Source organism: Pongo pygmaeus, chromosome 14, assembly GCF_028885625.2.
Source record: "Pongo pygmaeus isolate AG05252 chromosome 14, NHGRI_mPonPyg2-v2.0_pri, whole genome shotgun sequence".
Lineage (NCBI taxonomy): Eukaryota > Metazoa > Chordata > Mammalia > Primates > Hominidae > Pongo > Pongo pygmaeus.
The window spans coordinates 41,323,757-41,433,890 of NC_072387.2; the positions used below are offsets into that span (position 1 = coordinate 41,323,757).

The following is a 110,134-nucleotide window of genomic DNA, read 5'->3' on the forward strand; positions in this document are numbered from 1 at the left end:
GCCTCGGCCTCCCGAGGTGCTGGGATTGCAGACGGAGTCTGGCTAACTCAATGCTCAATGGTGCTCAGGCTGGAGTGCAGTGGTGTGATCTCGGCTCGCTGCAACCTCCACCTACCAGCCTCCTGCCTTGGCATCTTAAAGTGCTAAGATTACAGCCTCTGCCCCGCCGCCACCCCGTCTAGGAAGTGAGGAGCATCTCTGCCTGGCCGCCCATCGTCTGGGATGTGAGGAGCCCCTCTGCCCGGCCGCCCTATCTGGGAAGTGAGGAGCGCCTCTGCCCGGCCGCCCATCGTCTGGGATGTGAGGAGCGCCTCTGCCCGGCTGCCACCCCGTCTGGGAGGAAGTGAGGAGCGCCTCTGCCCGGCTGCCCCGTCTGGGAGATGAGGAGCACCTCTGCCCGGCCGCCCCGTCTGGGAGGTGAGGAGCGCCTCTGCCTGGCCGCCACCCCGTCTGGGAGGAAGTGAGGAGCGCCTCTGCCCGGCTGCCCCATCTGGGAAGTGAGGAGCGCCTCTGCCCGGCCGCCCACTCTGGGAAGTGAGGAGCGCCTCTGCCCGGCCGCCCCGTCTGGGAGGTGAGGAGCGCCTTTGCCCAGCTGCCCCATCTGGGAAGTGAGGAGCGCCTCTGCCCGGCTGCCACCCCCTATGGGAAGTGAGGAGCGCCTCTGCCCAGCCGCCCACTCTGGGAAGTGAGGAGCGCCTCTGCCCGGCCGCCCACTCTGGGAAGTGAGGAGTGCCTCTGCCCGGCCGCCCACTCTGGGAGGTGAGGAGCACCTCTGCCCGGCCGCCCACTCTGGGAAGTGAGGAGCGCCTCTGCCTGGCCACTCCGTCTGGGAAGTGAGGGGCGCCTCTGCCCGGCCGCCCCATCTGGGAGGTGAGGAGTGCCTCTGCCCAGCTGCCCCATCTGGGAGGAAGTGAGGAGCGCCTCTGCCCGGCTGCCCCGTCTGGGAGATGAGGAGCGCCTCTGCCCGGCCGCCCCGTCTGGGAGGTGAGGAGCGCCTCTGCCTGGCCGCCACCCCGTCTGGGAGGAAGTGAGGAGCGCCTCTGCCTGGCTGCCCCCTATGGGAAGTGAGGAGCGCCTCTGCCCGGGCGGCCCCGTCTGGGAAGTGAGGAGTGCCTCTGCCCGGGCGGCCCCGTCGGGGAAGTGAGGAGTGCCTCTGCCCCGCCGCCCCGTCTGGGAGGAGAGGAGCGCCTCTGCCCGGCCGCCCTGTCTGGGAGGTGAGGAGCGTCTCTGCCCGGCCGCCCCATCTGGGAAGTGAGGAGCGCCTCTGCCCGGCGGCCCCGTCGGGGAAGTGAGGAGCGCCTCTGCCCCGCCGCCCCGTCTGGGAGGAGAGGAGCGCCTCTGCCCGGCCGCCCTGTCTGGGAGGTGTACCCAACAGCTCCGAAGAGACAGCGACCATCGGGAGCGGGCCATGAGGACGATGGCGGTTTTGTTGAAGAGAAGGGGAGGAAGTGTGGGGAAAGGAAGGAGAGATCAGATTGTTGCTGTGTCTGTGTAGAAGGAGGTGGGCATGGGAGACTCCATTTTGTTCTGACTAGGAGAAATTCTTCTGCCTTGGGATGCTGTTGATCTATGGCCTTTCCCCCAGCCCTATGCTCTCTGAAACATGTGCTGTGTCAACTCAGGGTTAAATGGATTAAGGGCGGTGCAAGATGTGCTTTGTTAAACAGGTGCTTGAAGGCAGCATGCTCTTTAAGAGTCATCACCACTCCCTAATCTCAAGTACCCAGGGACACAAACACTGCAGAAGGCCGCAGGGTCCTCTGCCTGGGAAAACCAGAGACCTTTGTACATGTGTTTATCTCCTGACCTCTCCACTATTATCCTATGACCCTCCCATATCCCCTCTCCGAGAAACACCCAAGAATGATCAATAAATACTTCATAAATTAAAAAAAAATAATAAAAAAAAGAAAAGTTAAAAAAAAAAAGAAACTTAAAACTACTCAGTAGCAAAAACAAAAAACAACAACAAAAAACAAACAAACAAAAAAACCCAAATAACCCAACTAAAAAAATGGGTAAAGACCTGATTAGACATTTATCTAAAGAAGACACACAAATAGCCAACAGGTATATAAAAAGGTTCTCAACATCACTATTCATCAGGGAAATGCAAATCAAAACCACAATGAGACAGCACCTTCGCTTGCTAGAATGGCTGTTATCAAAAGGACAAACAATAAGAGGTGTTGGTGAGGATGTGCAGCAAAGGTAATACACACTGTTGGTGGGAATGTAAATTAGCACAGCCACCGTGGAAAAGAGTATAAAGGTTTCTTAAAAAATTAAAAACAGACCTACCATATAATCCAGCAATTCCACTTCTAGACATGTATTCAAAGGAGATGAAATCAGTATCTCAAAGTGGTATCTGTACCCCCACTGCAGCACTATTCACAACCACCAAGATATGGAAACAACCTAAGTGTCTGTTGATGGATGAATGGATAAAGCAAATGTGGTATATATACATATATATTTATATATTATATATACATATATATATTTATATATTATATATACATATATAGTATATATTATATATACATATATATATTTATATATTATATATACATATATTTATATATTATATATACATATATACACATACATATGCAATTAATACTCTATCGTGTGTATATATACACATATATTATTCATAATATATAAGTATATACATATATACTTATATATTATATATGATATATATACACACACACAATAGGGTATTAATCAGCCACAAAAGAGAAGGAAATCCTGCCGTTTGCAACAACATGGATGAAGCTGGAGGACATTATGTTAAATGAAACAAGCCAGACCCAGAAAGAAAAATACTATATGATCTCGCTTATATGTGGAATCTAGGAGGTCAAACTGAGAGAAGCAGAGAGTAGAATGATGGTTGCCGGGGGATGGATGAGAGGGGAGTAGGGAGACACTGGTCAAAGGGTACAAAGTTTCAGTTATGTGGGATAGATACCTTCTAAAGAGCTATTGTACAGCATGGTGACTATAGTTCATAATACTGTGTTATTATATATACTGAAATTTGCTAAGAGAGCAGAGATCAAGTGTTGTCACCACACACACACACACACACACACACACACACACACGAGTAACTAGGTGAGGTGTGGATATGTTAGCTTTATTGTGGCAACCATTTCACAATATATACATATATCAAAATATCACACTGTACACTTCAAATGTATACACTTTTTATTTGTCAAGTATACCTCAATAAAGCTGGAGAAAAAATAATAAAGAATAAGACCCTTGGAAATGCCTTGAGGTACTTGGTGACAGTCAATCTTCTGACCTCATCTATATCCACAACCCAGGTTATGTTTCTGTTTAAGAGAATGAGGTTGTATTTTTGTTTACTGGATTATAGTGTCAGCATTGGTCAGAACTCTGTCTCCTTCTCTGTCTCTCTCTCTTTCTCTCTCTCTCTCTGTATCTAGCTCTGCTTCTCTCTCTTCCCGTCTCCCTCCATCCATCTAGTGGGAATATTGTGCTGGCCTTGGTTTCCATGCTCTCTGTCCCCTGTGGCTTCCTCACTCTGCCTCGGCCTGAGAAGCATCAATCACTTCTGCTGGGGTGTGCCCTGCTGTACTGCTTTTGTTCTCAGAGCTGTGATGTAGATACGACTACTTTAGTGTTTTAATTTTGCCCTTTCTCTGGTATTGTGCTTCTTAACTCAACATATTCTAAACAAATCTCTTAAGAATCTTTATACAATTGTTAGTGTTTTATGTGTAAATGCCAAGGTTGACAAACTGCTCTGAGAAATTTAATTATAAACTGAGTAAGCTTATTTGAAAATTGAAAGTGGTATTTTATTTGCTCCTAAATATATTTACACATAAAGAGAACATAATGTGATGCCAGACCCCAAGAGAGACTGAGCACACATTAATTGATGCTGATGGCAAAAGCTTAAGGGTATCATTCCATTCAAACTATACAGATCCAATTTAATTCAATAATGCAAATCTCTGCATAGCTAATGGTTGTCAAACCTTAACAATAGTCACTTATGTCAGACAATAATCTAAATATGAAAGTTTTGAAGCATTTTTTAGAGATCGTTGCAATTGGTTGTCCTATAATGTAAGGATGTACTACTGCCTTCAACAGGCAACATGGCCTTTCAGAGTTCAGTTTTCTTAGATCAGTTTGAAATGAGATTGTCAGATCAATACATTGGAACTCTGAAATGGCAATCTCACCATTCAAACAATTATAGCTGGCTGTTTAAAACTTGCATTTTGTAAGGTAAACTTTTTACCACGGGAAGTCTGGAGACATCCTTAGATTTTAGCAGAAAGCAACAGCTTGGTTAATTACATGAACTCTGTTGGGCTACTTATTAGAATACTATTAGGTTTGTGTCAACATGATATAAACATTGATTGCTGTCTAATCTCTGTGGATCTAGAGAGTTAATGTTCTGATTACAAATAATATATGTGTGGTAAGAACAACCCTGCTGTTAATAGGAATAATTGCTGTGAATATTTTTGATAGTAAACCTGGTTTTGAACCTTCAAAGTCAGTTTTAAAGACCTCGACATTATGAGAGGATAGCAAAGAGAATACACATTTCTTTCTAGTTAGAGCTTTTGTTAGGCTTAGCTGCCTTGTGTTTAATTATCAGGTTTTTATTCTTTGCTCTATTGCTGAACAAAAAAAAAAGAAAGAAGAAAGAAAAGAAAGAAAGAAAAAAAAGAAAGAAAGAAGAAAGAGAGAAAGAAAGAGAAAGAAAGAAAGAAAAGAAAGATCTGGAACCAAACCAATTTCCAGTGGGTTAGAAGTAGAGTTGTTAGCATCTTCGAATATAAAATTCAAATTCAAATTCAAAATATCAAGAAGATGACTTGTTGGCAAAACAAGTTAAAATTATGTTTATTGGGAACAAGACTATATTTGAGTGGAAAGCCTACGGCAGTGAAAAGAGCCATGGATTAAGAGTGAAAAGATGCCATCCTGGCTAACACAGTGAAACCCTGTCTCGACTAAAAATACAAAAAAATTAGCCAGGCGTGGTGGCGGGCACCTGTAGTCCCAGCTACTGGGGAGGCTGAGGCGGGAGAATGGCGTGAACCCGGGAGGCAGAGCTTGCAGTGAGCTGAGATCGCGCCACTGCACTCCAGCCTGGGTGACAGAGCGAGACTCTGTCACAACAACAACAACAACAAAGAGTGAAAAGATGTAGGTTCTAGCACTGGCTTGAGATCCTGAAAAATTCGCCAGACCTTTCTTGGCCTCAGTTTCCTTGTGTGTGAAATGGCTGATGAGACCTGGTAGTCTGTAATGTATCTTCCCAGTAAGAAAAAAATGATTTCCCTGAAACAAAACTGAGAAAGGATTCATTACATACAAATACAGAAGAATTGCTAGGGTTCCTAGTGGTAGATGAGATGACCATGTCATATAAAAGAAGATTGTTCTTGTGCTGAGAGGCAGCCCTATGGCAACTCTCTTCATTAGATGCGCACTTGTGTCCCTCTGAATCACTCTCTGCTCTTCAACCCTGTGGATGAAAAATGACATGGGCGAATGTCTCCAACTATTGCTAAACAGTTCTACATTTCACCTTCTTGCCGTTGGGCACTCAGCCTGCAGTCAGCTATCTTGAGGCGTGCAACTGTTATACCATGTGGGAACCTCAGGCTTTGGGCTGTATCACGCTGTCATGCATTACGGAAGTGGAGCTTCATGTCACCTATGACCTTGGCACAGGTTGAACTGCTATATGTTTCCGAAGATGCCTCTCTGTAGCATGACTTTTCTCATCAGGACTTTTCCTCTAACCATGACCCTTGGGATCGTTCGTTAGTTCACCTTTCCTCTTCCCTGTCCCCTGGAGATGCTGGGAATCTTTTCTACATGGATCCAGCGGCTGTCTTTTGGGCCACATTTTAATGCCATTTATGTACCCTGAAACACTCTCTCCTTTTAAGTCTATATCTATATCCATGTTTATCTTTTGTAAAATCTCCAAGAGCATGTATAAATGTCCAGGACACTTTATATTATTGGTGCTGTTTACCTGGCTTGCATGCTCTGAGCACCAGAATCTTGGTGGTAATAGAATAGTTACTGAGGTCTTTAACAGAAAGTCTGGTTTGGCTGCAAGAAAAAGAAAACTCCCAACTCAATTGGCTTAAACAAAAAGAAGATGTATCACATATAACAAGAAGTTTGGCTCCAATGTTGACTGACTCATGAACTAAACACATCATTGAGAACCCGGGGTGGGTAAAGTAATAATCCAAATTCAAACCTCTCAGCATCCTTGCTTGTCCTCATTATTGCAAAATGGCTGCAGCAGCTCAGTCATCACATGTCATTGTGATCATGTCAGCAGCAGAAGGGGGATTTTCCTGTGTGTGTGTGTGTGTGTGTGTGTGTGTGTGTGTTTGTTGTTGTTAAAAAAAAAATACCCTTTTTGTATTGCCCTCCCCAACCACCAGATTTTTATTAGTATTTCAATGACCAGAGTTGTATGCCCATGCCCTCACCTGGTACTGGTAAGAGGAATAAAACTATCATGGCTCCTATTTAATTGCTATCTTGTTTTATTTCACAAGTTTATTCATATAGGCATAATAAGAGGTGTTAACTAATACATAAATACCTTTTTTTTGGTATGGCTAACAAAGCTAGAGCCACATGATATTGAAGCTTTAGAATGCACTTTTTTTCTGGAGGCTTTGCACAGTTCCTAGAGGGGTAAATTTCTTATATGTGTGAGAAGAATTTTTATCATTGTTATTAGCACTGTTTTCTCTGAGATCCTCATATTTGTTAATATTTCTGGCCTGCTAGGAAATGAATTTACTGTCCGTGAGGCCTAATGTCACAAGTCATCTAGTGGACGAGTTTCCCAGAAAGACTTTGTAGATGTCATTCCCACATGTAAAATATAGGCTTTGTTCTTTAATAGTGAGCTTATCACATCTAATTAAAAGGAACTTTTGGCATAGGCAATACCCAATTATATTCTGGTAAGAAAGGGAAATGATCATAAGTATTAATTCCCTCCAGTGGTGAATAAGCTATATCAATTTCTTTAGCTATTTTTTAAATTTATGAAATAGAAAATTTCATTGTGAAAAATAAATAAATTAAAAAGGACACTATCCACATTATTTAATCTTTGTTATTGTTGTTTTGTTGACAAGGCCAATGAATGTATGTCATACTCTACAAAATTGTTATTTTAAAATTGTCTTGATAACATATTAGCTTACAATTTATATCTCATGGGAGAAGATCGCTCATGGGATTTTTTTCTCTTGAATTTTGACAGTTCCTTTGGGACAAAATACCAGGTAAAGAGTGCTTTATTCTACTGTGTGAGTAGGTATAATCTGTTAAACTGAGGGTGAAAGATAGATTAAGAATAACTTTTTTCTAATGTAGATTCAAATAAAATATTAATCATAATGAAAACAGTTCATTTAGTCCAGTTAGTCCTAGGTAATTTTTGTTATGTTGAGCTTGGGCTTTTGATTTTTTAATAACATTTAATGCCATGAAATTCAGTTTCTGAAAAATGTACAGTTCAGTGGATTTTAGTATATTCATAAAATGCTGCATTAATCACCACAGTTTTATTTCAAAACATTTTTATCACCTCTAGAAGAAACCTCATACTCACTTTTCCCTTCCCTCAGCCCGTGGCAAGTACTAATTTACTTTCTGTCTCTATGGATTTGCCTATTCCGAATATAGCATATAAACGGAATCATAAAATACATGTTTTTTTGTGCCTGGCTTCTCTCACTTAGCACAATACTTTTAAGATTCATCTGTATTGTATATCCTGTATCAATACTTCCATTGTGTGGATGTACCACTGAATTAGTTTCCCATGGTTGCTATAACAAATTACCACAAAATTGGTTGCTTAAAACAACCCACATTTATTGTCGTACAGTTCTGGGGGTCAGAAGTCTGAAATCAATTTCTCTTGGCTGAGATCAAGGGTCAGTAGGGCCATACTTCCTCTACAGGCTGGGGGAGAGTCCATTTCTTCACCTTTTTCAGCTCCCGGTGACTGCTGGCATTCCTTGGCTTATGGCTCCTTCCTCCATCCCCCAAGCCAGCGTGTAGCATTTTGCTTCAGTTGTCACATTGCCTTCTGTTCTGTAGTCAAGTCCTCCTCTACCTCCCTCATATGGGGACCCTTCAGATTACATTGGGTCCACCTGGATAATTCAGGATATGCTCCCTATTTTAAGGTCCTCAAGGTAGCCAGGCATGGTGGCTCATGCCTGTAATCCCAGAACTTCGGGAGGCTGTGGCAGGAGGGTCGCTTGAGCTGAGGAATTCAAGACCAGACTGGGAAACATCTCTACAAGGAAAAAAAAAAAAAATAGCCAGGTGTGGTGGCATGCAACTGTAGTCCTAGCAACTTGGGAGGCCAAGGTGGAAGGACTGCTTGAGCCCAAGAGATTGAGGCTGCAGTGAGCCAAGATGGCGCCACTACACTCCAGCCTTGGGTGGCGGAATAAAACCTTGACTGAAAAAAAAATTCTTAATGTGATCACATCTGCAGAGTGCTTTTGCCATATAAGGTAACAACCACAGGTTCCAGGGATTAGGGCCACTGGAGGCCACTGTTCAGTCTATCAGAACCACGGTTTGTTTATCCATCAACAATTAATGAGCATTTGGTTTGTCTACATTGTCGTTGTTATGAATAAGGCTGCTCTGAACATTCATTTACAAGCTTTATGTGGACAAGTGTCTTCAGTTCTCTTGGGTGTATACCTAAGAGTAGAAATGCTGTGTCACATGGAAACTTTATGTTTAACTTTTTGAGGAATTGCCAAACTGTTTGTTTGTTTATTTATTTATTTATTTATTTATTTAGATGGAGTCTTGCTCTGTCACCCAGGCTGGAGTGCAGTGGCGTGATCTCGGCTCACTGCAAGCTCCGCCTCCCGGGTTCACGCCATTCTCCTGCCTCAGCCTCCTGAGTAGCTGGGACTACAGGCGCCCGCCACCACGCCCGGCTAATGTTTTGTATTTTTTAGTAGAGACGGGGTTTCACCATGTTGGCCAGGATGGTCTCGGTCTCTTGACCTCGTGATCCACCCACCTCGGCCTCCCAGAGTGCCGGCTGCACCATTTTCCATTTCCACTATCAACGTATGAGGGTTTCAATTTTTCCACATCCTTACCAACATTTGTTATTGTCTGTCTTTTTGATTATAGCTATTTCAGTGGATGTGAACTGGTGTCTCGGTGTGGCTTTGATTTGCATTTCCCTGATGACTAATGATGTTGAGCATCTTTTCATTGGCTCATTGATCATTTATCTGTCTTTCAAGAAATATCTATTGAGGTCCTTTGCCTATTCTAAAACTAGGTTATTTTGTTGAGTTGTAAGAGTTCTTTCTATATTCTAGTTATAAGTCCCTTATTAGATATAGGATTTTCAAATATTTTCTACTGTCTTGTACATTGTCTTTTCGATTTCTTCATGTTGTCCTTTGAAGCACAAAAGTTGTTAGTTTTAATGAAGTTTACCTATCTTTTCTTTTGTGCTTTTGGCATCCTATCTAGTACCATGGCGACCTACCATGGTTCAGACCAACGGGAACCACCCCTTTTGACACTTATAGCTGTGTGGGTTATCTTAGAAAAGCAGGGCTAGACCAGGTGCGGTGGCTTACACCTGTAATCCCAGCACTTTGGGAGGCTAAGGCAGGCGGATCATGAGGTCGAGAGATCAAGACCATCCTGGCCAACACGGTGAAACCCGTCTCTACTAAAAATACAAAAACTTAGCTGGATGTGGTGGTGTGCACCTGTAGTCCCAGCTACTCAGGAAGCTGAGGCAGGAGGATTGCTTGAACCCGAGAGGCGGAGGTTGCAGTAAGCCAAGATTGTGCCACTGCACTCCAACCTGGAGACAGTGAGAATCTGTCTCAAAAAAAAAAAAAAAAAAAGAAAAGAAAAGCACAGCTGGCCATCACCAGGGTCTCCTGCAGGTCCCCTAGGTCAGGCAGTTATTTATCACAGTACTTGGATGGGTTTTAACCTCAGAACTCCATAAAGTCACAGAAAAATTACTTCAATGTAACAGAACCCAAACTAGGAAATAAGATCTCTTTGCAGTTTATGTTACACACACACACATACTCTCTCAACCATAATTAGACACAGCAAACCATAAATAAGACACAGCGGGGTTCACATGTCACCTTCCATCTCTCTCATGAGGGAGCTGGAGGGCGCCTTCGTCAGTGTGGATCCTGTCCAGCCTTCTCCTCTGTGAGCTCCCTGACATGGGAGCAGTGCTGTTCTGTGCTGATCTCACCCAGCAAGTTGCTTCCTCCTTTTGAGCCTTTGTTGTCATTTGTATGAAAGTCTTGGCCTCCACTTACTCTCTATCTGTGTTCACTGAATCAACCGCCCAGGGCTGTTGCTAGTGTCACATAACCTGGGAATAGCTTTACAAACAAAACAACACCCATTCCTGGGACCTGCTGCTCCTTTCTTGTCTTTGACCTGCATTCAGCTGCCTCTCTATTGCATCCCTGCTTTAGCCACAGGAAGGGTGCTTTGTATTCAGCATCTTTTTTCTTTAATTAAACAAAAACAAAAACTTCTGAATTGGATCTTCTGTTGTAGGGAAACGCAATGTGTGTCATTCCTGGGGACACTCCAGTGGGCATCTCTGCAGCTCCTGTAGCCAGCGGTGCCCACTCATTATGGCATGTCTACTGCGGCACAGGTGGGACAGGGACCCCACAGGGCCTGAGAACCACGTAGTAGGTCTTCAGCAAAGGCCCACTGAATGAGTACAGGTTAATGATGGAAACTGAGATCCTTAGAAATGGAGTAACTCTCTCTAGAGATAGACGACGAACTAAGTGGCCTTTTCTAAGTGAGTACTCATCAACCTTTGGGGGAACAGATACCCAGTTTCATTATAATTCACTTTTCAATTTATTGGAAATACTGAATTTATTATTCAGTTTATTGATGAAATGGAAATAACAGTCCTCTGTAGTGTGTGTATGTGTGTGTTTGCTGAAGGAGGTGGCCATGTATTTAATGGTAAATTTCAGTATCCAGAGCATTTTCTGCTTTTAGTTTTGATTTTCTTTTATGTTACTAGATACAGTCTTAACGGGATCTTAATGTAGTTAAGTTAGCTTATAATGGCTACGGGAGAAAATAGGCTCCTAGACAGCACATTATAATGCCCCTTCTGAGAAAAGAATTACAGCAAAAGCTGGACCCAATTGTAAGAACATTAAACTTATAAAAGCATGAAATTGCTTCATAGGGTGTACATGAATTAATATCTTCTTTGCACTGGTGGTTTTCCCATATAGTACATCACTCAGGCTCAACAACACACAAGTATGCTTTTGTACCAGTGAAGATTGCATTGCAAAGCTGTATCATCTACTGAAAAAAAAAGAAAAAGAAATACCCAGAATAGTTTGGGCTGGTCCAGGAGTGAAGGACACTTTAAAGATTGCCTTTCTCCTGAACTCCTACCCTGCTGTCTGCCCTTTCTTGTGGACTGATGGCCTCTCGGGAGTTGGCAGGACTTACCTATCTTGATCTTCTGGTCCCATGTAAAATGCACGTTCTTATATCCAGAGGATCAGAGCCAGCCTAGACAGCCCAACACCATGCAGACAACCGTGCCATGGACACTTCAACTCAACTGCAATGTCGATTTGTTTGCGAAGATGAGCCAGTACTGTAAATGTCAAGCAACATTGCTCTGTGCAGCAGAGTCAGCCATCTTTGAACTCACCAGAAAGTACCTGTGAGACTTGCGGACTTTTGAGCATATTACATTGATCATGTTGAAAGGTAGAGGCAAAAAGAACCTGTTCCTGCCTGTGTAGCAGTTTTTATTCTTTTGATTTTGAATAACAGTAACATTTTTTGGCCAGCACTTTGAAAATGGCCCTCTCTGAAGAATGGTTCTCTAGCATACTTATAAACGGGCGGTAACATTTTTACTTTGGAATGACCTGCAAGGAGCTCCATCTTCCAGAACAGGTGAAAAGGGCATAGGCTCTGGAATCAGAAAAAGCACGTTTAGCTGCAGCCTCTTAACACAGGGGGCCATACTAATCTCTGTATTGTTCCAGTTTTAGTTCATGTGCTGCCAAGGCAAGCACAGCCATAGCCTTTTAACGTGTTTCCTGGCTTTACTAATAAATCCACAAAAATGGGGAAGATTTAAAAGACTTAATATTTTTAAAATGCAGATCTGATTCTGTCACTCTCACCCCCACCCTGATTTCCTCAGTGGCTTCCCACTGCACTTTGAATAAATTCACACTCTTTGCCATGGCCTGACGGCCCTGCACAACCTGGCACTTTCTACACTCGGACCTCACTTTGTACCTCCTCTCCCTGGCCCCCAGCTCCAGTTATAGTCTCTCTTTCCTAGAACACCCCAGACTTGTTCTGCCTCTGGGCTATTGCACTTGCGATTCCCTTTGCTCGGAACTCTCTTTCCCTAGAGCTTCAGCTTTTCATATGCCTGCCTCTCACCCTTCAGATATCAGCTCAGCTGGGTGCAGTGGCTCACATTGGAATCCCAGTGTCCCTGTGCTTTGGAAGTCCAAGGCAAGAGGATTGCTTGAGACCAGGAGTTTGAAACCAGCCTGGGCAACATAAGGAGCACCCCCTCACTACAAAATTAGCTGGGTATGGTGGGGTGCACCTGTGGTCCCAGCTTCTTGGGAGGCTGAGCGAGGAGGATCACTTGAGCCTGGGAGGTCGAGGCTGCAGTGAGCCATAGCACACCAGCCAGGGTGACAGAACGAGACTCTCAGAAAAACAAACAAACAAACAAACTAAAAAACCAATCCCACTCCCTCACCAAAATTCAAATATCTAGCTCACATGAAAGTAGCACCTTTTCAGAGGTGATACTTTTTTTTTCTTAAGTCAACTTGTATTTTAGATTCAGGGCGTACATGTGTAGGTTTGTTACTTGTGTATATTGCATGATGCTGGTGTTTGGGGTTCATAGTTGACCCTATCCTCCAAGTAGTGAGCATAGTCCCCAATAATTAGTTTTACAACTGTTGTTCTTCTTCTCCCTCCCCCTATATTAGTTCCCAGTGTCTATTGTTGCCATCTTTATGTCTATTAGTACCCCATATTCAGCTCCCACTCATAAGTGAGAATATGTGGTATTTGGTTTTTTGCTCCTGCATTAATAATGGCCTCCAGCTGCATCCATGTTGCTGCAAAGGACATGAATTCATTCTTTTTAATGGCTGCATAGTATTCCCTGGTGTATATGTACTTCATTTTCTTCATCCAGTCCACCGTTGATGGGCACCTAGGTTGATTCCATGTCTTTGCTGTTGTGAATAGTGCAGCAATGAACATAATGAACGCATGTGTCTTTTTGGTAGAACGATTTGTTTATTTTTGGATATATACCCAGTCATGGGCTTGCTCTAAGTTCCTTGAAAAATCTCCACACTGCTTTACACATTGGCTGAAGTAATTCATGTTCCCAGCAACAGTATATTAGCATCCTCTTTTCTCCACAGCCTTGCCAGCAGCTGTTATTTTTTGACTTTTTAGTAATGCTTCAGACAACAGAATTGCTGTCATAGTGGGCTATAGACTGCATTCCAGACTCTGGAGCTACTGTAGCCCATGCCCCAGACCCTGGCTCCTCAGCTGCTGTACTAACACCCATTCCTGGCACACCATCTCCAACACTGCAGTGGAAAGGGGGGGGTGGTGCCTGCATCCCAGGCACCAGTGCCACGGCTGCCTCAAACCCAGGGGCCAAGGTTCTTCCACAAGTACCTGAATTCCCAACCTTGGCCCTGTGGCTACTTCACAGGTGCTGCACACCAGACAGTAGTGCCACTGCCACCACGAGCATGCCTGTGAGCTGGCTCTGGCTTCAAGAGGGATCTGTCACAACTTCACCTGAGGGAGAAGAAGAGATCAGGAAGACCCCAGGATCCTTCACCACACCATAAGCCCTTGCTGTCTTTGTAGACAACTGCAGCCTTGGCCACTGAGGACCACTACCTCTGTACAGTTCTGTCAGCTGAGGTGAGCATTAGTGAAGATTATAGGGGAGGTTCTGGCCAAAGGGATCTCTTGGCACGATAAATGGCAATAGTTAGTTCTTGCCTATCAATAATTACTTTAAATGTGAATGGATTAAATTCTCTAATTGATAGACATAGGATTTAAAAAATAGGATCCAACAATATGCTGTCTATAAGAGTTTCATCTTATCTTTAAGGATACAAATAGGTTGAAAAAGATATTCCTTGAAAAATATATTCCATGCAACTGGAAAGCAAGAAAGGGAAGAGGTAGTTATATCAGACAAAATAGACTTTTAGTCAAAAACAGTAAGAAGAGACAAAAATGTCAATATGTAATGATAAAGGGGTCAATTTATGAAGAAGACATAATTATAAATATATACACATCCAACACTGGAGCACCTAAATATATAAAGGGAATATTAAGAGATCTGAAGGGAGAAATGGAGAGCAATGAAATAATAGTAGATGACTTTAATACACCACTTTCAACAGTGGGTAGACCATCTAGGCAGAACACTAATAAGGACACATTGGACTTGAACTACACTTTAGACAAGGGGTGTCCAATTTTTGGCTTTCCTGGGCCATACTGGAAAAAGAAGAATTGTCTTGGGCCACACATAAAATACACTAACACTAATGATAACTGATGAGCTAAAAAAAAAAATCACACAAAAAAATTTCATGATGTTTTAAGACAGTTTGCAAATTTGTGATGGGCCACATTCAAAGCCATCCTGGGCTACCTGTGGCCTGCTGGCTGTGGGTTGGACAAGCTTGCTTTAGACCAAATGTACTAAACAGATATATGCAGAACATGCCATTCAACAATAGCAGAATACCCATTCTTCTCAAGCTCACATGGAATATTCCTAGGATAGATCATATGTTAGGCTACAAATGAATTTTTATCAAATATCTTTTCTGACCGCAATGCTATGAAACTAAAAATCAACAACAGGAAGAAAATTTGAAAATTCACAAATACATGGAAAGTAAAAACACTTCTAAATAACCAATGGGTCAAAGAAGAAATCAAAAGGGAAATTAAAGAAATTTTTGAAATACATAAAAATGAAAACACAACACACCAAAACTTATGAAATGTAGCAAAAACAATTCTACAAAGGACGTTTGTAGTGACAAATGCCTACATTGTGAAAAAAGAAAAATCTCAAACAAACAATTTAACTTTACATTTCAAGAAACTAGAAATAGAAGAGAAAAAGAAGCCCAAAGTCAGCAGAAGGAAGGAAATAATAAAGATCTGAATAGAAATAAATGAAATAGAGGCTAGAAAAAAAGTAAAACAAAGATCAATGAAACCAAGGGTGGGGCTTTTGAAAAGATGAAATTGACAAAACTTTAGCTAGACTAAGAAAAAAAGAGAAGACTCAAATAAATAAAATAAAAAATGAAAGAGGTGACATTACAGCTGGCACACAGAAATACAGAAGATTATAAGAGATTACTCTGAGCAATTATATGCAACAAATTTGATAACCTAGAAGAAATGTATAGATTTCTTCAGGTACATTTCTATATGTACCCATGTAGGTACATATAACCTACTTAGAATTCTGAAGAAATAAAAAATCTGAACAGACCAATAACAAGTGATGAGATCAACTAGTAATAGAAAGTAATAAAAAGACTCTATCAAAAAACTGTTAAACTAGTAAACAAATTCAGTAAATTTGCAGGATACAAAATCAACATATAAAAATCAGTAGTGTTTCTGTACAGTAACAAGAAAGTATCCAACAAGGAAATTAAGAAAACAATCCCATTCATAATAACATTAAAAAGAATAAAATACTTAGGAGTAAATTTAATGAAGGAGGCAAAACATCTGTACACTGAGAACTATAAAACATTGATGAAGGAAATTGAAGACACAAATAAATGGAAAGATATCATGTTCATGGATTGAAATAATTAATATTGTCAAAATGGCCATACTACTGAAAGCAATCTACAGATTCAATGCAATTTCTATCAAAATTCCAATGACATTTTTCATAGGAATAGAAAAAATAATTCTTAAATTGATATGGAACCACAAAAGACCCCAAATAACCAAAACAATTTTGACAAAAAGAACAAAACTAGATTTTAATTATGTTATGAAGCTATATAATCAAAACAATATGCTACTGCTACACCCCCCAAAAAAACCTCAGACATATAGACCAGTAGAGTAGAGAGCCCAGAAATAAACCCATAAATATGCAGTAAAGTAATTATTAATAAAGGCACAAAGAATACACAATGAGGAAAGGATAATCTCTTTCATAAATTTTGGTGCTGGGAAAATGGAATATCCACATGCAAAAGAATGAAATCGAGCCTTTATCTTTTTTTTTTTTTTTTTTTTTTTTGAGACAGAGTCTCTCTCTGTCGCCAGGCTGGAGTGCAGTGACACCTCTGCCTTGCGGGTTCAAGCAATTCTCCTGCCTCAGCCTCCCGAGTAGCTGGGACTACAGGTGTGCACCACCATGCCCAGCTAATTTTTGTATTTTTAGTAGAGATGGGATTTCACGATGTTGGCCAGGATGGTCTTGATCTTGTGACCTTGTGATCCGCCCACCTTGGCCTCCCAAAGTGCTGGGATTACAGGCGTGAGCCACTGCGCCCAACCAAGCCTCTATCTTACACCACACACAAAAATCAACTCAAAATGGAATAAGGAGTTGAAGGTAAGACCTAAAACTGTAAAACTCCTGGAAGAAAACATACGGGAAAAGTTCCTTGACGGTAGTCTTGGCAATGAATTTTTTTGATTTGACACCAAAAGCACAGGCAACAAAAGCAAAACTAAACAGATAGAATCACATTAAACTAAAAAGTCACAAAGGGCACATAAGGCACAGCAAAGGAAACAATCAACAAAATGAAAAGCAGCCTATAGGATGGGAAAAATGTTTGCAAACCATGTTTCTAATAAGGAATTAATGTCTCAAGGTACATGAGGACTCATACAACTCAGTAGTAACAAAAGCCAAATCACCCAATAAAAAATGTGCAAAGGACCTGAGTAGATATTTTTCCAAAGAAGACATATAAATAGCAAAGAGGTATATGTAAAGATGTCACTAATCATCAGGGAAATAGAAATCAAAACCACAATGACATGTCACTTCATACCTGTAGGATGGCTATTACAAAAACGTTAAAAGTTAAGTGTCAGTGAGGACGTGGAGGAAAGGGATCCCTTATACATTGTTGGTAGGAACGTAAATTGGTGCAGCCATTATGAAAAACAGCGTGGAGATATCGCAGAAGCTTAAAAGTAGAACTACCCTGTGATCCAACAATCCCATGTCTGAGTATATATCCAAAGGAAATGAAATTACTATCTTGAAGAAATATCTGCACCCTCATGTTCATCTCAGCATTATTCACAGAGGCCAAGATTTGGAAACAACATAAATATTAGTCAGTGGATGAATGGATAAAGAAAATGTAGTGTGCGTGTGTATACATATTTCATTTTATATATACATATACATTGTATATATAATGGAATATTATTCAGCCAACAAAAAGCTACCCTGACATTTGTGACAACATGGATTGACATGAGGTTGTTACGCTAAGTGATATAAGCCAGACCCAGAAAGACAAATATTGCAGGATTTCACTTACATGTGGAATCTTAGAAAAAAAAAAAATTGAACTCATGGTAACAGAGAGTAGAATGGTGGTTACCAGGGCTGAGTGATTACAGGTGGGGTACGGATTAAGGGTACAAACTTTCTGTCCTAAGATGAATAAGTTCTGGATACCTAAAGTACAGCATGATGACTACAGCTAATAATAGTGTAATGTACACTTGAAATTCTCTCAGGGAGTAGATCTTATGTTACCAGGCACACACAAAAAGGACACTATGTGAAGTGATGGATTTATTTTAGTTTAGTTTATTTATTTTTTATTTTTTTTTGAGAAGGAGTTTCGCTCTTGTTGCCCAGGCTGGAGTGCAATGGCATGATCTTGGCTCACTGCAACCTCCGCCTCCCATCAAGCAATTCTGCTGCCTCTGTCTTCTGAGTAGCTGAGATTACAGGCGCCAACCACCATGTCCGGCTAATTTTTGTGTTTTTAGTAGAGATGGGGTTCCACAATGTTGGTCAGGCTGGTCTTGAACTCCTGACCTCAGGTGATCCACCTGCCTCTTCTCCCAAAGTGCTGGGATTACAGGTGTGAGCCACCATACTCGTCCAGAAGTGATGGATTTGACTGTGGTAATCATCTTACCATGTATACATATATCAGAACATCACATTGCACACCTTAAATACACACAATTTTTGTCAATCATACCTCAATAAAGCTGGAAAAAAAGAATAAATTCAGTTCTATCATCTCTCTTCTTTTTAAAATTTTCACTGACTCTCCTGCCCTCATACACACATTTGCACAACTAGACACATCCTAGCACATGTAGATACCTTTCTTAAGTCTCTCATTCAATCCTCACTCATCGATTTACTATGTTATTCATTCATCCATTCACAAACCTATCTGCCTACTTCTTTCTTCTATGGGTTTCTTGAGGACAGAGTGAATGCGTTTTATCTTTGTGTTCCAAGCACATAGTGGGGATGTAATACATCTTTCTTTAATGAATGAATGAATGTATGAATGTTTTCTCCAGAGAGCAGAAGTGAGCAGACAGTTGGCAAGTAAATTGGGAGGAGAGAAAAATATTTTTAAAATATTTTTAAAAAATCTAATATCATGCTCTGTGGCATTACATGTGCTTCCTTATATAGTTACTGATTTGATCCTCACAAAATCCTCCAAATGGGAGCAGATAATACTATTTCCCTTCAGAAATGAAGGGCCAGAGGCCTTGTGTGTTTGAGTCTGGACTGACAAAGTTAGCAGGTAGTGAATATAAGACAAAAAGCCAGGTTATTGGATTCCAAGTGCAGTGCCTTTTTTTTTGGTTTTGCATCCATCTAGGGTGAGTTTGTTTCTGATACAACGCAATGAGATGTGTGCTCTTTTTTTTTTTTTTTTTTTTTTTTGAGACCGAATTTCACTCTTGTTGCCCAGGCTGGAGTGCAATGCCATGGTCTTGGCTCACTGCAACCTCCGCCTTCCAGGTTTAAGAGATTCTCCTGCCTCAGCCTCCTAAGTAGCTGCGATTACAGGCACCTGCCACCACCCTGGCTAATTTTTGTATTTTTAGTAGAGACAGGGTTTCGCCACATTGGCCAGGCTGGTCTCGAACTCCTGACCTCAGGTGATCCACTCATCTTGGCCTCCGAAAGTGCTGGGATTAAGGGCGTGAGCCACTGCGCCCGGCAGAGATGCATGTTTTTTTTTTTGTGGCTGATACACATATGAAGGCAAATCCATAGAGGACAGCTGACATTGCTTTAGGCAAGTGTAGCATCACTGGAATTAGTGTCACAGCAAAAGGGCTAGGGTGGGAAGACCCACTTAGGTGTACAAAGACGTGGGGTTTTTTGGCTTGTTTGTTTTTAATTGTTTTTAATTAAGAGTCTCAGCCGGGTGTGGTGGCTCACACCCGTAATCCCAGCACTTTGGGAGGCCAAGGTGGGCAGATCATGGGGTCAGGAGTTCGAGACCAGCCTGGGTAACATGGTGAAACCTCATCTCTACTAAAAACACAAAGATTAGCTGGGTACCGTGGCAAGCGCCTGTAATCCCAGCTACTCAGGAGGCTGAGGCAGGAGAGGCAGGAGAATTGCTTGAACCCAGGAGGCGGAGGTTGCAGTGAGCCGAGATTGTGTCACTGCACGCCAGCCTGGGCAACAGAGCAAGACTCCAACTCAAAAAAAAAAAAAAAAAAAAAAAGGAGTCTCAATTTCATTCCTTGACTAAAACAGGAGCTGAGAAACAAATGAAGCATGGGTCAGAATTGGGTGTAGTGTAGGGACAAGAGTGGCAAGAGCAGGGCGTGGTGGGCCAAATGAAGCTGGCAGCCTTGAGGACTAGAGGAAGCTGGGTGGTACTTAAAGGGACAATGAACCTTTGGTGGCAGGAAAGTGGCCAGAGGCCAGAGTGCCTTGTGCCAAGGTAAAGGAAAAAGTGAATGCCCCAAGGCAGGCACTGGGAGCCGGTGTGCCAATACCAGACGTTCTCCAAATCCACAGCAGTGTCCTGATCTCGGGAAGCCTCTGCAGGGAGCCCTCAAAGCATGGCTGCGTGCATTTCCTATGGGCTCTTTTATTCTCTCTATACCTCAAGCTTTGTCTTTGAACAAGCTGAACTGTCTACACTGGATCCTGAGAGCAAAATGCCATGAAGTTGCAACTTCATTCTTTTCTTCCTTCATCCTTTGGGCAGGGCGCTTTTGCTGTGTCTTTGTGTCCTCTCTGGGTGGTGGATGCAGGGGGATGAGGACTGGCCGAGGAGTCCCCCTGGAGCCCTTGAGGGAGCTTGGAACATAGACAAGTCCCCCTGGCTGTTCGAGGCCATTTCACCTTCAGCAGCGGTTCATCCCAGGGGCTTGGCAGCAGCCTTGCTCAGCGTTGGTTGCCTTTTCTGAGCACTGGCCACTGCTGTGGCTGGTAAAGGCATTTTGGAAGTCCTTATTATGCCCACCAACTTCACCTGTCCCTAAAATTTTGATCCCTAAAATTTTCCTCACTTCTTCAAACAACCCCCAAATGTTGCTGCTTTTCATAATCTCAGATTTTTCCTAACTCTTCCTCTCCTTCTTTCCTTTGCAGCATAAAATGCCCACAGGAATCACACCCCTGACATCCATCACCACCCTTTCAACAGTGGCCCTCAAACCTGTCTGGAAAATGATGACATCTGAATTATATCATTTATAAATCATTTATATAATACCAAAGTGCTGGGATCACAGGCGTGAGTGGGCGCAATTTTCAATTAAGAAAATTCTATCAATGAACATAGTCCCCCGTCCCCAAATGGGGATGGAGGGATGATGAAATCCTGGCAGTGGAGCCCCTTGTGCTGCTGTTGGGAGGTGGCAGTATTTTAAGGAAGAAGTAGAAAGGGGGTGAGAATAACATGGATTGAGCACCTGCTATTGGCCAAGGCTGGGGTTTTAGATTTTTCACCCAGGAGTCATTGCAGGTGGTCCCAGAGGACTGGAGAGAGTTAAAAATGGCCAGGGGGTCCCTAGGAAGCTCCAGGCCAGCATTTTTACACCCTGGAGGAGAGCTGAGAAGAAGCTGGAAAGGATAATACTGTAAGAGCTAACACTTATAATGCTGCTTATGTTGCACCAAGCACTGTTTTAGGTGCTTACATATATTAATTTGTGGAATCCTGGCAACACTGTGTGAGTAGGTGTATTTGAATTATCTCCATTTTACAGACGAGAAAACTGAGGCACAAAGAGTTAGCTAGTCGCCCAAGGTTACTTAGTAAAGGTGGGATTTACACAAATTATGCTTTTTGTCTGCTGCCTTACACCATCTTGCTGAGAACTTCTCCACACACCACCAGTGTGCTGGCTCATTAAGTCGTGTGTTTGTGTGTGTGTATGAATGTATGAGTGTGTGAGTGTGTGCATGTGTGTGTAAGCCTGGGGTGAGCACTAAGCTCTGGTGGTGCTGAGACTGTTTTACTCATTGCTTTGTCCTCGGCACCTAGCACAGTGCTCAGGAAATGTTTGTGGAATCAATGCAGGAATAAATACACTTAGATTTTTCTAAGTACGGGCTCCTGTAGCTCCTTTGTTAGGAGTTATTTTGTGGCTGTCATTATGGCCCAATTTTCTTTTTTCATTTGGGTGAAAAATGATTTTGGCATTTAAACAGCATGACTTCATTATTGATTTTTTAAAAAAATCTGCCCCTACTATCAAATTCCCCTCTTGGCATTTTGTTACTCTGGATATATTTAGAAACATCTTTGTAGTGTTCTCCTTCTTTCTTTTGTATCTAGGATGCATTTTAACAAGGAGTATTCTATGTATGCAAAATTGTTGTATTTTTATTTTTGTTTATCTCCCACACTCCATAATAGAGGTTAAGAGTATGCCATTTTGATAACAAAGAACTTTCTTACTATCTTTTTGATTGACTGAATAGGCAAAGGAAACACCATAATTGTGTGAAATGGTCTGATTTAGAAACCAATTATAAGGAATGTAATTATCTACTAATGAAATATGCATGTAAGTCCTTGGTTTGCTGCTTCTAATGTCACTGTAGACAAATGCGTAGCCAGGAGAAAACTTGCATACAGTAAATTGAAAATCACCCATTTCTAGATCATTACTGAAAATCTCATGACACCTAACATCTCAGAACCAGAAAGAATACCTGTTTTCCACCTGCAGGTGTCTCACTGTGTGTGTATGTATATATGTGCATATGTAACATGTATGTGTATATGTGTATGTATTTGTGTGTATATATGTGATATGTATGTGTTTATATGTGCATATGCATGTAATATGTGTGTGTGTACTTGTATGTGTATGCATATGCATGTATGTGTGTGGGTGGGTAAATGTGTATGTGTGTGTATGTATGTGTGTGTGTGGGTGAGTTTGTATGTGTGTGTGTGTGTGTGGATGGGTTTGTATGTGTGTGTGTTTGAGGTATGTGTATGTGGGTGGGTGAGTGAGTTTGTATGTGTGTATGTATGTGTGTGCGTGTATATGTGTGTGTGTGTGTATATGTGTGTGTGTGCGTGTATGTGTGTGTGTATGTGTGTGTATATGTGTGTGTGTGCATGTATATGTGTGTTGGGGAGTGAGTGGGGCAGTGGGGGCTCAGACAGGGTGTTTTCTGGTCAAACCTTAAGGTCCACAGCTCCCCCTTTCTGTCTACTGATAATTCTTGATGATTAAATCCATAGGTTTCTCTGGGCTACAAAGCCAGAACTCTAAGGTCCTTTTTTTAAATTATAAGAACGAAAATAGAAGAAATTCCCTTTGGTTCTCTTAGGAAATGCATGATTGAGAAACAGCCCGTTGTCCTCTTCAGTTTTCATAAGCCGTGCACAGTGAGACAAGGGAGCAGAGCCCTGGGAGCTGGCGCGCTCTCGAGACGTGGGCTGTCAGCCCGGAGAGAAGACAGCGGACTGTGCTTCTGAGCTTTTGCCCTCTCCTTCCTTGGCAGAGGCGCTTGTGAAACTTTTGCTACAGTTGGGGCAGGGTGGAGAAGGCAGGGTCAAGCTGCACAGCCCCAGGGCAGTGGTGCCATTCTACATGGTGCTAACACACTATGAGTGGGATGCTGAAATTTTAGGGTCCCATTTCCCACAGATGTTTGCCTTGCTCATGGCTGTGATATCAGAGCGAATTCTCCTTATCCTAAGCCAACAAAGCTTGCTTTATTAAAATATCCTTTATGCCTTCTTGTCCCCACTGCACTGCTCCAGTCTCTTCACTTCCTGAATTTTGTCAATTCTAAGACACGTTTTGGGTACATTTGAGCAATTCGAAATGGGGATGCCTCTTACAGTCAATGCTTGTCATAGTTTAATTGGCAGCATTGGGACATAACATAATGGTATGCTTTATAATCTACGGTGCCCTAGGTTTGATGAAATATGACAACAACTCTATGGGCTTTGCAAAACTGTCTCCCTTTCGAGCCTTGTCATATGCTACTGCTTCATACAAACTCTGTCCCGAAGGATGTTTTGTGATGACTTGTGTCCCTGGAATGCACTTTCTTCCCGGGCGATCTTTGCTCTGGTTTTTCTCTGCCTCTGACGCTTTCTATTATAGCTTCGTCTCTGCCTATGGAAATCCGTCCTCTTCTTCAGGGCCCAGCTCAAAGGCTCATCACCACCTGGAGTCTCCCCTGATGATGTCATCCAGAAATCATCCCTTCCTGCCCTAAAATCTTACAGGGATTTGCTTGTGCTTCCTCATGGCATTTAGAGGCCTTTAAAAAACTAATGATCAAATTATTTCTCTTTCTTAATAAATTCTTATCCTTATCTTTCTTGGTATTTGGAAGCAAATATTACATTTATATTCTCAAACAGTTGATTTTTCATGGGCAATGTGGTAAGGAATGTTGGGCAAAATTCAACTCCAATTCAGATGGAATATCTGTAGTCAATTTTATGCAAAACCTTTCTTTTTTTTAAAAAAAAAACACTTTTTGAGGTATGATTGAGATATAAAAACCTGCACATATTAAATGTATACAATCTGATGAGTTTGGAGATGGGTACCATCAGCCTTCCAGATCTACAGTTTCTGCATCTGGGGATTTAACTAATTCGAATCAAAAATATTTGGGGAAAATATATACAAATAATACAAATAAAAAACAATGCCGTGTAGTAACTACATAGCATTTAGGTATTATAAGTAATCTAGAGATGATTTAAAGTGTATGGGAGGATGTGTTTAGGTTATATGCAAATACTATATCATTTTATATCAGGGACTTGAGCATCTACAGGTTTTGGTATCTCTGGGGGTCTTGGAACCAATCTCCCTCAGATATTGAGGGATGACTGAAACCGCCTTTCCAAAAATTATAACTGAGGAAATTATGACAGTGAAAGAGATCAGACCTAACTGACTCCATCTTGCTTCTAACCTTTAAGCTGTCCTTGTTCATTCCTGGGCATAGGCTGAACTAACTTTGGGAACGAATTCAGTTTATGGATTCCTTAACTGTTTTTGTTCTGAAACAAAATTGATAATAGCCCTTTCTTGAAAAGACCTCTTTCCTGCCTGGGGACAAGTTTGCCTTTGCAGGACTAACAATTTAGTTACAATATTAGAAATTACAGTTTAGGAGTCATGCAACCTCTGGTTCCAGGAGTCTGAATCTCCCCACCTTACTCCTGGAGATAACATCATTATTGTAAAACTTCAGATCAGTGCTTGACATATTTTGCAGACCCTGCACTTGATGGATTAGCTGACACCATGGAGACTGGTAATTTGGCTCAACCAGTTCTGCAACCCCACCCAGGAACAGAAGACAGTAAGAAAACCTCACTTCGACCCTTACCTGCCAAATTATTTTTAAAAACCTTACACCGGGCCTGGTGGCTGACACCTGTGATCTCAGCACTTTGGGAGGCCAAGGTGGGTGGATCATATGAGGTCAGGAGTTCAAGACCAGCGTGGCCAATATGGAGAAACCCGTCTCTGCTAAAAACACAAAAGTTAGCCAGGTGTGGTGGCGCATGCCTGTAGTCCCAGCTACTCAGAAGGCTGAGACACAAGACTTGCTTGAACCCGGGCGGTGGAGGTTGCAGTGAGCTGAGATTGTGCCACTGCCCTCCAGCCTGGGCAACAGAGGGTGACTTTGTCTCAAGAAAACAAAAAACAAAAAAGAAAAAAAATCTGGTCCCCAAAAGCTCAGGGAGACTGATTTGAGTAATAATAAAACCCTGTTCTCCCACACAGCCGGCTCTGTGTGAATTACTGTTTCTTCACTGAAATTCCCCTGTCATGATAAATTAGCTCTGTCTAGGCAGTGGGCAAGGTGAACCCACTGGGTGGTTACAAATTTGGGGGCTTTCCCGGGATTGCCCTTTTGGTTACCTGACCATGGTTTGGTAGCCCCTCTCTGGCAATAGATCCAGAGGCCAGCCCAAGTGGCTGCCTAGTTCTCTCGGACTGGGGGCTGACTCTGCTACCATCTCTATCCATGGGGCACTGCCGACCCAATGTATATGGATTTAATTGCAGTGGAGAAATAGTCCTGGGGAAACATCCCATAACTGGCCCTATCGCAGGGTGTGTCTGTCTGTAGCCCCATTGCAGGGTGTCTCTGTGTAGCCCCATGGTGAGGTGTCTGATTTGGTGAGTATTGTAGGCGCTGCCCACAGTCCCTTTCTTCTCCTGATGTTGGCCTCTCTGGAGGTGCTGTTGTCTCTTGGTAGCCTCTTGGGGTATCTGTCTGCAGCCCCATCATGAGGTGTCTATTTGTAGCCCCATTATAGGTGTCCGTAGCTGTAGCCCTGTTACAGGGTGTCTAATTGGACAGAGAATAGGGGACTTGTTTGGAGGAATACTCTTGGTTTGAAACTGGGTCTGGAATCTGTGTCTTGAAGGCCTTCTGTTCGTTTTGCTCTGTGTGTGTGTGTGTGTGTGTGTCTATGTGTGTTTATATGTGCAGAGGGAAACCCGGAAGGAATTGCTGATGAACGAACGTCCAGCAGGCCTAACTCAGGGTGACTGCTCTTCTATCTTGCCTAAAGATGCCTATTGAGTCCGTGGTGGGAGGTTATCTCTCCCCACTGTGAGCAGATTAAAGACAACAGGGACCAACAGGAGAAGGTTTGAGCCTTGCTAGGTATTGGGTGCTGAACGAAGTGACTAGTGTCTGGTTTGTTACGTGTATTTTGCCTCGGCTGGGATGAAAAATGTTAATTCGGTTCCCCGTGCAACCTGCTGGGCAGCATCTTGCAAAAATAAGAATCTTTTGCCTACGGTTCTGTAAAAGAGAAAAGAGTGATTTTCTTTTATAAAGTGGTTTGACCTCTACAGCTATGGCACAGGGAACTGGGTCATCAAAAGCCGCTTCGTTCTTCTGGAAGCTGCAGAGAAAGGGAACCTGGAAACCTAGTATGCCGGCAAAAAGGGTAAGAATTTCTTACCAGACAAATTTCTGGTATTTCTCTCTCTCTTTCTCTCTCTCTCTCAATCTCTCTCTCTGTCTCTCTATGTGTGTGTGTGTGCTTGAGTGCAAACAGTAAACAACACTGTTTGTCTCCTCTGCAAAGGCAGACTGGTCCCCAGGCAACAAGGGGGTCTTTTTGGGAAAGGGTTATTATCAATTTTGTTTCAGAGTCAAACCATGAACTGAATTTCTTCCCAAAGTTAGTTCAGCCTATGCCCAGGAGTGAACAAGGTCAGCTTAAAGGTTCGAAGCAAGATGGAGTCAGTTAGGTCTGATCTCTTTCACTGTCATAATTTCCTCAGTTATAATTTTTGCAAAGGCAGTACACCATACATCTGTGAAACCATCCCACCACAACCAATGCCATAAGCCTCCTTCAAAAGTTGCCTCTTACTCTATTAATACTTTAATGTGAATCTTTCCATTTAAGGCTCAATTGGAGGATACAAAAATATAAGTAATTAAGAATATTTTACCCTAAACATCTTATTAATTTTTCTAAAAATTCCAGATATACTTTTTCAAATTAAAAAATTTCAGGGAAAGTACAGAAATTAAAAGATTTTAGGCCAGGCGCAGTGGCTCACAGCTGTAATCCCAGCACTTTGGGAGGCCGAGATGGGCAGATCACCTGAGGTCAGGAGTTTGAGACCAGCCTGGCCAACATGGTGAAACCCCGTCTCTACTAAAAACACAAAAATTAGCCAGGCGTGATGGTGGGCACCTGTAATCCCAGCTACTGAGGAGGCTGGGGCAGGAGAATCACTTGAACCCGGGAGGTGGAGGTTGCAGTGAGCCAAGATCATACCACTGCATTCCAGCCTGGGCGACAAGAGTGAAACTCCATTTAAAAAAAAAAAAAAAAAAGAGCTTTTAATCTGAATTTTTGTCCTTCCTTCTCCAGTTCTAAGCCTTTCATTTTTGGCATTGATGGGGACAGGGAACTAGCCCATATTCTGGGGGATTTGCCTTAAATGCCAGGATGAATGTTTGGGTTCAATTCTCCTTAGCTCTGAGAAGCCACGGAAAGTTTTGAAGTGAGGGAGGTGGTTGAGAGTGACACCAGTTGGGTGGGGACTGCATTTTTCCCTGTCATGGCCATGGGAAGATGAGCATGGCACCAAGGTCCTCCACACCCAGTCAGCCCACACTTAGCGCTTCAACTGTGTGTCAGGGAGAGGAGGGACGCATGTGTTTGCGAGGAATGCATACCTGGCACCGGGCTTTCCATACTGTATATAAAAATGAGTAAAACTTTTGACATGTCCTAGGTTAAAAGTGTCAAATGTTGAGTCTGAATGAACCGAAGGATGGGACCACATTAAAAGTAGATAAATAAGATAGAGACATGATTTTAAGAGACCAAAAGAAGAGTTCAATTAGGCTCCCCAGGGAAATCTGTACTGTCTTGTGAACCCCAAAATATCTGAGTCAGGTCTCAATCAATTTAGAAAGTTTATCCTCAGGAGGTCCTGACAACACGTGCCCAGGGTGGTCGGGGTACAGCTTGTTTTTGTACATTTTAGGGAGACATGAGACATCAGTCAATACATGTAAGAGGTCATTGGTTCGATCTGATCTGGAAGGGTGGGACAACTTGAAGTTGGCGGGGAAGAGTTATTATCAGTAGAAAGGAATGTCTGGTTGTGGAGACCAAGGTTTTATCATGCAGATGAAGCCTCTAGGTAGCAGGCTCCAGAGAAACTAGATCATAAATGTTTCCCATCAGACCTAAGGTCTGTGTTGATGTTAATACTGGGGGGATCTAATGAGGCATGTCCACCCCTGTCTTTCATTATGGCCTGAGCTAGATTTTCAGGTTAACTCTGGAATGCCCTTGGCCAAGAGGAGGGGTCCATTCAGATAATTGGGCCCCTTAGAATTTTACTTTTGGTTTACGGTCTCAGCCTTAGATGAAAAACTTCTTTAAGCTGTTATCAGCATGTCTGCCTCAGTGTGAATGAGTTTCAGTTTCCACAGAGCAGGTTTTAGAACAGCAGGAGTGGGGAGCTCTCTGCATCGCTAGTGTAGGGAAAGGGTGTCTGGGGAGGAGGCTCCTTCCCCATAGCCCAAGGCTGCCCTGGAGGAAGAGTCAGGGGCCAGGCCTGCTCCTGTTTTCCTCTGGGCAAGGGTTATGTCTGCCGGGTGACCTGCAGGTTCTTGAGAAGCTGAGTTCCATCTCCAGCACCTCCCCTGCAGGACACACAGTGAGTCAGCCACTGTCAGCCTCTGCTGGGTCTGAATGCTGTGAATAAGGCGGCCTTTGCAGCCACATGCCTTGCACGCACCTTCATCAGTCCTCTTTCCACAAGTCTTATTTACACCTGTGATGCAGCACATAAAGACAGCTGTGTGAGTCACCGAGTGTCATGGTGAGAAACGGACTTTCTGTCATTTCTCCCAGAGACACCAAGAGTTAATATTGCATGGGTGTTGAGGCAGCCGGTGTCATCCGGCAAATAAGTATTCCAGTGTGTTCTCACTCCCCCATCACTCAAGATTCTTCCCTGCAGGAAACTCGCAACCAAACAAAAGGGTTGTTTTCTTACTCCCTTAGGTGACAGCAATATTGAATCATTGCATCGATCTGTCTTCTTATGGCTGACTTTGTGTCTTTTAAGTGAGAAAGGGATACACAGCCTAACCGCACATCTTAAGAGCTTTGCCTTGTTTTTCAGAGCACTGCATGGCAATGGTAACAAGCACATACTGTCCACAGAAGGCCTTGTGGTCTCCCCACGGAACGGTTTATTGGCAATGCAATTTTCTTAATTCAGCTCCAAAGCAATTAAACATATTGCGCATCTGTTGTGGGTAGTCTCGGGGCGGTGGGGGAGTGCAATAGTGAATAAGAAACCATCCTTCACTGAGAGTTTCATTCATTTCTTTATTCAACAAATCCCTGTTCTAGGCACTGGTGACACCACAGGGAATAAAATAGAAGAAGTTCCTGCCCACATGTTGTTTTATTATAGCAGGGGCAGGAAACACCATCAGAGCAGGTAGTGATACGTCATAGGAAGCAGGATGGTCAGAAAGACCTCTCTGAAGAGGCGGCATTTGGGTAGAACTGAATACCTCAGTGAGTGAGTGTGGGTCACCTGGGGGAGGAAACCCCTAAGTGAGGGCAGAGGCCCTGAGGTGGGAGCCTATCTGTTATGTCTGAGGAACAATGAGGAGGCAGTGTCACCAAGCTTAGGGAGCAAGGGGGGCTCTGCAGGCCATGAAAGTCAGAGAGCCAGGCCAGACGGTGCAAGGGTTAGGGGCCACTGACGGACCTGGATTTTATGTCATTTCAGTTTAATTTTTGCATTTGGGTTTTTTATTCTTTTTTAGCATATGGGACTTTGAAAAGTGAAACTTCTTACTGAAGCATAACCAACACAGAAACATACAAAATCCTCAATGCATAGACACAGCACTTGTGTCTGTGTTACACTTGTGTAACCAGTGCTCAGAGTGAGAAATCGAATTTCACCAGCACCCCCAACCTAGTGGCCTGTCTCAGTCACCCTCCCCTCCCCACGGAGAGCCACTATCTGATTTCTAGAAAGATAGACTGAGTCTGAACTTTATGTAAGTGGAATCATACAGTATGTACTCTTTTATATCTGGTTTCATTCATTCAGTATTATGGTTGTGAGATTCTTTCATGTTATGGGTTATAAGTGTTCATTCTTGTTGCTATTTTCCAGTGTATGAACATTCCACAGTTTATTTGTCTATCCACTAGGATAGTGGATTTGTCTATCCAAAAATTGTTTCCAATTTTTGGCTAATACAAATACAGCTTCTAGGAGCATTCATCTATGTGTCTTCTGGTCTATATATATGCGTTTCTGTTGAGTATAATAAACCTAGAAGTGGAATTGCTGGTTTGTGGGCCATATATGTGTTCAACTTAGTAAATATTGCCAAATATTTCCATAGCGCTTGTATCAGTTCACTCCCACCAACATTAAATAAAAGTTCCCGTTGCTCCATATTCTTGTCAGCACTTGGAATAATTTGTATTGTTTGTTTTAGCCATTTTGATGTATATGTAGTGGTATTGCATTGTGATCTTAATTTGCATTTCCCTGATAACTCATGAAGTTAAGCACCTTTTCATATGTTTGTAGGCTAAAATTAGGAAATTAGGAAATCTACTTTTGTGAAGTACCTGTTCAAATCTTTTGCCCAGGTTTTTTTCTGTTAATTGACCGTCTTTTAAAAACAGGTTATAGGCATTCTTTGTGTATGCTGGACACAGGTCTTTGACTGGATATTTATATTGCAAGGAACTTCTCCCACTCTGTGGTTTGCATTTTCATCTCTTAACGATATCTTTTAGGGGAAAATTTCTTGATTTTAACGTAGCTCATAGGTTTTGATGACAGGCCTCATAAGTAAGTTACAGGGTAATACTGGCCTCATAAGTAAGTTGGGTAATACTGGCCTCATAAGTGAGTTGGGAAGTATTCCCTCATCCTCTATGTGTGTGTGTGTTTTTTTTTTTTGAGATGGAGTCTTATTCTATTGCCCAGGCTGGAGTGCAGTGGCTCAATCTCGGTTCACTGCAACCTCCACCTCCCGGGTTCAAGCGATCCTCCCGCCACAGCCTCCTGAGTAGCTGAGACTACAGGTGTGTGCCACCAGGCTTGGCTAATCTTGTATTTTTTAGTAGAGACAGGGTTTAGCCACGTTGGCCAGGCTGGTCTCGCACTCCTGACCTCAAGTGATCCGCCTGCCTCGGCCTCTCAAAGTACTGGGATTACAGGCGTGAGCCACTGCACTCTTCTCTGTTTTTTGAGTTTGTTAAGAATTGGTTTGAGTTCTTCAAATGTTTGGTATAATTTCAGTGGTGAGGCCATCTAGGCTTGAGCTTTTCTTTGTGTATAGTTTATGGATTACTAATTTAATCTATTCACTTCTAGATCTATTCAGATTTTGTATTTCTTTTCAAGTCAATTGTAGTGGTTTGTGTCTTTCTAGGAATTTGTCCATTTAATCATCTAAGTTATCCAATTTATTGGCATACAGTTATTTGTAGTATTCCTTTATAATCCCTTTTATTTCTGTAAGACTAGCAGTAATGTCCCCTCTTTTATTTCTGTTTCTAGTAACTTGAATCTTCTCTCTCTTTTTTTCGTGGTCAATATAGCTAAAGGTTTATCAATTTATTTGATGTTTTTGAAGAACCAGGTTTTGATTTCATTGATTTTGTCTGTTATTTTTCTATTATTTTCTTTCATTAATTTCTGCTCTGATCTTTATTATGTCCTTAGTTTTGCTTGATTTTGGTTTATTTTGCTTCTTTTTCTGTGTCTTCAGGTAGAGGTTTAGGTTAGGTTATTGATTTTAGATTTTTCTTCTTTCTTAATATAGGCATTTAGAGTTAAAAATTCCCTCAAATCACTGCCTTCACTCTATCCCACGAGTTTTGGTATGTTGTGTCTTCATTTTCATTTAGCTCAAAATATATTCTAATTTCTGTTTTGATTTCTTATTTGACCCTTTTTTAATTGAGAAATGTATTGTATTATTTCCACATATTTGTGAATTTCCTAAATTTCTTTCTGTTACTGATTTCTAATTTCATTTAATCGTGGTCAGATAATATGCCTTATATTATTTTTATTCTTTTGAATTTATTAAGATTTGATTCATGTTCTAGCATATGGTGTATATGGGAGAATGTTCCATGTGCACTTGAGAAGAAAGTATATTACGCTGTTGTTGGGTGTAGTGTTCTATAGATGTCTGCTGGACCTAACTGATTTATAGTGTTGTCCAAATTTCTATCTGTTTTCTCATTTGTCGCCTAGTTGTTATATCTATTATTGAAAATGAGTTGTTGAACTCTCCCACTATTATTGTTGAATTGTCTATTTTTCCTTTCATTTCTGACAGTTTTTGCCTCATATATTTTGGTGCTGTGATATTAGGTACATATGTGTTTATAATTGTTATATCTACCTGATGGATGAAACTTTTTATCATTATAAAATATTCATGTCTGTTTTGTCTGATATTGGCATAGTCATTCTAGTTTTCCTGTGGTTTCCGTTTGTATGATATATCATTTTCCATCTTTTTACTTTCGATCTATTTGTATCTTTTAATCTAAAGTGTGTCTCAGGTACGTAGCTAACATATAGTAGGATTTTTAAAAATCCAATCTGATAATCTCTGCCTTTTGATTATATTGTTTAATCCATTCACATTTAATGTTTCTAGTTGATTTACATCTGCCATTGTACTTTTTTTCTATGTGTCTCATGTCTTTTATTCTTCAATTGCTTCTTTACTACTTTCTTTTGCATTATTTAAATATTGTCCAGTGATATATTTGTTTCTTTAATTATGTTTTCACTATGTTTAAAAAATTTCTTTACAGTGGTATCTCTAACACTTACCATATTCACCTTGATTTATCAGAATCAGCTTCTGATTTACACTAGCTAATTCTAGTGAGATATAGAAGCATTACTTCTGTATAGCTTTATTCTCTTCCCCTTCTTTTGTGTTATTATTATTATACACGTTACATTTATTCACATTACAAGCCCAACAATATATTGCTATAAAGACTTTATCATTTGTAATCATTTTTATACAGCTTTGCTTCCACCCACCTCCTTTTTTCTATCATTGACAAATATATTACACAGAAATACATTACATTATGGAAATTTAATATAGATATCACATTTCTGTATGTTATGGGTTCAATAATATGAGGAGTCTTCACAAAGTTCATGGAAAATGAATATTATGAAAAACTATGCATAGATTTCAAACTTTTTTTGGTACCAAAATAAACTTGTACTAATGTTTTATTAATGTCTGAACAAGATGTAGTTTGAGTTGATGTTGAAGATGGAGACCATGGTGCAGACCATCCACATCAATTTTTGATGCCCTAATTTATGCACCAATTGAAGATAACCAACAATAATACTGCAAATAATGCCAACGCCACAGACATCTCAGTTGGTTCAGCTTACACAATTCTGAAGGAAGAATTAACATTGAGCAAAGTTTCCCCTTGATGGGTGCCAAAACTGTTGTGCCCACATCAGCTGCAGGCAACAGAGCTTTCGATGGAAGTTTTAAACAAGTGGTATCAAGATCCTGAAGCATTTCTTTGAAGAATTGTAATAGGAGATGGAACATGGCTTTGCCAGTACTATCCTGAAGACAAAGCACAATCAAAGCAATGGCTACTAAGAGTTGGAAGTGGCCTAGTTAAAGTAAAAGCAGACCAATCAGAGCAAAGGTCATGGCAACAGTTTTTTGAAATGCTCAAGGTATTTTGCTTGTTGACTTTCTGAAGGGCTAAAGAACAATAACACCTGCTTGTTGTGAGAGTGTTTTGAGAAAGCTAGCCAAAGCTTTAGCAGAAAAGTGCCCACAAAGCTTCACCAGAGTCCTTCTCAAATACTATGAATGCTTTTGTTCATTCCTCTCATCAAACAAGGGAAGTTTGGGGAGAGAGTTTTGATGGGAAATCATTAGGCATCCACCTTACAGTTCTGATTTGGCTCCTTCTGATTTCTTTTTGTTTCCTAATCTTAAAAAAGTCTTTAAAGGGCACCCATTTTTCTTTAGTTATAGTGTAAAAAAGTGGCTCTCAAGTGGGGACATGTTTAACTAACCAGGGACTACAGTTCTTTAGGGATGGACTAAATGATTGGTGTCATCACTTACAAAGTTGTCTTGAGCTTGATGGAGCATATGTTGAAAGGTAAAGTTTATACTTTTCATTTTTATCTTTTAATTTCATTTTTCCATTAACTTTCTGAAGGCCCTTTGTATATTATATACATATTATTATATACAACTGCTTTTAAAATCAGTGAAGAGAAGAAAGGAGAAAAAATTTGCAGTTAAACCGTCTTTTATAATGGCATAATTATTTTACTGTTGCTCTTTGTTATTTTCTTGCAGATTTGAATTACTGCCTTGGGTCACTTACTTTCAGCCAGAATCTGTCCACTCTTTTATAGTATCTTTCACTGGTTGATTCTCTTCTTCCCACCCAGAGTTCGTGTTCCCTAGGATTTAGTCTTTGGCTTTCTTCACTGCCTTTGAGCAAAAATTTGTTTTCTCATGGCTTTAATTTCCATGTAGTTGACAAGGACCAAATTTGTGTATTAATCTTCAGTCTTGATTTCTCTTTTGATCCCCATATCCGTCAACTTACTATACAACTCCTATATATCCCTCCCTGTGGGGTACCTAACACAAAATGTCAAACCAAATTCATTACCTTTCCTAATAAAATTTATGCCATGGGATTCCCCCATCCACCCCAGACTACGTATCTACACATATTCCTTTATTGCTTTTCTTCCTTGTCTTCCCTAGACCCAGTGCTCACTATGTTCTTCACAACATCACTGTTCTTCCAAAGCTCCTGTCCCTCCTTTCATACTCACCTCTCCATCTTGATTCTCCTCCTTTGCTTTTATCGCCATTTGTAACCTCTTTTATAGCTTCTTTTGTAAACTTTTACTATAGTGGCTCTCAACTGGGCACATTTGGCAATGTCTGGAGATTTTGGTTGTCACAACTGGCAGGGAGGTAGGGGAAAGTGCTACTGGCATTTAGTGGGTAGAGGTCAATAATGCTACTAAACATCCTACAGTGCACAGGGCAGCCCCCACAAGAAAGAATTATCCAACTCCAAATGTCAGCAGTGGCAAGACTGAGAATTCCTGTTTTAATGCAAAAAGGAATAAGTTCAGATTTTGTAGCAGCTGAAGCAAATATAATTTGGGGGAGCCTCTTTAAGCAAAAAATATAGAATCACAAATAGAAAATTGGGTAGATTCTTTTTTTTTTTGAGATGGAGTCTCACTCTGTGTCCCAGGCTGGAGTGCTGTGGTGCAATCTCGGCTCACTGCAACCGCTGCCTCCCGGGTTCAAGCAATTCTCCTGCTTCAGCCTCCTGAGTAGCTGGGACTACAAGCATGTGACATCACGCCCGGCTAATTTTTGTATTTTTAGTTGAGATGGGGTTTCACCATGTTGGCCATGCTGGTCTCAAACTCCTGACTTCAAGTGATCCATCCGCCTCGGCCTCCCAAAGTGCTGGGATTACAGGTATGAGTTTCAGCGCCTGGCTGAAAATTGGCTAGATTCTTTGTTTGGGCTGCTATAACAAATGACCACAAACTGTGTGGCTTATAAACAAAAAAAAAATTATTTCTCATTGTTCTGGAGGCTGGGGAGTCCGAGATGGAGGTGCTGGCAGCTTTGGTGTCTGGTGGGGGTCTGCTTCCTTGTTCATAAATGGCTGTCTTTTCACCGTGTCCCCGCAGGTGGAAGGGACAAGAGAGCTCTCTGGGGCCTCTTTTATAAGGGTAATAATCCTATTTGTGAGGGCTCTTGCCTTCATGATCTAATCATCTCCCAAAGGCCCCACCTCCAAGTACCATTACTTTGGGGATTGGATTTCACCATATGAATGTGATGTGTGGGGGATTGGGGTACAGACATTCACATATAGCAGCTAGGAATGCAAATATTTATCTAGCATAAGAAAAGAAATCACAACAAACTACTAGAATTTTAGATATCCAGGTCTCATTCTTCAGAGATATTTTTAGGGACATTTTCAGAAATGCCTCCTGTTTGCAACCTGACTTCCACTCCCCACCTAGACCACCCCAGGAACCAGTCCGGTGCAAGTAAAGAGCCCAGATGCTTAAGCTTCATTATCTTCAGGATAAATCTGCTTCTGACGTATCATTTGTCATATTTGCATTGCAATTGTCTATAGCAGGAAGGGAAAGACTAGAAACCTAACACAATTTGCTTCCTCCTTCTAGAAGATGTTCATATGCATGAGTGCGTGTGTGTGTGTACATGAGTGTGAGTGTGTATGTATGTGTTTATGTGTGTGTATGTAAGTGCACGTGTAAATGAGTGTATGAAGATGTGTGAGCGTGCATGCACGTGTGTGTCATGAGTCAAAGCATAAATGAGATAAATCTTGACTGCATCTTTCTGCTCAGAGGTGCTATTAAGAGAGGGAGGGGCCTGAGAATCTGATCCCGTTAAAAGACTGTAATTTGCACTGTCAAAACCTGGAGTCTTCTACTAGATGGCGCTTGGTTAGCAGTCAACCCAATGAGCCTTCTAACTTATAAGGCAAGATCTGGAGAGATACGTGGGCAGGGAAGGGACTTTTCATGACAAAGTGGGAGAGAATCAGGTTTTTCTGCCACAGAAAGAGGGGAAGCTGGGTGCTCTGCCGGAATGACCCCAGCAGAGTGGTTTCTAGAGTGAGATCCAGGATGCAGGCCAGAGCAGTTTGTAAAAGCGACAAGGCCAGGTGAGCTATGGAGGAGGGAATTTGGAAGGCACAGAAACTACGAGCCAAAGATGAGTAGGCGGTGGGAGGGGGTTGAGCTCAGAAAGGCCGTTTTTATTAAAATATTACAAAATGTAACTTCCCAATATTGGTGACATCATGAACACCTAGGCAGCCTGATTTGTTCCTGTTACTGTCTCCCAACATGGGAAGTGAACTCCTCCAGAAAAGGAAAAGGGCCTTCATTTGAGCACATCTAGAACATCTGACATCCAACACAGCAGGGGGCTTGGTTGTTGAATTAATCAATCAATGAGTGAGGGATGAATAAGGATGGGAGAGAATCAAGAGAGAATAAAGAGATGAGGCGTGCTAGAACGGGCCAAACAAGCCCGAGTAATCAAGGCCGGCATTAGACACGAATCCACAAGATCAAATTCGGCTGGGCTGAGACGTGCAGCAGCCACGTTTTCCTGAACAGAGAGGTGAGAGCGCTGCAGGGTCCCATCCAGCTGGGCTGTGAGGTCGCAGAGGAGGATCTTTACTCTGGCTGGGGACTGTATTTCTGGGCTTTTTTGTTTGTTTGTTTTTTTAAAGGCAGCCACTGACCACTTGCCTTGATTGTAAGAAGTATTGCTTGAGTGACTTTGCTCTGCCTGGACAATACTCAGTGAAGCGATGATGTATGGCAGCCATTGAGAGCAGTTGCAAACCCATCCCTGGGCCAGTGAGATAATATTGCTGTGTTCTCCAGAAGGTCCTTCTCCGGAGTTTACTATCCTTCTTAGCGGCTGTAGTTGAACAAACTTACGTTTGACTTAAAGGAAGGTGTTTATCTAAGCTGTCTTCCTTTTAGGAAAAATAATGGACGCAGTGACGTGTAAATCCACTGAGCACCTCAGACATCAGAACCAGAGAGTCATGCGCCCCTGAGATTGAGTGGACTATGCCTTGGGGGATGGGAAAGGTGGGGGTGGGGTGAAAGCCCACCGTTACATTCAGACAGCACAGCCCTGGAAATGGATCTTAATTCATTTCACAAGCAATTCCAATGTGCTACAGCAGCTGAGCCCTGTCTGCATTTGCTTGTTTGTTTAGCAAAGGGAAATGTCCCTAGCCTAGCAGCCTGCACGAACTGTTTGCCTAGAGACAGTCACAATAATTGAGCCAACCTGGAAGGCAGGAAATAGGGCTCTAAGAGTAGGTTTTGGTTTCTTTTTAAATACCTAAAGAGGTATTTAAAAAATGGCTATGCAATTTTCCATCCCCCCAAAATGAACCATATTTTTAAGACTTTCTCTGTTTTGTAGCTCTTATTTTCTGAGTGTCACATAGAAGGCATTCAAATAAATGTTGCTTTAATACATTTGGTTTGTTTCCAGTTTTTGCCTTTTTTTTTTTTTGAGACAGAATCTCACCCTGTTCCCCAGGCTAGGGTGCTGTGGCACCATCTCGGCTTACTGCAGCCTCCGCCTCCCGGGTTCAAGCCATTCTCCTGCCTCGGCCTCCTGAGTAGCTGAGACTACAGGTGTGTGCTATGATGCCTGGCTAATTTTTGTATTTTTAGTAGAGACCGCATTTCTCCATGTTGGCCGAGCTGGTCTTGAACTCCTGGCCTCAAGTGATCCGCCGCCTTGGCCTCCTTAAGTGCTGGGATTATAGGCATGGGCCATCAGGCCCGGCCCCAGCTTTTGTCTTTTTAAGCAATGATGCATTCAACCTATGGGTACCTGCAAGCTGTGCATGCATCTGATTACTTTCTTGGGATAAATTCATTTATTCCCACAAATAAATTAGAGCACCTTAGGGTGTGTATAAATCACTTGGTGGGGTGGGTCTTATTTCAATGCAGGATCTGCTTCCATAGGTCTGGGATGGGGCCTGAAAATCTGCTTTTTTAACAAGCTTCTGAGGCGTGCCAGTGCTGCTGGTCTGGGGACCACACTTCGAGATGCAAGGCCCTAGGTACCACCATAAGCAAGTGGAGCAGTGCCCAGCCAGGGTGGTGGCTCACCTCCTGGAGGCAGCTTAGAGCAAACCAGGCTCCTGTAGATTCGGGGAAAGGAGAACATTAATCCCCAGCCTCCAGTATCAACCCCCAGACTCTCCAGTGTGAATTTCTGCCTCTGCTCTCATGAAATGTCAGAAAGGGTAAAGATATCTCAGCGGCGAATTTTGTGATCTATTTGGAATCAAATGGTTGCTCTGGGAGCCCAGAGGAATTATTAATGAGCCAATAAATGGGATACTGGCAACTTGCCAATTGCTAATAGTGTCCCTCCAAGCTGCAGATGGGGAGCAGGTCATAAGAGTGGTCAGCTCAGAGGCTGGCTTTGCTGGGGACAGTCACACTGTGGTCCCCCCAACTTTGCTTAAGGCTTAGAGCAAGCTGCTCCCCCTCCTTTCTCCTCTGTGGAGTTGTGAGGAGTGCTTGCCTTATCCTGCCCTTGGTCAGCAGAAAACCCTTTCTCAGGGGAAATTTGACCCTTGATGGCTATTTTCCTTTGTCCAGTTTTCCGCTTTTATTTATTTATTTTTTAAATTATTATTATTATTATTATTATTTTGAGACAGGGTCTTACTCTGTTGCCCAAGCTGGAGTGCAGTGGCATGATCTTGGCTCACTGCAACCTCCACCTCCCGGGTTCAAGTGATTCTCCTGTCTCAGCCTCCTGAGTAGCTGGGACTACAGGCGTGCACCACCACACCCAACTAATTTTTTGTGTATATTTTGGTAGAGATGGGGTTTCGCCATGTTGTCCAGGCTGGTCTCCAACTCCTGACTCCAGTGATCCACCTGCCTCGGCCTCCTGAAGTGCTGAGATTACAGGTGTGAGCCACTGCGCCCGACCAGTTGTACTCCTTCTTATACTTCCAGAAACTGTTCTCTTCAAGGCAGTATCCAAGGGGCTTGTCAGAGAGAGGCAGGAAGACCCTGTGGGTAGCACGCGGCTCCCAAGAACATCCCTTCTGGCAGATTTCCAAATGAAATCTGAGATCTGGCTTGTGGCTGACCTTCAGGGATAGCCTTAAAAGTTGCTGTGGTTTTACCTGGTCTTATGAATGGTTTCATTTGGAGAGCTTTGCCCCTGAGGTGAAATGCAATCTAAAAACTAAATAAAGAAATGATTCATCAAAAGCATCTTTTGACCAGCGAGGGGAACAAAATCACTGCTTGCATCCAGCCCTGTGTCTGCTAAGAGCTGAATGACTTGAGAATGTGGAAGGCGTATCACTAAATGCTGCAATTACTTTCAGGTGGTCTGCTACATCTGTGTTTCTGCTGGTTCGACCACCTGAGAGGAAATTTTGCCCTCAGCAGGCAGTTCCAGGGAGTTGAGGTGTGCAAGCCACCATCCAGGCCCCCTAGGAAGGTAGGAGAGGCCTAGAAAACTTGGGTGTGCTTTAGCTCGGCTACATGACCCAGCTGGGGAGACAAACTGGAGCCATGCCCACTGTCCTGGGACCCCAGCCAATGTGGCACATTCACAGGAGTGAAAACTAGAGACCAGCCTGACCCACACATCAGTCTCATTTCCCAGGGGAAGCAGTCTCTCCCACCATGAAGTTCGGTGATTCTTGACTCTTCTGTGTAACACGCTCATACCACTACTGCTTTTCATCTTAAAAAAGTTATTTACAAATTCATCTTTCCTCCCTAATTTCTAAGCTTCTTGGAGACTCTGTTAGGTCTCTCTCCACTCGGTAGCCTTTGCACATAATAGACTCTTGGGCTCTTGTGAGTGAATAACTAGTGGAGGATTAGATAGGGCTCAGTCAATCTAAGAGGGCTCCCCGGAGGAGATGACTTTCCTCCTAGGTTTTAAAGGAAGCGGGGGACTTGGATTTGTTGAATTATCCCCTAGGTTCTCCTTTTCCCTATTTTATTTATTCTCTACCTCCCTGTTCTTATTTCTAAATGTGACTGATCCTCCATGTCCATATATATGTGTGTATATATATACACACACATGCACGCACACATATACATTACAGGTTGAGCATTCCTAATCTGAAAACCTGAAATCCAAATTTCAAAACTTTTTGAGTACCAACATGACACCACAGGTTAAAAATTCCACACATAAGGACTTAACATAACTTTGTTTCATGTTAACATAAACTTTGTTTCATGCACAAAATTATTAAAAATATTGTATAAAATTACTTTCAGGGTACACACAAAGGAATATATGAAACGAATGAATTTTGTGCTTAGACTTGGGTCCATCCCCAAGATATCTCATTTTATGTATGTGCAAAGATTCCAAAATCTGAAAAAATCTGAAATCTGAAACATCTCTGGTCCCAGGCATTTCAGATAAGGGATACTCTGTGTGTGTGTGTGTGTGTGTGTGTGTACACACAATACTCTTTCCTTTGATAATGTTAACCCTCATCTACATTTAGATGACTTCTCCCTTGCTCTCAAACTTCAATTTCACATTTCTAAATACCCTGTGGCTGGCAGCCTCTGAGATAGACCCTAATGATTCCTGCCTCCTGGTATTGATGACTTTGTAAGATTATATTCCCTCTGAGTAACTTGCTTCTAACAAATATGGCAATATGAGAGATGTCACCTCCATGATTAGGTTACAAAAGATTGTAATGTCCCTCTTGCTAGAAGACTGTCTGTGTGGCCTCCTTGGCTTGCGTGCTTCCATGCAGCTGCTGTGTTGGAGAGGCCCACATGGCAAGGGACTGAGAGTGGCCTCTGGCTAGTAGCCAGCAAGGAACTGGGGTCTCCAGGCCAACAGCTCATGAAAAATTGAATCCTGATAACCATATGAGTGGGTTTGGAAGTGGACCCAACCCCAGCCGAACCTTCAGATGAATATGCAGTGCCAGCTGATGCCTTGAACACAGCTTTGTGAAAGACCCTGGAACAAAAGCACCAGCTAGTTCCTGACCCACATATGTTGTCAGATAATAAATGGGTATTGTTTTAAGCCACAGATTTTTTGAAATAATTTGTTACACAGAAACAGATAACTAATACATACTGTCAATTTAAATAACAAACAGAGAGAAGCTCTCTAGAAGAAAAATATATTTATTCCGGAGTATGGCATTGCAATGGGAATAGAGGTGTATTAGCAAACTATGTGTGTATCCAGGGAGGTAAAGGAGGAAAAGATTTTTAAAGAAAAATGAGGAGGATTACATAATTGTTTTGAGACAATTATCCTTGGGTACAAGGATCAATAACAAGGGTGATGCCAGTTTGAGGTTGCACAGGCGGTTGCTGGGCAGATGTCCTCAAAGACGTATATTTTTGTGTGTGAGGTTGTGATGGTCTTTGTGCAAAGTTGTGGCTTTTGCAGTTTTTTGAGATAGTTTTTGTTATCAGGCATTTAGGTATGAGAATCCTCTCATCATAGCCTTCCCTGGCTCTATTTGTCAGGGTTTTTGTTTTTGTTTTTGGTGCCACACACTTTTAAACAACCGGATCCATGAGAACTCACTATCATGAAGACAGCACCAAATGAGGATGAAATTAAACCATGAGAAATCGCCCTCCCCCCAAGTCCAGTCACCTCTGACCAGGCCCCACCTCCAGCATTGGGGATTACAATTCAACATGAGATTTGGGTGGGGACACAGATCCAAACCATATCAATGGAGAAACAGTGTGGGAGGCTCTCTGAGGTCCATACAGTTCTTCCTGGGCTGCAGTACCCCGCAAAGGAGGCTTCCCTGCCAACGTTTGCATTGTCACAAGCACTCATTTGTTTATGGTGTACGTCTTATCAAAATGACAAAAATACTCCTTTTTACTGCCATTTTGGAGGAAAAATCCCATTAAGAGCTGATTATTTGAAAGGGAAAAAAGTCTACATGCCAAGAAAAAAATTTTATCTTGCAATAAAGACCTTTTCCTGTTAAAAAAAAAAAAAAAACCCAATAACCCAAAAAACATTGGTGACTCCAGTTTAATTCTGACAACTTTCACAATATGGCATGATTTTTGTCACTGGAATATCAAGACTGAACTCATCACCTTTGCCCTAGTTTTCCCTGACCAGCTCCTTCTGCTAATCTCCCTGCCCTGGTTCTTGGCCTCTCAGTCCCTATCTACCCAGTCTGTAGGCTTGGAAGCCCTTCTCACTCCTGCTCCCTCATCTGTATTTCTACATCTTGGGTCCTGCTCATTCTCCTTGTGCTGGTCCTAGGAGTGCCTGCCACAAAGGCCTTTGCCAGGTGGAAAGCTCCTTCCCCTTTCGCAGGGTAGGCCTGCATCATCAGGCTCCTCTGCTTCCAGAGGCTTCCTCCTCCAAGCAAGATGCCAAAGGAACCTTTCAGTATCACTTTCTCTAGGCAATTCTTTTTTTTTTTTTTTGAGATGGAGTTTTGCTCTTGTCACCCAGGCTCGAGTGCGATGGCGTGTCCTTGGCTCACTGCAACCTCCACCTCCCAGGTTCAAGAGATTCTCCTGCCTTAGCCTCCAGTGTAGCTGGGATTACAGGCACACGCCACCACACCTAGCTAATTTTTTTGTATTTTTAGTAGAGACTGGTTTCGCCATGTTGGTCAGGCTGGTCTTGAACTCCTGACCTCAGGTGATCCACCTGCTTCAGCCTCCCAAAGTATTGGGATTACAGGCGTGAGCCATCGTGCCCAGCCGGCAATTCTTTTTATTACAGCCCTTCAGTGGCTCCCTCTTTTCTTCTCCTCCATCGGTGGCCAATGTTGGCCTGTCTCTAAGGTCCTCCCAGATCCACCCCCTTTCACAGTCCCACCTTCCCCTACTGTCTCTTCTACCCTGTAGGGTGCTCTCCTCACCACTCACACATGTGCCTCACTGATGCCAACATTTAGGTCTCTGCTCACCTGGGTGTGGTCGCTCATGCCTGTCATCAGCGTTTTGGGAGGCTGTGGCAATAGGATTGCTTGAGGCCAGGAGTTCGAGACCAACCTGGGAAACACAGCAAGACCTCATCTCTACAAAAAAATTTTAAAAATAAAAAAATTAGCCAGGCGTGGTGGTGGGCACCTGTATTCCCAGATGCTAAGGAGGCTGAGGCAGGAAAATCGCTTGAACTCAGAAGTTCAAAGTTGCAGTGAGCTATGATTTTGCCACTGCAATCCAGCCTGGATGATAGAGTGAGACTTGTCTTTAAAAATGAAAAAAAAGGTGTTCATGTTGAAATCTCACCTGAGGGGATACAAATCCTGTAGTTTCTTGGAAGCCCAGCTCAAGCTCCATCACCTGTGCTCAGTGGCAGATCTCACTGGAGTACCTTCTGTGTGCAGGCTCTGTGCTGAGGGTCTGAAATTCAGCGATGAGCAAAACTGACGTATCCCTGCTTTCAAGGTGTTAACAGTCCAGCAGGAAGAGAGAGAAAGTAGCAAATACACAAAGCAAATCAACACCACAAACTACATCAAAGTCTCCGGGGGAAAAGACTCAAAAGAGGATCAGAAAAGGTACCTTGAGGAAGTAGGCAGTGAAAGCAACCCCTGAGGAGGATAAGAGTTAACTAGTTGAAGAGATGGGAAAAGCACGCCAGGCAAAGGGAACAGCACAGGCAAAGACTCTGAAGCATAAGTGAGTGAGTCTCTCACTTCTTGTCTCCATCTCCTCTGATTCCCCACAGACAATCAACTTTGTGCTGCAACATTTAGCAATTAGCCTCATGTCTTTCTCTTTCTGCCATTTCATGGATTAACCTTGTCTTCCCAATTAAACTGGAAGCTGCGACCATATCTCATAATTATTTTTTCTTTAGGGCACTGAAGCACAATGAGAAGGACAGAGCGGATTAAAATAAAAAGGCATCAGCTGCTCGGCCTGAGGCCCAATGGTGCATGTACCCTGGAGCTCCCAGTGTGGGTCTTAATTCGGTGATGGGGCTGAAGAGCCACTGCGTGTGGGCGCCAGCAGCTGCAGGAGGACGTCCAAATACACAGAACAGACCATTTCTACCTTCATGAGCGAGCTACCCCACTGGGGTGCAGGTGGGAGACCTTCAATTTTGGCCCACGTGATTCTGTGAGGACCTCCTGTGCAGCAGGCTTGTTCCCACTCACAGAACAGTGCGTGTCAAGCAGATGTGACCTTGCTGACAATCGGACTCTTTTTGTAATTCCGTCACCGAACTGTTGATTCACAGTTTCCTTGCAGCCTTTTGCTGAGTGTGACTCAAATCATCTGTGACATTGATTCAATGACAACAGGCTCACAGCTCAGGGGGAAATGTGCTGTGGCATCAGAGTGGGCAGAAAATGTCCACCTCCTCCTGTTTGTGCAAACATTTCAGATCCAAATTCAAGGTGCTCTCACATTTGGCTCTGCCTGACTTATGAACTAATTAGTCATATTTGCAGCGAACCAAGCAGCGCTATAGGAATGACCTGATTTATTTCCTCTTTCAAGAATTTGTTATCAGCAGCCTGAGCCAGAAATATCTATGGAGCATGTACCATAGACACACATCTGGGAGGGCTGAGATTTAAAAATGAAGGGGAAAGTGAGCAGGGGTGATTCTTTGGTCATTAAACTTAACTTCCCAGGCATGGACAGGCAGGTCTCCGGGGAACAGGAGACACGTTACCTTCTGATCCACGGCAGGGGTGACTTCAGCTCTGCTGTATTCCACGCTTCTGGCTTTTCACAGGCAAACTAGAGCTCAATGGGGTGCCCTGGGGGGAGACCATGAGGCAGGAACAGAAGCAGAAGCCTTCTAGAAGAGCCTAGCATATTGGAGACCAGGAGAAAGCAGGAGAATAACATTTTATAGCATTGTATTTCGTGCATATTTCACCATGCAAATAAAAGTGTGACAGTTAGGTGAGGGCAATAGTGAAGGATGAGACCATATTCATGTTGTCAGCACTGTTTAGAGAGAGGAACACCAGGACACTAACAAGAAATAGGTACTTAGGGCTTCACAACTCCAGCTCCATAGGCAGATCAGGCTTTGATCGAGGACTGTACTCCTGGAATAAGTACAATCTTCCTTCATCTTCTTCTGCCTCTTCACTTCACTGAGCTGTTATTCTTTTTTTTTTTTTTTTTTGAGATGGAGTCTCACTCTGTTACCAGGCTGGAGTGCAGTGGTGCGATCCCAGCTCATGGCAAGCTCTGCCTTCCGGGTTCAAGCGATTCCCCTGCCTCAGCCTCCAGAGCGCAGACGCGAGTGCAGGCGCAGATGGGACTACAGGCGCCCGCCACCACGCCCAGCGAATTTTTGTATTTTTAGTAGAGATGGGGTTTCACCATGTTGGTCAGATGCTCTCTATCTCTTGACCTTGTGATCCGCCTGCCTTGGCCTCCCAAAGTGCTGGGATTACAGGCGTGAGCCACCGGGCCTGGCCGCTGCTATTCTTAATTCTGGTGCTGCTCAGTGCTTGGACACCAGGACGGGATTTGTCAGGCAAGTTTCCTTGTGTAATGTGAGCATCACGTAATCATTGCTTAACTTGCAGGGTTCACTTTGACAAATGATTTGCTCTCCATAGTGCCTCTTATGTCTGCTTTTTCAAAAAAAACTTCTGGTAGCTCTTCCTGTTAAAAGACAATAGTCTTGTCTGTGAGGGAGGAGTGTGTGTGTGCGCGCGCGCATGTGTGAAGAAGGGAGAGGGAGAGATTAATGCTGAGTTGATTTTTTAGAATGTTTTTGACTCGACTATCACCAGAACTAACAGTCTACTTCTCAAAAGGAGCCTAATTCTTTTTTCTTTTTTCTTTTTTTTTTTTTTTTTGTGAGATAGAGTCTCCCTCTGTTGCCCAGGCTGGAGTGCAGTGGTGCGATCTGGGCTCACTGCAACCTCTGCCTCCTAGGTTCAAGCGATTCTCGTGCCTCAGCCACCTGAGTAGCTGGGATTATAGGCACCCAGCACCACGCCGGCTAACTTTTTTGTATTTTTAGTAGAGACAGGGTTTCACCATGTTGGCCAGGCTGGTTTTAAACTCCTGACCTCAAGTGATCCACCCACCTCGGCCTCCCGAAGTGCTAGGATTACAGGCGTGAGCTGCCACATCTGGCCTCTAATTCTTTACAAACCAAACATGAGCAGTTTCTCTCCCTTGGCAGTGCCTAACAATAGCAGAGGCTATTTATAAAAGACGAGTACCCTGGGCACCATTTGAGCCGCAGCGCCTCTCTGAGACAACTTGGTGATAAAGGGTTAGCACATCAAGGGAAATGGGTGTTCCAGTTTCTCTCCCCATCTTTGACCATTTTTCCTAACAACCTGTTTTTAATTCACTGTATTCTCTAAAACCTAACAAAAAGACTGCAGGATTCTGTAGCAGAATTCTAGGGTCCCTAACTACCAGTAAGTAAAGAAAAAGCAGCAGCTGGAAACACAGAGCACAGGGAAGACCAGTTTTCAGATGCGAGTGAGTCTGGCTAGGGTTAGAAACTGTTACAGCAGGGCTGAGTGGCCTATAGCCCGACTGCACACGGCTTACTCCATAGTTCAGGAAGAAATGATAGGAAGGTGAGAAAGCCGTCTATGGTGTCATTCCTCAAATTGGTCCGGATATGCACTTTGTGTGTAGGTATGTGTAGCAGAAAAATGATGGCGATTTCTTCCTGGGCATTCCTCTAATTAATAAAGCAGATACAGGCTGGGTGCGGTGGCTCAAGCCTGTAATTCCAGCACTTTGGGAGGCCGAGGGCGGGTGGATCACTTGAGGTCAGGAGTTTGAGACCAGCCTGGCCAACATGGTGAAACCCCGTGTCTACCAAAAATATAAAAAATTACCTGGGTGTGGTGGTGGATGCCTGTAATCCCAGCTACTTGGGAGGCTGAGGCAGGAGAATTGCTTGAACCTGGGAGGTGGAGGTTGCAGTGAGCTGAGATCATGCCACTGCACTACAGCCTGGGTGATAGAGTGAGACTCTGTCTCAGAAAAAAAAAAAAAAAAAAAAAGGCAGATACATCTAGGACTTTCAGCCCTAAATTGGTCTTACACAAAACACTTGCTCCACTCAGCTGTGAGACCCTGCTCACCCCAGAGTTTGCTTTCTAGGAACCTTCCAGATCCCCTGGATTTGAATTTCAAAGAGCTTTCTGAAGGGCCTAGAAGGCTATTGGTGAGCCTAGAAATATTTAAAACAGGATGGAACATGAAGATGATTCTCTTTCTCATCATCTGTGAAAACAATTTCTAAAATATCTCTGGTGGGTCAGGGTCGTGGCCAAGGTGGGAAAAGCAATGAGTACCTGAAACACAGGCTTAGACGATCCCATAAGAGCACGTGCTTATCAAACCCTTGATTCAGAGTCTTGGGAGGAAGGTGTGTGGATGTGGAAGAAGCCTGGGACCCAGGGAACAGTGTGGAAAGCGGGACCGGGAGAAGAGTGGGGAGAGGAGAGACAGTGACTCATGGGGTCACCTCCTTCGTTGTCTTCAGACCTTTTGCTACTGAGCACCTTGAGTATCCTGGGCGATGTACTGGCTCCGTGGGGTCCAACGATGCCACAACTCAGCCCCTCCCACCTACTTCTCAGAGTCTAGTGGAGGAGTCGGTGTGAGGACTGCAACTCTTTGAATGCATGGAACACTGTATTATAATAAAGGTTTCATAAGCGCTCTGGGAACCCGCAGGAAGGAGAGACTAATTGTATCTCGGGCCAGAGGGAAAGACTTCACGGAGGAGAAGGAAGCTGAGTTCTTGCAGGAGACTGTTACCTAAGCCTGGGTTCTCCTCTCAGATGAAAAGCTGGGGGAGACCGGGAGGAACAGAATTCTTTTTGGAATACTCCAGGGACTTGAAATAAACTCAGGATACTATTGGCATATGGAGACTGTCACAAACTATAAATAGAGACCAGAAAATATATTCCGAATATTTTCTGAATGTAGAGGAAATCTATAATCTTTGGCAGCATTGAGGCATGTTCCACTCAAGCTGGAGCACTTGGCAGGATCCTTTGACCGATCACTTTCCTTCCACAGGGAAGCTGATAAGCTCCGGAGCCTGGGGGTTGACATGGTGCTCAGTACTCAGTGCTTGATGCTGAGTATTCAGTGCTCGGAGCTCAGTGTTCAGCACTCCATAGTCATATGGAGGACAGAAGACACTCTGCGATATTAATGGTTTAATGGAATTCACAGGCTTCTCAATAGCTTAAGAATATTGGACAATTATAACTTCCACTCTTCTTGTAGAGAAATCCAAAGAAAACAGTTCTTTGGGCTGTAAGTGCTTTCTGCATTTTTCAGAAAAAGCAATCCTGGAATGAAAGAAACAGATGAGGGTTCTGATCCTACCTCCTCTCTGGCCTCAGTTTCCTCATCTGTACCAAGAGGGGGTGGGACCAATGAGGCACAAATATTCCTTTCTGCGGTGACATTTTCTCAGTCTGAGCTCTATGCAGCCCAGCAGCTGTTTGCAATTACTTAGCCAGGCAGGGTATGTTCTCTCCCCGCCATACTTCTGCATCTGCCAAACTGAGTTCTTTTTTGGGGCAACATCTGCTTTTATTTCCCATGCGAAGTTGTCTCAGTTGACCACAAAAATAATTACATACTTATTCTGAAGTAATCATTTCATCCCAGACCTTTTCAACAGGATAGCAAATTTCTCTGGGAAAGGTGACATCTCAGGAACAGAGTTGCTCTGGGGTACCATAAATCAGGGAGCTTACCAGTGAGTGTCCTTGACTTTGGTGCGGGGGGGTGGGGGAAAGGCAGAGATGACCCTGTCATTTGAGCCATGCTAGACCTGAAAATCAGCCTCCTTTTCCTCCACACTCTTCTTTCGTTTAGTGCTGAGCCGTGGGAGTTGGGTGTGGGAGGTGACTCAGATGGAGAGCCAACTCTAATATAAAGTTTATGGTCGCGTAGGCAAAAGGAGCAAGAGATTTTATTACAGCCAAGAGTAACAAAATTAAATACATTCTATTTCCTTTTATATGTACCTAAAATTCATAAAGTAAGAAAGTAGTAAAATGAATAAACAGTATGCTTGCAACAATATCATGTCTTTTTGAGCTCTTGTACGTAACATGACTAGGGAGGTAGGGTCCAGGGGCGGTGCAGGATGATATGAGATGCATAATAATTTTGGGGAAGTAACTGAGGGTCTGTATGGCAGAAGACAGTACTGGAAAGATAGACTAGCTGTTAGATCTTGGATGACCTTGAATGACAGGCTGAGGCTTTGTAGTCATCCTTATGGTAATTCATCGGAGGGCTTTGAACACTCTGTTTAGTCGGATTTCATGTCTTTCTTATCTCAGACTGCCCACTGTGAGGGAGAGGGAGCACAATGTATCATCTATCCTGGGGGTGTAGTGTTCTGAGCTCTGTATACTACCTTCTTTTTCTCCATATGATGGTTTGGCATAAATGTTTTCCAGGGAACTGGAGCTTTCCTGTGTCTGGGGGTATTGTTAAACTTTTTAAAGGCAATCATTACGGAACTGATCTGTGTTTATTGATTCGGTTAAGTAATGTATGAAACACCTACTGTGGGTCAGATACGATGTTAGCTTCAGGCATACGACAAGTAAATTATGGTCCCAGACCTCAAGTCCCTTACGGTGGGGAGAGAACCACTAAGAGATCATTATATTATAATATACTAAGTGAGATAGGAAAACCACCAGGATTTGTGGGATTATAGAGGTTCAAAGGAAAGGCTTCTTAGAGAAGATGAAATATGCCCTGCAGGTTAAAGGATAGCTAAGAATTCAGTAAACAGGTCAAGAGGGGTACAAGTGCATTTCAGGCAGGGAGAACAGCTTGGTGTGTACGGTTTTGTGTTATTAGAATGGAGTGCTTCAAAGACAGGAAAGCAAAAGCCAGATTGTCACACTTGGGAACTGAAAGGAACGGGAAGAAGTGGAGGCAGGGAGTGAACAGGCCTGTTTCAATAAACATGCTGGTTCTAGAAATATGCAGAGCTAGAAAATCTCAAATCCTTCTGCGAATACCCAGAAATTCTGGAAAAAGTATAGCAAATAATCCTTTTTTTTTTTTAATGACTAACTAGCTTTTTGTGAAAGAGAAGAAATCTCTTGCTTTTAGAAACAGAGAGAAAACTAAAAACCAGAATGGTAAGCTCTTGTTTATTACCTGGGTTAGGAAAGAGGAGGGCAAAGAGGGCTGTCAGTGTCTGTAGCCCAGGAACTTGGATTTTAATGTTCATTTGGCAATAGGACTTGAGGCCATGAGCTGATGAAAAAGAGCTTCAAATGAGCCAAACCCTTCCTTTAATCCAGATGCTTAAATGGCTATACCCTCAGCAAAAGGTTTGAGTAGGAAAATCTGTGCACTGGCACAGAAAGATAAAGGAAGCTAGTTTGTCTTTGAGTAGAGAAAAAGAGACCCTCCTTCCCCCAAATCCATAACCACAAGACCACGTTTCATCCGAGTTTTGGGTAGTGAATTTATACTACCCATATAATCCAAACCAAACTACCACTACCCAGCAGCCAAACCAAATTTTTTTTTTTTCATAAAACCTGGTCCTAGATTGGGGATATAGCTAGGACTCTCTGCAGGAATGAATGCAAAAATGTCCTGGAGGGAACTTGTGCATGCAGGAAAGAGCTGCTGCGTATAATTTTAAATATTATTTAAATACTTACATAATATTTAAAAAATTCAAATATGACCAGGTTACTCTACTGCTCAAAATGCTCTCTTGACTCTGTGTGTGACTCACCAGCAAACAGTAGGACCCTTTCTCCACTTCAGTGACAGATTGTTCTGCATTGTCTTCCCAATGTTAAGAGCAAACCAGTGCATTTATATTTATTGTTTTATAGTTACGCAAGGTGCTATTACTCAGGTTCTCTCTTTTTACAGATTAATTTTGGAATTGCACAAATATTTACTAAACACTTTCCCAACAGTGCCTTGATTCCACATTAATTCCAGCTGCTTCTCTTTCTTAAAAGAGAAACCTGAAAGTTTCTTAAAAGCCAAACTTTTTCAAAGAATGACTACACTCACATCTCCATTTTCTTACCTCTTATTCCTGACTCAGCCCTCTTTAATCAACCTGAACAGCTCTCATCAAGATCACCGCATCATTAAATCCAACAGAACTTCTTTATTTTCATCTTACTGGCTTTCAATAGTGTTCAACCCAGTTGACGCCCCCACTTCTTCGTCAACAACCTCTTCCCTGGGCTTCCATGAAATCATTCTCTCTCCTCTCATATGTAATCCATTATCCAGCCTGTTAACTTGCTTTCTTGGTAGTCTCTTAATTCTTTTACTACGCTTCAAGCTACCTTACATCTTGCATGGATTACTACAGGGGTTTCCTAATTGATTTCCCCTCTTTCCTCATTCACCCAAATTAGTTCTCCACCCTCCAGACAGAATAATATTTAAAAAATTAAAATGTGATCAGGTTACTCTAGTGCTCAAAAGTATGTAATGGTTCACGATTGCTCTTAATATAAAGATCAAATGTCCTAATATGGTTTAGGAGACCCCATGAGCTCTATTGCCTAGGACTCCAGCCTCATTTTTACATACCACTCTTTGCTTCTTGCGTGGCAGCACATTGGTCTTTTTTCCCCAGTCTTTCAAATTCACCATTTTTCTCTTGCAAATGCATTAGCTTTTGCACATGCATCACTTCTTGACCATCTACTTGGTCAAGGCCTACTCATCTTTAATTTTTTTTTTTTTTTAAAGAGATGGAGTCGTGCTATGTCGCCCAGGCTGTTTTCAAACTCTTGGGCTTACATAATGTCCTCTTCCCAGCCTCCTGAGTAGCTGGGACTGCAGGCACATGTCACCTACTCATCTTTCAGCTTTTACTTCGGAATTTACTTTCTAGAAGAGGACCAGCTAATCATACATGAATAATTGAATTAATTCTAAGGAATGATAGAATTAGTCAAAGACCATTCTGCAACTGCTGATATAGTAACTGATTCAAGCTATGGATCCTCAATGGATGCTGCAACCATTGGGGGAAAGGTTATTGAGAAACATATATATATATATATATATATATAGGGGGAACATATATATATATATATATACACATACACATATGGGGAAAGGTTATTGAGAAATATATATTTATATCTATATCTCCTGTTCGTAATTTTTCAAAATAAAAAGGGAAAAATAGGGAAGGCAAGAAGCGTTTATGTGGTATAGGATTATAGTTGGAGTCATAATTGTGAATTCACATATATATATATACACACACATATTATATATATATATACACACACATATATATATACACACACACATATATACAATGCTATACATGGTCTCCAGGGATCTCCCCACATACCATCTCATATTACCAAAGGAAGATATGTTGTTACATGGAGAAGCATGGTGGATGCCACCTTGACCAAGTGATCTCATTTAGCCTTCCTAATGGAGACAGCCTGACATGGTGTACCTCCCAGTGAGATGAATAAGAAGAACACAACCTCACCAGTGAAGTCCTCTTGCCAAAAATGTTTAACCTGAATTTAATAATAATGAAATATTAGATAAATACAGAATATGAGAATTTTTACAAGATAACTGGCTGAATTCTTCAAAAGAGTCAATGTTATGAAAAATAAAGTAACAACAACAAAAAAGACAGGAGACTGAAGACTCAAGTGATTAAAAGAGATTAAAATGATTTAACCCAATGCAAATGTGCACTCGCATTGGATTATAAAACAAACAAACAAAATCCAAGGAGATATAAAATATTTAGGACAATCAGGGAAATTTGAACATGAACTCTATATCCTCATATAGGTATATGAGTGTATAAAACTCAGATATGAGCATAACAAATATAAAATATTTAGGAAAACTGGGGAGATTTGAATATGAACTTTATAGTAGATGATATTATAGAATGATTGCTAATTTTCTCAGGGATGTTAGTGGAATAGAGGTTATGTAGAAAAGTGCCTTTGTTCTTATTAAATACGTGCTGAAGTGTTAAGGGAAAACCGTTATGATATCTACAACTTAAGTTTCAAATATTTCAGCCAAAAGAAAAAAATTCTCTCTTTCAACAAACCAAACATAGAAAAAATAATTGGTGAATCTAAGTGAATAGTATATCCTATATTCTTTTCTGCTTGTTGTACTATTTTTTCAACTTCTCTGTAGGCTTGTAATTTTTAAAATAAAAAGGGAAAAATAGGGAAGGCTAGAAGGATTTATGTGGTACAGGATTAGAGTTAGAGACACAATTATAAACTCATGTTTAGCTTAATATAGGTACAAATGGATACATCTAGAAATAGTTATAGTTGTGTGTATAAACAAGGGTTATTATGTACACATACATCCCCCCTTGCTCTGTCATCTGGGAAGACTTAGAAACAATGACACCCCAGTAGCAATGAGCATAGCTAGCCTCTGATCTTGGTTTCTTTCTTTCCTTTTTTTCCCTTTTCCAAATGTCATCTTTTAATTGAAATCTGAAACAACTTCAACATTTTTCTTCTTTTGGTCATAAAATCTTTCATGGAGTTTTCAGTTATTATTCATTTTCATATCTTTCTAAGTGACCTATGCATACTTTTATGTACAAAATCGTCTATTTTAATTGACTATATTAAAATCTGAAACTTCCAGACTAGTATAGGAGGTTCATTTTCATAGTCTCATTGTTCTTCCCAGCTAAATAAGTAGCTTCTAAAAATATCAAAAAGATGTTTGTTCTTCTCATCAAGGGAAAAAAATAAGTAAAATAAATTTCATACTCAATTAGGCAATTGTGCTAAAGGAACAGTAATATATGAGTAGTTGAATCCATAGTATGAACAGAAGGAACGATGCAATGAAGGACTGCAATCCAGGTCTTGGTTTCTACTAGCATTCTCCAATAAAAGAACCAGGGCTTTTTGGAGAAATGGTTGATTCTGTGACTGGGGTAGAAAGTAAAGAAAAGAAAAAGAAATCTCACAATGGTGGGTGGGTGAGGGTGTCAAGGCACCACAGGAGCAGACTGAAAGAGTTCCCAATAACCAAAGCTGGGATGACTTGAGTAACAAAATCAATGTATAACCCAAAGCATAAAATAGACATCCGCGAGTCCATAGTGAATAAATAATTATATAGTTAAATGCCGAGGAGAGAGAATAGACATATCTCCTGTGCAGACAACTTCCAAGTAATTTGTATAGCTACTTCACCCTCAAGAAGGTGGAGCGTAACTACTCACTCTTTTAAGTTTTTAAGTGTGGGATTCCCAGAGTGACTTCCTTCCAAAAAGTACGGTTTGGAAAGGTGGGGAAAGAGTAACTTTACAGTGAAAAGGCTGATGGACACTACCTTGACCAGGTAATGAGGTCAATGTCAACAGTCATGACTCATGTTGCCATTATGTAGCCTCGATATGATGTAGTAAAGCATGAACTTTAGCTAAATAATGATGTATCGATATATTTTATTTATTATAATAAATGTATATGTTAATGTTAGCAATAGAGATACTGGGTGTGGGGTGTATGGGAACCCTCTATTATGATCTTTGTAACTTTAAAAATAAGTCTAAAACTATTCTAAAATATAAGTTATCTTAAAATATTAAACAAAAAAAGGCGGGGGGTGGATAGGAAGATGCTTACTTCTCCAGGGAAGACTTTCCTGACTCCTGAGGGAGTCAGATTCTCATTAGGTGCTCTTGTGGCACTGGACTTTTTTCCTTTATGAACCAGCAGGCACATTTGCATCCTTCTAGAACATAAGCTCTGAGGGCAGAGGCTTGGTTTTCTTCTCCACTGCGTCTTCAGTGCCTGGAATCATGCCTGGCATAGGGTAGACTCTGGGTAATATCTGTTGGGTAAATGTGTGAGAGCAGGCATAGGGTAGACTCTGGGTAATATCTGTTGGGTAAATGTGTGAGAGCATATGGGTTTTTGATTAATGACTCTAATAGTCTGTAAGCTTCATGAAGTAGGGGCTTGGCTTTGCTCACTCTCAGAGCCTGGCCAGAGTTGGTGCTCAGGAGTGCGAGACGTGTCAATAAGTGAACACCAGGTGTATGCTGGGCATGTGGATATGATAAGCAAGACTCAGCCTGGTCTACACTCGGCTTTGTCGGACAGAATTGGCCAAGCTGGAAAGCTGGGAAAGCCATTGTTCATAGGGGAGGAGATCTTCCTCTTGTGTGATGTCTATATAGGCTTATACAATCTCCCCAGCCAAGGAGTGAGGGAACTAGCTGTCTCTCCTCTGTGCTGGGGAAGTGGTTGGTGTAGACCACTCAGGCCCATCAGACCTGCAGGAAATGACAATGAGTGAGAGGCCAGTTGGATGCCGTGGTCGGGGCAGCCAAGACAAGAAGCAGTCATGGTCAGTGAGGAGTTACAGGCCACATGAGGGCGGGGCCCACATTTGTCTCCTTCACGGTTGTAACCTCAGGTCTAGCACAGCATCTGGTGTGGTAAATGCTTGCTATGGGCAGAATCATGTCTTCCCCTAAATTCACATGGAAGCCTCAACCCTCAGTACCTCAGAATGTGACTGTATTTGGAGATAGGGCCTTAAAGAGGTGATGAAGTTAAAATGAGGCTCTTAGTGGGGTCCCTGATCCAATCTGACTGGTTTCCTGATGAAGAGATTTGGACACACAGAGACACCAGAGGTGCAAACCCAGAGGAAAGACCAGGTGAGTGCATAGCCAGAGGAGGCCATCGCAAGCTAAGGAGCGAGGTCTCAGAAGAAAGCAATCCTGCTGCAGCTTGCTCTTGGACTTCCAGCCTCCAGAGCCGTGAGAATATATATTCATATTGTTGAAGCTGCCCAGTCTGTGGTATTTGCTCATGGCAGCCTGAGCTGAGGAAGGCAGTGCCGTGTAGACACCAAGGGAGTGACCCAGTGCTGAGGCTGTGGACCTGTGCCCCAGAGGTCTAGGGCAGCCTTCCTAAAGTATTTCTTCTTGCACTTTGAATGCCTGCAGACCACCTGGGGCTCTTGTTAGAAGTGGGATTTCTGGTTTCCAAGGTCTGGGATGGTACCTGAGCTGTTGGATGTCTGATGAAGTCCCAGGGGAAGCATCAGGTCTGTGGGCCACAATTTGAGCAGCAGGGTTTGGGGAGCACTAGCTTAGGAGTCCTAGAGTCCCGAGGTTAGTCTTTGAATCTGACCATCTTTGGTGACTTTAGAAGAATATGGTGGAACTTATTCAAATTCAATTCAGCAATTACTTTGAGCAATTTTTCACATCAGACTGTGTGCCAGCCTGTGTGCCCCTCTGGAACACCGGGGCGGGGGGAGGGGTGGCAAGACAAGGGCCTGCCCACACCCCAGGCTTCTTTCGTCGAGGAGAGCCAATTTTATTCCACTGCAGGTATAAAGGATGAGGTCTGCCCATCAGTCATGCAGAGCCGCTAGGGAGACAACTTTTTCATCAAAGCTTAAGAAAAACTAGATGAGTTTTTGAAAAGAGTGGGAGGCAGCTGGGAGTTATTTGTTGATGTCGGTGACCTTGGTAATTCCAAATGAGATTCTGTTTCATTTTCGTGCCCTTGGGTTGGGCTCCTTCTGCCGAGGCATCATTCTCCTCCCGTACCTTGCCTGCTGGGATGCCAGGCTGACCATCAGGGGTCAAAGTCAAGCGTGTTCCCCCCGTGGTCATTTTTATACACCTTTCTCTCTGCAGAAGCAATCAAGACTCCTTGAGGAACAATGGCATGAACAGTTTCTAGTGTTCATGTGAATAAATAACCCAGTCTTCACGTGGCTCATTTTCCAAAGCTCCAGGAAAACAATTTGTGATGAGAATTAGGTCTGAGCCATTGCTGAGATGGTGGCATTTTTTTTTTATTACCACAAGATGGTGGCATTTTTTTTTTATTATTCATTAATAAATCTATAAATAACCTAAAAAAAAACCCCAAGTGACTTGGTCATCCCGAGAAGGCAGAGGCTGGGCTCCCTTGGATTGCTCTAGTGAGCTGGGTCAGGCTGGCAGAGCAGAGCTTTGAAGGGTGCGGGCCAGGCTTGGGGAGAGGCCTGTGGCAGATCCTGCAGGAAGGGGGCCCTCTCTGTGGAACGTTTTGGGTAGAAGCTAGGATTTCTGTAAGGAGTTATTTGTAGAGGGTGCTGGGCCCATTGAGTTTTTGTTTTTCTTTCAATAGAAAGCACCCACAACCACAGTATCTGCTCTAGAGTACAGCCAGTCTCTTGGCCCCTAGGAGGGTGCCCCTGGCACCGTGGGCCTGGGAGCAGAAATGCCCTCCACTGCCTCTGCTCTAAACACAGCCTGCAGCTTCTTCCCAGAGCACAGGGAGAATCCCGAGATCCACCCCTTGCTTGTCACTGCCCCTCAGTGGGATTCTGTTCAGAGAAGGCCATTAGAACAAATTCGGGGTTCTGAGACCTGGCCTTCCCTCATTTTAAAAAGCCTGACAGCTTTCGCCCTTTTTCCTGGCTCATAGTGACACGCCAATTTAGGTGTCAGGCAGGTGCAGTTTCATCCAGAGACTGGGTTCAGGATGTAAGGCTCTGCCCAAATTACACCTCAGCGACTCGTGGAAAGGGCAAATCAATCACCAGAAACACCAACTGAGGGCAACTAATTTAACTGTATATTTAATGTACAATCTGGACATTGCCAAATAGACTCCATCACTGCTGCGGCTCCTCTGCCTTCTTGTCGTTGCTGTTATTATCACTATTATTGTTATCACACCTCCTCTTCCTGGCTCATCAAATGAAAGCTGTCTCTCCTACCAGACAAGGCTAGTTACTCCACCTGTGGTTCAGACCTCCCTGCCCTCATCCGTCATCTCCAGGAGCGTGATCCTCTCCTGTGTCTTCAGCTCCTTCATCCTATGCAGGCTGCGTCATCTCTTTGTCATCGTTAAACTGAGTTCTTTCTCTGCTTTTTATTGGTTGGAAAGAAAGAATATCCAATTGGGGAAAACAGGCAAGCAGGATTTATTCTCTGGCTAGAGAAGGAGGAGTGAGCACTCGCTCCCAATACACCTCCTTCTGCCGGAGCTGTGGGGAGCTGGGGAATTTTAAGGAGTTAGATAGGGGGCGGGAGGTTTGTATGTGCAGGGAGGAACTTTAGACGCGCAGGCGCAGATCATGAGCATGATCCTTCCTAGGGGGCATGTTCAGGAAACGGCGGCCATATTCTTCTAGACGTGGGGATTTTAATATTATAATGACGTGTTAATGATCTGAAGGTCACAGGAGTCGCTGGTTCTGGTTCGCTCTGGTTTTGAGCAGGCCTTCTCTTCCTCTGATGATGGCAAAGGGTCCTGAAGCTCCTGGCCCATCTGGAGTCTTTGTAAATGAGCATAGCTAGAGATTAAGGGACTAAAATAGACTGTTTAAGAGACAATACGGAGCCTTCTCAGCTACCTACTGCTTAAGAAAATAATGAGCTTTTTCAGCTGTGTTACCTTCTCAACTATTTCTCCAGGACTGCTCTGGTAACATCTGGAAAAGCCTCCATGCTGGTGACAATGTCAGGGACAGGAAGGCTGAGTTTCTGGTGCCTGGTGGTTAATGGTGACATTGATGGTGGTTTCCTCAGCAGGATAATTCTGCAGAATGGTTTGGGTATTGTTCTAGAAGCAGCCTTGAGTCTATTTCTCCAACTCACTTTCTAGCAGATTCCATTATTTCAGTGAATGAACACTCACCTTTATCAGCAATTTCTGCCCCTTAGCATATAATCAGGCACACATCTCAACTGTCTTAAACATCTTTCCTCAGCCCTATACCTTCCTCCAACTAGCCTTCATTGCAGCCATGCATCTTAAAAGCTTCAGTTGTTGTTTTCTGCTACCTCACTCTCTACTTGACTTACCTATCCCACAACAGTTGAGATCTTGCCCTCACCAATCTATGGGAATCACTCTCACTGACCACTTTGTCACTGAGTACTTTGTCATCAAATTCAGTGGGAGCTTCTGGGATTTCCCAGTTCTTGTCATACTGGACTATCATAGCATGGAATAGCATAGATTGCCTCATTCCTTCCAGCATTCCATCTTACTGTATCCATCAGAAGGCAGTGCAAGCTGTAGAAAGCTTCTTCTGTAGTTACTCTTCTTAGGAAATACCATCTAGCAGTTTTTCCTCTCCTCTGTGTAAGTGAAACCACCTCCTAAAACCTCTTCACCTGAATGACCACCTCACCTTCTAGGTAGTTTTCTTGCCTCAAGTTGTCTGTCATAGATATACAGGGAATTGTGTGCTTGCAAAGCCACTGGGAGAGCTGCAGGAGCAGAAGTAGGGATGCCACTTCCAGGATAGAGCTTCAAAGTTACCACTGCAGGTGCAATCAGAGCAAGAAAATTGCTGTGGTCATCACTGCCACCTTCACAGACACCCAGGCTCACAAAGCCTGTGCCTAGACAGGAGAATCTGGCCTCTGCCACACTGGCATATATTAGAGCTTGCCTGTTGGCCAGCTCCAGGGCTGAAGGAAGGCCTTGGTCTCCCATCCACTTTCCAGGTATATCTTATCGGTAGAACCTAAGTTACATAGAATCTAGCTGCAAAGGAGTCTGAAAATACAGCTATTAGTCTTTTAGCCTCTGTAATACAGAATAACACAGCAGGGAGTGAGATGCCAAGGGTGAGCTGATTAGACCCAGAGTCACTTTGGTTCTGTGACTCCTTTCTCTTTCTTGGATCACCTCTTACCAATTAGATTATTCCTTCTCTGCCTCTTTTATGTACTCTTATTCTTCAGCTTATTTCTTAAACTCAGTGTTGGCCAGGGATCTCCTTACATACCATTTTCCATTTCACCCCACTTATTCTCCTGATTGAATTATCATGGTTATGCCTATAATCTCAGCACTTTGTGCATATCGGTGACTCCCAATACACATCTCCAGCTCCTACACTATCGTGGGCTCCTGCTTTGCACTCCTGTCTACTGGGCATATCCACATGGTGATCGCACAGAAACCTGAAACTCCACATGTTCAAAACCAAACTCACTAGCTTCTCCAAGCTTGTTTGCTTTTGTGTTTGCTCCCTTGGTTAGTGGCATCTGCCCAGTCATCCAAGTTAGAAGCCTGGTGTCAACCTTGCTTCCTCTCTTTTACCCCCTACTTCCAAGTCAATTACCAGGTCAGTTGGTTTGGCTTCTTTTGTACCTCTCATATCCTTCCTTCCTCTCTGACTCCATTATTACTGTTCTCATACAGCACGTTTTCCTCTCTGCTGGATGAGTGAAACCACCTTCTAAAACCTTTTCACCTGAATGACCACCTCACCTTCTAGGTGGTTTTCTTGCCTCAAGTCTGTCACCCTCCCCTTCCATCCATCTTGCTCATTAACATCATTGTGGTCTTTCTAATGGGAAAGTCTAAATATGCATATTAATCTCCTATGGAAAACCTATTCCATTTCCCTACACTTGTGGAATGAAGTCTAAACTTCTTAACATGGTGTTATGGGTTAAATTTTGTCACCAAAAAGATAAGCTCAAGACCTAATGCCCAATATCTGCAAATGAGACCTTATTTAGAAATAGGGTCTTTGCAGATATAATCAAATGAAAACGAGGTCATAGGGGATTAGGGTGGGCTTTAGTCGAACAATTGTTGTCCTGATAAGAAAAGGGAGGCTGGGCATGGTGGTTCATACCTGTAATCCCAGCACTTTGAGAGGCTAAGGTGAGAGGATCACTTGAGCTCAGGAGTTTGGGACCAGTTGGGCAATGTGATGAGACTCAGTCTCTAAGAAAAATAAATCAGAGGCATACACCTGTAGTTCCAGCTCCGTGGGAGGCTGAGGTGGGAGGATCACTTGAGCTCAGGAGTTTGAGGCTGCAGTGAGCTATGATCGCACCACTGCACTCCAGTCTGGGCAACAGAGCGAGCCACTGTCTCAGAGAAAACAAACAATAACAAAAAAGAGAAATTTGGACAGAGACAGGCACACAGGAAAGAAGGCAATGTGGAGACAAAGGGAGAGATTGGAGTGGTGTGTCTACCAGCCAAGGAAGGCCAAGAATTGCTGACAACCATCAGAAACTAAGAAGAGGCAAGGAAGGAATCACTCCTGGAGCCTTCTGATAAATCATGATCCTGCCAACACTTTGATCTTGAATTTCTAGCTCCCAGACTCTGAGACAACACATTTCTGTTATTTAAGCCACTCTGTTTATGGTACTTCATCACAGCAACCCTAGAAGATCAATACACATGGCTTCATTGTCTTCATCTACCTGCTTATCTCATCTCTTGCCTTTCCCTCAAGTAAATCAGTCAAAGGAAAGCTTCTCCCTGCTTCCAGCCTCTGGATCCTCTCCTTTGCCTCTGGGCTTTTGCTCTGGAAAGGGTCCCTACCTTGCATGCAGACTCCTGCTCTCACCTTTCAAGATGACGTCTATCCCATCCTCTGCAGGCTTCTGTCATTCACACAGATTAACCATTCTCTCCTTGTGAGCTCTTGGCATGCACCGGCAGCATAATATGGATAATACTGGGTGATAATTACGTTTGTAGATTTGTTTCCTGCACTAGGCCAGGAGCTCTTTGAGGGCAGCAATAAGCAGATCTTTCCGTCTTTCATATTTGGGGTAGAACCTGGAAGTTAGTTGCTGACCATTTGCTGAGTGATGGTCCTTTGATCCCAGGTCACTGGATCATATTTCTGAGAGGGTACCTTCTAGAATTGGTGAAATGTGATACTAAGTGTAGAGGTAGGTGCTGCCAAAATGTGAAGTGGAGCAGTTAGCAATCCTTGTTCTTGAAGGGGACTGGTGGGTCCCTGAGCAAGTGCTTGCTGCTCTTCTGGCACTCCTGCATTCCAGAGCGTGCTCTGTGTCAGAGGCTCAGGACTGGCCACGTGGGGCATTATGCAGAGTGTGGATATAGTATTTATATTTTACGGACTGTCATTGAGAAAGTGGATTTTCCACTCAGACTGCAATCTGGTATTTCTGGGCCATAGGATAGGAGATTGAATGTCAGGTTGCTGGATGGTTCCTTTTAGCCTGCACAAGCACCACTGTGTCAAGTTCAAGTTCATGTGCAGATCACTTGAGCTCCACTGGAAATTGGGTGTAAGTGAAGGGGTGAGTCTTGACATCTTGCCTTGCCTAAACAGGTTTCTAGCAGAACAATTGGTAATGCCTTCCTGAGAATTGTCCATTTTTCTGTTCTGTCTCCTCTCTGGTCAATTCTGCCTGCTGCTGTTATATTTCAATCATATCACTCTCTGCCCCCAAATTGTGGAAAACTCCACATGTCACACAGGATAAAGTTCAAACCTCCACATACTCTTCACATCTCTCTTCTCTCTGGCCTCAGTCTGTTATTGGGCTTGCTGCTGGCTCCCCTCCCTTCTCTCCTATTCTTTGTGGAAGGCCTTCCACTTAAATGCAGCTGTTGAATTGCTGTTCATTCTTCAAGGTTGAATGAGATGGCACCTCTTCCCTGAAGCCTTTTTCGTTTCCTGATGGAAGCCATTGCTTCCACTTTAGGACTCAGACAATTTTGTTGATATAGTCCATCCTGCTCTACACTGGTTTCTTTTATGTGAATTTCTTCAAGTGTTACTGGAAATAGGAAGTAATTTCAGTACAACTGAGGAATTGTGATAGTTCCCTGTGACTTTTCTCAGTATGCTAATGTTTTCCAGAAATCAAGAGCATGCCTTCTCATAATTAGAGAGCAATATATGAATACATTAAGGAAACAGCCAAAAATCTATAGAAGTGTCTTCCTTTAGTGCAAGTAGTGGCTAGTTTGGTGTATTAGTCTGTTCTAATGCTGCCAATAAAGACATACCCAATGCTGGGTAATTTACAAAGGAAAGAGGTTTAATTGACTCACAGTTCAGCATGGCTGAGGAGGCCTCAGGAAACTTACAATCATGGTGGAAGGGGAAGCAAACACGTCTTTCTTCACATGGTGGCAGGAGAGAGAAAATCAGCGAAGGGGAAAGTCCCTTATAAAACCATTAAATCTTGTGGGGACTAACTCACTATCATGAGAACAGAATCGGAGAACTGCCCCCACGATTCAGTTATCTCCATCTGGTCACTCCCAGGATGTATGGGGATTATGGGAACTACAATTCAAGATGAGATTTGGGTGGAGACACAGCCAAACCTTATCATTTGGTGACCTCAGGCACCACTATTCTTTCTACCTTTAGGTGTTTAGTGAAGCTGTGTTGATGAAGAAGCTGCAAAGACATTTACCCATGTGTTAAGACAATGGGTTGTTAAAGAAAGCCACATTCCAGATCAGATGTTTAATTATAAAAAACAGATTTCTGTAAGAAACAAATGGCATCCAGAATCTACATCTTGAAGGAGATCATGGTATCCCAGGGTTGAACACTGCACAGGATTAGTTGGCTAATTATGGGTGCAAATGCTGGGAGGGTCTTAACTGTGCTCCTAATTTTGTTAGAATTTTTACTCTTTTTGTAAGTGGTTTAGATGCAAAGTTATATACTTCTTGAATGGTTTTCACCTAACCCTTTTCCCCCAAGGTCTGTTATTTCTAGTGTGTACTTGTGCAGAACCTCAGGTTTTTCAGAAGCACACATATGGTGTAATAGAGGAGACTGATGTAATGTACACCTGGCACATACATCTTTTTGTTGCTTGTCTACTGATGTCTCACTTTTTCAATCGTGAAGGCAGAAACCAGGCCTTATTTTTTAAAATATATTTTCCACATTGGTGAAGGTGATATTTTCATAGCTTTTGACAGTTGTAATGGTTAATACTGAGTGTCAACTTGATTGGATTGAAGGATACAAAGTATTGATCCTGGGTGTGTCCGGGTGGGTGTTGCCAAAAGAGATTAACATTTGAGTCAGTGGACTGGGAAGGCAGATACACCCTTATTCTGGTGGGCATAATCTAATCAGCCACCAGCGAATAGAAAGCATGAAGAAAAATGTGAAAAGGTGAGACTGGCCTACCCTCCCAGCCTACATCTTTCTCCCATGCTGGATGCTTCCTGCCCTCGAACATCAGACTCCAAGTTCTTCAGTTTTGATACTTGGACTGGCTCTCCTTCTCCTCAGCTTGCAGACAGCTTACTGTGGGACCTTGTGATCATGTAAGTTAATAATAAACTCCCCTATATATATATATATCCTATTAGTTCTGTCCCTGTAGAGAACCCTAATACAACAGGTGTGTAGGTGAAGACACATCGTGTTCTATTTGAAATTGATTGAGCTGATTTCTTGTCCAACTTGGTGTCCTCAACACAGTAGCCATGTTTTCAATGTAAGAATAAATGTTCAGGCAAGGGGGTTCTTCTTGATAATTTTGCATAGGAGTTGTCTCAACCTTGAAGATATATTAGGATCTCCTAGAGGGCTTTTAAAATGTTATTAGTATCGGGGTCACGCCCCTAGATATTCTGATTTAATCTGTCTGGAGTAAGACCCATGATTGAGGGCTTTTAGAAAACTCCTTATGTTAGTCTAACATGCAGTAGGATTGAAAACCACTGGTGTAGACCATATGTGCTATAGAAAGAATAATAGGCCAGGCATGATTGCTCATGTCTGCAATCCCAACACTTTGGGAGGCAGAGGTAGACGAAGCACTTGAGGCCAGAAGATGGAGACAAGCCTGTGCAACATAGTGAGACCACTATCTCTAAAAAAAAACACAAAACAAAAAAACAAACACTCCAGCATGGTGGTTAATGCCTCTACTCCTAGCTGCTCGGGAGGCTGAGACAGGAGAATCGCTAGAGGAGCTCAGGAGTTTGAGGTTGCAGTATGCCATGATCACGCCACTGTACTCTAGGCTGGGTGACAGAGTGAGACCTTGTCTCTGGAAAAAAAAATAGAAAGAATAATAAATTAATTCAGCCCTGACCACGATGGTTTGGCTTTGGGATGCAAGCAGGGGTCCTATCACCACAAGGGGGTGATGGTTCTTTTGCTGCAGAGATCACAGTTGAAGGCCCTCATACCCTTCTCAAAGACTTTCAGCCTCTGGCTCTGCTGGACTTATGGTCGCAGCTTCACTAAGGCTAACAATCCAGCTGCCATCACTTTATTGACTCTTCTAGAATTCTCTCTCACTTCCCTTTGTACTTTCATACTCCTCCTCTGGGATTCCAGTTTTATTTCATTCATCTTTCTCCGTGTACTTTTACGGTTCCCATCTGAATTCGCTTCCTGCTCATCATCTCTCAACTCTGTATCTTTTACATTCCAGCCATTACCCTCACTTTAACAGTTTAACTATCAGCCAAAAATGCTTTGGGAGTTCCCCATGGAAGCTCTCTGATATTTCTATTTGTCCCACAGGAAGCTGTTGCTGCTTTAAAATAAGTTATTTATTTCTGACCCTTTAGGGTAAACTGTTTCTCCTTAAAAATAAATTCTAATTACATAAGGGAAAATTCATGAAGACCTGAGCATGAAGAATAAAGATAGATCTTCACATTCCTCTAAAAGGAAGTATAAACACCACTATTTCATCAGGGCCCTACCAAGAAATTTGATATAGTGGTAAATCCAAGGCTTTGGCTATCAGAAAGATCTAGAGTTAAATTATGAGTCTACCACTTATTAGTTGTGTGATCTGGGGCAAGTTATTTGTGATTTATGAGAATCAATTTTCTCATCTGTAAAGTAAGTATGATAATATCTATTTCTTCGGGCTGTAAATATCTAAAAATTAAATACATGCAAAACAGGAGATTTGATTTTCTAGTCACACACACAGAGTAATTTGTATGAGACTTATCCTTCACCATAAACAATGATAAAACTAGACAGAATATACAAGGCAATTACCTCCAGGCACTGGACAAAGGTAAAGAAGGACTGTGATCCCTGAGAGTAGGGGAACACATGTGGTGAGCCCTACATTTTTCCTGGTTCTCTAACCGGGAACACTTTCCATACTATGCTTCAGGGAGGCAGAACCCAAGCATAGTAGCAGTCTTTCTGAGCAGGGGTGGCAGATACTGGAATTGGTTCTTAAAGCAGCTGAAATTGGTGACTAGGGTACCAAAAAAGGGAAGTGTGTTGGATGGAAACTTTGGAATTCAGTGTGGAATTCACCATAGGTCTGTGGCTAAGAGCTGGCATTTAACACACATAGCAAGACTCCACAAGTCAAACTGAGAGCTACCGTATGTCTGAGAGCTAGAGAGAGGTACCAGATGTGCCACAGTGTTAGGAGGCATGGAAACCCTAGTTAAGCCAGAGTGGGGAGACCATACTGAGTGTCTCAGGCAATAAGTGGAGACTCAAGAGAGGCCACACATTGATTAATTACTATGCCCTAGCATAAGATTATGTCTTAGGACTAAGGGCAAAACCAAACTAGGCCTATCCTGTTATAGACTGAACATTTGTGTCCCCTCTCCCACCCAAATTCATATGTTGAAATCCTACCCCCAGTGTGATCGTATTAGGAGGTGGGGACTTTATGAGGTAATTAGCTCATAAAGATAGAGCCCACATGAATGGGAGTAGTGCCTTATAGAAAGAAACATGAGAAAGAGAATCTCTGTCTTGGCCATGTGAGCATACAACAAGGTGGCTGGCTGAAAACCAGGAAGAGTGCCCTCATCAGTCACTGGACCTGCTGGTGCCCCGGTTTTGGATATCGCATCCTCCAGAACTGTGAGAAATAAATGTTTGTTATTGAAGCCACTCAGTCTATGGTAATTTTTTATGGCAGCCTGAATTGCCTAAGGTACAACTTAACAGAATTAAACTGAACCTAACAAGATAAAAGAAGCCAACAGTTATTTAACTTCATGCCAGAAAAAAATTCGTCACCTTTTAACAGAAAATGACATAATGCAGATTCCATATAACGTTCCATTACAATGTCTAGTTTACAATAAAAATTACTGGACTTGTGAATAAACAGGAAGATGTAACCCATAGTCAAGAAATGAAAACAGTTCATTTAAACATATTGTTGAGATAACACAGATGTTGAAATGAACAGACGAGAACTTTAAAGTAGCTATAATAGCTCTGTTCAAGGATTAAAGGAAAAGATGGTTGTAATAACTGCACAGATGGAGAATCTTTGTAGAGAAATGGAAACCAGAAGAAAGATCTGAATATAAATTATAGTATTATAAGAAAAGTATCTGAAGTAAAAATTAACTGTGTGGGATCAATAGCTGACTGGAGACTGCAAAATAAAGTGTTGGTATATTTAAAGATGTATCCATAAAAATTATTTAATCTTAAGAACACAAAGAAAAGGGACTGAAAAGAAGACACAGTCTCAGTGAATCAGGGGACAATATTAAGTGATCTAACATGCATGTAATGGGGGCTCCAGGAGTATAAAAGAGAGAAAATAGGTAAGAAAAAATATTTGAGGAATATTTGAAGAATTAATGGCTGAAAAGTTCTAAAGTTTAGTGAAAAACTCAACCTATAGATCCAAGAAGCTTAGCAGACCCCAATCAGGATTTTTTTAAAAAGCCTACTAAATTTAAGTATGTTAAACTGAAATAAAAAAAACCTGTTAGCATTGAATTTTATACCTAATGACAATATTTTAAAAATATGATGTGAAATAAAAGCAGTTCACATAAAAGCTGAGAGAATTCATCACCAGGAGACCTGCATAAGAAGTGTTACACGAAGGTTTTCAGACTGAAGTAAAGTGCAACCAGAGAGGAATTTGGATTTATGGGAAGGAATGAAGAAAACCTAAAATGGAAATTACATATGTGAATATGAAGACTATTTGTTTCTCTTAATTTTTTAAAAAGACAACTCAGTGTTTAAAACAAAAAGGATATTGTATTGTCGTGTAGAAGTAAAGCATATAACAATAATAGCACAAAGAATGGAGTATATGGGGACTGTCTTCCTAGTTGTAAGTTGTAAATTTTTACATTTCCATGTAAAGTGGTAAAATTTTAACGCTAAAGTAAACTGAGCTAAATTAAGGATGAATATTATAATCTCTAGAGCAATCAAAAAGTATATCTAAAAAAAAGAGGAATTAAAATGAAATACTAAAAATAGGCAATTAACCTACGATAAAATAGGAAAGAAAGATCAGAGGAACAAAAACCACACAGCAAAAGAGGAAACAAATAGCAAGATGATGGACTCAAAACCAGCCCTATCAATAATTATATTAAGTGTAAATAGCTAGTCATTTCAGTTAAGGAAAGATATTGTCAGACTATATGAAAAATAAGGTTCAAATATATGCTATTTACAATAGATGCACTTTAAATATAAAGACACAGAGATCGAATGTAAAGGGATGAAAAAGATGTACCATACAATGGTAAGCATAAAATTAAAATTAGAGTGGATTTGAAGGTAAGAAATATCAGAGATGAAGACAGACATTGCATAATGATAAATATATATTCTTTCAGAAATATGAGGAATGAAAGAGGCAATATTATCTCAGATCCTATAGACATTAAAGAATATTAAGGGAAATGTTATGAAACTCTTTATGCAAAAAACATGATAACTTAAAAAGGACAAATTCCATGAGAAACACAATTTATCAGAAATGTAGAGGCTGGGCGTGGTGGCTCATGCCTGTAATCCCAGCATTTTGGGAGACTGAGGCGGGGTGGATCACAAGGTCAGGAATTCGAGACCAGCCTGGCCAACATGGTGAAACCCCATCTCTACTAAAATACAAAAATTAGCTGGGTGTGGTGGTGGGTGCCTGTAATCTCAGCTACTCAGAAGGCTTAGGCAGGAGTATCACTTGAATCTGGGAGGCGGAGGTTGCAATGAGCTGAGATTAAGCCATTGCACTCCAGCCTGGGTGACAGAGCAAGACTCTCTTGAAAAAAAAAAAAGAAATTCTAAAGACATGCATGTCTCCTGTGAGAATAGTGAATTCCCACATCTCCCTGAACCTTCTGGGCCTGCAGAAGCAGCCCACTCAAGCCTGATAAAGGCTAGCACCTTCCTTGCTTAAACATGATGAAGAGACCTCTGCCTTGCAATACAACGTATACTTCTCTCAGGATCTATTTCCACCTCCTCTCCAGGCTGTCAGATGAATAATGGGTTCGAAGTGTCAAGCCAATCTGGCTGCATAAGGATTGGGTCTGTTTAGGGAGGAAAGGCACTCACTGAAGGAGCCACAGGTCCTCCACATTTACTGGCAGGAGCTGAGAAAGTCTACGTGGCACTAGATTTTGAGGAATGGTTCAAAGGTGGCAGAACACACAATTGGGAAGGGAAAGTTTATTGATGTGTTAGCATTCTCTAGGGATAAGGACTTAACACCCTGACATGGTGCTAGTATGGCTTGTGGTGGAAGCTTGGAAAAAGCGATGGTCCAAACGAAATGAAGTAGAAATGTCAGAATTGCTGTGGCAGATAGTGGACTTCTTCCACTGTCTAAGACCAAAAGGTGTAGAGAAGTGGGCAGGATAGAGTTAACATGCTACACAAAGGTGAAAAACCCACCAGCCAATCCCAGAGGACACCATGTTTACCGAAGAGACAGGTAATGTAAGGGTGAGGGCCACCACCCAGGCTGATGGTAGGCAATTCTGTTAAATAACTGGGATCCTTGATAGTAATGTGGATAAAACCCTGAATAATAGAGGCCAGATGGCACAACGTTCTTAATGAGCATCAAAGTTGAAAGCCGCCTCATGGGCATGAGATGCTGAGCTATAGAGATGAGTAATGGGACATGGTGTCCTATGGGCAAGAGAGATGGGCTGCCAACAAGGGTATTGTTCAACTGAAGCAAGTAAAAGATATCAAGGATAGATTACCATGAGGCTGAAGGCAGCTGCCGCAATAAAATAGCCTAATCCCTTGCCCTATTTCCTCATTTGAACCAGTTTTCAGGCCTAGAGCCCATTGACTGAAGGAGAGGCTGGGTCCCCAGGAGGAAGAACCCTGCCACACCACAGCAAGTATATATGATAAGTCTCCCACTCCTTCCTCCAGGGACCTATGGCCATTTACTTGGGTAATTGTACACCATGGAAAGGGATAACCAGCTGTTTCAAGGACTGTTGGACACAGGTTTTGAGTCATTGGTACCTGCAACTGAAGCATCATCGTGGCCACCCTATGAGAGTGGGAACCCATGGAGGCTGGCTAGTGAATGGAGACCTGGCTCAGATTTGTTTCGTGGCTCTCTTATCAAACCCAGGCTCTCTCCTGGTGGTCACTTCTCTGGTTTCTGGACACATATTTGAATGTGTGTCCACATTCAAATATGGTAGTATGGTAGTATGTAAACTACCACATACTTGGTAGTTTAAATAATTCCCACATTTGAGCCCAAAACTATGCTATAAAAGCTAATATAGGCCAGGCGCGGTGGCTCAAGTCTGTAATCCCAGCACTTTGGGAGGCTAAGGAGGGTGGATCACCTAAGGTCAGGAGTTCGAGACCAGCCTGGGCAACATGATAAAACCCATCTCTATTAAAAATACAAAAATTAGCCAGGAGTGGTGGCAGGCGCCTGTAGTGCCAGCTACTCAGGAGATTGAGGCAGGAGAATTGCTTGAACCTGGGAGGCAGAGGTTGCAGGGAGCCGAGATTGCGCCATTGCACTCCAGCCTGGGTGACAAGAGTGAAACTCTGTCTCAAAGAAAAAACTAATATAGTGGGGAAGACCCAGTGGAAACCACTGAATCTTCACTCTGTCCCCAAAGATAGTAAAACAAAAACCATATTGTATCTGGGGTTGAACAGTAGAGATAGTGCCACTCTTAAAGATCTAAGGTCAGGGCATCGTGGCTCACACCTGTAATGCCAGCACGTCGGGAGACCGAGATGAGAGGATCACTTGAGGCCAGGAGTTTGAATCCAGCCTAGGCAACCTAGTGAACTACAAAAAAAGTTAAAAAATTAGCTGGGCATGGTGGCAGGTTACCTGTAGTACCAGCTACTCAGGAGACTAAGGCAAGAGGGTCACTTGAGCCCAGGAGTTCAAGGCTGCAGCAAGTTATGATCACATCACTGTACTCCAGCCTGGGCAGCAGAGTGAGACCCTGTCTCTAAAACAAATACATAAATAAATTAGTTAAAAAAATCTAAAGGATGCGCAAGTGATTACCCCCTCATGTGTACATGTTGCTCACTTGACTGTCTCCTACACTGGATCCCAGGAGTGGGCTCCCACCAATTCAACTAGCTTAAAGCCCTAATTACAGCTACTGGGCTAGATGTAGTATCATTACTATGGTAGATGAACATGGCCTCTGGCTCATGAAATATGGCCATTCATCTAGCAAATGTGTTGTCTTCTCTCCATTTCAGGAGAGAATACCAGAAGCAGTTTGCATTAATGTGTGAAAAACAACAGTATGGATTTACAGTCTCTCTCTACGTTTTATGCTAACTCATGCCCCCTGTCATAATATGGTCCCATGGGACCCAGACTATCTGGACATTCTAGAAAACATTATATTGGTCTAGTATGCTGCGGAATTATGTTAATTGAACTGATGAGCAAGAAGTGGCAAGTATGTAGGAGGCCTTGATAAGACACGTGCACTCCAGAGGGTAAAAGATAAACCCAATAAGGTTTCAGAGGCCACCTTGGCAATGAAATGTTAGAGGTCCAGTGATCTGAGGCATGCCGGGATATTCCTCCAAAATAGAGACCGGATGATTTCTTCTTGTACCTTCCACTAGTAGAAAGGAAGCACAATGCCTGATTGGCCTTTTGGGTTTGTGGAGAAAGCATAGTCCACACTTGGGCATAATGCTCAGACCCATTGATTGAAGGATGTGGAAAGCTTCCAGCTTTGAGTGGGGTCCAGAGGAGAAAGGGCTCTGGGGCCTGGACTTGGCAGACTTTGCCCAACTTTGATAGTAAATGGATAAGGACAGTGGCAAGAGGCCATGGCCTGAGAAACCATGGTGACTAGGAGTCAGACCCCTTAGGAAGGAAGTTCTGGCTCACTCCACCAGGCAAGTCACTAGAACAGCAGACACGCTAGTCTAGGGTGAGGGAAATGTAGAATGGGTGGTAGAGGAAGGAAATCATGAATATCACTTGGGGTCTGAGACAACCTGCAGCAGCTGGGACTGTAGTTTGTCCTGTTAACATTCACAATCCTGAAGGAGCTATTCCCAGAGGAGGTAAACTTACTATACAAGTCAAGTGAATACAAGCAGTACAAGGGCTGCACTATAGTGAAGCCTGTGCTGGTCACCCAGCTGTCCCCTCTAGGACAGAAGAGCTTATTTTCCTAGCTGCTAGGGTTGCTGGCTGCTGCTGACTGCTGGCTGACACCTACCCTGGGTGAAGCCCACAGTTAATGATGGGTCAAGGTGATGTTTTGAAGGCCAGACCATGTGGCCTCAATTGGTGACGTCTTAAAAGCCCTCCCAGTTTCAGAGCTCCCTGTGGTGTCTGCTGGGGCCTCTCTTGCAGTTGTTTGATGGTTCAACTTCTTTCCCTGCCCAGGTCTGCTATCTAATTCCCTGATAGGTGTTGTTTCCAAGATCATGCCCAAATATGCTTCCTATACTTGAGGGTTTTTCTCAGATATTTTCCCCCCAGAGCAGACCCACAACACTAGGAAATCCAGTATGTCATAGCCCCATCCACCTCCCCCTGGCCATCAGATTTGAAGCATTTGGAAGTCTGTTGATAAATAGAGTCCAAGCCCATGTCACAACTGGTCTGGAGTCTACTGACCCACCTGTGGTCATTTGGTGTATAATGTAAATGGATATATTAGTAGACAGAAGCCTCAGATTGGTTATTTTACTTGTGGTTCTCTGACTCATAGGGAAGGCCAAGTGGAGGCCTCTGAGATGGCCCCCACCCATTCCCACATCTCCAGCTAAGATAATAAGTCAAAAACAAAATCTCATTTTGGTGGGATGGCAAAAATTAGTATCCGCTACTGCCCCAACCCCTGCCCCAGAGATTTGCAAGGATGGTTGTCTTGACCTTATCCCCATGCAAGTCATCTGCCTGACAACGGCTGCTGTGAATTTAATCGAGTGGTAGCTCCAAATTATAGTTGTGTATATATTGTATCTTTACTTGAACAAATGAGCCCAGCCTCTGTCACTTAATATGTAGCTATTGATCTGGCAGATGCGTGCTTTTCAATTTCTATCAAGAGGAAGGATCTGAAGCAGTTTGCATTTACTTGTAATGGACAGCAGGATACATTCCTTGCCATGTCTCAGACCTATGCTTTTGCTATTGTCTGAATATTTGTATCCAATACAAATCCATATATTGAAATCCTAATCCCCAAGGTGATTATATAAGGAGGTGGGGCCTTTGGGAGGTGATTATGTCATGAGGGCAGAGTCCTCATGATTGAAATGAGTACCCTTATGATGGAGACCACAAAGAGCTAGCTAGCCCCTTCCACCAGGTGAGGATGCAATGAAAATGTGCTGTCTATGAGGAATGAACCCTAACCAGACACCAAATCTGCTGGTGTTTCGATCTTGGACATGTTAATTTAGATCTGGAGGAGCAGGCGGCAAATACTTTGGATACCCTGTTAGGACACCCATACATCAGAAAATAGGAAATAGATCTAAAAAATCCAGGGGCCTCTCAGATTAGTGAAATTTTAGGAATCCAGTTGCCTGGGGCAAACTGATGCTCTGTGATGTAGCTATGGTGTACCAGAATGTTTTATGGTGTCTTTGACAAATGTCACTGGGAGGGTTGCAGGGCAGAATCCTAGAGTTCTAGAGCAAGACCCTGCCATCTGTACCACAGAACTATTCGGCACTTGAGAAGCAGTTCTTGGCATGCTTCTGGGCCTTGGTATAGACTGAACAACTGACCTTGTGACAGCAAGTGGCTGGAGTCTTCCATCATTATCTTGGGTATTTTCAGACTTACCAAATCAGACAGGTGCAGCAGCAACCCACCATACCATGGAAATGTTACATTTGGGACCTGGGAATCTCTGGAAAACACAAGTTATAAGAATAAATGGTCCATATCTATGTACACCTATCTCTTTTGCACCAGTGTCTGCACTGTGGTCTCACTGGTGCTTCCTTAGGACCAGCTGATGAAGGAGGAAAAGTCTTGGACCTTGTTCATGGGTAGGTCAGCTCAATGAGTTGGTACAATTGGTATGTTGCTACATTACAGCTCTGCTCAGTGATCGCTCTGAAAGACAGTGGTAGAGGAAATTCTCCCAGTGGGCAGAGCTTAGAATAACATGCCTGGCAATCAATTTTATGTGGAGGGAGAAGTCTGAGGTAAGGAAACACTCAGATTAATAAGCAGCATTGAATGACTTAGCTGTTCAGCCAGAGGCTTAGGATAGGCAAGATTGGAAGCTCGGAAACAAGATGTCTAAATAAGAGGTGTGTGATACATCTAGGGGAGTGTGAGGACCTTTGTGTTCTCATCAATGCCAATGAGAAGCATTGTCCACACAGGAAGCACAGAACAACCAAGGGAATAGGACGATGCATTCAGTGGAAATCAGTGTGGACCCTTTCCTTGGTCACCCTAGTTATTGCATAATGAGGCTGTGGGCATGTTAGTAATGGAGATGGAGACAGAGGCTATGCATGGGCCCAAGAACATGGGATTCATTGCAAGGCTGATCTAGCTTCTATCATTGCTGACTGTCCAAACTGTCAGCAGCCAAGACTGGTGCTGACAGTTCTGACAGTCAACAATGATAGTAGCTAGATTCCTTGATATGGAATCACCTGCTAGGAGACCAACCAGCTATCTGGTTGCAGATTGATTACATTAGGACTCTTCCATCTTGGAAGGCATGCTGAGTCATCCTACTGGGATGATTTCAAACTCTAGATATGGGTTTCCTTTCCTGCCTTTAGTGTTTCAGCTAGCATGACTCTACAAATGTTCTCAGTCTTTTTGATTTGTCATCACGGGATCCCACACTATACCACCTCAGACTAAATGACCCACTTTACAGTGAAGGAATGTGACAATGGACACATGACCTTGCCCTCCACTGGTGCTACTGTATTCCACATCATTCAGAAGTGGCTGGCCTGATAGAATGTTGGGATGGCTTCTTAAAGGTGCAGATTACTTGTCAACTTAGAGATGATACCCAGAAAGTGTGGGATACCATTCTTCAAGATGGAGTAAATATTTTAAACCAATGACTAGTATACATTTTTCTCATAGGTAGAATACATAGGTCTGGGAACCTGGTGGTTGAAGTAGGACTTTGTGACCTTGCCTTAAAAAAAAAAGTGGCACAAGTGGATCTGAGTGGTACAAGGGCTGGACTGTGACAGCCTCTCTTAGTGTCCTGCTCACCTATCTGGGATGCTAGCATTTCATTGCATTCTGGATGACTTTCAACTCCCAGTATCTACTTCTCTGCACTAGAGAACTTTTCCTACAAGTGCAGAAAGCTGCTCTGCCTGCTTGCCCAGCAAGCTGGAAATACTGGGGAATTAACAGCTCTCTGGGATCAGCCCTCAGCCCAAAAGCAGACAGAAGTGAATGTATAAATATCCCAGGTCCTTCATCAGTCAAGTAGGATAACTTTGAGGCATGTAATTTGCAGTTTCTTAGAGTTTTCCTGTGGGATTACTCTGTAGCTGCCCATTGTTTCAGCTGGTTTAATATGCACATTATCCACCGCTTTTCCCTGTCTGTATCACTTTTCTACTTCTCTGCAATTTTTGCTTGTGACTTCCAAATAAACTACTTATGCTCAAATCCTTGTCTCAGAGTCTGTGTCTGGGAGAATCCAGATGAGATAGTTTCCTACAATGTTTCTACCTTTATTCTCCATTTGCATGGATTTCTTACTCATATGTCCCATTCTGTTTTATCATATGTCATCTTTTGAATTATGTTTCCCGGCAATAGACCACTACCGTTCCTTTTCCTTCACTGAAGGCAATCTAGTCCCCGTTACCTTCAGGCTCCAGAACAAGTGGAAAAATATCACCCAGGGCTAACTGAAAAACAGAACTCAAATATCTAAGGCGGTTTAACAAAAGCCATATGCAATTAGTAGTAGAACTGGGAATAGATATGCCTTTTCAAAGACAACAGAGCTGGCATAAGTTTCACCAGGTTGGGAATTCAAATGATAACCTTAGGCCATCATCTTGCCAACAAGTTCTTAACATCCCTCAAAGATGATACCAATTATTTCTGAGTGATTGATTCCAAGTTGGCATTCCAGAATTCGGGTTCTTTCTCTCCCTTTCTGGCTCCCGTTCTAGTCAACATCCACGGCGCTGGAACTGGCCAACATGTTCTTGGTGATAATGCCAATGACTTTGCCAAGGGGATTGTCTCTCAAGGCTCTGGCTCCTTTGGTTCATGACACAGTCCAGGAAGCTGTCGAGTGTCCCTGTCAGCCATCGTGATGATGTCGCTGGTGAGAATACCCATGTCCTCACCAGGGGCCTGTCTCTGAAGCTCTCAGAGCTGCCATTCCTGGGGTGCAGGAATAGTCCAACCAGAACCGCAGAGCGTGGCCCCCTTCCAGACTTCTGAAGCTACATGGTTGGTGCTTGAGTTTTCATTTCATTCCTCAAGAGCATCTCTAGCTTCTGAGCCTCATCCCCAATTCCCTGACAGCCACCGATTAGACAAAAGCATGCATATCACCCCAAGAACAAACAGCAATTTTCCTGCATAAAAATGACTCAAACCATTCTTAAAATATAAAATGAAGTAAAATTTCCCCAAAGGCAACTCAATGTATAGAATAGAAAGTGTACTTTACACGCAGACAATATTTTTTTTGTGAGCACAAAGAGCGTCTCAGTCTCAAGAACCACAGCTGTGTCTCAAAAGCCTCTTCTCCAATTATGGTCCTGGCTTGATATTTACATACCCAAATGGCCCATTTGAGTGGTTTTCCAGAAACAAAGTATCCTCCAATGTCTTCCTTTCTTTCCAACTCAAATTACTTAGAAATGGCAGTGCTTCGCTTCCAGCTTCCCCTCCACTCCACACAGATTTCCTTGATTTCTATAATTTTTTTCAGTGATTTTCAGGCCAAGTTTTAAGAGACTAGCAGTATGTTCAAGGGATCATCTCAGGCAAATGTCTTAAAAATGGACCATTTCCCGTGCAGTGAGGGAGGCAGGTGGAAAGTCCTGTAGCCTTCCTGGACAGACTAGACCATGGATGCTGACCAACCCAGAGCCATAGGCCTGGGCCCTTCTCCAGCATATTCATGCAACTCACAGTCAGCTTTTAAGCACAGCCTCATGTCAGAGACCCTGGGTCCAGGCTGATGACAAATGGTCTTTCTGACTCTAAGTGCAAGACTGTTTTCTGATGCCTCTTAGAAAAGACGCTGGGATTTTGAGGATGGCAGGGCCACTTCCATGAGTGTCCCTGTGGGGACCAGCTCTGGGCAGCTCTTGCCAACCACCCCAGTAGGAAAGTGACCATTGCAAACTTTCTGCAGGTGAGACAGACCTGCTAATCATTACAAAATGGCTGAACCATGTGCGGACAGCCTGGAAAAAGCAGTCGTTTTCAATATGAGTTTTAAAGCCTTCACCAAGTCCCTTGCCAACCCAGCTAATAGAAGGGAGGCTTGGGAAAGCTTACTCATCCTGCTTAGCCCAACTTTGTTCTGCCTCCTACTCAGTCATAAATTGCTGCACAGGCTGTGCTGGCTAAATTGACATTAAGAGTTATTAAAGGAATGAGTCTACAGTTTAGGAAATGTGCATTCATGGTAGGCTTCTGCAGTCTTAGGAAGAGCCAGGGCAGGGCAGGGGAAGCTGACAGTTGCAGAGGTGGGGCCTCACAGCTTGGAAAGTTGGAAGAAATCCTGGTGCTCCTGGAGGCCCAGTGCCTCCCGTTAAGGAGACACAGCCATAAAGGAACCCTATGGTGACTCATGCAGCCTTGTCTGTGATACTGACTGATGGTCTGTGGGTTTATGTCTGGTTTCCACACACAGGTTTGTGTATGCATGTCTTCTTCCAAAAATCATCATTTTAATTTTTTGGCAGCCTGGTGGTATTCATCTTGGAGTGTGAGTGGAGGTTCCTCCTGTCTGTATATTGGCAGCTCTAGCTTCCTGTCTACCATGGCCCATGGGCCTCACTACACCCAGAAGCAACACTTGTTCCTCTGTGTTGCTCGGTTAACATGGAACACACCCAATCTGCTGTTTCTCTTGCACCTGCTTCTTTAACTCTTGTGGTGTCACCTACGCATTTGTGTATAACTTGTTTTCTCTACCAGATTGTGACCTCCTGGAGTATGGAAAATATCTGGTCTTCTCACTGTGCTATGGAGACAGTAGGTGTTCCACAAAAATAGTTCGCATGAGTAATTATGGAGCTGCTTCTTGGGCTGGCATCTGGAGGAAGACAATTACCTGTTACTTTAATTTTCTGTACAGGGAGAGCAGATATACTTGTTAGAATTTATTGTAAAACAAGATGAAGCTTGTCTATGACTTAAGCAGCCAAGACGTGGTGCCCAGGTTTTGTTAAAAGGTTTACTTTGGCACTTTTTCAGATAACTGTGTTTGCCAGACGAGTGACCACTGGATAGTAGTAGTGAAGGTTTAATGACATCTTTGCTGTATGCCAGAGAACTTTCTGCAGGCTGTATGTGCATTAACACATTTAATCCTCAAAACACCTATCTTACAGATGAAGAAACTGAGATAGGCCGGGCACGGCGGCTCACGCCTGTAATCCCAGCACTTTGGGAGGCCAAGGTGGGCAGATCACGAGGTCAGGAGTTCGAGACCATCCTGGCCAACATAGTGAAACCCTGTCTCTACTAAAAATACAAAAATTAGTTGAGTTTGGTGGTGCATGCCTGTAATTCCAGCTACTTGGGAGGCTGAGGCATGAGAATCTCTTGAACCCAGGAGGCGGAGGTTGCAGTGAGCTGAGATTGTGCCACTGAACTCCAGCCTGTGACGGAGTCTCAAAAAAAAAAAAAAAAAAAAAGAAAAAGAAACTGAGATATGTAGAGATTAACTACCCCACCCAAGATCACATAACCAGAAAATTATGGAGCTGGGATTTAAACTCAGGCATTCTACTCGAGAAACTGTACTCTTAACCAGGATGCTATAGGACCTCTCAAAAAACTTTAAACACACTGACCCACCCACCCATCCATCCACCTATCCATCAAATGTTTAAGCCCCTTTGAAATAAGTAGCTTATATATAATGACTATATCTTTAAATCTTCTGCTCCACACCTCTTCTCAATGCCCTTCTTAGCTCTCAGACTTGGTAGAGGGCATCCACAGTGAATAAAACCTCTGGCTATGGTTTTGGAAGCAATAAAGAACACTGGAAATGATGACAGTGACTTGGAGTCCACTAAGTTTATCCTGGAGAAATCAAGAGAAGGACTTGCTGGAAATTATATGATTTGGGATACATATGAAAATTCTAGGAATGATTTTCTCTGGCAGCATTCATACTGGGTAATGTTTGGGAGGAGTCTTTCCATGTTTTCTTTATTATGTTCCGTATGTTGGTTTATATTTTTCTATTTCATTCTTCCAGAAGTTATAAAGGATATTTTTGTCCATTAGGTCTTTATAATAGCGTATCTGCCTCTTCTACTATGATTTGAATAGTGTACGTTTGGTCTAACTGAACCATCAGGGGCTGCTTAAAATGGGAAAAGGGGAGATCTGGGTCTGGGACAGTACTAATCTCACTGGGACCATTTCCTCATCTGTAAAGTAATGGAAATAAATGAGATGACCTCTAAGTTCTGTCTCAGTTCTGAGTCTAGTCCTGAGTATTTTTAGCCACATTTCTGGAAGGCTCCCCTTCCTACACATTTTTCTTAATGTGCATATCAAAACTTTTCATCCTTGGCACTGGGTTTTTGGCATAACAACATCTTCAGTCCATCCTTCCTATCTTGGAAAATAACATTCAGGAAAAGGAGTGATTTAATTTTTCATTTTAGACAAGTTAAAGGTGCTTTCTTCTGGTCTTACAGGTCTTCTCTTTATTCCTTTCCCTAACTAACTATTGAGTGGGCAGGATGTCCCAGTCAGCAAATAACCTTTAAATTCAGAGGACTAACCCACAGCTGCTTCCAGAGGCTGCTTGCAGGCGTCACTTTGTAGATGAACAAGTCTTTTAATAGGGACAAAATGCTGGTGCTGCCTGCTGGTCTGTTGGCACATGTCCCGGAATTCTGCTAATGTTGCTTTCATATTCAGGATTTGGATTTTTTATCCTCATTACCTTAACACCTCTTTGCTATTAAAAAAAATTCAATGTCAGTCAAAGATGAAAAAAACCAGCGTCAAGGCAGTAACAGCTTAGTGATTCCAGTAATAATAATATGTGCTAACATCTGCTGGATACTTACTATTTGTCAGGCACTGTTTTAAGTGCTTTGTGTTCATCAGCTTGTTTGATTTTCTATGAGGTAGACATGATTATTCTTTTACAGTTCCTCAACAAAGGCACAGAGAAGTTAAGTAACTTGATTACAGTCACACAGCTAGTGGTAGTTTTCTGAACTTTGGCTCTTAATACTGGAGATGAGGTGGGGGTAGACAAGATCCTGCTGAAGAATAAAATGCATCTCAATAGACCTGAAAGACTGTATTTGGTGGGAGATTTGCCCAGCTGGATTCTAATAGCTTTAATTCAGCACTTACTGGGGAGAAATAGAAAATATTTCTAATCCTGGATGCTACAGAATGGTGGGCATATATAATATTTTCACTGCAAAAATATTTATGCAGTATCTGCTATGTATCAGGAAGGCTGCTAGGTGATTTAGAAGACTAAAAAGAAAGGAGTTACATGTGCTTCCAGAAAAAAAAAAGAAAAAAAAAGGCAAATGATTGGAAACAATATTCTGGCCTCTGATGATTTTATACAAATGCACAGAGTATGGAAAATAATAAAACCTTGCAGACTTAGAAACATCTAGACAATGGCCCAGCACAGTGGCTCATGCCTGTAATCCCAGCACTTTGGGAAACCAAGGAGGCGGATCACTTGTGGTCACGAGTTAAAGACCAGCCTGGCCAACATGGCAAAACCCTGTCTCTACTAAAAATACAAAAATTGCCAGGAGTGGTGGCGGGCACCTGTAATTCCAGCTGCTCAGGAGGCTGAGACATGAAAATTCCTTGAATCCGGGAGGTGGAGGTTGCAGTGAGTCAAGATTGTGCCATTGCACTCCAGCCTGGGTGACAAAGTGAGACTCTGTCTCAAAAAAAATCCAAACCAACCAACAAACAAAAAAACACCCAGACAAATATCATCTTTCCTATATGACCAAGATGGAATGGGCTAGGACTGACAAGTAGAATGGGTGGGCTCCAAAGAAACAGATCTGGTAGGAGGCAAGCGACATTTGTCAGACCAAGAGATGTGACACATGGCAGAGAGAAGAAAGCTGGACATGTTGGTCAAGGACAATAGCTGTCAGGAAACCATCTTTTACAGAATACAGAATAGGAGCCCCTGGCCAGAGACGTCAGAGGGAAGAGCTGTCGATGGAAGGAAGCCTCTAATAAATTAAATAAAGGCAATCAGACCCTAAGAATCCACAACAAAGAGATTGGTGGGCAGGTAAAACATCGTGGGATGGCCCAGGGAGCTCAGTTCATTTCCAACATCTTGGCTGGGTTTTATAAAGGCCAAGTTGGATGATAGAAGCTAATATGAATGCCCACCAGCTAAAACCCAGAATGACCTGAATGAAAATGGATAGCAAGCAACACATTCTAACTGTAATTGTAACAAGAAGAAAATGAAGGAAAAGTGGTTTCCATTGTTTTCAGCAGGTGATGAAATAGAAACATTACAGTCTAACTAATTGGTAAAATCCTTGCTATTATTGAAAAAAAAATAAAAAAATTTATAATTGACACAATAATAACATATTTATGGGGTACAGTGTGATGTTTCAATGCCTGTGTAGTTGTATACATCAAATCAGGATAATTACCGTATGCACACTTTAAACATTATCATTTCTTTGTAGTGGTAGCATTCAAAATCTCTTCTAGCTGTCTTGAAAGAATCCTGGCTCTTTGATTAACTGAAGCAGCATTGACTAATGGATTGACTGAAAAACAGAGGGAGAGCTTAAAACATTCTTTGCCCTACCTTATTTAACATTTAAACTTTTAATTTCAAAGACAAAATATAAAATATGCATAAAAGAGGAAAGAATAGTATAATAAGGCCTAATATTACATTTTAATATTAATTATATCATATTAGTTGTTATATGAATATAATAATCATGAAAGTAATCAATGATATCAATTGTTACATTATGCATAGAGTAATATGCATACTGTATGCATATTAATAGTATAATAAGTTTCCATCTGTCCAACAACCAGATTCTAGACTTAGCATGATCGTGCTACACTTGCTTCATTTTTCTGTCATGTGTTCTCTGTTGAGGTATTTTAGAGCAAATCTCAGAAAGCACATTATATCATCACCGTATAATTCAGCAGAAATTCTTGAAAACAGAACATTTTAAAAAATAACACAACGATTGCATCAAAAGTAACAATAGTTCCTGGTACCTTCTGACATCTTGATTGTCTCAAAATGGCTTTTTAGTGTTGGTTATTTAAACTGGGATCTAAATAAGATCCTTCTTATTATATTTGGTAATTGGATCTACTCTCTCTTTAACACAAGAGCAGTTTCCCTGTTTCCCCTGCTGCATTTTTTTTTTTTAATTCCAGTTACTTGTTGAAGAAACCAAGATAGTTTTCCCATGGAATGCCCATATTCTAGAATTGTTTGTTTGCTTTCTTGTGGTGTCATTTAAGTTGTCCATCACATTTCCTGGAAGTGCCAGGGAAGTTGATTTGATTCAGATTTTTTTTTCATTTTTAGCAGCAAAGCTTTGTAGGTGGGACTTTGCGTTTCATATTACAGCACACAGGAGGCACATGATGTATGCCTGTTCCACCTTTAGTGCTGCTAGTGTTCATTGAGGGTGACAGTCAGTCTTTCCAGCATAAATTCCCCCATTGATAGGGTGACAATAGCAGTTTTCATGGATCTGTCCTAGTTTATGACTATTCTGCTGGTGTCCTGCTCAGTGTAATCATTTGTTCTAGATTTTTGATTTTTAAACAAACTATTATTAATAATTGCACTAACATCAACCAAGATGATTTCCACTTCTTATTTCTAGCTTCTACCATACTCTCATCTAGAAGTGTGGGATACACACATGCAGTGAGCAGAATTCTTTAGCATGTGGTTAATGTGGAAGGCAACCAGCAATAACCCACTTCCAGATGGAATGTTCTCTTTCAAGGACTGTGCAGGGTGTTTGTTGATAAAACAAGGTGTGCTCAGATACAACTAGCTGGAGATGGCTAACTCCATCCAATTTCAGATGGTGGTGGAAGATAGATTCAATGTTACTGCCCTCATCAGGCACTTGGTTTACCACACAGTTGGACAGAGTCCTGTGCTATGGCCACCAGGCTGCTGGTCACTGTGGTCATTGAGAAATGTGGGATTATAAGATAGGTGTACAGGAAATGTGTGTAGAAGTAGAGGCTGTGCTATTCTGCCATGGAGAATAGGAAAAGTAGTTTGAATACTCTGGCATTATCATTTATTTTATGGTTAAATGACTACAACTATTTATTTATTTATTGAGATAGGGTCTTTCTCTGTCACCCAGGCTGGAATGCAGTGGTGCAATTTCGTCTCATTGCAACCTCTGCCTCCAAGGCTCAAGCAATCCTCCTGCCTCAGCCTCCTGAGTAGCTGGGACTACAGGCATGCACCATCATGCCTGGCTAATTTTTTTATTTTTTGTAGAGGCAGGACCTCCCTATCTTGCCCAGGCTCCCCCTATCTTGCACAGGCTCCCCCTATCTTGTCCAGCTGGTCCCTAGCTCTTGGACTCAAGCAATCTGCCTGCTTTGGCCTCCCAAAGTGCTAGGATTACAGGCATGAGCCACCGTGCCTGGCTTATTTATTTGTTTTTGATAAACTCTTGGTAGCAAAAATCTACAAAAATGGTGGTCTATGTTTAATGAAAACTTAAGTAATACATTTTTACTTCTTAAAAAAGTTGATGATGAATGTGTAACTTGCCGCCAATGTTTGTCAATATTTGCCACCCATCAGGGGGCCCATAATGATATTACTGACTGTTACTGGTGGAGGATCTTGACTAGGAGTTGTACGGGTTTTTGGTGTGTTGAGCAAAGAATTGGACAAAATGCACAAACCAAGCAATGGAAGGCAAAACATAGATTTAGTGAAGTGAAAGTACATTCCACAGGGCAGGAGCTGGCTGGAGCAAGAGGCTTAAGAGCCCTAGTTGCAAATTTTCTGGGATTTAAGTACCCTTTAGAGATTTCCTATTGGTTACTCTGTGTTTAAATGAAGACTTGGCCTGCCACCAGTTGGAGGCTGAAGTGAAGGCATGGCCCATGACCAATCAGAGGCTGAAGTGAAGTTCTACTCTATGCAAATGAAGACTTGGCCCATGACCAATTGGAGGCTGAAGTGAAGTTACCCCCTGTGCAAATAGAGACTGGGCTGGTGACCAATCAAAGGCTGAAGTGTTCCCTGTCTCCAGACCGTATTCTGCCTCACTGAACACATAAAAAACAGAAGACAAAAATCTCATGAAGATGCTTCAGCATCTGCTTCAAAAATTGGTAATTATTTTAAGAAGACTGTGCCTAAAGATGACAATTTAGCATCTGCAGTTGCAGAAGGTGCCTTTACACATTACTTGGTTAATCATGACTTTTCATTTAGATCAAATAACTAGTCTTCTAATCTTCCTCATTTGAAATTTCAAATTTTCTCATTCATTTATAGAAAGTGAAATGATAGCTATTCATATTTTCATGACATTGGCAGAACTTTGTAAACAGGTAAATGAAGACTGATTCAGATCAATGTCCTTAGAGCCTTCAAATTGAAGTTAGTTAATTCCAATAATGTTTGTTTTTCATCTGCTTCATGGAATCAAAATAAAGCTTTTGGAAGTTCACTCTTTGAAGGGAACATTACTGTAATAAAGTTATCGTAAATAAAGTTTGATATTAGAGAAATTTATAGTTATAAAATTAGTTATATTTGTGCTGATAATGACAAATACAAATTTTGGTAGGACCAAGTATTGTGGTCAAAGCAATGTTTTTACTGAAATAAGAGCCTATGAGGCATAAATCTGTGATTAATTGTTATACACATGATTATAATTTTATTCAAACAAGTTAAAACATTTTACTAACCAAAACAGAAGCTGTTGTTGTCAAAATTTACAAATATTTACACTGTATCACAGTTGCAGTATTTGAGCTACAACATTTTCTTTTGTAACTTTTTTTTAAAAAGATGATGCTTTCTCTCTTCACTGCCAACTGTGAGCCAGAGTTCAGTTATGCTTGAGCCTTCGAAGAATGACTTTGTAAACTAACCTTTGTGTTCTACAAGGGCATTGAATTTTCTATTTATGTTTCTGATAAATTTGGGTTATAGTTTGTTTAAAATCAGCTGGAAGTTTTTAATTGTTGTATTCAAAGGATGACACACCAAAATCTTCAGCTTTTGAAGTTTTTGGTGAATTGTAATTATTGAGAGAAAAGCTTGCCTGGGAAGGCATTAGAATTCACCTCTATAAAAGGCAAGAGAAAAACGGAAGAAATTAAACAATGAGAATTCAAACTATATTTAAAATTTGATTTTGTGTTACTATAATTGTGCCTTGGAATATATTGAATTGCAGGAAGAACTTTTTGATGAAGTTTTTATTTTAACTGTAAGTCTATATTCTGTATTGAAAGAAGGTCTTTGATTTGCAGCCCCTACCTTTGGTGAAACCTTGAAAATAATCATAGAGACAATGTACTTAATGACTTTTACCTTGTAGAAATAGTTGTTGAAAAATAGAGGCAAATAACAAGTCTTTAAAAAATACTAGGGCTGAAATATTTACGCATTTAAAAATGGACAATGTATTCCTTTTTTTTTTTTTTTTGTGATGGAGTCTTGCTCTGTTGCCCACACTGGAGTGCAGTGATGCCATCTTGGCTCAGTGCAACCTTTGGCTCCCTGGTTCAAGCGATTCTCCTGCCTCAGCCTCCCAAGCAGCTGGGATTACAAGCATGTTCCTGGCTGACAAAACATTCTTTACATCTAAGAATAGGTGTCGGTGGAAGTGCTGAGAGGGGAGGCAAATTCACATTTTTAATGTATCTCTTCATGTGAAGACAAAATGTTATCCTTTCCCCAAGGCACTGACTGTTTTTTCCAGGGGATTGTGCCATGCTGGGGACTCAGTGTTAGCCTCTGAGTTTGGGGGGTTGGGTACCCTGGAGTCGTGGTGGCCAGATCAGACATGATGAAGGAAGATCGTGCTGTCGAGCATGCACAGCCTCCATGGAGCAGGCCCTGGAGTGGCTGACTGACAGGCTTTGAATGGGCTCTCTTTTCCACCTGGCTACTAGGACACTCCTCTGTCAGGAGTGTCTCTGGCTGACATATACATGAGCCATAAACATCTTTGTGTTACATGCTCATTCTAAAAGAGCCAACTATGTATCTCTATCCTAGACTTCCTTGTCACTAATTTTTCAATTCTTTCCAAGTCTGTGAGCAAGCAGCCAAGCCATTAGCTGTTGCCTATGAGTCATTACAGATTTGTATCCCAGGCCATTTCTCCTTCCGCATGAAGTGGAAGACTAGATGTACCACTTGAAGTTCTGCCCACCAGGATAATTTGTCTTCATCACTGCCTTTCAGGGCCATCTTTAAAAGTGTAGTGCTAAAGGCATCCACATCTGGCTCATGCCTGCACACCATGAGGATTCATTTGTAGACGAGGCCTGTGCTTTATCTTTTCCTGCTAACTGGACATAGGGGACTCTCCCTGAGGTCACAGGTATGGATAAGGGTGAGGTGGTGGAGCAGTGGCTACTGGAGTCATGGCAGTTAGGGGCAGATGTTGATGCAGTTCGTGTATGCTTTCTGGACCTGCTTGGGCTTGGTCTCCTATATACCACTTCCAATTTGTAATGGAATGTTGCTGTACAAGTTTGATTTGGTGGTTTGGTGAATTTAATTTATGATGGACAGTTGGGTTGCACAGTCAAGTTGGTATACCCTGGTGAAACGTAAAGCCTCTACCAGGGCCCAGCAGTCAGATGTCAGTTGCTTTTAGGATGGAGAACAGTTGTCAGCAGAGGAGAGCATTTGGGGCTTGCCAGCCACCCCAGTGGAGCTCCACAGACACTTTCCTTACCATTGGGTCTGTTGGTAATAAGGTTTAAGTGGCAGGGCAGCTTGTACCAGAGCATCAACCTGCTGAAGAATCCTTTTTTGATTTCTGCTAAGCTCTAAACTGTCAGCCTTATGGTTTTCCTGGCAAATGAACTGTAATTGCACATACTCATACTTGCCATATATTGCTTCCCCAAACAAAAGAGGGCCACCAAGCATCATGCTTTCTTTATGGTAGTTGGTGCAAAGTGCAGCAACTTGGCTCTTATTTTAGAGGGAAGTCCCGCCACACCACACTCCACTGGACCCCTAGAAACTTCAACATTACAGGCCCACGTGAAGTTCCACAGGGAATTATCTCCTGGCCTTTGGCATGCACATGTCTCCTTAGGCATCTAGGATCCTTAATATGATCTGATCATAAGACCAATTAGCATAATGTCATCAATATAATGGACCAGCATGATGCTCTGTGAGATATCAAGTTCATCACAATCCCTCCAAGCTATGTAGATAGAAAAGCTGTCTTAGTCCTGAGGGTCAGGGGTCAGGTAATAGTAAATCTTGGCCCTGACAGTAAAGATGTTACAAATGAAACTGCAGCTTTGATTGTCATTATCATCATTGGGTTTTGTTTCTGATAATCTGTGGTCATTCTTCATAATCCAACTGACCTTTGTTTTAGGCAAAAGTGTGATAAATTAGGGATGTGATGGGAACCACCATCACTTTGTCTCTCGGGGCTTTGATGGTGGCACTAATCTCTCAATCCCTCCAGATATGTGTTTTGCCTTTGCTTTTCTACCTTGGCTGAGAGTGAGCACCGGGGAGAGGAGGATAGTTGCTGGGGTTTCCACTTGATTCTTCCTACTATAATTTAGCCTTCACTCAACAAGTTAGGAAATGAGTGTAGAGATTTTGCTAGTTACTCTGTTACACCTATTTCTGCCGTACAATACATCTGGATTTGGGGATGCAGCTACCAGATAGGTCTACAGCCCCATTGGCCCTACAATTCCATGGACCTGGGCCACAGCTGCTTCCAACACTGACTTTCATCAGGCCCTACTCTAACAGGTGCCCCACACTGGGATTTTGGATTTCTGTGTGGCCAGTGTGTACATAACCAGTGAAATCTAAATAAGGTTTATGGATCATACCATTGTTAATTTCTTGCCTGCGCTATTGTGCTACAGTTGTGTAAGATTTCAGCATTGGGAGCAGGGGAGTTGTGGGCAGAGCTTCCCTGTATATTTCTCTGTAATCTTGTGAATCTACAATTATTTAAAAGAAAAGAAAATTTTAACAGGTGTAAAATTGTTTGTTTTGCTAGGCTATTGAGAGGATTAGAGTAAAATGCATTTGGTATTGTAATGTCTAGCACAGAGTAGGTTTTTAATCCATTATATTCACACAAACACAGACACACACACATGCACCCCTGAATGCTTGACATTCCTAGCTTCTTACCAGCGAGGCATGAGCTTTGAGTTGTCTGCCTGTTGGCTGTATTACACATGTCTCACACTGTATTCTTATTTTCCCTTTTGAAACCAGGGCACCACTAGTAAAGCAGCTGTCCGAGATAATGCCTACATTGTTGGCCTCTGACCCAAGGAGCTCCCTGGCTACTCTGGGGTGTGATGGTAGCCACAGACTCACTCCACAGTACCTGGGCTGAGTGAGATCCAGCGAGGCAGCCCCACCCATGGTGGTAGAGGGTGGTGGTAGAGGTGACAATGGGAAGAGTCAGATATAGACTGAGATGAGGATGCTGAGAAGAAGGCCAGAGGGCAACTGGAAACTCCACCCTGGCCGCACCTCACGGAACTGTGGCTCTGGCCACTCACGGGCAGTTCTGCTGCAAAAGACGGGCCACTGCTCATCTTCCTACTGACGCTTGTTGAAGAGCTTGGGCACGATGTCTAAATACGTAATTAAAGTTAATCTTGTTGCCATTACCTTATTCATTACAATGATTTTCTAGTGGCTTTTATGGATCATTGTAAAACTGGTTTTGAATGAAGTATGTCTCCTCACTTTTTCCGTCTTAATTTTTAAGAGTGCCTATATTCTTTGGTTGCTAAGTAACATGCCTATAATGTGTTATCACAGTGGTTTTATCTGAATAATTTCAGTAATCACTGAGGAGATTGCTTTAATAGTATATCATCTTAAATGGGAAGAAATGACTAATTCTAGGCTGTTTGGAGAAAACTGACTGAAGCATTTCCTCAAAGACAGGAGGTTTGTCAGCCAAGGAACTTAAAGACAGAGCACATAACCCCTAACTCAGGGCAGTTCTCCTTCAGAAGTTTCCCTCCTGCCTCCAGTGTCTCCAGAGAGAACACACCTGCTCCAGGGACTTCGAAAGTTTTAAAGAACCAAAGGATCCAGAAGAGGAGATATTTAAAAAGGAATATTTGAGAATATTAAGGAACATTTTGTTGCCATGACTGGAAAAATTGCATTTATTACAACTCCGTAAATACAGATATGAGATGCGGAAGTAAGGCAGTGTTGGTCTTGTGAAAGCCGGGCAGAAACACGAGCAGAGTTAACTATGGAGCTATCATTACAGTTAACCCATGGGAGCCCCTAGATCTGAGACCAATCAGTGACACTGCAGATGCAGCTCTCCGAAGCTGAGTTTTTTTCTTCCTCCTAGATGAGCATCCTGGAAGAGGAAGCCAGGACCTCAGAAATGTGTTCATCTGAGCCGGAGACCAACAGGACTAAGGCTGTGAATCTGAGCCCCAAACGCAGGCAAAGTGTGTGTTGTTCTCATGTCCAGATCCCACCCCAATCCTGACCATTTCGTGGAAGTTTACAGTCTGGGTCGGGTGTACAAATGGCACGAGATGTATTCAGGTTTTTCTTATTCTGCAGAAATGTGTCCCTCAGCCTTCCCTTCTCTCACTTCTTGACTGGCTGTTTTCCCTACTTTAGCACCAAACTTTCACTGTCTCCAACGTCTCATCTCTCATTCACTTTTCATCCATTTGTCATCTGGATCCCTATCCTCCTTCCCAACTAATGACTAAACTGCTCTTCCTAACGTCAATCTGATGTCCCTAACACCGGCTTCCCTGCCTACCTTCAACCCTCTACCTGACGGGCATCTCTGCTGCACCTGCTGTGGGGCACTGGCCTGCCCCTGCTTCCTCTCTCTCGGTCTTTCTGCGACTCCATCTCCTACTTCTCTTCCTATTTCTCTCCCTGTTTCTTCTTGGTCCCCTTCGCTGCCTCCTCTTTGTCGTTCCACTCTGTGATTGTTGGTGTTCTGGAGGATTCATTCCTTAGCCCTTCCTCTCTTTGCCTCTGTCCTGGCCACTCTTCCCCCACAAACCCAGAGCCATCTTATTTGTGACACTTTGTGCCACATGCTGTACAGAGATGAATAAAACATAATTCCCGACCTCATGGCACACACTAGATCTAGAGGGAAAGACAGGCAAGGAAATAAGGAAAAGTAATAAAATGTTAGTGGTTCCATGGTACAAGTTTGGATGATATGGTGGGGGCAAAAAATTCATTCTACATGAAAAGGAAGAGCAGGCAGAACAATGCCCCATTGGAGGACTTACCATGTTGCATAATAATTAGAAGTGAAGGGTTGTCAGGTCTAAGGTATGCATAATAATGCACACAGAAAATGAATAAACACACACGTGTGTGTGTGTGTGTGCATTTCTGGGTGGGGGATGGGGTGCACGAGGAGGGTTTGGGGTAGCTGAGGCAGAATGGAGGAGACATCTAAGCATCTTGCGGCAGTGCTATTTCCCAACTATATAAAAGTATTTCTTTATTTTAACATCCTGTACAGCCATACAGGAACATTGCTGCCTTACTCCTTGGACTGGGAATTCCATGAGGACAGACTACATCTCAATCATTTCTGTGACCCTAGCTCTTAGTATAGTACTCTGTTTATAGTGAGTGATAAATGTTTTGTGAACTAAATAGAGTGCAATTAATGGCTTAGTAAAACCCTTCACCTCTATTCAGAAAAGCAACTCAACTCACAAGAGTACATTGGCAAATGAGTCTGTAGAATAGGTTTGGCTGTGATTACAAATAACCCCAAATCTTAGTGGTTTATTACACAAAGGCTTATTTCTCACACATATGACTTGTTCATCGCAAGACATCTGGGGGCTCTGCTACCTATCTCCTCTCTCAGGGACCCAGGCTGATGAAATAACCACTATCTGAAACAGGTGGTCAACACTGCAGAGGGAAAAAAGAGAATGTGACAAATTGTGCACTAACTCTTAAAGCATATGCTGGAAAATGAAATGTCAATCTGCGTACATTTCATTGACCAAAGCAAGCCTTATTTGGTGCCACATTTTCTTTTATGAAAGACAGTCTTCATAGGTGCAACATGATTGCTAGCTGTGGGCCCCATGCTCTGCTAGGATCTGTCAGGGAAACAGGGATAAGGGAGTGCCGCCGCTCTTTGGAGAGAGGATCACACTATAGTGAGGAAGACGGGTATGTAAACAGATGTACTGTAATAGGTCTTGCTGGGGGAATGAGCTTTTAATGGACGGAAAAGAGATTTCTCTTTTCCTTTCTTTCTTTCTTCTTCTTCCTCCTCCTCCTTCTTCTTCCTCTTTTTCTTCTTCTTCTTCCTCCTTCTCCTTCCTCCTCCTCCTCCTCCTCTTCTCCTTCTCCTTCTTCTTCTTCTTCTTCCCCTTCTTCTTTTTTGAGTGAGGCTGAAGTGCAATGGTGCAATCAGAGCTCATCGCAACCTCTGGCCTAACTCCTGGGCTCAAGCCATTTTCCCGCATCAGCCTCTTGAGTAGCTAGGATCACAGGAGCATGCCACCATGCCTAACTAATTTTTTAATATTTTATTATTTAGAGACAGGATCTTGCTATGTTGCCCAGGCTAGCCTTGAACTCCTGGGCTCAAGTGATCTTCCCTCCTTAGCCTCCCCAAGTGCTAGTATTACAGATGTGAGCAGCCACGCCCTGCCAAAGAGGGAGTTTCTTCCACAAACTCCACAGGGGTTCGATTTTATGCCAGCTTACCAGCCCCTCATATGGATAGCATACAGGCTTGAGGTCTGTGAACCTCTATATCCAATGTATATTTTTACATTTGTGCTATCAAGCATTGCTGGGACTATTTGTTATGTTTCAGTGTCTCCTCTCACCCTCCAGCTAGAGAACAAGGACACCAAGACAAACAGACACAATTCCATTAGGTAGCAATTGGTCTCTGTCACCTCAGTGCCTAGTAATGGTGGTGGAAGATGGTACTTAATATGAGGATGTACTTGACACACAATGAATGAATGAGCAGATGAATGCATGAGTAAATGAATGGCCATCCTTATATTAAGTACCATTCTTGTAGCTTCTCATTTCTGGTTTTTCCAGGAGCCTTCACTCAGCTCCTGTGTACACACCTCTCAGTTTGGACATAGATTTCATTGCCTGTTTTCCCGCTTTTCCTCTACCTTTGTTCTTAGCATGTGGCTCCTGACAAATGGCATTACTGTGGCCCTTGTCATTGCAGTTTCTGTTTGTCTTCCAGGGTTTCTCCACTTTTCACACTCTCTTGGCCCCTCTGAATTGAGGCCTGATTCACACTGCAGCGTTCATTCTAAAGAGCAAGAAGCAGCTGGAAAATCAACACTGTGTTTTATGTTTGTTGTGTGTACTGAGTTGAATAGTATTCCCCCAAAATTCATGCCCAGCCAGGATCTCAGACTGTGACCTGATTTGGGGATTTGAAATCAAAATGTCAAAGAGACATCTGCACTCCCATGTTTTTTGAAGCACTCTTCACAATAGCCAAGATGTGAAAACAATCTAAGTGTCCATCAGTGGATGAATGGATAAAGACAATATGGTGTATAGACATAATAGAATGATAGTCTTAAAGAAGAAGGAAATTCTATCACTTGTCACAACATAGATGGACTTGGAGGACCTTATGCTAAATGAAATAAGCCAGGTAGAGAACAACAAATGCTGCATGTTCTTACTTATATATGGAATCTAAAACGGTTGAGCTTATAGAAGCAGAGGATAGAATGGTGGTTCCCAGAGGCTGCAGGTTTAGGAGAATGTGGATATGCTGGTCAAAGGCTACAAAGTTTTGGCTAGAGAGGAGGAATAAGTTTAATTGGTCTATTGCACAGCATTGTGGCTATAGTTAATAATAATGTATATTTCAAACTTGCTAAAAGTAAATTTCAAATGTTCTCACCACAAAAAATGAATATCTGAGGTGATGAATATGTTAACTAGCTTGACTTAATCATTCCACTTTGCACACCAGTATTATAACATCATATTGTACTCCATTAGTATATTATAAAATTATAATTTATCAATTTACAAGGACTAAAAAAGAAATGTGACCTTATTTGGAAATAGGGTCTTTGCAGATCAGATGTAATTAGTTAAATTAAGACAAAGTCATACTATAGGAGGATAGACTGTAATTCAATGACTGGTGTCCTTATAGGAAGATAAAACAGAGACACAGACATACACACACACACACACACACACCACTCCACCACCACCAGCAACCATCAGAAACTAGGAAGGGGAATGGAAGCTGTCCTTAGAGCCATTAGAGAGAGCCTGGCCTCTCTAGTGTGAGAAGGTACATTTCTGTGGTTTAAAGCCACTCAGTTTGTGGTGATTTGTTAAAGCAGCCCCAGGAGGCGAATCCATGTTGCTCTTGTCTGGTCTTGCACTGGTAAATGATGAAGCAGCTTCTTTTCCCCACCGGTTTTCCCAGTCCTGGCACCTGGGCAGGTGCCCCAGCCTCCGAGCTTTTACAAACTGAGAGGGTGAGGCAAGCGGCTTTGCAGTAGTCTTCCCAAAGGTCCTCAGTCCAAACGCCCATTCCCTGCGAGCTCTGCTTCCTCATGATGGCCAAGTTGTCTGTGTTGTGCTCAAGTAAGATCAGACAAGAGCTAAACGAGAGGCAAGAAAGAAATCTTTCTAGGTCTCTAGAGGTGGGGGCCAAGAAAGAAGGGTCAAATGGGAATTCTCTCTTCCAGCCTTACTCTCTGGGGCCAAGAAGGTGGTTAGTGAAATGGTCAAGGAAGTCATAATAAATGTCCTTGTCCTACAGCTTCTGTCATTCTCACGGCTCAGCTATCCTTTCCTATCCTCTACCATCCCCACCCCTCTCCCAGCTACCACAACTCCCCAAATGTAGAATTAGTTCACTCCTATAAACTAATGCCAATAGCTCATAGAAGGATGAGTAGCAGCAGTAATGCCAATAGCTAATATTTATTATGAAGTACTTATTGTGTGTCATGCAGCCTATTTAGTGATTTACAAATAGTAACCCCTTTTATCCTCACAACACCCCTATGAGGTAGGTAATATTATCCGCACTTTATAGATGACAAAACCAAGACCCAGAGAGGTCACATAACTTGCCCAATATCAGTTAGCAAGTGGCAGAGGAAGGATTTGAACCTGGCTAGTCAGACTACAAAGCCCCTGTAACCTAATGACTACTATTCATTCCAATTCAACAGACCTTCCACTGTGGCCATAAACATTTCTAAGATATGACTATTTTTAATCTACAAAATGGCAATTTCTTATAGTTCAAACCAACACATACCAAGCATCCTGAGCTAAATTCTGTACGTAACAAGCACAAGATACCTGGGATCACGTAATTCATTTTCTTCTTTTTCTTAGCACAGCACCTTCAAGCATTAGGTATCATACAATGAGAATTGATTGTGGAGTAAGACAAACTTTGATTCAGATCTGGGCTCTGTTACTTACTGACCATGTGCTTTTATGTACAAGCTATTTCTCTTCTTTGAACTTCAGTTGAACTTCCTCTGCCTTATCTATAAAATGTGGGATATTAGTTCTTATATCCCAAGGTGGCTGTAAGGATAAAAAGAAATAATGTATTCAAAAGTATCTGGAACACGATAAATGTTATTGATAGGAAAGGGAGACACACTGCACCCAACATCCAGTAACTTACAGGCAAGAGGAGGGAACAAAGTTATTTGTAAATAATTCTTACACAATGCACAGCTGGCCAACCAGAAGGTGGTCCACCAGAAATTAAATTTGGGTTCTTCTCTCATTTGAGAGAAGTTGCCAGCTACTTCTGTTGTGTGCGTCAGTGGACAAATGCACAGAAACAGACCTCCTGGGAAGAAATGATGGAGATGCTAGTGGAGGGTGAGCGGTCCCCTCATTCCAGAAGCAGTGTGTAAAATAAGCCTTTGTTTCCTGAGTGGCTGAGGCAAAGCTACCTCAGCTCTAGGTATAACCGGTAGCCTAAGGAGTCCAGGGTTTCCTGGGAGGGAAAGCAGTGATACTCCAATCAGAGACATTGGTAAACCGAGGGTAGCACTGCAATTCAATTGATATATATTAAGAAAGGCAGGGTCAGCAGGCTAGAGAGGAACAAGGATGGCAGTCTGGTGGGCCCAAAACATTTCTATTTAAATTATGCTATAATACTATATAAACAAAAATTGCTACAAGTAAGATTTGCCCTCACAATTATCCTCAGAAAAGAGTCACTTATAAGAAAAGTTTCTTATATTTCAGGGCATATACTCAATTATATAATTGTGAACAACAATCTTTTCTCCTCTTTGTTGAAAAGAGCATTAGCCCGATATAACCTCCTTTAATTCTAGTTTTAGGCACATATGAGTCATCTGATAGAATGAGAGCTGGAGAGAGATTAAATAAATTTTACCAGTTGATCCTAGGAGGAATGGCTTCATAATAGCATGTCTTCAATATTGTTTCAAGTGAGCCCTTTAAAGATCACTTAGAGGCCCAGCACAGTGGCTTACGCCTGTAATTTCAGCACTCTGGGAGGCCGAGGCAGGCAGATCACTTGAGGTCAGGAGTTCGAGACCAGCCTGGCCAGCATGGCAAAACCATATCTCTATCAAAAATACAAAAATTAGTTGGGCTTGGTGGCACACACTTGTAGTCCCAGCTACTTGGGAGGCTGAGGCAGGAGAATTGCTTAAACCTGGGAGGTGGAGGCTGCAGTGAGCCCAGATCACACCACTGCCCTCCAGCCTGGGTGACAGAGCAGGACTCTGCCTCAAAAAAAAAAAAAAAAAAATTACTTAGTAGAGTGATATAGGATGTGGTTCCACCGTGAAAATCAAGAACATCAAGATTATGCATTGTGTTACTCTATTATCAAGATTATGCATTGCGTTACTCTATTTTCATGGTTGCTGTAACAAATTACTTCAAACGCAATGGCTTAAAACAACTCCGACTTATTAGCCCCCCAGTTCTGGAGCTTAGAAGTCCAGAAAAAAAAAAAAAGCATCTCACTGGGCTAAAATCAAGGTGTCCAGAGGGCTGAGTTCCCTCTGGGGTTTCTATGGAAGCATCCCTTTTCTTGCCTTTTCCAGCTCCTAGAGGCTGCACGCTTGGCTCACCGCCGTCTCTTCTGTCTTCAGAGTAGGTTGGGTCATTCTCATATCACATTACCGTGACCTACCCTTTTGCAGTCTCTTCCACATTTAAGAACCCCTGTGATTACATTAGATGTACCTGGATGATCCAGGATAATCTCCATATTTTAGAGTCAGCTGATTAGCAATCTTAATTCCATCTGCTACCTTAATTCCCCTATGCTATGTAACCTAACATATTCACAGGTTCTGGGGATTAGCACGTGGACATCTTTGGGGGGCCATTATTTTTCCTACCACGTGCACCTACAAGATTAAAAAAAAAAAATGAAAGGCTCTCTCCTAACATAATGTGAATGGCTACTTGAGGCCTGGGATAAATCCCCTCTGACAGTGCCATGTGTCAAGCAACACATATTACCAGGAAGTTAATCTACTCGGAAAATTCTTAGAAGACTCAAAAGTCATTTGTGAGAAATTGACCTTGATGATCAAGAAATATAAAAGTTTGGATAAAGTTGTTGCATAAATGAGAGATGAGAAAAAACAATATTTAAAAACAGTATGAGTAGTTCATTAAATATGTTAAGCAGATATTTGACTATTTTTGCTACACCCCTAAGGGTTATGTATTTGAGTTAGCCAAAACACTTATTTTTTAGGTATTTTTATTTAAAAGCAGGATCCTCTGGTATTGGGGTCACCTTATAGTTGAACATATGATAAACATTTGTTTATTATAAAATTAATATAAGATCTAAATAAAAATTCAAATGGTCAGGGGGTAGGTAGCAAAAAACAAAATTTTCTATTTGTCTCCTGATCCTATCCACCATTCCATCTTCTAGAAGTAACCACAGTTAACAGTTTCTTATGTATCCTTCCAGAAATATTCTCTCCTTATAAGCCTAAGTAATCCGACTTTTGTTTATTTCTCTCAACACTCTTCTCCTGTCTCTATGCTCCAGCCCCACTGCCTGGTTTTGTTCTAAAACATCTGGATCATTCCTGAAGCCCCAGGGCCTTTGCACTTTCTGTTTCTCTTCCTGGCTGGAATATTTTACCCCCAAATCTTTGCATGCTCAGCTCCTCCTTGTCTTTCAGGTATCAGCTCAAAACCTCTTCTTCAGTGAGACTTTTCCTATGCCCATATACTCTCTATCAAATAATTCTGTTTGTATTAGTCAGCTCAGGCTGCCATAAAAAAATACCACAGACTGGGTGGCTTACCCAACAGGAACTTATTTTTCTCACAGTTCTGGAGGCTGCAAAGTCCAAGATCAAGGTGCTGGCTAATTTGGATCCCTGGTGAAGGTTCTCATCCTGGCTTGTAGATGACTGCCTTCTTGCTGTGTTCTTAAATGCCAGAGAAAGAGCAAGCTCTTTTGTGTCTTTTCTTATAAGGGCACTAATCCCATCACAAGGGCCCTCATCTAACTCTGATCACCTCCCAAAGGCCCAGTCTCCAAATATCATCACAGTGGGGTTAGGGCTTCAACATAGAACCTTGGGGGGACACAGTTCAGTCCATAGCACTGTTCCAGTTCTCATAAACTTATTACAAGTTGAAATTAGCATCTATTTAATTGCTTGTTAATGGCACACATCCCACTATCAGAACATAAACCCCACCAGAGAAGACCTTGTCAGTCTTTCTCAATAGCCCCGGTCTTTGAGCCTCCATGAGCTGTCCCAGAATGGCACCAGCCCTTGAAACAAACTAGCGATTGATTTTACTGACATATTTGCTAAAAATACTATCTCACAATGTCTTGACTACTTATAGACTTTACCGTGCTTTCTCCACAACAGAGTAGAAGGAATTATACCAGGATTGATTAGGTGTGGAGAGTGCCCAATGCTGGACACATTCAAGCACCAGCAGTGCTCTTCAGAGCTGCGTTGCTCAACTTTACAAAGTGAAGACATTTGCGTGGCTTATGCCTCAAGGCACTGCTCATCTGGCCAGTCATGTGAAAAATGAATGTTGAGGATCTTTCCCTGGCTGCAAGCCTGTATGTTGATGATGAAACAAAGGCTCAGAGAGGATGAATGACAAGCTTGAGGTCTCACCTCTAGGGACAGAAGGAATGGGGGTTGGAATCCAGGTCCCCTGGCTTCCACTGAAGAGCATCCTCATGACAGCCCCACTGCCTCTTCTCGCTTTAGTTGAATAGCCATCTAAAGCCAGCCTCTGCTCAGATGGAGCCTCCAGTAGTTTGGCATCAAAGGCCATCCTTTGCCATCAAAGGGAAATAAAACAGAAAAAAGTTCCAAATGTGTTTCCTGGTGTGGTGTGTCTGCTCATTGCCTGTGTGGCTTGCCAGAGGCAGCCTGTGTTTGGGGCTGAGAAGACCTTGTTCCCTTTACTAATTGTGAACATGAGGTTATGGCAAGAAAAACTGAACCAAGGAAGGAGGAGAGGAGTGACTAGAGCTAGGATCATCAATCCAGCTGGTCTGTAGGGCTCATCAGGAATCCACCCTCACTCTGAAGGTCTTCCTCAATCAATTTCCACCATTTCTGTTGAAAACACAGACACACTACTAATGTATTCGTTAGACAATACACTCTTTAAAATTGGCAAGTAAGCAAATGGGGAGCAGGCTGCATTCAGTATCAATTTGTTTTTCAGAGAGTAGAACCTATAAAGCAGGCAAAAGACGACTCCCTCATGAGTGCTCACTTGAAATGCACACTGAGAAAGGAATGAAGCGTGGATTTAATCCAAGGTTTGGGTCATACATCGGGGCTTTGGGATGGCAGCACTGCCAAAGTGCCTTCAGATAAACAGAGACTGTGTCGGAAAAGCCTCTTTGGCCATTTGCATTCAGGCACAGTCATGTAAGATTCCTGAGGCCTCTGGAAGGCTCCATGTGGAAACACCAGCAGGATTGGCTCAGGGCCCAAGTCTGGGAGGAGCCAGGTGTTGAGGTCACACTCCTCCTACTGTCCCTACACATGTGGGGAGGCAGAGCTCCACTGCTGGGTAAGAACACTGCTCCTGGCTGCAGGTGCCATGGAGCACCCCACTTAGTGCTGACAGCACCCTACATCCCACATCCACTCACTCTCCGCCAAGAACTTCCATGGGCACCCCACTGTGAACAGAGATATAAGAAAAAAATGGTGATAGAGGTGGTGGAGGAGAGTAGAGAAGGAAGCAAAAGGAAAGCACAGTGAGTGCGGTTGGGGAGGGTGATTGGGAGTGAATGAAAAGAAGTGGAGCACACAGCGTTGATTGCTTAGTGAGCCAGATCGCGTCACTGGCCCCACATCGTCACTTTTCTTTTTCTTTTCTTTGAGAGACAGGGTCTCACTGTGTCACCTGGGCTGGAGGGTAGTGATGATCATAGCTCACTGCAGCCTCCAATTCCTGGGCTCAGGTGATACCCCCACTTCAGCCTCCTGAGCAGCCTGGACTAGAAGTGCACACCACCACATCCAGATAATTTTTCTATTTTTTGTAGAGACAGGGTTTTACCACGTCGCTCAGGCTAGTCTCAAACTTTTGGGCTCAAGCAGTCCTTCCGCCTTGGCCTCCCGAAGTGCTGGAATTACAGGCATGAGTCACTATGCAGGGCCACATCCTCACTTTTCCTTGGACCCACACTCTGTGCCAGGTGACTTTGCAGCTCCTCCCACTAGTAGGTTTCTCCAGCCCTGATTTCGGGTTTGGCCATACAACTAGCTTCGGCTGATAGAATGAGACAGCAGATGACAGTGTCCTGGTCATGAGTCTAGACTGCCGGCGGCCCTCTATGATCCTGCTTGCACTCCTGTGTCTGGGCTGTTGCCATGATAAGAGCATTCCTCAGTAGCCTGCTGGTCCAGAAGGAGGAGGGACACGTGGAGCAGAGCCTAGCTCTGTGTGGATGTCCTGGTGATCTATAGTTCTCTGAACAAATTCAGATGAGAGCAGCAGAACCATCCGACTGAGCTCAGTGGTATCAGGTGACCTCCATGTCCCAGAGAAACACTCAGAGAAATGGGTGCTGTTTTAAACCACAGAGTTTTGGAGGAGGTTTGTTGCACGTTGTTAGTGTGAGAGTTGCAGATACTAGGATGAAATCACTTTTGTCAGACCCAGGCAAAATAGAGCTGGAAGGCCAGATGGAGAGGAGGCTCATGCTTACGTGTCTGGGATAAGAACTATTTCCAGTGACTTTCTAAAAACCTTTGGAGTCCTTCATGCATCTCCTGCTTTGATAAGGTTCATCACCAGACATTCTTTAGAACTGCGGTAATTCACATAACACGTTCTTGAAAGAACACTTGCCCGGTAATGATATCTCCACCAATGAATTGACAAGAACTCTGGCTTCAAACCTCTGGAACCAATGAACTCTGTTTCTAAGCAGCTTGTGTAAATCTGTGTTTTTGCTAATAAAAGTTCCCTTACCCTTCTCTCACTGAATGCATTGGTGGCTTGCCATTTCTTGCATTCCAGATTATAGTCTTATCTCTATTCCTGAGTTAACCCAGCATATTTAGAGATAATTTTCTCTGGTGTCTTTTTTGTGTAGTTAACTGATATACTTGCCTAACAGCCACACACCTTTCTTCCTTGTGACATAATCCTGTTTTTTTTAATGATGGCAATGTTACCATTTGCCAGATAATTTCTCTCTTAGGTTTTCTTTCAGCTTCGGATGACCACAGAATCTAGTTTTGGCCAAGGAGAAATAAAAGGAAATCTTATTTCTGGAATAGATTTTCCTCCCTGATCTGAAACAAAGTCCTTTTCTGCCCATCCCTTTCTTTTCTGCTTGGGCACTGGCATGACTACATAATGCCTGCAGCTGTGGAAGGCATCCAGTCACCATGAAATCACAGGTTCAAAGATGACGGATTTGCGCACTGCGGGTGCCCAGACAGAAGGATGAGAAAAGCCTGAGTTCTTGATCACATCGTTGAGCAGCAGACAAATCCTGGGGCCACCTACATCCAGCCTCTCACCTAGGAAACAGGAATTATCTTTATGGTTTTAACCACTGTCTGTTAGATTTTCTGTTGTGGCAGAAAAATGAATTCTTCAGTGGCAAGGGACATGATGAAGGTGGAGGAGAAAGTGTGGGTGATAAGTTAGGATGTGTGTCATAGAGCCGTGAAATGAATATTGTACTGAGAATTAGGAGACCTTTTCCTAATTAGTAGTGCAACCCTGAGTAATTCGCACAACTCTCTTGGCTGCAATGTCCTCTTCTGAGAGAAGAAGGCATGTACCTGGATGATCTCTAAGGTTTTTACAGCTCTAACATTGATTCTGAACCTACAGCAAGGGCTCTGGATGCCACAGCTGGGCAAATATTCACAGAGGATTTTGGAGAACTATTAATTATGTTCAAGGAAAAGATTGAGAATAGTGGTTTTATAGCAAATGCTTAGCTCTGGGATTGCAAATAATGAGTTTCTTTTTCATTTTTGAGTTTGTGCCTCATGTAAGTGTTACCTGCTCTAGGGTACTTCCATGAGAGTGCTCATTAGATGCCTCATTTACAAAAAACGATTTGCATGCAAGGGGCAAATGCTTCCTCTTCAGCAGCAGGTGTTGTGGGAGGGAGAGAAACATGCTGGCTAATGCCTTGTCATCCAAATTCACAGAAATTTCTGGTATCCTGGGCAGGTTTAACACCATTCTAGGGAGAGAACGAAGGGAACACATCTGAATAAATTAGTCTATTTAGTTTTTGGTTCTGCAGAATAGAGCCTTGGCAGGATCCCAGAGATGCATCAGCAGGGGGAAAAATCACGTTATTTTCTGTTCTAGCCAACAGCATTTTCCTGCCCGGACTGTGCAAAATGAACTTGCTTAGCTTTGCAGCCTTCTCCAGCTGCTGCTGTTTCTCTCTGGCCTTCTGGTCACATATGGCCCTGGCTCAGTTAGGTTTATTCAATGCTATCATTTTTCTCCCATGCCATTTTTCTTTCATCTCTCTTTGCACTTCACCACAATGATATTCATTAAGCTCTTTTTCTTCCCTTTCCTCCTACCTTCTATTCTCTCTTCTTTATCATCCCACCCCCCTTTCTCCATCATCTGCTACATTGTGAATGCATTCTTTGACATTTGCACATCAATATTCCTAAAATCTACCAAGAATTCTGGGGAACACGATTGCTCTGAGGGGGTCACAATTGTCTGATGTAATCATACAAAAGTATTTTTTTGCCAGCTACTATTTGCTGTTCAAAGAGAAGTTCAAAACTAGGATCCTGGCATGTTGGATAAAAGTAGGATTTGGAAGAAGGGCTAATTCTAGAGCAGAACCAGGGCAGGGCAGTGGAGACCCCTTGAACATGTGAACTGCATTCATTCGTAGACATGTTTTACATTTACCAAAGATGACTGCCAAATTCCAGGACACTGAGCTTAAGACTATAAAGGGAGACAAATCACCAAATGCACACCCTTGTCATAGATGGAGCTTTTTTTTTTTTTTTTTTTTTTGAGACAAAGTTTCACTCTTATCGCCCAGGCTTGAGTGCAATGGCACGATCTTGGCTCACTGCAACCTCTGCCTCCTGGGTTCAAGCAATTCTCGTGCCTCAGCCTCCCAAGTAGCTGGGATTACAGGCACGCACCACCATGCCTGGCTATGTTTGTATTTTTACTGGAGACTGTGTTTCACCATGTTGGCCAGGCTGATCTCGAACTCCTGACCTCAGGGGATCCACCTACCTTGGCCTCCCAAAGTGTTGATTACAGGCGTGAGCCACTGCGCCTGGCCCTGGATGGAGCTTTCATAGAGGAGGAGCAGATGGAGTTGTCAAGGCAAAAATGTCCACTTTCAGCCACGTTTGCCCTAGGAGATATCAAAATCAACATTGTGTCTCCTCCTAACCCATTCTAAGCAGCTGAAATGGACCCAAACACCAAACCCCTATGGGCCCAACCAAAGACTCTTGCTTGACCAATGAATGACTGGATTTGTTTGAGCCAACTGGGTTCAGGCCTTTGGGTTCACTGGGGCCACCTGCAATGCTGGTGTTCAAACTCTAATCTGTGAGCCCTCATTTTCTAGATTGAAAAATCCCTAACTTTCCCCCTCTCTGCTAACTCTTCAGTGAATTTCTTTACTAGCGTGTGCTTCCTTGCCTGGAAAGTTAATAAACTTGGTTTTGTGATTTTTATTTATTTTATACCTCTGGTGGCCTATGTTTTATTATTTTTCAGAATGCAGGCTGTCGGGGAGCCAACTATCACTTAACATCTGGCAGCAGCACAGAAAAAATTCTGAACATTAAGACCAACTGAAAGAAACCCCCAAATCAAACCAAACCAAGCCAAACCAAATCAAACCAAACTAAACCAAACCAAACACAACCAAACAAAACAAAACAAAAAATATAAACCAGTAACAGCAGCACCAACAACATAATAACAGCAAATCTCACTCATCAGACCATATTGCTGGGAAATGCTACCCAAAATAATTTCCTAACTCAGGTCATTTAAACCTGGAGTTGGTTTCAACCAGAGTAAGCCAATTTCAATAGTGGTCTAGATTTGAATACTGCTTCTAGATGTTTGTGTGACCTCCTTGTTTGGTTTAGCATTCAAAGTCTAGTAGACTGATAAGGAACAAAGGCCATAGGGCCGGGCGCCACGGCTCCTGCCTGTAATCCCAGCACTTTGGGAGGCCGAAGCAAGTGGATCACCTGAGGTCAGGAGTTCGTGACCAGCCTGCCCAACATGGTGGAAACCCGTCTCTACCAAACATACAAATAATTAGCAGGGTATGGTGGCGGATGCCTGTAATCCCAGCTACTTGGGAGGCTGAGGCAGAGAACCACTTGAACCTGGGAGGCAGAGGTTGCAATGAGCTGAGATCGTGCCACTGTACTCCAGCCTGGGCGACAAGAGCAAAACTCCATCACAAAAAACAAACAAACAAACAAGAACCCCCCAAAACAAAACAAAACAAAAAAGACGAACCAAGGCCATAAAGTTAACAAAAATCACTTGTCTATTACTTTTGAATTATTCACCATGTGTGCAGCACAATCTGGTGAATTTAGGTGGAAGCTGTGCATGTTTGACTTTTGTTCTATGAAACATGGATTTGCTCAGAAGAATCCTCCCAGAATTTTAGTTCATTTTGTTTTGTAGTATTATTAAAGGAACCCAGGAGATTTTCAGTTCTAATTGGTGCTTCTGCAGCACAACTTTCAAATCCTGGGAATTCTGAATCCTGTACATAGTTCCTCACTGAAAGAAACATCCGGCACTCTCCCCATAAGTGTACTTTCCTCTTACATCAAGATGCTGTTATGATTTGCTTTCCCCTTCACGGCAAATTACTAATGTACTCCGTATTTGAGAAGGGAGTTTGCTGAAAATGTAGCAGAATCTATTTGATGTACATCTTGCTGTAGCCTTAAAATATTACAACCCAATCTTGTTTCTGCCTCTGGCTGTTCTGATCTTTAAAAGATTTTGGTTTTTAAGACAAAGTACATGATGATTTGCATGTCCTGAATAAGATTGTGATCCAATGTCTTTGATGCTGACCTTCCCTTTTATTGCTATCTTCAAGTAAGGTTTATTCAGTGCCTACTGTTCAGGGCTTTATCCTGGGAATATACAAAATGATGTTTGAGTATCTTGCGTCTGCCTTCTGGGAGTTCAGCTTAAGTCATCTTACTTCTTCCCTCCCTCAAACATTTGTTAACAGGCAGAAAAATGAACATAAGAGGAATTCTTCAATAATTTAAGAGACAGGCCAGAACAAAGGCTTCTCCAAAGAATGAATGTTTAATGGCATGTTTCCAGAATGTAGGCTGCAGGAGAATGTGCACCCGGGGTGGGAGTAGATCAAAGGAAGGAGGTTAAATTATGGTTTATTTCTTATCCTTTTGTAGAACTCTTTCTGCAAGACATAGTTTCTTGGAGGATGTACCAGTTATCAATTGCTGTATAACAAGCCACCCTAAAACTGAGTGGCTTAAAAAGCACAGTGATTTATTATCTCTAATGATCCTTAGGGCTGGAAATCTGGGTGGTTCTGTTACTTGTCTTGCCTAGACTCACTTACTTGGTTGTCGTCACCTGGGAGTTTGGGGCTGAGGGTCTAAGATGGTATCACTTACTGTCAGCACATGGTGCTGACTGTGGGATGGGGTGTCTCTGTTCTTTTTCACACAGTCTCTTATCTTCCAATAGACCAGAATGGACTTCTTCACAGCATGGTGGTCTCAGGGTCCTAAGACCTAGCCTCTAGAACTTGCACGATGCTACTTCTGCTGCATTCTGTTGGTCCAAGTGGGTTTCAAGGACCTTCCAGATTCAAGAGGTAGAGAAATAGACTCCATCTTTTAATGGAAGGATCAAAGGGACATAGACACAGAAAGCCATGATTCGCTGTAATTATTATAACAGTCTGTCACAACAGAACTGGGGTCAGATGAATGGGGATGAGGGGAGGGCTAGAAGATGGGGGGACAATAATATAAGAACTGAAGACAAAGACTTTCTTTAGAATCTTTGTTCCTGTCTGCAATTATAGGATTCTCATGTGTCAGCAAAGGGTAGGCTGCGCCTAGTTATTTGTTTCTGGGGAAACACGCTCAAAGGGATGTATTAGTGAAGGAAAAATAATCAATGCTAGCAATTTTATTAATGTTTGGCACTTGGGGAAAATATGTAAAATGGAAAAGCCGAACAAATAAGAATACCAAAGAGATGTGGGGAGGTTATGTACCCAGATGCAAGTACACTAAAACAGAAGATTTTATCGCGAAATTATATATACATTCTATGCTGTATGTATATATTTTAGCATACACATGAAATTCTTTCTTCTGTAAGATAAAGTCAACTTAGGGTTGAAACTTTTAAAGGTGGTTTTCCTTTTTATAGCCCTGCAATTTAGGCAGGCCATCACAGGGCAAAAGACATGTGGGTCCTTTTATTCAAGTCTCTTAGAGTCACATTCAGGAATTTCTTATACATAGTCAGGAAACATGTAACTCTTCATTAAAGGAATTTAACCTAAAATCCATTATAAACTCATTTTTTTAAACGTGACTTTTAGAAAAATTCTCGTAGCACATTTTATACCTTTCTCATCAATCTTTAACTTTTCCTTATTCATTTTCTCTGAATCTAAAATCAATAGTCTTTCCAAGTAGTTTCTGTCTTAGCAGCTACTATCATTTGTCTGTTGAAGCCACAAGAACACTTCAGTCTTTCTTCCGAGGTTAGTGGACTTAATTAAAGAAATAGCTTTAGTTTTCTTTCCAGCATGCCATGTCTCTATTTTCTTTATCATGCGGAAGTGAAAAAATGTCAAATAAAAGAGGAAAGAAATCACAGAGATCATAGTTGTGTCTTTATCCACTGCTAGTTGACCCTTGAATTTATTTCTGCAGAACTTCCTCATCTTTTCCTCCTTTTAATTGATTTCTCTAACCGGAGCTAGTCTGAGTCTGAATGAAACATAGGCAGCTTACACTTTCTCCATCCGTCATAATCAATAACCACTTCCTTATAAGCTGTCGTAACTTCAGGCTTCTATGGCAACTTTCTTGGTGGACCTACAAGAATTTTTAACAGTTTGAAAACCAATCTTAAAGGTTAGAAAGGGTGACTCACACCACTTTTATTGTATAAATGCCTTCTTTATTCCTTGAGCCAGGACAACTCAAGTAAATCAGGAAATAAGCAAGAAAACAAAAATCACTCATTTGGAGATGATTACTCTGAAATATATGTCTTAACTAGGCCCCACACTGAGACATCTTTTTGAAAACTGTTCTAGTTAGTTCTAAATGAACTTACCTAATTCTCTTTCCTCCACAGCCCTCAGATAACACAAGCAATGGCCCTCCTCACTCACCAACTCAAGCAACGGTGCATCTCCACCTGGTATTGTGGTGTGGCGGGTCTATGTGGCAAGGGTTTTGTCTCCGTACTCTGTGTGAAGGTGTTGAAGATGATCCTGAGGTCCCAGTTCTCTGGAGGGAGTCTTGGGGGTAGTTAACTTCTGCTGAATCTCAGTATAGCAGTGCAAGGTTAAAACCCAAAATGCGCTCAATCTTGAGTTGTTGAAGTTGGATGAAAAGTGAAGTCATTACTGGGCACGACATCTGGTGTTTCAGTCCCAAGGCCACAAGCAGAATGTTACAATCTCTGAAGCTTAATGATTTTGCATTTCATGTAGCAGCTTAAGTTTTTCACAGCCTGAACTCAATTAATTTTCACAGCCCACTGTGGAGGTGGAGAGGGAAGTGCCATATATTTTTGCAGTAGATGTGATAGCCTGTCATTGATCACTCATTTGATGAATACCAAAACTTTGCTTGCACTTCCGGGAGGACAAAGAAGCCTCCTAAGTGTCTGGTCTGTGGATCAGGTGCCGCAGGTCCTCTGCTCTAGACTATCAATCTTTTCAGCTGGTCATTTGGAGGGCATTACAGGGCAAACCATGCGTAATTGAGACCAATGGCCCGTGCCCATGGGCAGAACTGTCTGTTGATGGGCAGAAAGGACAGCTGTAGATAACAAGCATGTGAACAACACCCCCTGGTGTTGGTGAGGATGGATCAGCAGGCACAGACATAAACTGCTGTCAGGGCTGTAACAGGGGCAGACTTTCTTACCAACAGTGCTCAGGCAATGGAGTATCAGTGTGGTGATATATCATTATTCTAATTGGCTGTTTGGGTTTCATTGTATGGGTATGCTGTAATTTATTTAATCAACATTTAAGTTGTTTCCAATTTTTCACCATTACAAAAATGCTTAATGACCATCCTTGTATATCTTTCTCTGTCACCTTGACCCATTATGGCCTCAGGGGAAAAAAAAATCCCATGAATGGAATTGTTGATTCAAACTTTAAAATACTAATACATAGGGTTAAGTGACCATCTAAAAAGTTGTGTGCTAAGATTATCAATCAATTACCTAAGTTTTATTTTAGTACTTTAATTAAAATGTATATTTTTATGTCCTGATATTTGCTCCTTGTGAAGTTTAATTTGGGCGTAGAGCTTTGTCATTTCTATTTTTTCCAAATGACTAGACAGTTTTTCCAACTCATTTTGTTGATAGTCCACCTTGATCTTATATCAAGTTCTCACACACACGAGTCTGTTTCTGAATTGTGGATTCTGTGCTATTGGGCTTTCTGCTATTATATAATGTTTTAATGTTTATACTTGTATGCTTATAATATCCAATAGGACAAATGCTCTCTCATTATTTTGCCTGGCTATTTATCCATGCTTATTCATTCAGAAGAAATTTGAAATAAATTTTTTTCCATAACAAAGAAAAAAGTCCCAAATGATTTTTGACTTGGATTTGCATTAAATTTAGTTTTATTTTAAAGAAATGTTATTTTTACAATATATAGTACATGTTAAAAAAGAGGATGTAGTTTTCCCTGCAGTCAAACATCTTATGTTTCTCAATAGAATTTTCTTATTTTCTTCACATGTCATGCACATGACTTATTAAACTGTATTCCTAGCAGTTATATATATATAAAACTATATATTATATTTATACATATGTGTTATAAATGTATTCCTAAGAGTTATGTATATATATAAAATATAGTTACATACATATAGCTCTATATAGATAATATTTATAGATATATAACATATATAGTAATATATAAATAATATTTACAGATAGATAACATATACAGTAATATATGTTATATATTTATATATGTTATAGCTGTATTCCTGTATATATGTTATAACAACTGTATA

At 42.3% G+C, this 110,134-nt stretch overlaps 1 long non-coding RNA gene across 1 annotated transcript; it reads right to left on the reverse strand.

Moving 5' to 3' along the window:
• Positions 1 to 7,917: 7,917 nt before the first annotated feature.
• On the reverse strand, positions 7,918 to 108,876 carry LOC129011738 (uncharacterized). The gene is made up of 5 exons (XR_008493415.1): positions 108,247 to 108,876; positions 107,861 to 107,944; positions 104,088 to 104,211; positions 74,660 to 74,726; positions 7,918 to 8,368 (listed from the first exon to the last, which is right to left on the reverse strand). It is a non-coding gene; the product is annotated as an uncharacterized LOC129011738 (long non-coding RNA).
• Between the last annotated feature and the right edge of the window lie 1,258 nt (positions 108,877 to 110,134).